Genomic DNA, 135070 nt, shown 5'->3' with positions numbered 1-135070 from the left:
CAGGGTGGATGAAGTTGTCAGAACTGCCGCCATCCATGAGAATCCGAAGTTTTTTCCCTGCAATAGAGCCAGTGAACCAAATCGACTTCCTGGAGGGTACTCCTGATAGAGCATTAAAGGATAAGTGGTGAGGTTCCTCCGTGGTGGAATCCTGATCAGGGGTGGAAGCGAGTGGGCTAAGGGGCTCCTCTGGTGAGTCTTAGTCCGGTGGGAGTTCCTCCACTGACTGGATGATGAAGTAGTGTTTGGAAGAGCATTTGTGGGAGGGAGAGAATTTTTCGTCGCAAGTAAAGCACAAACCCTTGTCACGGCGAAATTGAATCTTAGCGGGGGAGAGTTTACGGAGGGGATTTGATTTGGGCGGGGTTAGGAGGAGCGGGGGTGCTGAAGGCGTGCGTGGGGTTGGGGTTGGGGTGTTCGTGTGGGCTTTGCTCGCCGAAGTGAAAGGGGGTTTCTGGGAGTGGGTGAGGAAAGGCGTGGCTGGGGTTCGAGATCTGGATGAGGCTGGGAAGAACTTCTCGTCGAATAACTTGGCCAGGGCGACCGCCTGTAGCAATGAATTCGGTGAACGCGATTTGACTTCGCGTTTCAGATCTGGGTGTAACCCACTGACAAAGCAGTCAAGAAGAAGAGCATCATCCATACCTTATGCCCTTGCGGCAAGATCGGTGAAGGTGTCGAAGTATGTGGTGAATGTGGAGGATTGTTTCAACTTCAGCAAATTCTCGCGGGGGTTGTCGAACTGGGACGAGCCGAACTGGATCTGCATCGCGGTGGATAAGGTGAACCAATCTTGGATCGGGCTTGTTCTTTCGAGCAATTGAAACCAGGACAGAGCCTTGCCTTCCAGGCTCACGGCAGCGAGGTCAACCTTCTGGTCCTCCGGGATGTCGTGGATCTTGAAGAATCGGTCTGCTCGATAGATCCACTGGAGAACATCATCGCCGCCGGAGAAACGGAAAAACTCAAGCTTCACTTGTCGTGGGGCGCGAAGATCGAGTGCGGCTGATTTACCGACACCGATCCCTCTGCATGTTGAGCGGCATGGGCCTAGAGTGAAGCCAGGGATTGATTGATGGCAGCAAGTTGTTCCTGGTGGGCCTCGGAGCATTCGGATAGTTTGTTGATAGCGGCTTGCATTATTTGCAACCGAGTATTGTCGGCCATGAAACTCTCAACGAGGGCACCAGTTGATATAACTATGCAGGCAATTCAGCAATTAATTTGAATGAAGAAAATATAAGAGTAGTATAAAGGTTCAACAACTAGAGAAGTGAACCAATTCACATGACAGATAACAGAATTGAGAAGTAGAGTTGAGGAAGGGAGAGCTTCCTGCAGCAGAGAAGAAGGGAGAATTAGTCAGAATGGCTAGGAGTAAGAATTAGCAAGAGAAGGACAATTTTAGAAGGAGAGAGGGTCAGAGCTTACAACTTCCATGCCATTCTCTTGGTGCCTTTCTTCCTATATATTTGTTGTCATTCCAGGGGCGTTCATTGCTTCCATTTTGCTAGTTGAGTTGTTATGCCAGCTGCCCCATTTCTCTTTCCTTCTATCAACATTCTCTCATTTTTAGAATATTTTATTAATTCTAATATTTTTTACACGATAATGATTTAATTATAAAATTTAAAATAGTGTAAAATCCTAATTAAAAATTTTTAAACTATAAAAATTTAATTATAAATTTAATAAAATTATAAAAATTAACAAACTAATTTAACCGTGTATTTACTATTTAGAACAATTAAATAATATAAAATTAATTAAAACGTGAGATATGTGACAATGGAATAAATATGTGGAAATAGCTCATACCGAATTGATCAATGAACAAATTAAAATATCGCTTTCAATTAAACCCTGGAGTTTGGGTTATTACTTTACCTTAAATGGACCCATAAAAATGGATGAAGTGACAATAATGAACATGGCGAGTATGGACATATTAGGTGGTTGAGTGTGCAATCGTGAAACTTAAGCACGTTGTAATAAATAGAATAGTATTTTGAAGAGTAACCATGAGCCAACCCACCGCCATGCCTAGTTGTTTTAGTCAATACAATTACAATTAGTGCACAGGTAGCTGCTCACTGCTCACCATCTCCCAACTAATTTCATTCCCCTACAAAATCGTATCACTATTTTTCATCACCTAATTAAAATTTTAAACCCCTTCTTTCTCATCCAACTTACGGAATTATGCGTCATATTTATATTAATCACATATATACATGTGCTAGAATCTATGAAGTAAGACACTTCGTTCGGTTGTCGTATTTATGTATCAGACATATTTTGGATACAACAATTGTCTGACTATTTGTTATGTTCAATCGTGTCTTAATAAAAAATAAAAAAAAAATTGAACACATCTAAATACTATCATGTATCAGTATGTCCTGTCTTATTCTTAATATATATTTTAAAATAAATTTATAAACAATATATTATTATATATTAAAATAAAAAATATTTTAAATACTTTTAATAATTAAAAAAAATATTAAAAATAATTAAAAATTATTTTATATTTTAATATCAATAAAATATTAAAATATGATTGTAATTTATCTAAAAAATACTTTATATTTTATAGAAATGCCGTGTCCGTATTTTATAAGATTTTAAAATTTATATATCTGTATATCCTGTATCGTATTGTATCTGGTGTCCGTGTCAGTGTCCGTACATCATAAACTAGGATCATAAAAATCTTATATAGTGTTATTTCTTTGCATGTACATATTAAAAAGGAATCTTCTTGATTTTTTTTCTTTTAAATAATATTATTAATTAAAGTTTTTATAACTAAAAAGTCGTACTTCAATCTTTATGACCTACATTTTTTTTAGCATAATACAAATAAAAATTTATTGCAAACTCAAAAAAGAAGCTGAGCGAGACGTGTAAAATATATTACTATTTATTTATGCAGTTTTATTATTTTATTGATTAAATTCATGGCACCCCGATCCTTATTAAAACTTGCATGCATGTGTTTCGATGTTTGTATAATTGATATGATTCTCCATGAGCAGTACGACTCTGGCGTTTGCTTGCGTTACAATTTTGATACTACTACTAAAATATAGCATAGAATCCATGTATTCGACGATTTCTTGTTTCGTTAAACGGTACCGTACCAAACAATTCAATATATTGGTCTAACCCTTTTTAAAACACGTTATTGCATACATATGTCTATAATATTAATTTTATAGATATTTAAAACTGTCACACACTATGGGAAAAAAAAAAAAGAAACTTTATAACTAGTTTTCACCGTATAGATTATATCTTTGACCCTTCTTGATGATAATATGGACGCTGAGGTAATGACTTGGAGAGTGTTATAAATATATAATTAGTAGCTGGCTAGCAGGTGGTCCACCATGCTTTTTTCTTCCTTTACTCCTCTCTATGAGGAAAGAATATACGGGTTTATTCTTCAATAATTAATAATCGTTCAGGGAAAATTAACCAACAGTGCCAAATCTGAAAGAAACTAGTAATATTTGGAAGTCAAAATTTAGGATATATATAACTTCAATAAGAAACATTGTTTAACTAGAAAAGAAAAAATGAAAATATATAGATATATATTATAGAAGAGCAACTTAGATAAAGATGTTTAAAACGTCTTTTTTTTTTAAGATGTTTTTAAGTAATTAAAATTTAATACATATTATTTTTTATCAAAATTAGATCAAATAAATTGATTTGGCCAAAAAATTAATAAATTATACTTTAAATCGGTCTAAATTAATATTTTTTATAAAAAATAACTATAATATATTTATTATAAAAAATAACTAAAATGCTTTTATTATTTTATATATATATTTTGAAAATTTTAAATTCTAATATTTTTTTTTCTGTACATAGAATTAGAATTTGGAGTTTTTAAAATTAAAAATTATATATATATAATAAAAATATTTTATTTATTTTCTATAATAGAATTATTGTAGTCATTTTCTATAAAAAGAATATTAATTTAGATTAATTTCAACGTTTGGTTTATCAATTTTTCGGCCACATTAATTTGTTTGATCTAATTTTAATAAAAATAACACATTTTTAATCGATTATATATATTAAATTTTAATTAATAAAAAACATTTAAAAAAAAATTTAAATATTTTCATCTGAGTATCTCCCATATTATAGATGTCCCTACACTTGACGAAGAGATCGGTAGATGCATGTAGATATAATATAACACAAGTGACCTAAGTTTCAAATATTAGATATTTGGACAATTTGAGCACATGGAAACAAATAGAGGGAGGCAAATTAAATTAAAGGTAGCTTAGCTAAGTATGATATATATAAAGAGTTTAATTTTGATACAATGAAAATTGTACTTTATTTGCGTAAGTAATGTAAAAGATAATTATTTTTACTGATGATATCACATAATTGAATGCACATATAAAATTATTTTGCAGCATCAAGATTAAATACATATATAAATTATTCCAGCTATGATATATATATATGAATGGAAATAAAAGAGTGCGGCTAATGATTTAAGTTAACAAACCCCACAGAATAGAGGCAAAGCTTCCGGAGAGAGAGTGAGACTGAGACTGGTTTATTTAATGCTGCAGTTGGGTGCAGTTGTGAAGAAGCCAGGCCTCCATTACTCCATCGCCAATTAGCCACACACGCATCAACACATTGCAACAACATTAATATTACTTATTACGATCAGAATTCACAAAGTGGAAAGTGGAACCACAAACACAAGAAAAAGGAGAAGAACTAACATGAACTATAGTGATGCTGAGATCAGAAAAGAAGGCCAGCTAGTGAAGAAGCGGAATCATAATAATAATAATAATAATAAAGGCAAAGATCAAACATTACTGAGTTACTCCAACAAGAAGAAGAAGAAGATGTTGCGACATGAAAGGAAACGGTACCCTCTCTTGTGTTTCTGGGAGCTTCCAGAATATATGAAGGATAACGAATACATTCTGCGTTATTACAGAGCCAATTGGCCTCTCAAACAAGCTCTCTTCAGCGTTTTCCGTTGGCATAACGAGACTTTGAATGTTTGGACGTAAGCACAATTCTCTTTCATTTCTTTATTTTTATTTTACAAATTAAACTCACTCATCGATTTAATTAGGCATTTGCTTGGGTTTCTTCTCTTTCTGGGATTGACTCTCGCCAATTTGATGAAGCCTGGTGTCGTCGATCTCTTAGGCCTATTTTCCAGGTAATTCCTTACAACATGCTTATCCAAATCTAATTTTTTTTTCAAATATACTTTGGAAAAGTCTAAGGGGCAGCAACTTTCGTGTTTTCTGGCCAACACTTAATCATCAAAACAACAAAAGTGAGTGATTTTTTACCATTAGATGTAATCTCACACCATTAAAAATATTATTGATAGCCAATTGATGGTTACAAAATACTAAAATTGCTGGCCTCCTAGCATTTCTCATATACTTTTATGAAGTTTGATTGAAAACTTAAAACACTGATTAAGTGTTTACCGTGTCTTAACGTTTTTTTACCTTTTCCGGCACATCCATGTCCATTTTTAAAATTAGTATGTTTTTTATTTCCTTTTGTTACCAAACTTGTTTGTAATCATGTCAAGGAAATAGGGGGTTTAGGAATTAGGCCTTAGGGGTTAATTTGAATGGAAGTTCTTTCTTATATCTTTGAAGGATGACTTACTTTCTTTCTTTGTATAACGTTATACCACCTTTATATTCAATTCTTAAGGTCTTATCAGTTTTGCAACTCGATCCGGGAATTATATCATTAATAATATGGTATCGTGTAAGATCCCATTCATCATAAAGACGCTGGAAATTTTGAGTTTCTAAATTGAAGGACCACAACCCGTCCAATTAACACACTTGCCAAATTAAAGTTTATATATGCAACCTGCAGTTGAAGCAATTGAACAGCAAATTGCTTTTGTCCATCTTTCATTACGTGACATAGATTAATGTAATGTAGACCATGATTTTTATATATTAGGTGAACTACCTAGCTATCTATACATATATATACATATATATATAGTAGTTTTTTTTTTATATTAATTTCCAGCTAAATTTCCTTATCATGATATCATCTCTGTAGGTCATTCTCTTCAAGTGCGGAAAAGAATGTTTCCCAAAGCTTCAAAGATTTGTTCCTGGTAAGTGACCTTACAATTGTATTTATGATATAAGATATTAAGGGAATAGTTCCTAATGTCCGAATTATATATGTATATATTTTCAGGGAACAACAACAATACTGTTTGATTTGAAACAGCAAGCACCTATGAAAATGGAGCCAAAGTCCTTAGATTTAGTTATTGCAGCAAGGTGGCCATTCTATGTTTTCTTGTGTGGTTCCATGTTCTGTCTTCTCTCCAGCAGCATATGCCACCTCTTCTCATGCCACTCCCATTCCTTAAATCTGTTCCTTTTGAGAATTGACTATGTTGGCATCACAGTGATGATCATAACCTCATTCTTCCCTCAGATTTACTATGTTTTCCTATGTCAGCCTCACTGGCAACTCCTCTACCTTGCTGGGATCACTGCAATGGGGTTATTCACCATCGCAACGTTGCTTTCGCCAACCCTTTCGACCGGAAAATACCGTGGATTCAGGGCAATGTTGTTCTGCTCCATGGGACTATTTGGAATTGTGCCTGCAATTCATGCTTCAATTGTCAACTGGGGGAATCCTAGGCGCAATGTTACCTTAGCATATGAATGTACCATGGCCTTGTCTTACCTTATAGGGACATTGTTCTATGTGACTCGGGTCCCGGAAAGGTGGAAACCGGGGTGGTTTGACATTGCAGGACACAGCCACCAAATTTTCCATGTTCTGGTGATAGTTGGAGCATTAGCACATTATGCAGCCACCCTTAAGATGCTTGATTGGCGTGACAATTTTGGGTGTGACAATGGCACTGGCATGGCTCAATAATGATACATATTATGTTATATGTGCCATATAAATATAAATATGCAGCATAAAATTGGTTATTATTTTTAAGGTAGTTTCTTGTTTAGCTATGAGAAATGTTGTTAACTTATAGTTGAACAGGTTACTCTGGATATATAAGGAGCAATGTCTTCAGTTTTCAAGCAACTGTGAGATAATTAGAAGCTGTTCATTGAAACATTAATACTTGTACTCAATGTCTGTCTCAGTTTGGTGCCATATGTTATTCCATTTTTTATTCAATTTGTTAGTCACTGTATGATTGTATTTGAATGACAGCATACATAGATTGTTCTTTTTTTTTTCTATACAATGTTCAGAATGTTTGTTTTCTGTTTTGCAAATTTTGACAAAGGTGTTCTTTTCATATGGCTAAAAAAAATCAATATATAAAATTTAAAGTAGTTTATATTTTTTAGTATCTTAGTTAATATTAATTTGTATTTTTTAATAATTTTTTTAATTAGTAACTTTTGAAGTACATTTTAACTAAATTTATAAAAAAAATTAAATAGATAAATTTATTATCATGTAAAGGTGAAATTAACTATTGAAATTATTTCTCTTTATAAATTAATAGATTATTATGTAAAAGGTGTTAACTATCAATCATTTAAAGATTTAACAAGAAAAAAATACTCTAATTAATACAATTTTAAAATTATATCTAGCTTGTTATACTTAAACAATAAAATAATTTAGTTATATTTCTTTTAAAATATCAATCGGACATACTTTTTTATTGGGGTGAATAATAATATTTATTAATAATTCATATATGAACACAATTTTGTACATAATAGGGTACATCTCTGGTAAAAATTTTAAGTTTTGAACAATGACATTTAGATGTATATAATTATAGGCAAACTTAAACTTCCTTACAAAGAAATAACTCAATTTAAAGTATTTACAAAATTATACAAAATTTGAAGACATTTTTGTCAGCATCAAGATAATTTAAGTGTATTTTTGATAGTTTACTCTTTAAATTTTGATGAGACAAATAAGAGATAGTCTTTATTAATTGTATTCTTTATATGTAACTATTTAATGATATTTTGCAATAAAAAAGCTTAAAAGAGAATTAAATATACATTTCTTTCTGGTCGATCAATATTTATTTAAATATAAGTCATAGAAAGATTCACTTGTTAAGATAAATAGACCAGAATTGCAAAATCATTAGTAAACAACACATCCAAAAAAAAAAAAAAACTATTTGTGACCAATTTATCAATTCGTTATTATAAAACCAAAGAGCTCAACAAGATCTACTTTCTCTTAATTCTCCTATTCACATTATCACCGTCCAAGGATCTTCTATTTTTCCTTTTAACCATTGTTATTCCACTAAAATTAATTTGCTGCATTCACCAAATGAATCAAGATCCCTTTTTTTTTTCTTATTTTCTATATTTCACTTTCTTGCAAGTTGCAGTCAAAGTGGGTATATATTGTAAACTTTACAAGTAAACAATAGGCAAATGCAGCCACAACTCTTTTGGTGCATTATAATCTGCATTTGCTATTTTCATTCAGAACACGACGGTCTTCTTTTCTTCATAAGGTAATACGCGAAGCTCACAATACGATCTTATAGCGCTGCGAAGGCATTGTTTCTCGAGGTTCTCTGATTTCTGCACAAAGATCTGCAAGTTATCTCTGTGAGAAACTCTCTCGACCTGTAACCAAACCAAAATTCAAGCATCAAGCTACATTTGAGTCGAGGCTCTTGACTAAGTACAGATATCTCACACCTTCGCAATTTCTGCATGCTTAATTTAGCGAATTAGGATAGCAACTATGAATCTAGATCTACATATATCTTTTCGGTTTTCCATTTGTAAACACTCAAACAAACTGTGCACTGAGACATATACGAGAAACATGGATGGTTATAGCTGAAATGAAAGCTTAAGAATTTTAAAGAGCGGAGGCAAAGAGCTAAATAAGGAATTAAACAAATTCTTTTGCATCGGTATCTACTTCTGTTTTGTCAATGGACTGAGAACTTCTCCAATTAATCTTAACATGGTAAATGCAATGGTCCTTATTCAAAACTAGAAACACCAGAAAATGATTAAGAACACTTGAAAGAATACTTGTGGTAAGAAAACAAAAATCTTACAAATATGTTACTTTTTCAACAAATAATATCCAAAATGAACATGTTGAAGTATAGGCACAACAAAAAAGTCTAAAACTAAAGTGGAAAAGATGGACTTGAATGGAACATATATAATGCCAACTGTACATATGTTGTGTTCACCCTATTAGTCAAGGGTTTCATAATCTGTTGATAATCATAAGGCAGATGCGGAAATTACTTTTGCCAAGTAAATTGCAAAATAAAAGCCAGAAACAACAGAATTTACAGTATAAAAATTTATGATCATTTATATAATCAATTCAAATCAACATTATCATTCACCTAAAGAAGCAAACAAATGATAAAATAAAATTAAAAGAAGAGCATGAAAAAGCATGCATTTACCATTTGTTCAATTATAGGTCCTTCATCAAGTTCTTCTGTCACAAAGTGACTTGTTGCACCTATTAATTTAACACCTGCTTCAAAGGCCTGCCAAAATAATCTGGCATATTAAATTTGTATACATATTTAGGAAGCCACCACAAAAAATTTACATAACATTTTGAAGTAGAAGCGGCAAATATGTAATCCTGTAACATAGAAATCTAAGAAGATCAACCTGTTTTGATGGATGACCACCCTTGAATGATGGCAAAAGACCATGGTGAATGTTAATTACATCATTACCATAGCTCCTTAAGAAGTTTCTGGATAATACCTGTGCAAATAAATCAATGTTATTGAATTCTTGAAGGGAGAAGGAAAACTAAAGTTTCTCTTTACTTTATGCTAAGTTTTGATATTTCAATACTCTCGGATATTAGCACCTAGAATTTATATACAATAGATTATAAATAATAAATTCTGTGAATACCTATAAGTTGAAGAAGCATAGAAGAGCAAGTTCTTCCAAAACCATAAACACATTGTTTTCGGCATTACAAACATGGTGAGGAAAAAAGAAAAGAAAAAAGAATTTCAATAAGTTATTACCTGCATATATCTTGCAAGTATTAAAAAATTAGTATTTTGAACCAACTCCAATATCTCCCTTTCTCTTTTATCTTCCTTTGTTGTACTTAAACAATGATAAGGAATGCCATGCCTTTCAAGAAAACGAATCACATGGGTGTTTGAAGCTCTATGATGGTTACTGTTTAACACATCACAAAGAATACTTAAAAATTAATAAATAATTAAATGAAGCATAAATCAATTTGGTGATGTCAATGCTAGAATTTCACCTAATTACACAGGTTATATCTACAGGAAGTCGTCCATCTTGCCATCCGTGTAACAAATCAACTAGACAATGATCCTGCAGCAAAAAAAAATCAATATTTATGTCTAACAGAATATGAAATCCTTTTCATTTTCTGAAATGCAAGATAATGAATGAAAAGCCATAGTAGAAACGTATACCTGCTTTGAAGCCAGAACAGCTATCTTATATTTAGGATCCAGAGCCGGCACCCTCACAACTGATCGCATTGCGTTGAATGTTTGTGATAGCTTTAGGAAATCCTCCTCCATTTGCGCCCGTGGCCATTTAGCAGGATCAAAAACAAAATCACTATAATGTTCAACATAAGTTTATGCAAGGTGAAGTCAGAATAAAAGTACTCCAGCAATAAAAAAAAACTTAAAAGTCAGCACATTTAAGAGCAAAAAAAGAAGAAGGAGAAAATAATGAGATCCCTATTCACAAGACCTTATTAAACTTAATATTATTGCTTATTAGCAATCCAACGAATTTCATTAGTAAATCAAAATCTTGAGTACTTCCAAGTTTCAAGACAAGTTTCATATACAATTCAAAGAAGTACTCATGTTAATACTAGTAACCAAGAAACAAGATGAATGTGAATGAATGAGACAAGACAAGTACCTTCTAGAGTAGAAGACTTGTTTATTTTCAGGTACAAAAACATCGGCGGTCAAGATGTTTCCACCTCTAGATGCAATGCAATCAGAAAGCTTAGCTACAATTCCGACAGCATCCTATTGAAAATGAATGTACAAAAACCCAATTCAAAAGCAGGAGGCACACAAGAACACACCCAAAAACTAAATCATCCCAGGTTCAAAGCCCACCTAAGCAAATCTACTGGAGCATTTCTACAAACGGGTGGTGGGTGTTGTATATGAAATTACAAATGACTTGGTTCCCTGAACGACTTACAGGACAATAGAAGACGTGGATTCCATGGGCGAGTGGTGTTGGAGGATCCAAGGTTTTAAAGGAGATGTTCCTCTTACTGAATCCAACAACTTGGGGGAACATCGAACACACTCGTCGCACCACGCTCATTCTCTCTGTACCGTAAGAATCAGTTTGAACCACCAACTAACTTTGATGCTCTCACCAGTCACCCACCACTCGCGCTCCTTATTTTTCGTTCCTGTATTCTCCCTATCTATCTTCCACAATTACTAGTTTAAGTGCCGTATTAGTATACTTAATTTACTTTGTAAAATTTATGTATAATTTATTTAAAAAAATAATATATATTTTTCAGAAGAGTTAATTTATTTTATTTTATTGATGTTTAATTTAGTTAAAAAATTAATATATAAAATTTAAAGTAATTTATATTTTTTAATATCTTAGTTAATATTAATTTGTAATTTTTTAATATTTTTTTTTCAATTGGTAATTTTTGGAGTATATTTAACTAAATTTATAAAAAAATAAATAGATAAATTTATTATCATGTAAAGGTAAAATTAACTATTGAAATTATTTTTGTTTACAAATTAATAAATTATTAGATAAAAGTATTAACTATCAATCATTTAAAGATTTAAAAAGAAAAAGTATTCTAAGTAATACAATTTTAAAATTGTATCTAACTTGTTATATTTAAATAATAAAATAATTTAGTTATTTTTTTTTTTCAAAATATCAATAGAACATTTTTTTGGTAAAATAGAAGATATTTTTTATTGGGGTGAATAATGTTGTGATAAGATCAAATGAGGTTGATGACCATCATTTAATATGGACGGCTCACATTCTCAAGAGAGATGAGTTTAATGAGAGTTTAATGAGAGTTGCATATACTACCTCTTGTGTGCCTATAAATACATGTACTGAGACAAAAGGAATATACACACAAAAGCAATAAACAATTATCTCTCTCTTTATGTTGCAATACTTCTTTCCATTTCTTTATATTTTATTTTATGTTTGTTACCTCTTATTTATTTATTTATTTAGTTATTTTATAATAAATAATACTTATTAATAATTCATATTTGAACACAATTTTTGTACATAATAACCATTATATATGGTAAAAACTTTAAGTTTTGAACAATGCGTTTAGATGCCAATGATTATAGGCAAATTTAAGCTTCTTCTAAGCCAAAATATTATGTAAACTAAAATATTAGTCCGATCATTTAATTACCAACCAATTAGAGTACATTTATTCTAGAGATATTAGTTACTTAATTAGAGATAGATGTGAGTATTTTCTGTTGTTAGTTATCATAATATTATATTAGTTTTTTTATAATTATTATCCTATATATAGTGTATATCTCTAATATAAATTTAAATTTCACTATTAGTAAAATTCAATTCTTTTTTCATTTATCTGTTGCCATGAATTATAATAGTAAATAATAGTATAATATTTTTTAATTTGAAATTAAAATCAACTTACACTAATATTTAAATTTGTGAGGAAAAAAAACACTTTGAAGAGAGCATACAATTAAAAAAAAACAAAGCTGATAAAAAAGGGGCCAAATAAAAAAAAAATTATTTGAAAAGATTCACAAGCTGATGCATTGTATATAACTAGGATATATTGATTCATAAGAAGTCTCATAAGTCATAACAATTAACAAATATGAGTAACTACTCTTAATTCATGAATCAAAGAAAAAAGGCACAATCAATAAGTAATTGCAACAGAATGAAATACTTAACTCTTCTAATGCAGAGTCAAAAGTTTCAACATTTATCCACATTATTCAAATAAATGTCACTACACTACTTATCTAAGGGAGCAAGGAATACGTAGGATGTCATAATTTGAACTATACTATGTGTACACTAAAATTAACCATCAAAAATAAATTAAACTATACATATATCTATACATAAATATATTGATAATTAATTTTGGTGACTGATTTTAATATACAAATAGTATTTTTGATAAATATATATAAGAGGCACATGGAGATGGTGAAGAGGTTGAAGGTGTGGGCTTATTGAAGTCAATTATTCATAGCCTTGATAAGCATGTCCAAGTTCGTGAAAAGTTTCAATAAATAATAGGGTCTTTCCTACTTGCTACCTGGCACAATAAGCATGAATTGGTTGGCGTTTCTTAATCGAAGCTTGTCTTTTCCCAAACTTAGTAAATTCTTGTAAGAAATAAATACAAGAGGAGGACAAGTTCACATGACCACATAGCTTTGGTGGCCCATGGCTGATGCCACCGTATTTATTCGTTACTTTGTTTGCTTCTATTTCAATTGTCACAAACTGATTTATTTCATTAGAAATATGAAAAGTGGAATCACTAGTAAAAATAAAATGAAAAGTTTGCCAATATTAATTTAAGACAAATATAAAAAATGTTGATTAGATCTTTATCTTTATTGAGATAAGATAAGGTTATATATATTACGGTTTCTTTTGTCTGATGTGATGTTGTAACCAACCAATCAATCACTAATTAATAAACAAAATGAAAGAGGCTAAGGCATGTGATATGAGTGGCAGAGTGAAGGAAAGCAATGAAATTGAAAGGATTGAAATCCCAAATATGTTTGTTGTTGTTGTTAGTGTTACTCCTCAATTTCTCCCTTGTTTTCTTCACTCCCTCAAATGAAGAACGACACCGTATGATTCATAGAATTCACTCAGATTCTCCCTTCCCACCTTCTATTACCAGAGGCAACCAACATCTAAAAGAACTTCTCTGCACCGCTGCAAATAATGATTCACTAGTTCATACAAGGATCACTAGTTTGGAGAGAATTGAAGGTGGTTTGGCACGGGCACGAGCCTCCATTCTTGAAGCTATTAGGTCCAGCAACCACACAAAACCAAAAGGATCCATTTACTTGAATCCTCACGCTTTTCACCGGTAAGTTGCATACTATTTTTTATCTGTTTTAACTTCTCTTTGCATACCCATAAATGGTTAAACAAAAGTGTACACCCACGTGTAATTTGTATCTTAATATATATTCTATACAAATGTCAGATTTAGTGGTTGATTTTTGGTTTAATTAATCTTTATAGTTTGGTGAAATTTTTAATTAGGTCCCTATACTTTTTTTCTTTTTAATTGGGTCCCTGCACCAAATTTTTTTTTTCAATTAAGGCCCGTTTGGATATGTTTATAAGTGACTTTTTTTAACTTTTAACTTATAAAAAGGTGTAGTATTAATGTTTGGTACAATTTTCAAAACAAAATTGTAACTTTCTAAAAAGCTACTTTGATGCTTAAGGAGAAGTTAAAAAAATGGCTTCTCTCATAATAAAAATCTTTTTATTATTTTTCTTTTAAAATAAGTACTTTTAGAACTAAAAAACCAAACAGAAAATAACTTTTTAATAAGCTACTTTTAATATAAGCATTTATTTTTTAAGCTATTTCTTCAAAAGTAATTTAATTAAATTGTTTACCCAAATTAGGCCTAAGTTCCTCTTAGTAGTAATTGGCTTAATTTTATAGGGATCCAACTAAAAAAAAGAATTGGTACAGAAACCTAAATAAAAAGGAAAAAAATATAAAGACTCAATTAAAAAAAAAATGGTGCAAGAACTCAATTAAAAAAAAATATAGGATTTAATTGAAAATTTTGTAAAATTATAGACATCAGCAAAGTAATTAAACCTTGATTTTTTTATGTACACAACATAACTATTTGACTATCAACTGTGTTGGTATAATCACATAACTAATGTAATGTAAGAATGGAACAGGAGTCAGAATGAGATGAAGAAGAGGTTCAAAGTGTGGGTGTACAAGGAAGGAGAACAACCATTGGTGCATGATGGACCTGTTAACAACAAATACGCGATTGAGGGACAATTCATTGATGAAATAGAGAACAAGAAGGGCAACTTCATTGCTAACAATCCAGAACATGCCCATGTGTTCTTAATTCCGTTGAGCATATCAAAGGTGATTCGGTATGTTTACAAGCCAAGAAGGTCGAGATATGACTATGACCCTGAGCGGCTACAGCGTCTGGTGGAGGATTACATTGCTGTTATTGCAACCAAGTACCCTTTTTGGAACAGAAGCACAGGTGCTGACCACTTTCTCATCTCATGCCATGATTGGGTGCGTATCTTCCTTTTATGGAAAAGCTTCGTACGGTTCTTAAATATTATCTTCACGTCAAAATAAGGTGGAAATTCAAATGCAATCGATTTCACGTAAAGTTGATACGTGAGAGTTGTTAAATAATTTGACTAAATTTTTATCTAACGGCTCTTAAATATCAACTTCACATGAAATCGACTTCACCTGAATTTTCCCCTTAAAATAATTGCATATAAATTTTCAATTTTTGTAATTACACTTTATTCAATTAACACTAAGACTATATTTATAAGTGAAAATTTAGATACAATTAACTAATTGAGAGTGCGTTAGACAAAAATTTAGTCAAATTAATTAACTCATTTAATTATTTTTAACTATCAACTTAACGAAAAGTTTGCTATATTTATATAATTGAATTCATGGAACAGGGTCCCAGAATTTCATATGCGAATCCCCAACTCTTCAAGAACTTCATGAGGGTACTATGCAATGCCAACACCTCAGAAGGCTTTCTGCCCAACAGAGACGTGTCCATCCCGGAAGTGTACCTGCCAGTTGGAAAGCTAGGCCCACCAAACACGGCCCAACACCCCGCTAAAAGGACAATACTAGCCTTTTTCGCAGGTGGGGCGCACGGTTACATTAGAAAAAGGCTGCTCAAGCGTTGGAAGAACAAGGACAAAGAAGTCCAAGTCCATGAGTACCTTGAAAAGGGCCAAGACTACACAAAGTTGATGGGCCTAAGCAAGTTTTGCTTGTGCCCTAGTGGATATGAAGTTGCAAGTCCTAGGGTTGTGGAAGCAATTTATGCAGGGTGTGTCCCAGTTATCATTTGTGATAATTACTCTCTGCCCTTCAGTGATGTCCTTAATTGGAATAAATTCTCCATGCAAATTGAAGTTGGAAGAATACCGGAAATTAAGACTATTTTGCAAAATGTAACACAGGATAAGTATATGGAGTTGTATTTTAGTGTGAGGAGGGTTAGAAAGCATTTTGTGATAAATAGGCCTGCAAGGCCATTTGATTTGATTCATATGATACTTCACTCAATATGGTTAAGAAGGCTAAATTTTCGGCTAGTAACTTCATAATAAGGTGATTTCTACATAGTCTCTTTCTTTCTTTAAAATATATATTTTTTTGGTGTTGTCTTTGAAAAATTAATCAAAAAATAATAATAATTGAATATTTATGTGTATTGAATATGTTAATTTTAAATACTTTTGATATTTAGTTACTGTATATATAAATTTTAAGAGAAAACGTTATACATTTTCAAAGAAAAAAATAATAAAAAATAATTGGTAAGAGATACAGGTGGTAACTGCCACATGTTTTACTTATTAGTTTTGAAAATTTATCAAGAAAAATGCTTGGATAAGCAATTTTTAATATTTTTTTTGTCATTGTTTAATCAGCATAAATAATAAATTATTTTTAATAAATAAATTGTATTAATTTATGTATCTAAATTTTAAATGTAAATTGTATTAATTTATGTATATAAAATTCTGGTTAATATAATATACTTTTTATGTATAAAACTTCTATAAATATGGGTATAAATTATTATTGACCAAATGTTGGACAAAAATAATAATTTTTACAGTTATGCTACACATACAAGTCTTTTTGGCTTACAAGTCTTACAAGTTGCGCAAAACCCAACAAAAACTACTCTCACCCAACTCAAGCGTGTTAAACACGCGCGTTACTCAACCGTTTTCAAAGCGCGCTACTCACCATTATGAACGACTCTTCTTCTTCTTCCTCGATCAAATCCACAACCGTCGAGATTTAAGGCACATTCGAAAACTCTGAAGAAACTTTCAAACTCCTCGCCAACACTCGACGAAATCAACAAGCAAACATCAAAATCGCCATAAAAAAACACCGAAAAGAAAGAAGAAATATTATTCAAGGTACTGTTTCACTAATCTTCTAGGTTTTTCAGATTTCTCTTTCTGATTTCGAAGGCGAAGCATTATATCGTCGTATTTCTCTTTTATTAAGTAGATTCATTATATATTCTTGGTTTACAGTAGATATTACTCTTCTAGTGAAACTGTTCAAGTCGGTTATACTATTTTACGTACTTTTAGTGAATGGTTTAACGTATTTTTTTATCTGTTTTTGTGCATGTTTGCATGTTTTGAAGTGAGTTTGTATACATATAAATTTTGTACTATATTTAAAGTGAACTAATATTTAGGTGTATATGGCCGATTTTTTGGTGTATATCAATCAAATTCGAATGTGACTGCTGCTTCTAGTGACATTTTGGACCTAAATATCATTTTGAACTCATATAATATCATGTAATCCAAAAAAAAAAAAAAACAAGTGTATGTGTCTGGTATATATATCAAGAGTATTCAAGTGTAACTGGTGCTGTTGTACTTGTGCTTGAGCTTGTAGTGTCATTGTATGCATGTTTGGTTGACTGGTGCTGTTGTACTTGTGCTTGAGCTTGTAGTGTAACTGGTGCTGTTGTACTTGGGCTTGAGCTATTATTTGGGTGTATCTGGCATTTATTTGGGTGTATATTGCTGGTATTTGTGTGTATGTGGATGATATTTGGGTGTATATGACTGTTATTTGGCTGGTATTTTATCTATTAACAATATTTTTTATTCCTTACAGTAAAAATGACAAGCAAGAGCGAAGGTGGAAAAAAATACAATATAAGCAAGAGCGAAGGTGGAAAAAAATACAATATAATAAGCACGCACGCACGCACACGCACGCGCACGTGCACGCGCGCGCGCACACACACACACATATATCTCGTAGACCAAGTTAATTTTTCCTAGTATAAATATAGCTTATTTAAATGACTCTCATTTTGCTTTGTTTACAACAAACCATTTTGCTTTGTTTACAGCAAACCAAAGATTTGAGATGCTCCACGCGGCTATTGAATGAAAAGTTTAAAAAAATAAGTGAGGCAAAGAAGGCCATCGTTTGGAAATTAGGATTTGGTGGTCTGATGCACATCCCGCCGATGAATGTGCCACACAAACTGTTGAAGGAGTTGGCTAATTCCTTTAATTTGGACAAAAACAAATTGGACACAAAGGCAAAGTTCGTTGAAAATTAAACCCAAAAAAATAGGAGTTGCCCTTGGTATCAATGTATCAGGTAACTGATTACAGAAAATCTTTATACTTGTATTTTTTGTAATCTATTCTTTGTAGTATATTATTCTGATCTCATGCAATCAAGAAACAAATTTAGGTGTATATGGCTGGTATTTGAGTGTATTTCAAGTAATTTGGAGTGTAATTGGTTTTCTTTTTTATAGGAGACCTATTTCCCGAAAAAGTGACTTTTAAAGACCTTTATGAGGAGAACAAATAAATTTTTAGAAGGTTCCAGGGGAAAACATTAAAGAATCTGACCGATCAGATGATGAATATTGGTGTTGACAACGATCAAGATCGCATAATGTTCAAGAGGATTTTCATCCTCTATATTCAAATGGAATTCTTGTTGCCAACTACCATAAACAAAGTATCTCCTGGCCACATAGCTCCAATTTTTCGACTGAACAACATAACAGAGTGCAACCGGGGCAGCCATGTCCTTAATTTCATCATCAAAGGCATAAGGAATTACCATTTGAAAAAGAAAAAATTGATTGATGGCTGCCTCTATGCCTTGATGATAGTATATTTTCATCTAACAAAACACACACACAAGAAAGGAGAAGCAATCCCTGGACTGCCCTGGGTTAGCCATTGGAATAAGGAGCTACTGGTTGCGAGGATCAGAGTAGAAATTGATGGCCATATGGTAACTGAACATAATATTTTCTCTACTTTGGGTATATTTTATTTATGTAGATGGTGTAAACTAACGTTTCAACTGTTTCAGGGCATTGTCAAGAAGGCGAAAGTGAAAAAGAAATTGAAGAAAATGAAAGAGAAAGAATAGAAAGAAAAAAAGAAAACGACAAAAAAGAATAAGGTAAGTTCATCCGAGAGTGATTTATCGGAGAGTAAATTTACTTTTTTCTCTGAGCCTGACTTTGAACAAGACTCAGAGGAACCAACAAAAACAAGGAAATAACCCACCAGGATCGCTAAAAAGTAAGTAATATTTTTTAGTGTATTTTGTCATTTTTAGAGTGTTTTTTGCTAATGATTGTTTGCTCTCTAGAATGGTATCCAGAAAAAGGAAACAGATTGTGGAGGATTCCTCTTCAGAAAGTGAAAGTCAATCCGATGATGAGTAAGATTCTCAAATTGTCATTCCATTGCTTTCTTTTCTATTTATTATCGAAATTTGATGTATTACCATAGTGTTTCTCATTTAATTTCAGAAGCGAAGAATCGTCATCAATAATAAAACAAAAATCAAAGAAAAAATTCAGACTCCACCCAAAAAGTATGCACTGCTTTCGGGAGTATTTTATCATCAATTTTGTTGTGTTTGTCTAATTCATACTTTTTTTTATTTTCAGGACGTAATCCAAAAAAAGAAAGCATATTGTTGAGGATTCGTCTTCTGAAGAACAAATTGAATCCTATGATGTGTAAGATACGTTGTAAAGCTATCTTGCCCTTTATCTTCAAAATTTTATTATTAACATATTCTTTTGCATGTACTGTCAGAACTGAAGAAATAGAAGAATTCTTCAGAGAATCAAAAAAGAAAAAAAAAACCAACGAAAAGGATATACAAGAGTATGTTGAATTTGGGTGTATATTGCCAACTTTAAGGGATTTTTTGTTGCTGATAATTATTTTTGCTTTCCCACGATGAAGGAAGCTGGGCTCCCATCGACGGAAGCTCACTATGATTCATTCAAAACGTAAGATCATTTATTTGATAGAATTTTGAGATCTTGATTTAATTAAATAGTATTTTTATTGAATGATGTTTATTCCATACTTAGAATGCCAGAGGTGAACTTAGGAAGCGAAAATGATCCTGTGTTTCAAATACAAACGGATCAAAGCAGCGTAAACAAACTGCGGATAGCATGTAATTTCTGTTTCTAATGTCATTTGCTTAATTCTTTTGTTACCATCTACTTCTAATTCTGTATATATTTTTTTTAGAAAAAAAACCCTTTAATGTTTTATTTAAGAAAAAAGGCAGGAAAAAAAGAAAAATCTGCAACTACGTAAGTTCTCAAAAAACAGAGCCTGTGTTTTTTTTAATACTTTAGGTTTATTTTTACATTATTTTGGTGGATTTCAGGTTGGGCTTGGAAGAAGAATCAGTTAGTGACCAAGCTCAATAGAAGATGATCATTGTTCAGATGGAGACATATTCACAATCTGAACCGCTTGATATGTGAGTTTTACAACTAAATTTCAACCTTCTAATCATCTATTTTAAGGGAATTTTTTAACTTTTTATTTTTGTCTTGTTTAGAGTTCTGATTCAAGTATGCATGCCTCTGTCGCAGACAACAGCAGCAAGCCCTGTGCAAATTGAACCATCCCGCTAAAGTCTCCGAGCAAGAACATTAGCGAAGAAACAATTAAGGGGTAAGGAATAATATTCGGGTGTATTTGGTTATTATTTGAGTGTATTTTTTTCTTATTTGGGTGTATCTCATATGAATTGAGCTGTAATTAATTTTTTTATAATTTAAATCCTTTTCTCTAACCCTGCAGCACCCCACAACCCCAGTAACCTACTGAAATCACACCTACAATGCTAGCAGCTCCTTCTAAAATGTAAGTTCTACACAATATAACTCTCTTTCGATATCATTTGTCTATTCTTATTCTTATAGTATCGTATTTGTCAACACGCAGTAATCAACCCCCTGAAGCCACTGCTGCATTGATGATGATCGCCAACACGGCATCCTATGTACCAAAATAATTTTTGGCGCTATCATTCAGCCTTGGCTTCACTTATTCGAGTCAGGAAGAAACGCTAACTCAGGAGGGGCGACCGGGATCTGAGAAGGGAAAAAGTCTTGAGACACCAATACTAATTAAAGAATTAGAGGAGTTGGTGGAGAAACTGCAAACACTGGAGTTGCGGCAGCATTGAATTTCGCAGAGGATAAAAGTCCCTGTTCAAAAAGCAGCCTGCCGACCAATTTTTTGAAAAGTTTGAAACTCTTGCAAAGAGGACGGAATTGTCGGCTGACCTGAAAGAAAAGTGCTACCTTTGGACCACACATGTAAAGACCTACGAGGATGGAGGTACTAATGAGTGAGAGCTAATGTGCATCCTCAATGCCTAACAACCAATGCGATTGTCAAGAATTCACTTCGCGTCTCTAAAAGCTAGTACATATATCGAAATTGAGGTAATATTAGAATAAGATTAATGATTTTATTATGAGATGTGACTACAATGTATGTTAATTGATGTAATTAATTTGGATTTTTTGTTTTTCTAGATTGTCACAGGTATGTGTCTGACATTGAACAAACAAAATATTAGAAGATTTGAAGAACAAAATTACTGTCTCTCCCTACTATTGTGGTAAGGTGTATTGAACTCAATTTTGGGTATATTTATGTAACGTATTGGATGTAGTAACTATTTCTTTCGGTGTTACACAAATGCTGCAGAACATGGCTATTGGAAATCATAACGGCGGCGATTTCTTACATGCAAAAAATAAGAAGTCGTTTGACATTCAAGACTATAAAATGTTTATACATTTTTTGGATCTGAAAGAATTGGTATCCCATCCATATGTAAGTTTTCGTTTCTAAAACTTCTTATCACAATTCGTTCGTTATGTGCCAATTAAGCTAAAACACTGTTCAATGTGGTCATACTTCAGATATTTGCACCTGTTTGCAATGGGAAGCATTGTTGGATAAGGTTGGCTGATGTTAGAAAGAAAAAAATTTGTATCATTGACCTGTATCACAAGAAGTGTCCCTCCCCAAACAGATTGAAGCTTAATAAATTTGTTGTAAGTTGATTCTGTTATTTGTATTTTAATATTTGGGTGTATTTTTGTTCAAAATAAGGTGTACTATAGGATACTTTGAGTGTAATCAGGTATTAAATTTAGTTTTTCTTATATTTTGTTTTTTGTTTTTAGGGGTATGTGATTTCCAGAATGAGGGTATATGCCGGGGGCACCTTCAGGAAAGACGATCATGAAATTGAACTGTCATACATCAACATTGCAGGCCAAAAATGGAGTATAAATCTTTCTCTTTGAAAATTATGTATTTTCTCTTGTTGTCCTATTTTAATTTGCTATTTTTTTTGTTTTCAGCTATGATTGTGCAGTTTATGTAATGAAATAACTTGAAATAATCGAGCCTTAAAACATTAGAAAGGAAAAATATAACTGAGAAAATTGGACACAGGTAATTGTGTTTAAAAGTATATAACTCTCTATTACTTTAATAAATTAACAGAGTTCAGTAAAAGAATATTCTTTAAACTGTAGGCGGAGGTGGACCACTTTAGAATTGAATACGTTTCGTGGATTCTGTTTCATGAGATGAATCAAGACAGAGATACAGTCATTAAGGAAAGTGAAACAATAAGATTGTCCAAGCCATCTGAAGTGTTGTTGAGTCCATGTTGTCAAATAGATTCAGATGGTATTGATAGTGATTAGTTTGAGTGTTGTGTAGTCTCGGAATAATTTGAACACTTTTTTGCAAAATTTGTGAATATTTAATCCAATATTATTATAATTTTTTTTGCCTAAATAAACTGTCTGTACTGTATTCAAAAGCTGTTAATTACAGGTTCAAAAAAATCAAGGAAAACAATACCAAACATACTAATACGCCGAATTACTTTTATAATACACCCAAAAATAACCAGAATACACCCAAATTGAGTGCTTACATATTTCCATGGAAAAACCAACCAAGAGTTATGGGAATTCAGAAACTTGAATTATTAACCTCTTTAAGAATTGAATTATATATGTATTGCAAATTTAAAACAAACAGATATAAACAAGATACTAATTTCCAACACAAACAACAGCATCTCAAAAAATATAAAAAAAGGAAATGTCAAAAACAAGAGAATGCAGAAATACACCTAAAAATTTATCGGTACACCCAAATACTGTCACTATACACCCAAAAACATATCCCCTACTGCTGGATCTCTGAACTGATAATGCATAACATGTCTATGATATTGGCTGGAATTTGGTTGTACAACTGATGTGCCATAAAAAATGTTCTACTGGAAAAAATAAACTTACATATTAACAAAAATATTTAAAAAAATAAACTCAATTACCTCCTGTTTAAAGAACATCACTTTTACCTTGCTTAGAGTTTTCGTTTTCTTTTTCTTTGAGACATTTGCAATTTGTTTGTCCAACTTTGAACCTAGACTATTTTTGGGATGTCCTCTTGTTCTCACCCTTGGAGGGCTTTGAAGCTGTTAACGAATTCCAATTTAGCATCTTCGTGAGATAACGAACACGTCCCCTTCCTTTTGGCTTTCAGTTCTTGCATCTCAACCACGACGTTATCATAGGCGCGGTATAGAATGTCAGTGAGCTCTTCAGATTATGATAAAAATTCGCATATATTTTGCGAACGAAATACCAATTCGTCAAACATCTTGCTTCTTGGCTCCAACAATGGCTCGTCGTGGCTGCTCTTGATGTGTGTGTGTCTCCTCTTTACGTTCTGGCTCCATAATTCCAATATATATCTTGGTGACACTTTGTTTACTCATTCAAAGCTTAACACGCTTAGGGCGTGACGACACAATATCCCTCTTGACTCAAATAATAAGCATTGGCATTTCACTTAGGCTGCTACCGAGTCGAATGTAACCACAAACCTGTTGAATGTTGAGTTGGAAACTTGTTCTACAACTTTGTATACCGAATAGCCTAGAGCGGTGTTCGTTGACCTTGTGATGCAATTCACCTTCCCTTTAAATTGTGCTTGTACTTTCCTAAACTTCTGGTGAGTGTACACCTGTTGAAACTAAGCTTCTATTGAGGATTTCGTTGCACACGGTATGGTAGTGTGAAAATTTGCAGCATCCGATTTTCTCTCTCTTTGCTCCCTGCTTCCAAGGCAATTATCGTATTGTTTGACGAATTGGATAAGTGAGCTGTTCCGCATAATGAACTTGTTAAAAAAGGCATGCATGCTCTCGCTCCTTTGTGTGCTTCTCATCCCGGCCCAGAAGTAGTGATCGAGATAAATTGTAATCCATATATGACGGTCTTCATAAAACTCTGCAAAAAATACCTAAATTAGAACTATAATACACCCAAAAACATGCAATTTATACCTCTGTTGTAGATTTTAAAAGACATTACCTGAAAGCCACTTGTTGTCCACAAGACCATACTTCATCAGAAAATCATTCCAATTCCTATCCAATGATTCTTCGGTATGAGAGTTCCAAACAACATGGCTCATGTCTTGTTCGATTTCTAGGTGTCTCTTGTAGGTGTTTAATTTGCTTGGAATCTTCTTCATGATGTGCCAAATACACCAACCGTGAATTGTTGTGGGCATACAAGTCTCGATAGCGCTTTGCATCGATGCACATTGATCGGTGAGAATCCCTTTCGGAGTATTTCCTCCCATGCAACGAAGCCAATATTCAAATAACCATTTGAATGATTGAATATCTTCGTTTTTCATCAAAGCGCATCCCATAAGTGTTGACTGACCGTGGTGATTTACCCCAACAAAAGAACCAAAAAACAGATTATACCTGAAACAGATTACGACAAAATAGAATTGAAATCGTTAAATACACCCAAATATTCACTGTCTACACCCAAAAACATCCAATATACACCTCTGCTGCAAATTTATAAAACAACATTAATTCAACATCATAAACCAGAATAGCATATTACCTGTTTGTATTGTAGGTGGTGTCGAATGAAATAACATCTCCGAAATACTCACAGGCAGCCCTGCTCCTTGCGTCTACCCAAAAAACAAGATTAATTGACTGATCGTCCTTGAGTTCGAACTCGAAAAAGAAATTCTGATTCTTCTCTTTTATTCTTAATAAGTATTTCTCGAATTCTTTTGCATCCTCTAGTTCCAAAATATTTCGCACTTCTCTCGTGATGTAATTTCTCACATCTTTTTTTATAAAATTTAACTCGCGGTGACCCCCGGCTGCTGCCACAAATGATTGGTAAGTTTTGCTTAGTCTGATTCTGGCTTCCTCGTTATTCTCTATTGTACGATGCACGGGCATGCTTAGTTCCCTGTCATGTTTAAGCATCTCTGCTTGATTTGCACAGCAAGGATGTGAATGATGCAACACGACCTTGGAAATGATTCAAATACCGATGTCCTTTAATATGTGTATATAAATTCTTGTGGGACAATTTAATCCTGTTGAGGGGTTTTTCTTCTCCGTCAGAGATATTTTCGATTTCCATTTTTCCTCTTTGCTACATGTAATCAATTGATTCTTAATTTCGTTTTCCTTCTTATTTATGCTCCGAACTCTTGTAGAAAAACCTGCAGCTTTCGAATAATCCTTGTAGAATTTTGCAGCATCTTCAAGGATGTTAAAAGTCATCCCAACCTTGGAAACAAACTGCTCATCAACATTATAGAAGAACTGCAAAATACACCCAAAATAGTTCACAATACACCATATTAAAACAAGCATAAACTATAGAATGCAAATACAAATATAAAACCATCATAAAAAATAACAAAAATCATATTCATGGATCATCATCAAACAAAAACTAAACTAATTCAACTAAAACAATAAGACAACTCACCCTCGGTCAAATGGAAAGTCAGAACCTGTCAATACACCCAAACTTTTCCACTGTACACCCAAATAGTTCTCATTTACACCCGAAAAGCTGATATAAAATGCAGAAAATTCATTAGAACTAGTATATTACATTCAATTCAAACAATAAATAGCAAATTTCACAAGCAAGGTTCGCAACATTATTCAGCTCCACAATCATAAACTACTAACAAAAATATTAACTGGAATTAAACCACACCTCAGAAACTTCATTGGATTCAAATTCAAAATCCACTTCGCTCTCTGGTTCAGCACAATCTGAAGTTGAATCATCCATTATCTTCAAAACGATTTCATAGTTTGATTTCAGAAACAATAGAAATCGAGAAAAACAAACAAAGAGAACGCAGAGAGAAACGTACGTAAACGCCGAAGGAGAACGCAGAGAAAAAGGCACGAAAGAGATCGTAGAGAGAAGACAAGAAAACGCAGAAGAAATTCGAAAAAGAAAAAAGTCTCCTTTCAAAAAAGAAAATTATATATTCGCACGTTAATTAAAAAAATTGTTAAGAAACACGTGGACCAGACGTGCCAGAAGAGGCGCGTTTTAACTATAAGTGAGTATAGTGAAGAATAATTCTAATTTTTATTATTCATATAGCATTGCTAATTTATTAATTCCAAATAACAAAATTGGTAAATAATATTGAAAGTGATATTTTCCCCATATTTCAAAGATAAACGTCGGCTACAAGATAATGCAAAATGTATATTTTGGAATAAATGACTAAAACAAATCTTATTTTGGAAATTTTTCTGTCTTAAAATAGAAAATTTCTCGTCTATAAAAGTGGATATTTGATATTTTCATGTTATCAAAAGAATAAAAATTAGGATATGTAATTATTATTCTATCTCAATCATTATGATTTTTTGTCAAAGAGTTTTACGTATTATTGAGAATATTGAAAATAATTTCAATCATTTATAACACTAAATATATAATCTTTTTATAATACTTATGTATAATATTTTTAAAAAAATATATAATATTTTAAAAATATAACTTTTTATAATATATTTTTTAACCTTTAACTAAACGTCAACCAACTATTGTATATTACATACAAAATCTATATATATTTTGTTTGCAATATACAATAGTTAGTAAATCATAAAATCATTTATACGAATCAAATAAATAAGGCTCAAAATTATAAAGATGTTCTAAATATAATTTAATTACACGTCTATTTTATTTATATCTCTATATAAATTGAATTAATTTAACTCAATTTATACTAAATACATGTAAATATCGAATCAATTATTAATACAGCATATATATCTGATTCAATTCATTATTAATATAACATATTACTACTATATAATGTATATATATATATAGTAAATTAAATAAATTGAATTAATCGTACAAATTATTAAAATTTTTTATTCTTTAAGTTAATTATATATTTATTTTTTGTTAATTTTAAAATATAAATATCAATAAAAAAATATTCTACATTTATATTTAAATAAAATATTAAAAAATTAAAATAAATAAAAATAAAACTTAAATTTATATTTTAGTTTAACTTTAAAAAATTTATATCTTTACAAATTTATAAATTTAAAAAGAAATAAATAATTTTTAAAATTTTTTAACTTATTAGTATTTAAAAATTATTATTGGGAGCTTTGATGTGAGAAAAAGTTAATGCAAACTTTTGTTGTATCATCATGTGATATGTTTACTCCAACTTCAATTTGAGTGCTTTAATTTTTTGCGCCGTTAAATTAAAGAATCATTCCACTGATGGAATCAAAATTTCAAAATAGCTCTCCTATGCTATTTTGGATGGATATATTTTATATTAATTTTTTTAATATAAAAAATTTTGGTAATAATTTTTTATATATTAATATGTTAAAAAATAATTTATAATAAATTTTTAGAAATGATTTATTTTTTGGTCTAACTTTTGAATTTATAAATTTATAAAAATGTAGATTTTAAAATTTAAACTAAAGAATAAAATTTAAATTTCTATTATTATTCTTTTTTTTATATTTTATTTAAATTTAAATAGGAGATATTTTTTATTAATATTTATATCTTAAAATTAATAAAAAATAAATATATAATTAATTATGTACAAATAATAAATTGAATTAGATTTATATGTATATATTGCATTAGTAATATAAATAGAATAAGGTTAATTTAATTTACATGTATTTCGTATAAATCAAGTTAAATTAATTCGAATTACATAAAAATATAAATAGGACAAGCGTGCAATTAAATTCGAATTACATAAGAATATATTATCATTTTGAGCCTCATTCATTCTATTCCGATAAATTACCCTAAATCATAAATAAAATTCATCAGAATTAAAATGCTACATGCATTATTATTGCTGTAAACACGCGCGTATGGCTGCTTAGTGACTTATAAACCCGATTAATTAGGATTTGCTATTTCCTCCGATCCAACTCTAACAATATATTGAAGGTGAGTTTGGTTATGCAAAATTCACAAACATTCATAGCCCTTCAAATAATAAGTTTAGTTTAATCCAAAATAATTAAATCTAAAGTAGTAATAATAATAATAATAATAATAATAATAATAATAATAATACTTGTTTCCCCGGCGTTTCCCAAATTGGTAAGTTATGAATCCTAATTGACAACTGTTGTTACCCCAAAGAATGAAATCACTGACCATTAATATGTTTGCAAAACTGCCATATATGTATATGGAGCGCATTTATACCACCAAAAAACATTGTATTCCACTATAACAACATTTTATCTATGTAGCATTCTAATTAAGCTAGCTATTGCAGGTTCATGTCTAAATCATAATTACACCATTACACCTAATAAGTGTGTATATGAGAGTGGTAATTGGCTCCATCCTCCATATATAGTTAGTGCGCTTGCTCTATGGTTCAAGAAAAGTTTCATGAATTCCATGACCAACTATTATGAACCAACCACAACAAATGAATCTATCTTCTCTCTAGTTACCTTACTGTTTGGTCAACTTCTCTATAACATTTTAATTATTTTTTCCTCCACAATCACCCCTCATGCTATGTCTATGTCCATCTTCTTCCCATCCCTTATAGCTTCTTCCTTTTGTACTAATTAACATAGCTTATAGCTTATAGATATATAGCTACAACTACTACACATACATACATACATATATACATACATATTGATTATTAATTAGCTCACATATAAAACTAAATCACAATTTGTGTGAGAACAATAATAATAGATAGATAGAGAATAGATAGCCATGGCATCATCATCACCATCAACCTTGCTAACAACAAATTCAAGGTTGGTATTCAGTGTAACGATGATGTTCATCATTCTCTTCTTCTTGGCCATATGTGCGTATAATAGTCGAGTTGAATTAGGTCTCCTTTTGCCTCTCAAAACTACTCTTCATTCCAAACATGCTCCTAATAATGTGCTACAACAACAACAACAACATAGTATTCCACCATTGATGCCACCTTCATCCCCTAGTCATGATGTTTCTCATGATTCCACTAGTGGAATAATAGTACGTGTGTATTTTTTTTCTTATCTCTCTTTTCATTTTTTAACAATAATTATGTTTGAATATAAAAAATATCAGCATAATTTTATTATTTTCTTCATTGTGATTATTTGGGAGAATTTAATTATTTTGACTGAAAATATTAATTAATCGTGGTGTATAATAATATATAGCGGAAGAAAAGGAATAATAATAGTTTGGTGAGAATTGAAAAAGATTTGGCTGAAGCAAGAGGAGCAATTCTGAGAGCGATACGGATGCGGAAGTTCACATCGGAGAAGGAAGAGAATTTTGTCCCCATTGGACCCGTTTACAGAAACCCTTATGCTTTTCATCAGTTAAGTAACCATATCACTCATCACTATTATACCATTTTAATTTACTATCTCTTTATGGATAATACTCACATGATAATATTTTTATATGAAAATGACATTATAAATTTTTAAATCATCTAATAGTTTACAATGCTATATTAATGTAAAAATATCATCATAAAAATATTCACCTCTTTTTATAATATGATGATATGATATAAGTTATTATCATAAAAATATTCACCTCTGTATGTTGATGTATGTAACATTATATATATTGAGAAAACAATATTTTGAACTAAAAGCTTTCCACAAAAAACAATCTGAAACTTTTCTAGCTAACCACACTTTCATCTGCCCACGCAATTTGTTTATTTATTTACTTTTTGGTATGAACATTAGCACAATTTAAAGAACATCAATAATATTCACTCGCATTATTCCATTTGCTCCCTTTCTATCCCTTGGAGCTATATATATATATATGGGAATATGATTAGGTCACACGTTTACCTCTGAAGTATGATCATCTAGATCTTGAACCGAAAGGAAATATATAAATATAAATTCATAATAAAAGGTAATCAATCATAAACGTTAATTTTTTTTTTTTTGGGGGGGCATGTTATGAAATTTAGATTTCACATATACTCTATCAATTATGATTAAGTATACGGCATGGCGAGATACGTGTTTCTTTCTTTAAAAAAAATAAATGAATAAAATCTAAAATTTTAATGATTGAGACATTTTAAAAAATATTGTTATATATTGGTATTAATTGATATTTTTATTTTGTTTTGAAATTTTGCGTTGATTTTTACCTTCAGGAGTCACTTAGAGATGGTGAAGAGATTCAAAGTGTGGACTTACAGAGAAGGAGAACCACCATTCTTCCATGAATGGCCCATGAAAGACATCTACGGGATTGAGGGACAGTTGATGTCCGAATTAGAAAATGATTCAAGCCCATTCTGGGCCCATAGCCCAGAGGAGGCCCACGCGTTCATGATGCCCGTAAGCGTGGCGGAGATCGTACATTATCTTTACCGTCCTCTGGTGAGCTACTCTCGCGGCCCACTGATGAGAGTCGTCATTGATTACACCCAGACCATAGTCCGCAAACACCCTTACTGGAATAGGACCAACGGCGCTGACCATTTCATAGCCTCTTGCCATGACTGGGTACTTATTTTTACTCCGAGTTAAGTTTCAAAATAGTTTTTAAATACGCCGTATATTAAATTAGTTTTTAAAATTATAATTGTATTAATTATATTTTTAAAATTAGTAAAAATGCACCAAATTAATTCATATTTGCACTTGACAAAAAAATTGATAGATTAATATGGAGCACTTTTACTAATTTTAAAAATATAATTGATGTAATTAAGATTTCAAAAAATATTTTAGTGCACATGACTAATCTCAATAATCATTTGAGTTAAACTCCTTTTTTAAGCTCACAAGTAATTAGTAATTTAATTGGAAAAGTATAAGTAGACAATAAAAATACTATGCTGGAGATGATATGGAGAGTCTTTATGTTGTATTTTTTTAGGTGTTGATCGTCTAGTTGTCTTTAAGTTTGCTCCACTCTATTGTGTTGAGCTCCTTTATTTCAAAAAAAAAATATTAAACAATGTGAACAATGAATATGTTGGATGTTCAATTCAATAGGTATGCAGATGATTATGTTCATTATTTTTAATTAGATGGTTACTTCTTTTGATTCGATTTACTCATGCACATTTAACAATAGTTGAATGTTCAATTCATTAGGTGTGCAGATGATTATCCTAATGTTAAGGTTTATGAGGTAATTTAGGAGTGGAGTGTTTTTTATTTTATTGGATCAATTTTAAAGTCTATTGTTTACATTGTTTACAAAAGTCATTGTTTACCTAACAAAATCGTTAATAATTTTGATGGCTACTCACATAAAAAATATATTTTCTGATAAAGATGATAGTTAATATATTAAATTATTTAATATTTTTAACTATTTTTCATAAAAATATGTTCATGTGCATAATTACCAACAGCTCTGTGTATTTCATAGTCAAATTCAGCAACAAGATATAAATTCCCTATTGATTCATGCATAGTTTCCTACTACTTTTCTATTGATTCATTGACATGCCGAATCAACTTATTTATTATTATTTGTCATTTAACATTTTATAAATTTTACTTAAATCAGATATATAATCATTCAATAATTAATGTGAATCTAGAAGTGAGTTAAGCCCATACGTAAATTAGTTTAAGATCAATTGACTCTGTTGAAGCCTTTATGAATTAAACTTATGTAACATTCTGCATCATGATACAAAATTCCTTGGTGTGACGAGATGATAGTAGATGTCCACAAGAATTAAGTCCATGATAGCATCTTAACTGATTCAAATTATGCAAGCAACAATTTTATGTTTTCAACATAAAAACTGTACTATGATACAGAAATTGGAATGAATGCATGCATGTGTGTTGATTGTTGCAGGCACCAGAAATCTCAAGAAAGAAATTAGGGAAAAAGTTATTCAAGAACATAATAAGAGTTCTATGCAATGCTAACAACTCAGAAGAATTCAATCCCAGCAAAGATGTCTCAATTCCCGAAATCAAAGTGCCTTACCACCTTTCCCAACTGCACCCAATAAACAACCACCACCACGGCCATAACCACAAAACAATACTCGCTTTCTTCGCCGGAGGGTCTCACGGTAGCATAAGGAAGAAGCTTCTAGATCACTGGAAGGACAAAGACAAAGAGGTCCAAGTCCACGAGTACCTTCCACGTGGCGCTGACTACAAGGCTCTCATGGGACAGAGCATGTTCTGTCTCTGTCCGAGTGGCTACGAAGTTGCAAGTCCTAGAATCGTGGAGTCCATTAACGCAGGGTGTGTTCCTGTGATTGTTTCGGATTACTATGAGCTTCCGTTCAGTGATGTTCTTGACTGGAGCAAGTTCTCGCTGCATGTTCCATCGGAGAAGATAGCTGAGATCAAGAACATATTGAAAGGTGTGTCGTACAAGAAGTACTCCAAGATGCAAAGGAGGGTGTTACAAGTGCAGACACATTTTCAGTTGAATCGACCGGCTAAGCCGTTCGATGTGTTGCATATGATTCTTCACTCTATATGGCTCAGAAGGCTCAACATCAGGCTAGCCAATTGAGATGAACATTGTGTACACTGTATACTTCACCTTAGTAGCCCAATAAGATTACTTGAGTTTCAGGTTGAATGTAAGACTTTTACATGTGAGCCACTCACATAAAAGACGTTTAAACTGTATTATTTCTGTTATAATTAGATTATACAAATTGATTTGACCAAAAAAATCAATGAACTATAAACTTTGAAAAACCTAAATCTTAATCCCTTGACGGCCTAGAGAGAAGAGAAGAGTTAGAATTTAGAGTTCATAAAATAAAATTAATAATATATAACAAGAGTATTTTGTCATTTTCTATAATAAGAATATTGTAGTCATTTTTTATAAAAAAAAAATTAATTTAGATTGGTTCAAAATTTAGTTCATCAATTTTTTTATCAAATTAATTTGTCTAATTTAATTTTGACAAAAATAATACAATTTAATCAATTATATATATTGAATTTTAATTACTAAAAAATATTTTAAAAAAAAGACGCGAAGTTTGAATCTCTTTTTTTTATCAGTTTAAATTTTTTAAAAATATTACTTTATACAGTAATATCACAGTTTCTATTACCGAAAGAAAATTTCATCATAAAAGAAATAAAAGGAGAAAGAACACCTATATAATATTTATGTAAACTCAAAAAGAAATTATTTAAGAGAGTATATTAAAGATATAATTATTTATGTATGGGTCTATAATTGTTAATGATTGAGTTATTTGTTCAAATTTGAACTAATTTCAGTTTATTTGTATACTAATTGAGGATCATTTTTTTTACTAAAGATAGGGAGACTCGAACCCGCGACCTCTTAAATGAGTATGGGGAGACTATGCAATTTGAGATATAACTCATTGGTAATTGAAGATCATTTGATGCTTCTGATAAGTATTGACTAATTTTTTTATTTCTTAAGTAATTTCGGTTCATTTATTAATTTAATTGAGATTCATTTGGATCTAGAAATGAATTTGATGTGTTTTAGTTGATGATTGAATTTTTGTACTGCTTGTTTAAATATAAACTAATTGAATGGAATGGAGTGGAATCTAATACAATTGAATAAAATGATAATGAATAATTTCATTCTTCATCGCTAAAAAATTTGGTCAGTGAACCTCAATTAAGACAAACACATCGAAGTTATTTCTAAATTCAAATGGATCTCAAATAAACTAAGAAATGAACCAAAATTATTTAAGGAATAAAAAATTTAGTCAATACTTATCAGCAGTATCAAGTGAACCTCAATTAACATACAAATGAATGGAAATTAGTTTAGTTTTGAACAAGTAATAAAAAAGACTAAATAATCAACAAAAACACGTACAATTTATTTCTGGATTCAAATGAACCTCAATTAAACTAAGAAATAAACCGAAATTACTTACAGCCTGTTTGGACACCTTTAAATGATGGAATTAGAATTCAATTCCATAGTTTGGAACAACTAACTCATTTAATGAGATAGAATTGAATTCTATTGTTTGGAATGACTTGTTGATGAATTACATTATTTTTCTAAGACATTTTTACCCCTCAATAAATATTAAGTATAATTTAGATAGGGGTATTTTTGATATTGCATAGTTTAAGTGAGATTTAGGTGAGAATTGATTTTGAAATCAGACCAAAGTAGGTCTGATTTGTAAACGGGGTAAAATGAGAATTGAAATTATCACCGGAATTCAACTTCATGCTTTTTTCTATTCCAAAGCAAGGAATAGAATTCAATTCATCTATGATTTCAAATCAGATGCATTCCAAACAGGCTAAGGAATAAAAAATTTAGTAAGCTTATCAACATCATCAAGTGAATCTAAATTAATTTAAAAATGAACCGAAATTAGTTCAATTTTGATCAAGCAATAAAAGAAACTCAATCATCAACAAAAACCCATGGAATTCATTTGTGCATCCAAATGAACCTCAGTTAAAAGCAAGAAAAGAAAAACGCAACAACAATAAAAGAAACACGCGAAGAAGAAGAAAGAAGAAAGCGAAAAAGAAGAAGAAATGCGAAGACGGAGAAAGAGAAAAGCTAAAAAGAAGAAGGAAGAACAAAGAACGCAAAGACAAAGACGAAGAAGAATATGTTTTGCGTTATTGAAACGCGCGTGTGTATATGCTAGTATGATGAGAGTAATTTTTGTTGAATTTGAGACAATTTGGTTGGATTTAGTTGCCAAAAACACTTAGATGTGTAGCTGAACTGATATCGCACATCAATTTAATTTTCCTAGTGTTTTTTCCCGATGTTTCTAGAGCATGACAAGGCGTATCTATCGTACAGGAAGGGGGTAGAATTAGGGCAGTTACGTGTGTGGTACCAAACAATGGAATGTGAGCAGTTCCATTGATTTCAAAGTTTCAGAACAAATAAAATATCATCCACGTTCCACTTTCACAGGGCAATGACCCACTGTGCTAGTCAAAAGTCAAGACTCAAGTCTAGCCATGAATATTTAGTCTTCCCCACTTTTAATTTGGACAAAGATAAGTAACAACTAACAGCACATCCATCAATAGCAACTATATACAAATTTAAAGTAAGGTTTAAACTTTAAACTAGTAGATTAATTATATCCGAAGCATGGATCTTTGTATAACATTATTGTTGAGGTGGGCTTTGGGACTAGTGGTTTGCATGATGGTTGTTATGGTGAATGATAGGAATATAGGACATGCATGCAGTGAGGGAGAAAGGATTGCACTTTTGAAGTTAAAAGATGCTATCAATGATCCTAATGGAACTGCCTTACCTACTTGGGATAGCCACAACAACAATGATTGCTGTGATTGGGAGAGGGTCATATGTGACAACACCACCACAAACCCAAGGCCAGTAGTAACACAACTTGTTCTTGATAAGATAAGAGATGTTGAACTCGCTAATAATGCATATTGGTCCTTAAATGCTTCTTATCTGCTTCCCTTCTCTGAACTTCAAGTGTTAGACTTGTCCTGGAACTATTTGACAGGTATTATTTGTATATACCTATGATATGATTGTATTGAATTTGGTTATGGTCTTATGGCTGGTTTTTTTCTTCATATTTGTAACTTTCAATAGCTCTGGGGCAGGTGTAAATGGTGTTATCAGATTAAACAACTTGCAAGTTCTTAGTTTAAAGGGGAACCCTTTAACTCAAGTTCCATCTTTGGATGAATTGCCAGTGGTTCAGATGTTAGATCTATCTTTCACAGGTCTCACCAATTTTCATTTTCTGCAAGGTAACACTTGGAGAAAGATTGCATTTATTGTATGGTTTGATAATTTCTTGTGAATCTTTTGGATACTCAAAAGTGTGTTTTTTTTTTTGGCCTGATTAAAGAAATTTCTACTTTAAGCAAGTTGGAGGTCCTAGATCTTGGGAATAATTTACTCTCTGGAAGCCTACCAGGATCAATTGGAAACATTACATCTTTGCAAGCTCTCTCTCTTTCTATGAATAATTTAGTTGGCTCTTTACCAACTCAAGGTGAGTTTTATTCACATATATAATTTAACTTTTAAGAACTCTTGCTATTAGTCTTAACCATGCACAAAATTACTGCAAGATCACAAATTTCCCTTTATGCAGGAGGCTTATGTAAGCTCAAGAATCTTCAGCACCTGGACCTTAGCCACAACCAGTTTGTAGGACAGATTCCACTATGTTTTAGCAACCTAACATCTCTCCATGTATTTGATGTTGCACATAATCAGTTTCAAGGAGTTTTCCCTTCTTTGTTCATGTCTAGTCTCAAATCACTATCATATGTTTCTCTATCTAATAACTATTTCCGAGGCTCCTTTAGCTTCAGTTCACTTGCCAATCACTCTAACCTTGAAGTCTTTGATCTGTTTAGCTACAATTCTCAATTGAAGGTTGAAACTGAGAATCCTCCTTTCATCCCTTTGTTTCAATTAAAGGTCTTGCGCTTATCGAATTGCACGCTCAATGAACACACCAAGGGCATTCCTAGCTTTCTTTTATACCAAAATGACTTAAGAGTGATTGATCTTAGCTATGACAGCATCATAGGAAGGTTCCCCCACTTGATACTGATAAATAACACAAGACTAGAAGTTCTTGATCTTGGTAACAATTTCTTGACTGGACCCCTTGAGCTCAATTGTACTTCAAGATATCAAGATATGAATACTTTGGATATTTCACACAATCCTATCAAAAGCGAAATTCCCAGTTGTGTTGGCACCATCTTTCAGAATTTAAGAGTCTTGAACATGTCCAAATCTGAATTGCATGGTGTCATTCCAGCTTCAATGGGACATATGGCCCTGCTTATGATATTAGATTTGTCATCAAACAGTTTGTCTGGCCTATTGCCGGCTGAGTTCTTGGAAGGTGTGAAGTCATTGGAGTTTCTGAAGTTATCTAAGAATAACCTGTTTGGTCCAATATTGTCTTCTAAAGCCGAGTTAGGCCAATTGCGTGTTTTGCGCCTGGACAATAATCGCTTCACCGGAGAGATCTCAGATGTGTTCATGAATAGTTCTCTGCTAAGAGTACTAGACATGAGCTACAATCATCTCAATGGAGAGCTACCAGGTTGGATTGGAAGCTTTCAACAATTGAGTTCTCTACTGTTGTCCCAGAATAATTTGCAGGGTGTCATACCTCAAGAACTTTGCAAACTAAACAGGCTTACATATTTAGACCTGTCTAAGAACAATTTCAATGGAACTTTGCCAAGTTGTTTTGACATGTCAAAGTTGAGGTACTTACATCTGCAGGGAAATCAGTTCTCAGGACCCATTCCCAATGCTTTGGCCAACTCTTCCTTGCTATTGACATTGGACTTGATGAACAACAAATTCTCAGGTGAAATTCCAAGTTGGATTGGCACTTTTTCAAACTTGAGAATTCTCCTTCTAAAGGGTAACAACCTTGAAGGTTCCATTCCCACTGTGATGTGTCAACTAAGGCACATAAGCATATTAGACCTTTCACACAATACATTCTCTGGGGAGATACCTTCATGCTTGAATGATGCATCTTCAGGACTCTTGGATCCATTAGACAATATCATATTTGGTGAGTATTTCATAATGTTCCCCATCAAATTCACCAAGTACATATCTGAAAATCTACTTCATGTAGATAATGGCATCGATATCCAAGGTCTCGTCTCGGACGAGGAACAAGAAGTGGAATTCATGTCAAAGAGTAGGTTAGAATCATACAAGGGAAACATATTGTACTATATGTCAGGAATAGACCTCTCTTGTAACATGTTAACAGGTGCAATTCCTCATCAAATTGGAAACCTTAGTAGCATTCATACCTTAAACTTGTCAAATAACCATTTAAGTGGTCCTATCCCAGAAACATTTTCTAACCTCAAGCAAGTAGAAAGCTTGGATCTTTCACATAACAAATTGGTTGGTCACATTCCTTCAAAATTAGTAGAGCTATATAGCTTGTCAATATTCTCTGTGGCTTACAATAATCTGTCTGGAACAACACCGGAGACCAAATACCAGTTTGCAACTTTTGGAGAGAGTAGTTATGAAGGGAACCCTCTTCTTTGTGGACCTCCATTGCAGCATAGTTGTACTTCAATCTCTGGTGGAGAATCGGTAATGCATTCAGATCTTCATGCAGAGGAAAATGAGTTCAGAGACAACTTCATGTGGAGTTTTGCAGCAACTTTTGTTGTTTCATTTTTAGGTGTCATAGTCATTGTATACTTCAACCCTTACTTTGTATCAAGAATCTTTTCATGCATGTATCGTATCATATGAATTTCGCATGCATGCATGCACTGAACTTAACTGCATGAAGATGCACAATCAACTACAATGAGCTATAGCATTCTTATCAAATAATAAATTATTTTCATGTTAGACATCGGTTATCGTTTTGCAATCAGTTGTAGGAGTTTATTAGTCTAATTTCTTTAATAGATGAGACCATCATAATATTTGGGGATAATTAGAGAGAGTCTTTCCCAGAAAAAATAATAATCAAGAGTTTTAAAAAGGATATTCACTCTAAACTAACTAACCAAGTGCATGTGAAAATTAGTAAACTACATATTTTATTTTGGACAAAATATCCATTCTCCTTTTATAGGTAATTTGTAGTTTGATTTTTGGTGACTGAAATAAATTAAACAAAGAAAAACAAAAGAAACAAAACAAGGAACTGCTTAAATAGAGGGACAGTCCCGTTTAAGACTACTCTTAAACTCCTCCCAAGGTGAAAGAAGCTCCACATGCGAAAGTTGTAACTTCATCGCCATCTTTGCCATAGTATCTGCCACCGTGTTTGCATCTCTCATAATCAAACGAAAGTCAACACGCCAATTCCAATGCATGATATCTCTTATTTTGAGCACCAGTGGATCAATAAACCCAAAACCATCTTGAGTAACAAGATTAAATGCTTCCACACAATCCGTCTCACAAATAACATCTCGTTGACCCACATCCCAAGCTAAGAGATATCCTCTCCAAATAGCAAACAATTCTCCTTGAAGAATACTATTACTCTCAATCATTCCCAAACACCCCCTTTGCCAGCTCCCATTACAATCTCTAATAACACAAGCAAAACCAACACTATCACCCGAACCAAAATAACTAGCATCACAATTAATCTTAAAAGTACCAATGGATGGGGGATTCCAAAAACCATTTAGAGTAGAGGGAAGGGACATACGTTGTAATTCAAAAATATTTCTAAGCTCCTTTTCTGAAGTTAATGCTAGACAAATGACTTTTTCCAGAGGCCAAGTTTCATGGGGATTAAAGATGTCGTTATTCCTTGCTCGCCATATCCACCAAAGGCCCGAAAAGAACTTGAACGGGTGCTCTCTGCTATGATACAAGAACCAATTCTTCAAATCCAAAGGATGACAAGGAATATCCAACCTTTGCTTACTTGACTTTTTCTCTCACCTAAATACTCTCTTTTTACTATTTTTCTCCTTCCTAAATAATATTACAATACTCAAGTTTGTATTTGTTTCTTGGTCTATCACTCTACATAAGTGTATATTCAATTAGAAGGTCAATTTTGATTTATAAAAAAAATCTTTAGAACATAGCACATTATTTTCTTATTTTTTGGGTGTATTTTTGTTTCTTATATACTCTTTTGCTATGATGCACGGACACTGACACGGACACGGGACACGACACGACACGACACGGGATACGCCGACACTTGAATTTTAAAATCTTACATGACACGGGAACACGCATACATATAAAATATAAAGTATTTTTTAGATAAACCGTAATGATATTTTAATATTTTATTGATATTAAAATATAAATTAATTTTTTAAATTATTTTTAATGTCTTATTTTAATTATATTAAGTATTTAAAATATTTTTTATTTTAATAAATAATAATATATACTATATCTAAATTTATATTAAGAATATATATTAAGAATAACACTGGACACACTGACACCTGATGGTATTTAGGTGTGTCCAAGTGTGTCCGGAGAAGAATTTTTTATTTTTTATTGAGACACGGTTTGGACACAACAGACACGCGTGTCGAATGAGTGTTGGTGAGTGTCGTGTCCGAAATGTGTCCGACACGCAGACACAGCAATTCAGCAAAATGTTCATGCTTCATAGCTTTTTGTATATAATTTTATCTATTTTTTAAAAAGAATATTTTGTTATATATATATATATATATATATATGATAGAAACATAATTATTTGGGTCAACAATAACAACAATAAAATTAAATTCTAACTATTTTAATATAACTAATTTTATACGTTTTGTTCATTTTTTTTTTCAAAGTTAAGAGTAAAACTCGAATTCGAGACTTCTAATTTGTATTTAGCATTTTGTTCAATTTTATTAAAAAAGATTTTGAATTTTTTAAAAATAGTCTTAAAATACTATTAGTCAACAAAACCCTTTAATATAAAATTGTATTAACAAATTGTGAATGTGAGAGAAATAGTAAGAATCCTCAAAGTAAATAGAGTAGAGTGGCATTGATGGGATTGATGAGATAGCATAGCATGGTAATGGTATGAATGTATGATACCCTAAACCCTTCGTCAAGCGCACGCTTTTTTCGCTTAGCTGCTTTCTAAAATTCCCAACCAATAAGCTCACACTCTTCTTAATCTGTTTCTTAAATTGATCTTGTGATGAGTGATACCAAGTTTCAAGCTTCGGAAGCTTTTGCTATGGCCTCTAACGATCGCACGGATGGAAACGCCACCGTGCCTCCTCCACGCTCCGCTATTCACTCCGGTGATAACTCTGTTTGGGCTGATGCCTCCCCACTCCTCCATGCCGCATGCCAAGGTACCCTCTTTCTCCTAGCTCGATTTTACACACTCAGTTCTCTGCTGAAGGGTTTTGAATTTTGATTACAGTTCCGCAGCTTCATAAATTTACTCTCTTGCTCCTCTAATGCTGCTACTGCTTACGCTGATCATAGCATAAACGCCCTTCTTTTTATTGTTATTCCAAAGGTTCTATCTAATGAACTAAGCAGAGGGGATGTTGATGTACTGATGTTTTGCAATGATACTTTTCTAGGGGGTAGTCATCAACATTTAGTGATCTGATAGTAGATGATTCTATTCTCTCTCACTTTATAGAAAAACTCTTATAAGAGGAGCATTTTTCGTTCTCTTTAACCAATTTGCCCTGGTGGATACAGATCTTAAAGAGGGAGAGCTCATTCATGGCGATAATTTCAATCTTTATGCTGCCATGTCTGCTTTGGAGGTATTGTTTCGTGTTGCTTAGTACCCTTTCGGTGTGGGGGGGTTTATGTGTCTTTATTTTTATATATCTTAAGCTGCATTTGGCATGATTATCCATTTTCTTGTCAATAATTAAGCTTTTGGAAATTTGATAATCAGTTTCGCTTGTTGCGTAAGAAATATCTAGAGATGCATGGAGAGAAGCCATTTTCCAGAGTTAATGTTCTTGAGTATTTTGTGATTGTATTGTATGCCTGACTTGATTACTTTCTTATTTGCCGTTTGTGTCAGATAATGGATCCAAAGATGGATTCAGGCATTGCTTGTAAATATTACTCTCTCGAGGAGGCCATCGAGGATGGTGCTGCCCCAATTCCTATTAGTGTTGATAAAACTACAGATGTTCGCTGCACAATTGACATCATGGACCATTTACTAGCCTGCGAGGTCTTTTCGATATGTTGCCTTGCTTGTACTTTTCGTATAGTTTACCTTATAATTGTATGGTCTAAGCATGTCTTTGGTTTAGTAGAATGGTCAATTGTCTTCAAGGAGTGAGACGTCTCTCTCTAAAACAAGTATGTAGGTGGGCATAATGCATGCACATTCCACGAAAGGCTGACCAATGTACATCTTCCATTACAAGGGCCAATGCTTTTGAGGTTCTGAATGGTTATAGATATCCTAGTGAGGGTTTTCTCCATTCTCAAAGCTAGGACATTGGCCACTTGGTTAAAGATAATGATATCTATTTTCTCTACTTTATTAGTTTATCAAACTCTGTCTTTGTTCAATAAATGGACTCGCTTTCTTTCCCCTCTAAGGAAATCGTGAAACATTATCAAATAAATAAGAATTTTTAAAGATATTCAAATAGTAGAATTTTTTAGTTCAATATCTTTACTAGTGCTAAATTTATCTAAAAATTATATATTTTCCCATCTTTACCTTAGTTGTCATTTGACATGGCAGGCTACATGGCACAAGGGTCATTCATTGGCACAAACTGTCTATTCGTGCCTCTATCTCCTGCAGACTGAAAGAACATCATCACATGCCCTGTTGCACTCTTACTGTAAAGTCATCCAGGAAACTTGCAAAGAAGTTCTTTCAGTTGTATCGGACGCACGCACACATGAAGTAAAGTATTCCAACAGCTCTATATCTGTCTTTATTATATGTCAACATTTTTTGGGGTTTTGCCGTTTGTCCAAAAAATTTTAGTCTTCCCTGGATTGATCTTATAGTTTTATTGTTTTGGAAGAATGTGATTATTATTGTCTTGCTGTCACTAAATGGAATTGAATGTTAGGGTTCTTTGTTTTTCTATTATGGAATCAGATTCATACATTTTCCCTTTTTGCTATTTATAATTGGGATATTTTTGTGTTAGGAAGAGGATCTTTTTACCATGTCATATGGCCTACCTCTTGGTGGAAACGGAGATGAGAAGTGTTTATCAATGCTAAATGCTGTTGAAGAAACAGTGTCGCGCCAATTACGTGCTTGTAAAGCCTCATCATCCAAAAAAAGAGTTTCAGAAGGTAAATTGAAACCTGAACACTAATTTTGATTTCTTAGTTAATTAGGTATTATAACAGTGACATAAGTTCAAATAGTTTTGCAGAAGGGAATGGTAGTGCCTCTAGGTGGTTATGTCTAGCTGAAATTATTAAACTTTGAAGTTATCACCCTTGATGATTGGTGATATTCTTTTGTTTAAAATTGTACTGAATACCTGTTGTGGCAAGCTCAATGCTCTAGTATAATAATTTTACATATTTGAAATGTGTACAACTTTGTAGTTAAATGGGTGATCATTAAGTTCTGAGTTCAAACATAGGCAATTCCGCTGTTAATTGTTTTCCATTTGCTGCTCATAACATCTGGTGTTGTACTACTGTTATGATCTTTGAACCTTTAACCGTCAAACCCAACATGATTGTGTGGTTGCCTAAACTAAATAAAGGGTATGGCTTATCTTTATGCTTATAATTGAGTTGCGGGCTATTTGGTTGCAGATATAGAGCCCCTTCAAAATAATCCTGATCTGGAAGAAGGCTACTGCAAAGCATTGTTATGTCGATTACGCTTTCGTAAGGTTTTATCCTATGTTTGTTCTCTTTTAAGTTATGTAAATCATGCAGAATCATATAATCATGCTCAGTTTATGTGTTAAGCATAAGTTGTGTCTATTCATTAATAAACATACCTAAATCAATCTACTCATGTCAACAATAGGATGATAAAAATTGTAAAATTAGCATGTAGCTTTTCCACTTTCCTTGATTAGTATAGTTTTTAAGCTCAAACTAGGAACTTGAGGGTGTCCTATTCCAGAGGCCCATATCCACTGTTTGCCATCTGGTTTTTACACTTGGATACTAGTTACTGGAACCTTCTGTACCCTATATACATTAGTGTCTTTTCCCCTTATTTTTGTTTAGTCATGATGGCAGCATGACTTGGAGGTATGAAAGAAATCAAAGAATGACCTCATGTAAACTACCCAAGCCAAAAAATGATTCACCTAATCCTAGAGATTTCCCTTGCAATAATTTTATTATTGTTTAGTATATTTTGCTTCCATCATGTAATAGTTTACCTCTTATTTCAGTTTTGGGTCTCTTTGTTGACAAATCATGTTTTCTTCGTTTAGAGTCTCACCACAATATGAATTATCTTTCAGCACTTTTACCATCTCTTAATATCTATGAGACGGCCCCAAGGAAGAGGTTTAGAGTTGGGAAGAAAGCACATAGCTTCATGCATTGCAGAGATTGATTCCATTCGGAAATCGTCAATGTTTCTTAGAGCTAGGGCTCAGGAAATTTCTGGACAAAATAGAAGCAATACAACTGCATCTGGCAATCAGCCAATTGGCTTTGATGCTAGTATAAACTGTAGATTAGCAGCCCCAACACCACCACGGGCAATTGAAATTCTTTCTTGGGAGAAGGTAAGTGTTTACAGAGTTATTTTTTGTTCCAACAAACAAACATACTTCCTACATTATAATATTTCCATTTATCTTTGCCAGGCTCTTGACTATTTTGTAAAACTTCTTCAAGATTTAGACCATATATGTTCCTATACGTTGGACCCATCATTGGAGGCTGCTTTGCTCTTTGTAGTTAACTTCCAGAAATCTCAACCTGATTTGGTTTCTAGAGCTCATCTTCAGGTGGATCGTCAAGTGCTTTTAGCTATTTTTAGTGAATATTTTTTTGTAAACCAACAATTTAATCGTTTAAATATTTGTCAAATTATCAACTCATACACACAAGAAACTGAAAAAAAAAACTCATACACACAAGGTGGTTGCTATCATTGACCGGCTTACATCTATGAATAAAGTATTAAAGGTTTATTATGCATAGCTAAGTACCAGATTTGTTGTAATACTTCACTCTTGAAAACCTGTTATTGGATGCTAGACACATAAGCTAACACATCAAATCTCCATGCTTCTAAGTAGCATGTTGATACATGTCTTCTTGGTTCGTTAATCCACTTGCCAGTAAAGACATGTTATAAATGCAAATTAATAGAATTTTACTTACCATTATTGTTTTCAACCTTTGCTTCCTAGTTAACCCCTTACAACTCGTTATCAGATTTTGCTCGTCCAAGGAGGGAAACTCTATGGTCGAGAACCTATATTCTCTGTGGTCATTAGAGCCGCTGGATTACCTGAATTCACAAAGAGTCATGTCATTCAGGAAAATGAATTTATGGTGCAACTAGGACAGGTAATGAGTCGTTTGGTATGCTATATGATTGGCAGTCTACAACTCTACATAACTCCTACTCTTTACTTCCTTTTTTTCTTTTTTAAGAATAATTTAAACCTGTGCAATATTATGCATGCAGTTAGTGATAAATTTACTCAAAATTCTTTGTACAAATGCTGCATGGCAAAGGCGTAAGCTAGGTAAAATGTTACAAGACTGGCGTGTCACCTATGTGCAGGTATGCGTTTGCTTCTTTTGCAAAGTATGCTTTGAACTTCCTTTCTTCCTATTTAAACTACTATATGATCTGCTTGTACAATTGAGAGTACTATGAATTTCCTCGTCCTTTCTTCTTTTATTAAAGGGATATGATCTTGCCAATTTATGTAGGTTGAACTATATATGTATATACTATGATTATCACAAATTCATTAAAAGCAAAAATATTGTAATCTAATCTTGCACTCTACTGTCTGCTGTATAGTTGGAGTTAGCTTTCGAAAAGGAGTTTGGAGAAACTTCAAACATCTCTGACAACAAGGTTTGTTTCTTTACCAAATGAAAGAAGTAACTTATAACTTTCCACTTATCTGCATGAAAATGCTGCTCTCTGGAACACCATCACAAACTTTTTAAATGCAATATTAATTATTAAATTCATGTGAAGTGTGAATTTTTCTCATGAGTTACTTAGCATACATGCTTTTTTGTGGAAAAACATGGGTTGATGAATCATTTTATTATGGAATTGTAAACTTTAGCTAATACATGTGTTTTGGCAGCATATAAGCATCACAATATTTCAACAAATTCTTCCCTGGGTTGAAGAGCAAACTTATTGGATAGCTTATCGATTTCTGATTTTAGGATTTGAATTGGAACTTTACTCTGTACATGATTATTGCATGGTATATTGGTATATTTATGCTGTGTTGACTAAGCTTGCGGAGAAGAAACATATTAGGATGGCAATGAGCAGTGGTACAGGTACGTGTGATTGTAATTCATTTCAAAGTTCTTATTTGAGAAAAAAAAAAATTATGTCGTTTAGAGGGATTATTTTATTTTTTGTTTATGCGACAATTGATGACTATCATAACATCATTAAGTTTTAATGTAACTCTGCATTTGTAAAATATTATTACACTAGCTTATGGTGTCTATTACTCAATGTTTACATATGCTTTTTATGTATCAGCTAAAAAGAAGACAAAGAAGAAAAGAGATTATTTGAAAGATGCAAGAACAGATTATCAAATTCCTGCAGCAGTTTTGTTTCTTCAAAGCCAAATATATCTAGCTGAAGGTCTAAGCATGATGCTTGCTGCATTGAGAAATGAGCACAAATTAGTTCCACCACAAAGCCCTTTCAATACTGAACGTGAGGTAAGTTATATGAATTTCTGTTACATTCTTGTCTTCAGCACTAAAATTCTTTGTATCAGCTCTAGGGATTTGCTTTGTTATCTAATATCTAGTATAGCTTAAAGTATTTCACACTACGAGATTTTACTTAAAACCTTATTGACATTGTGAGACTTTTCTCTAGGTATTCATGCAGCAGTTTGAGCTTTTACAAAAAGCTTGCCTTCCTGATCACGTCTCGTATGTGACATTCAAAGAGTCCACTATCCACGCTGACTTCTCTGTATGTATTCTCTTGAAACAATGAGTCTATTTGGTTTGCATTTGCATCATTTTCATATGTCTAACTTCTCCTTATGTATTCTCTTGAAAACAGTCTGAATCTGAGTCTGTTTGGTTTACATTTGCACTATTTTCATATGTTTGATTGTTCCTTCTTCAGACTCAAGTTTTGTCAGATCACTTCAAAGAAGCTCATAGGATTGCAAAAGATGTGAAGAGTAGTTTTGCACATGATGCCGACATGATGGCTGAAATTCGTAGAATTGAGCAAGTTGCAGAACACAACAACATTGCCTTAAATGTCATTAGCAGAGTTGGAGCCCTTGAACCATCTTTGAAAATTTCTTTCACCTTCACTCATCATCCTTTCTTTGCCACGGCCATTGTGAAGAGATCTTAATGGTTGATTCAACCAATTTTGAAGCATGTTGTAGGGTGTTAGGAGCAAATGTTCTCTCTGGCATGAACAGTTGTAATACTATTTTGTTCAAACTGATTTGTGGTTTATATATTAGATTGAAATTGACAAATTGTAATTTTTTTAGAGGAACAAATAATAAAAAAAAAAAGAAGAAAATTACAGAAACTTTTTTGTCTTTATAAAAATAGGATTATTTTTATTCTCTCTTTTGTTTCATCTCTAATCCTTGTTATTATAAGTTTTGGTTTTGATTATTATATGAATATTAATTTATATATATGTATTTAGTTCATACAAAAAATAAAAAGCTTCAATCTTTGGTCCTCATAAATATTCTGAATTTCTTTTTGGCCTTTATAATATCACAACTTAAAATTGAATTTAGAGATAGAATTTAATACTTTTTTTTTTGTTAAAATTTTTAAATATTACTAATTAATTACAAATCAAAAATAATAAATGATACTAATCCTATATCTATAGATAAACCTTGTTTGGATAAACGATAATTGTTTTCTTCTTCTAGTCAGAGGAGACTTGTTAGTCATAGCCACCAATTTTTATGAACCAAATTAACCACGTTCTCACTCTCATTCCATTTTCTTTTCCTTTGACCGTTGAAATTCCAGAAGCATTTATCGTATTATGACTTACGAGAGATAGTTTTATTATTTCGTTTTCTTAAGAATTTTATATTGTCATTTTTCTTTTAAAAAAGTATATATTATGGATGATCATTTATATGTTGTCATAAAAATAAAAATGAAAGGCTATATACAATGCGTGATTACGGTTTTAATTGGCATGGTTAAGATGTGGTGCAAGTTAGTTAAATTGACCATGGTTGTTGACGTGGCTAATTGTTGAGTTGACAAATGAACAACCAAATGCCCCCTTGCATCCAACACATAATAGCTTGCACACCCCACCGACTACATATATTGCATTAAACACAATATTTGTTGCTAATTCGGATTCTTAAACATGCTTGTCTAAATTATTTTGTTTCGGATCTGTTATTCGAGTGATTAAATTAGAAAAGTTATATCATTTTTTCCATCTGCTTCATTTGGTTTGAGTGTCCGGTTAAAATTATTAAATACAACAAAAATATTATTTGGATACCAAAATCAGCCACCAATATATTTGTATATAAATATATGTATAATTTAATTTATTTTCAATATATATTTATATTTTAACATGCACTTTATATTGATGACTAATTTTAGTAGTTGATTTTGATATACACGTAGCATAATCCTAAATACAAAGGATTAGAAACTTAATATTTAAGAATAATGGTAAATTGTACGATAAGCGTACCAATAAAAAAAATGCTATATGTAGCATGTTTTAAACATATAGTGAATGCAATAAGATGTAATATATATTTCATTGAAAAACTTTTAGGACAGTAATTTTTAATATTTTTGTCAAATATTAAATTATTTTAATAAATAAATTTTATTAATTTATATATATAAATTTTAAAAAAATATATAAATACAAATTATATTAATTTATATATATAAAATTTTAATAAACATAAATACAAATTATATATTTATTATGTATAAATTTTTTATAAATATAAATATAAATTATTATTAACTAAAAATAATAATATTTATTCGCAGTGTATTATTATTTTATTTCAGATAATCTTAAGCACATATAACGATGTCTTTAATTGTCTTTTTTATTGTTAATAGAAAAAATTTAGATCCTCTATATTTTAAATTTGTACTTTAAAAAATAAAATGTGATTTTCTATTTTTAAATAGTTTTTCTCTCGTATTTATTTTGATTTCACTTATAAAATAAATGATAAAAGATTACACTTTATTTTTTATTTTAAAGTGAAATTCAAATAGAGAATTCAAATCCTAATGGAAAAAGGAATCTTAAATGTCCTTTGCAAGGTGGCATGGATGTGGGTTAGCCTCGACCCACAGAACATTGTGGTTGGATGTTCAGATCAAATCACACAAGTTATTTAAAATTCCGGACCCAAAAAGAAAACTGATAGGAATATCCTAACAAATAAAATATACAAACAAACAAAGACCAGTGCGGTAAATTTGATGCTTCCAAATGACATAGCGTACAAAATAATAATATGATAACGAATATTTCCCTATTTTATACTTCCATCTTATAAATAATAATCTTTTAGGTTCACTTTACATATTGTTTAAGCAATTTGAATTGTTTCTCAACTATATATAATGTCATGATCTTGTTGGAGTTGAAACCTTAGAAAGGATTATTTCTCTCTTTTAATTTTGGAAGTTTATTGTCAAATCCACTTTAAAGCTGATGCCACAGTCTATCATAAAAGAAAAAAGCAAAAAATATATTTTTCCAATAAATAATATTCTCGTTTTCTTTTTACTACTATGATAAAAAAAATTATATGCTAACTTTGCATATTGTAGATAAAAGTAGAGGTGTTCATGGATCGGATCGTATCTGCAGATCCGCGGTAAATATTCGCATCCAATTCGCACCCTTTGCAGATCGGATCGCGGATATCTGCTCTATATCTGCATATCCGATCCGCAGATTCGCACTATAATAATTAAAAAATAAATAAATATATATATATTTTGTATTGTATTTACTTGTTTGTATGTTTTAGTTAGTAATTATTATTAATATATTGTATTATTTTATTTTTGTTATTTAAAGAGAGTTTGATTAAAAATATTTTAGGAATAAATAAGTTTAAAAGTATGAAAGAAATATTTTTATCGAATTCTTTTACATAGAAATATGATTAAAAAGAGAAGGTTTAATTATGCGGATATATCCGATATCTGATCCGATCCGATCCACAAATGTGCGGATCGGATCCGGCACTAAAAAGTGCAGATATCATATCCGATCCGATCTGATGGAAATTGTGCTGATCGGATCGAATTTTCGGTCATATCCGATTCGATCCGATCCGCGGACACCCCTAAATAAAAGCACCTTTACATAGAAATTACAAAATCACTTCACAAGTTTTTTTTTTCTTTAAAAAAAATAAGATTGAAAAGAGGATAAACTTATCCACTGAAATCATGACAAACCTTAAAAAGGTGAAAACTCAGGCACAGTTGACTCCACGTAAAATTAATATTTGAGAATCGTTAAATTATTTGACTGATTTGACTAAATTTTTATCTAACAGTTTTCAAATATCAACTTCATATAAAGTCGATTTCACCTGAGTTTTCACCCCATAAAAAATATATCATAAAATTTCGGCACTTCGTGTAATTACCAAATATAGTATTACATGTTTAGCAATACATTAAGGTCGTGTATACTATAACTATATCAATTTAATAATCCGAAATCGAAAAGCTTGAAGAGTGATTACTTTTTTTACCTGACTTTTTAAAGCAGCCAATCATGCTCACATCTGGAATTTAATTAAGAAAAGACCACAACCATCTTTTGGTCCAAATTTTATCTTCTATTTTATGTTTAAAAAAAACATTAAACTTAGTGCATGCATGGTGGCAATCATTGACTAAGTGCGTGCCAAGGCCCTACCAATTATATCCCCAATTAAGTTATGAAAAGTTTTCTCTTCTCTTTTTTTTTCCCTTAACAAAAGAATAATTAACGTCATTTCTGATCTATAATATCTAATCAATAATTAATAGTACAATACATTATTAGCACATTAATGTGTAACTCACTTTTTGGAGTTAATCAGGATGGAAGCTGGCACAATTAATCCAAGAGGTTTTTTTGTTTCTAAGCAACTTTCTGTTTCATCTCTCTCGCGTTATATTCTAATTATTTCATAGACAAGGAATTTAATTTAATTTGTCGCCATATAGAGTAGTCCCAAAGCTACATATTGCTGAGACATTTATATTTATAACAGCTCCAATCTGACCAACAATTTCACAAACTATATCACTATCAGCACCGCGATATACTAATATTTTAATCCGTTGCGGATTGAAATTTCATTATCGAAGTATTTAGAGTTGGCTAATAAATTGATGCATGAATAAAACAGAATTTGAACCCCACCAGACACTTGCTTTAACGAACTAATAAGTTAATCACTAGATCAACGCAACTTAGATCCAGTTTGAGTATGAGTAAACAGATTAATTAAGTTCTTTTTGAAAAAATAGCTTAAACAGTAAATAGTTATATTAAAAGTAGCTTATAAATAAATTATTTTGTATTTAAATTTTTAATTCTAAAAGTATTATTTTATAGAAATGTGATAAAAAATAATAATATTACGAGAAAAGTCTTTTTTTTTAACTTTTTTATAAGCTTTTAAATAGTTTCTTAGAAATTTGCAATTTGATTTTAAAAATTATACCAAACATTAATACTACTATTTTTTATAAGTCAAAAATTCAAAAAAATTACTCTTAAAACTTCTCAAACGACTCTTAGTTAATGCCATATACTAATATGATTAATTGAAATGACAAGAAGGTTTAGTAATCACAGTTCATCTGATAAGCAAATATGTTTTACTTTTATCCAGTTTCTAAATTTAATTATTTTATTATATATATTTTTTATTTTTTTAATTAATTATATTTTCTATATTTTAAGAATTATTAAAGTTTTATTTAATTTAAATTTAATATATACAAATATTTAACGTGTTTAATTTTAATGTATTGATAATGTAAAGTATTTACATAATTGTATAATTACATTCGTTTTTTTTTATAAACATTTATATCGTTAATGTAAAAAAATAATTATGTTCACTGATATGGTGTTACGTAATTATTTTACGCATTAAAACTAAATTCATATTTAATACAGCTGAGATGTATAACCACATTTTCACATTTCATATTTTTGAGGAAGCATTAGTTAGTTATTTACGTAACTCATCAGCGGCACTTTATTGTTGGACCATTAACTACGAGCGTTCTTCATTGATTTTAGTTTTTTTTTTTCATTATTTATGTGGTTTATGATTTTGATTCTTTACTCTTTTAATAAGTAAATAATCATTGTTTGTTCCTTGTCTCTTTCTTCCTTGTAACTTTTTATTTATTTTAAAATTTACAACTTCAATTTTTTTATTCCCTAGTTACATGAAAAACATATACCACCTAGACATGTATAGAGATTAATATTTCTCTTAACATTATATTAACATTTCATTACTTAGTTAGCCTCCATTAATAATTTTAGAAACCATTTTGTCATTAAAAATTGAATTGTGTTTTTTTTTTTTTCCTACCATTTTGTCATAGATTAATGTTCAATGCATTATGAATTAACTAACTACGTGTTACTAACCATTTAGTACAATAAATTGTGTTGCTCAACATGCACATTATTTAATTGATTAGAAGTTATTTTTTTTTTTTTCTAAATAAATCAAAAAATTATATTTACTTTTTCTTTTTAAATTGTTACCGTTTTAAGTATTATATCATTATCGCGCTGATGGGTACTATTAATTTACTAATAGAAATGAAGTACTCTCTCTCTTTCTCAATTGTTCAAACAACATTTTAACTCATTGATGCAAGCAACATTTTATTTTTTATTTTTTGTAATAATCTAAATTAGTAACTAAGAAAAATGTTGGCTTAATATTTTAGTATTTGAGAATTTTAATTACCAAACTAATTTTAATATTTTATTTCATTAAATAAATCAATTTCGATATCATGTTATGCTAATAAAAACTAAAACGTAGGACTAAGATTTTTAAAGAGTCTTTTTTTTTTTCCAACAAATCGCATAAAAAAAAAGGTTTTATAATGAAATGAACAAATACACAAAATGAATATTTTTTTAGGGAACTTATTTCCGGCCCCTTTTAATAGATTATTTTATAGGATTAAGATATTAAATGAAGCATAGTTTTGCCCTTCTTAATAGATGATTTTATAGGAATAAGATATTACTAAATAAATGAAGGATAGATTTGTTTCTTATGATAGATTGTCCAGAATCAATTTATTATTCCAGCTTGGGTTCATATGTGCGGCAAAAGAATATTAGTGGCAAATTTGATCGTCTTTCTTTGTGTCGGTGAATTTTAATCGAGACAGTGTATGTTGAGAATGAAAAAAATATATGGAAACGGCCTTTCCGTAATATTTATATTGAGAAAGTGTATTTCGAATTTATTAAATTTGATTTATATTAAAAAATATAAATTAAATTTATTTAGTTTGATTTACATAAAAAAATAAATAAAATATTTAATTTAAAATATTTGTGTAATTTTTTATTTAATTTATCTATATAAATTACTCTAAATTTTATCTAAATAAATTTTATGTATGGTTTTTACTGAAGTTCGAAGTTTCAAATGTAAATACGTATATTATGTATTATTGGAAAAAATATAATTGATTTTCTTATAAATAAATACATATAGAAAAATAAAAAAATTAAAAACCTAATAGTAGGTAGATATAGCTTTAAATAAATAAGTGTTGAAATAATATTGATATACAGAACTAAAGATTATGATCAGTTTGTGGATAAAGTATTAAATTGGTCCTCTATGTTTGGGCGTAATTCTGTTTTGATTCTTAAGGTTTAAAGTGTTCTATTTGAATCCAAAAAAGTTTCATTTAGCATCAATTTACTTCCACAGTGAGGTCAAAGTTAAATAATTAATGGAATGTCCTACATAACAACAGTACAAAAACAAAATCGATAATATAGAATATTTTGGGTATATAAATGATGACAAACATTTAATTGGGTTGAAAGCCCAATATTGTTTAATGTGTGTTTTATTGTGGCAGGCCCATAACTCTTCTCACTGCCAAACAATGAAGCTGGTCTATCCACTTGGTTATTCAAGAAACTACACAGCCCAAGACTAGCACATACTTCAGCCATGTAAAAGAGCCAATGTTCCTCATAGCACCGTTCAGCAAAATAAATGGTTATGTATGTGCTAAAAGCAAATGAGGACTAGGGGTGTTCAAATCTAAACCGATTCAAATTAAACCGCTCATTCAATTCAATCCAAACCGAAAACCGATTAAAACCGCACTAATTCGGATTTGATTGGATTCTATTTTTTGTAAACCGCTGGATTGGATCTAGGGATGTCAATGGGGCAGGGCGGGGACGGGGGATGCCTCCCTGCTCCCCATCCCCGCCCTCAGATTTACTCCCCATCCCCGCCCCATTCCCCGCCGTGGGGAAAAATTGCTCCCCATCCCCATTCCCCACGGAGCCCCATTCCCCGCAGGGACCCCATTCCCCATCTACATAATAGTTCTAACTAATTATTAATTTCCATATGAATAGAGCTACAAGTATCTATCTTATACAAAAACTGCAAGATTTTATACAAAAAGTCTAAATAACACGATGATGACTTCTTTCGAAATAACGCAATGGGGAGACGCAACGACGAGCCAAAGAAAAAAGCAATGGACGAGGTGGAAGACGCGACAACAAAGAGGAGAATGGACACGACGGCAGAGTTACGAAAAGGAACGCCGCAAATAGAAATTACGACGCGGTAAAGGTAATGGCACGGTGAGGTGTGACGATGCGGTGAGAAGGGTGACGAAGGGGTGGCTGCAGAGAGGTTGGATGGAGTATGGACAGCCTTAGAGATCTCTGAATTGAAGAGAGGTTATGCAAATAAAGATTAGGAGTTTTGGGTTTCTATATATATGTGTGTGTGAGAAATGACTAAAAAACACATATGAGAAATAAACTATTAAGGATAATTCAAGAAATTCATAAATTTCGGGGAATAGCGGGGACGGGGCGGGGATCCCTGCTCGGGTCCCCGCGCCTGCTTCGGGGGAATTTTGTCCCCCATCCCCATCCCGCGGGAAAAATTCCCCACAATCGGATCCCCATTCAGGGCAGTCCCCACAGGGATCCCCGCGTCTCGGAGAATTTTGCCATCCCTAATTGGATCGGATTTCGGATCTACTTTTCATAACCGATCCAATCCAATCCAAACCGCACAATGTGCTATAATATTATTATTTTATTATTATATTTACAATTATATTTATAACATGTTCAATTTGTTATACATTTTTCTATTATTCATGTATTATTATTATTTAATAAATATTTTATGTTTAAAATATTATTTATTTATTTATTTTAACTAACCTATAATTTTATTTCTATTGTTATATTATCGTTGGCTTTTTAAGATATGTTAAGAGTTGTTATGTCATTGTTGATTATTTAAAAATTTGATGTTAAGATTTGTTATATGTATTTAATTTTTTTATTTAAAAAACCGCAAGTCCAAACCGATCCAAACCGCTTGTAATCGGATCGGATCGGATCGGATTTTCAAAAAAAGTTCATCCAATCCAAACCGCACTGCACATAAATTAAGTGTTCGGATCGGATTACTTTTTCCCTTGAAACCGAACCAAACCGCACCGCGAACACCCCTAATGAGGACAGCTGGACAAAAACAGGACAAGTGTGGCTCCGTAAAAGCAAAGAAGGACAGCTGCTATACCCCACTAACCCAAGGACATCAGCAGAGCACCACTTTGGATCGTGGTTGAGCAAAACACAAACGAGCAAAGAGCAGTAGCAGCAGGGGCTATGGAGAAGGATGAAAAAGGAACGCATGCCAAGGACCACAGATGTAGTGGACGAGCTCCTCGGATTGTAGAGGTAGTGGAGCATGTGGAAGAAAAGGACTGTATGCCAGCAGTGACAACTCCAATGAGCAGCTGGTACAAGGAAATGGAAGAGGCAAAAATTCAAGGCAAAGTGAAGATATATAAGAGGCCTCATTTCATCATTTCAAAAGAAGAAAAAGAGAATACACATTTAAAGCACCATCTCAAACATTGAGCTGAAATCTTTTTCTTCTACTCGAGCTTAATTTCTGATCTTTGTATTATGGTTGTCTTGTGTCATTTTTTGTTTTGAAAAGGCTAATATTGAGAGGTTGAAAAACCAAGAGAGAAAAGGCATGACTGATACAGAATAGCCACTGATTTCTGATGTATTGAGTTGTTGAACTAGGATTAGTTCTCCTTTGCCAAGTTGGATGAGCACTTGGTGAGTCTGAATCTATTTTGATTCTCCTTCCTAGTTGGGTCAGCACTATGGGAAGCTAAGCTTTGGTGTAGAAAGCTTAGGGGTAGATACTAGTTGAATTATGGAGTAATTCAATAGTATTAGTGTATGTAATCTGAGAATTCTAGTGAAAATTCCACCATGGTTTGTGGTGGAGATTGGACGTAGGATTCATTGTACGTTGAATCCGAACCAGGATACATGCTGGCCTTCATCTTCTAATCCATACTCTTTACTTATTCTGCACATGAGATAAAATGAAATAATCTCCTGCAATTCGAGCAACATCTGAAACAGAGTTTGAAACTTTAAGTTTTAAGCCAACTTGATTCAACCTCTCAAGTTCAATTAGAACCATCATGGAGAATAAGTACAAACTCTAGAGGCACAAAATCAACCGTTGATGCATCAATACATTTATTTATCATTCTCTTTAGTTCTACAGAAAATATTTTATTTATATTATAAGAAAAATAATAAATAAATATATTGATGCATCCACAGTTGATTTTGTGCCTCTGGAGCTTGTACTTATTCTTCAAATTATCGATTTTTGTTCTTGTACTGTTGTTATGTAGGATATTCTGTTAATTATTTAACTTTGACCTCACCGTGAGACTAAATTGATGCTAAATGAAACTTTTTTAAATTCAAATAGGACACTTTAAACCTTAAAGACTAAAACAGAATTACGCCTAAATATAGAAGACTAATTTAATACTTTACCCTTAGTTTGTTATTTCCTTAATAAGTACCTTTGCATTGTTAAAAAGATCGAACAAAAACAAAATTAACCAAAATACTTGTTAAAGTATAAAATATAATTTATGTTAAAAAATATGAAAAATCTTAACTTCTCAAAACATTCGTTCTGCAAAGAATATATATAATGTCACTTTTTTATATGTTTTAATGTTTATACAATCATGCAATGTAAAAAGGTAATGTCTGGTGAAAATGACAATGTTACCATCCTATAATAATATTATTTAGAAAAAGAAATTATTAATATGTCTTAAAAAATATTTTTAAAATATCATAAAAAACATTTTATTAATAATTATTAAAAAATTTAATATTTTGATATTTTCAATATATTAAAACCTGAAATTTTACTATTATATTTTTTAAATATGTTCCTAAAAATATAATTTAGTTAAATTCTTAAAAAAATGTTGAATGTTATGATCCTCCTACAAAATGGCAAGCCATTTACATTTGCTTAGGTGTACATTTATGATTGGTCCATATTTACATTTTTGAAATTTTAAATTAGCCCATTGAAAATTTTTTTACCAACCATGTTAGATGAATTATAATATGTAAATAAATTTGTTATTATTGATCAAGTTGTTAAAAATTTATAGAAGCTCTAAATATGATCACTCATATCCAAATATCAAAGAGAAGAACAAATTAAATTTATGAATGTTGATAAGACTAAGAAAATTATAGAAGTTATATAGTTTGACAAGTCAAAATTGATCAAATTATAAAAAGAAGAGTCAAAATTTGTAGTTAAAAATTATTATAATTACATCATATATTGGCATGTTTATCAAACAATAAAACATATTTGTTAATTTACTATGTTAGCTTGTAGAAATTATTAGTTAGATTTGATTAGAAATGGCTTAATGATTAAAAAAATTAACATATTTAAGTTTATAAATAAACATTACATGTAATGGTATCATTTAAGTTAGGGATGGCAACATGTATCCTATTCGCGGGTATCCAACCCTACCCAATTCAATCGGGTAGGATTGTCAACCTGATCCGTTGCGGGTATGATTGAGTGCGAAGCGGGTTTGAGCGCAAATCGAGTAGGGTGCGAGTTAAGTCTCAATCTTACTCAACTAACCTGCACCATTATCAGTCGGGTAGGGTTGTCAACCTGATCCGCTGCGTGTATGGTTGAGTGCGGAGCGTAGGTCGAGGGTGCGGGTTGAGTCTCAATCCTACCCGACCAACCTGCACTATATATGTGTGTGTGTGTGTGTCTCAACTCTATCTGACCAACCCGCACCATATATATGCGTGTGTGTGTCTCAATCCTACCCGACCAACCCGCACGTGTGTGCGCGCCAAGGACCTCTTATTTAAGGTCTTTGCCATTGAGCCGAGATCATCAATGGATAATTTAACACTTTTGTTTATATAAAAACTAATTCTATTTTAGTGATATATAAATACAATATTATATCACAATATTTTATTTGTGTTTGTGTTATTAATTTAAGCAACATTTTTTATGTAAAATTGAACATTTAATGGTTATATTATTTATGGGACGATTGTATTGTTTGTGGGATGATTGTATTATTTGTATTGAATTTTTAATTTACATGCTCATTAAGTTATATAATAATATTACATATTTGTTAAAATTTGCGGGTAAAATTAGAGTAAGATTGGGTTCAAACCTTACCTTAATCTACCCTATCTATTGTCACCCCTAATTCAAGTGAAGTTCAAAAGTAACATGGAATTATATTGAAAATCTTTATTTCTTCACTATTAGGAGAGTTAATAGAAAATAGAGATATATATTATTGTTGTAGTGTTATTCTTTTTTATAATATAATGTTATGTTATTGTTGAGAGAAATTATATTGAGATAATGTTGTATTACTATTGGGGTGCCTATGTGAGTGAGCGTTATTTTGCGAATTAATTGTGAAGTATATATTTACATGTATAGCAAAAATACGTGATTAAATAAGCCACCTATATAAAATATATATTAAAATATAAATTATACATTAAAAATAAAATAAACAATAAACATATTTATATACAGATACATAATGATTGATTTAGTAACTAATTTTTTGTGTATATAATTTTTTAATTTTTTTAATTTTCAAATAAATCAATCACTTTCAAGTTAACTCACACTTTTTCATTGTTCTAATTTTTTCTCATCAAATCTAAATTTGAGCGAGAGATGTTTTAGCCACAAGAAAATAAAAAGAGTAATTAGAATGATCAAAAAAAATCACAAATTTATTCTTGGACAATGGATTGTCTTAGCCTCCACCATTCTAATTCTTCTTTCAGACCTTGTCTCAATAGCTACAGGAAGCATCACTAACATGAAGTTAGGGCTGCACATGGATCGGATAATATCCGTATATCTACAATAATTATTCATATTCAATCCGCATTTTGCGGATATTATCCGATTCGCACTCTAATAGAATCGAATAGTGGATATTGTGCTGATACCCACAGTTCTGATCCGCAGATCCGCTGATTCGCACCTTTAATAAATCAACATATAACTGAAAATATAAATATGATAGTTAAAAAATCCCAATCTAGTAACTTTATTCCTCTAAATGACGTTGTTCCCCTTTTCGTCTTCCTCTCCCAGGCTCGCTTCTCTTCTCTCAGACTCACTGACTCATAATCACTTCCTTCAGCTCCGTCATTGGAGTCTTGATCATTGTCGCGTCTCCAATATCGTATCCTCAAAGAGACACGTATACTTTCTCGTCGCATCATCGTCTCTTCCGTAGGTGGGTGCTTCGTCTCCTCTATCGTCGCGTCATGCTGTTGTCGTCTCCTTCGCGGTGGATTCTTCTCTTCCTCTGTCGGCGAGTTCAGCGTCTCCTCCACTGTGTTCGTTTCCTCCATTGTGTTCATTGTCCTCTCCATCGGCTCCGTTAGACCACATCTCCTCCATCGACTCTGCCAAATGCACAGACCACGTATCCTTGACTCTTTTATCATCTCCATCATCTTCATCAGGTAATTTAAATTTAACAATTTGATATTAATTAGTTATTTTACTTTAATTTTTCATTAGGTAATATTTTGAGATCAATGATGAATAATGATGAACAGAATTACAAAAGAGGAAAAATAATAACTTTGAAGTAAATCTTGAATTAATATGAATTAGAGATAGAGTGATATATTGAGAATAAAAAATATGACTGATGTGTAAACTGATATGGTTTATGTAATTGTAGAATTGTTTGAAAATTGGAATGGATGATAAGTAAGTACTTAGTAACAACACAAGTGATGCTGGAACTACATCAGAAGAATCAGCAATGGGAGGAGAAAATTATTTTTGGTTATTTTTAATTGTTTGTATTGTAATTCAACCTACAATTATTCTTAGATATTGTGTTATTATTTTTCTTTTGTTATTTAAGAGAACTTTGATTATAGTATTTTAGGAGTAAATAGGTTTAAAAAAGTAAAAAAATGATTTTATTGACAATTTTTATAAAAAAGGCTTTTAAACATTTTTTGCTGATCGGATATATTCGATATTCGAGGCTAAAAAACGCAAATATCGAATCTGATCCAATGGACAGAGTGCAGATCAAATAGATTTTTTTGCCATATTCGATCCTGATCTGTGTGCAGCCCTACATGAAGTGAATTGATCTATTTAAAAAGTAATAAAAAAATGAAAGAGTAATTATTTAAATAAATCCATGAAATTTTTAATATCAGACATTTTGATTTTTCAGATTTTAAAATACACAAAATAATTCTTAACGTTTATTTTTGTTGACAATCCAGTTCCTTTTTAATTTGATCTGTTAAATCAAAATAATTATTTTAAAATAAAAAAATTCAGGGATTATTTTGAGATTTTTTAAATTATTTAAAAATTATTTTGTATTTTACTCTTTAAATCAAATTAGAAGGAAACTGTATTGTCTAACAACAAAAATATTATTTGTACACTAAAATTAGTCACTAAAATCAACCACTAATATATTTGTGTATAAATATATGTATGGTTTATTTTATTTTTAATGTATATTTATATTTCAATATGTATTTTACACTGATGGTTAATTTTAGTAACTGATTTTAGTATACATGTAACATATTCATCAAACAAAAATAAATATTAGAGACTGCTTTGTGTATTTAAAATTAAAAAAACTAAAATATTCAATTTTAAAATTTTAAAGGTTGATTTGGATAATTATTCAAAATAAAATGAGTCAATTTAATATTTTTACAATATACACATGGATTAATCATCAATATATATTTAAGCAAATGTAAGTTACTCATGATTTTACTTTCCACTCGAAAAAAACAAGTGACTCATTATTTGTGATTCTATTTTACGAGAAGACCGAACCATGTACCTACAAAAAATTGAATAGAATGTGAGGTGGGCATAGAAGAGACGAAAACAAAAATAAGAAAAAGAAAAAGAAGGAGAATGTAAAGACAAAGGTAGAATGAGGGAATTGTGGGGGATCAAATCCCAAGTTAACCCAACCCAACCCAAACACCCAAACCAAACAAACTAGTACACCATCTTACATTGCCGTATTTCCCTGACACACAGATTTACATACATTGCCCATAGCTGTACTATATTTAATATTAATAACACGCAAATTTTTGTCCTTCTACTGCTATTATTACTAAACTAACCTACCCTTTCTGTTGACAAATGTGTTAAAAGCATTAATTAACAAGATAAAAGTAAAAATATTAAATTTCCGTAATATTAAATATACAAAGAGTTGTATTTTTAATATCTTTAACTATAAATATATTATGTACTAAAAAAATTAATCACTAAATTTATATATTTTATATTTTAACATTTTTTTAGAAATTACATTTTCTTACAAAATTATTATTCTTTTGATTTTTATAAGGGTAAAGTATACTTTTTGTCCTTGAAGTTTGACAGAAGTTTTAAAAATACCCTTAAGTTTTATTTTATTTCAATTTTGTCCCAAAAATTTTTTATTTGCATCAAATATACCCTTGACGGCTAAATTTTCAAAAAATTTAAAATCGATTCAACAACAATTTTATAATAACAACCCCTCAACACAAGTAAATCAAACATAATTTTCATGCATTATTATTGGATTGGTCTTAAATTTTTTGAAAATTTAGCCATCGAAGATATATTTGATGCAAATCGAACTGGGATAAAATTGAAACAAAATAAAATTTATGGGTATTTTTAAAACTTTTGCCAAACTTCAAAGACAAAAAGTATACTTTACTCTTTTTATAAATATGTATGTAAGTCATTTTATTCACACAAAAATCTCATATATGAAAACGGTATTAATCGAATTTATTTGATTTTTTATTTTATATTTTAAAATAAAATGATAAATAAATTAATTTAAATTAAAATCTTTTATTCTAATTATAAAAATTAATTTAAAAATAATGTGTTTATATCTATTATTTTAAAAAATTTTATCAATAATTTTTTAAAAACTAATTTATCAAAAATATAAATTCTCAGATAATTATTTATCACTTTACTCTATATTTTGCGTTCCTTATTTGGAATATTTTATTTGATTTTTTCTGTTTTATAATATTATACTTCCAAAATAAAAAAAACCACTAAAATTAGCGTCAGAGACGCCGACGACCAACCAAACCAAGCTCATATTGCCTGTCGACTTCTCTCTCTCTCTCTCTTCTGGTCTCACAACAGTCCTCTCTTTCTCTCTCTTCACACTTTCTCTCCTCCATTTTTTTTCTCTTCTTCTTCTTCTTCTTCTTCTTCTTCTTCTTCTTCTTGTGGATTCAGCTTCACTGTTCAGGTAAATCGACACCTCTTCTCCGTTAGATCCATCCTCCTCCTTTCTCTGCTTCTCAACTCATCTCATCTTCTGCACTTCTTCTTCGTTTTCCTACGCCGTATCATCACGTAAATTCACTCATCTCAACAATGCCTTCTTTCCTTATCTTTTAAGAAAAATATAGATAGCTATAGATAACTTGCTGTGATGGTTTAGTTTTTTTGTTCATGTTCGTCATCTTATTCACAATCTTTGTTCGGTTATCGTTTTCTCAATTTTCGTAGTTACGTTTATCATTTCTTACTTTGGGAGTTATATTCTCATCATTGTTTCCTTCCTTACTTGGATCTGAAACCACTACTTTGAGTTTTAACACCTAGCTTCTCTACTTCAATTTTAACACATGTTCATCATTATATTTATATTTATATTCTTCCACCTCGGTTCTTCCTTTTCTTTTGCTCTTTCTTTCAATTTTGGAAAAAAATAAGTTTTATTATGTTTGTATATTTCGTTTTTTTTTTTTTCTCGACTAAAGGAGTTAGATTTGGGATTGACTCAAAAACCTTGTTCAATTTCAGAGCTGTAGCTGGGATTTTTTTGGTAACTGAAGAAGGGAGAGAATCTGAGAATGTCTGGTGGCACGCAGAACAGTATTAGAAAAGCACTTGGAGCCCTTAAGGATACCACCACAGTTTCCTTGGCTAAAGTCAACAGTGATTACAAGGTAGAAATCAATGGAATAGTTTGTTGGATGAGATGTTCTCCAATCCGATCACATGTTTTTGTCTGTGTTCTAAATTGGTTTGTTGTATTTTGCAGGAATTGGACATTGCTATAGTTAGGGCCACCAATCATGTTGAACGCCCATCTAAAGAGAAACATATTAGAGGTTTGTTCTCTCTTGCTATGACTGCTTTGAAAAGTCTCAATTTTTTTAATAGAAACAATTACCTTGGTCTGTTTGCCACATATATATGTGTATATCATCTTGCATAATCTGAGTTTGTAAAAGGAATATTAGTTTGCTTAGTTAAGTTTTTTATTCTTGTATTTCTGTGCTTTCCTTTGCAGCTATATTCTCCGCGATCTCAGCTACTAGACCTCGTGCCGATGTTGCCTATTGCATCCATGCTCTTGCCAGGCGATTATCAAGGACACATAACTGGGCGGTATGTGAATCGGTCATAAAGTTGTGGAACCTTTACAAGATATGGTTGATTAAATCTTTTTGTTGTCTAATAAACTTGTCATGTTTAAATATCTCTGGGAATGTGTGATGAAGCCATTATGAACTTGTTATCTGTTTGCCTATTCATCATTTTTTGTTCACAAACTCGTTTTATTCACTGTTGAACATGGGGGTGTGCATTTTATCACTTTCTGTTTGGCTGATTGACAAGTTCTTCATCTTTAGGTTGCATTGAAAACTTTAATTGTTATTCACCGTGCTCTAAGAGAAGTGGATCCAACATTTCATGAAGAACTCATTAACTATGGAAGAAGTAGGAGCCATATGCTCAACATGTCACATTTTAAAGATGATTCGAGTCCAAACGGTGCCTTTGCTTGCCTTTCTCTCCGTCATTGTTTTTACCTAATTCTTGTAATTACGATTATTGACATTTTAGCTGTCAATTTGTGTTTCACTGCTCAGCCTGGGATTATTCTGGATGGGTCCGCACTTATGCATTATTTTTGGAGGAAAGGTTGGAATGTTTCCGTGTATTGAAGTATGATATTGAGGCAGAGCGTCCTGTAAGTGAAAAGGCTTTATTACTTTGTTATTTTGTTTTCTAGCTTATTGTTTACAAGATTAGATTGGTAACATGTGTAGTTGCATAATCTGAATGCTGTTTTTTAAAGAATATTATTCAATAACAACATGCTACAAGATGATATAATTTGTGGTTGCTATCTCATCTCATACTTTAGTACATGCTTCTGACTTTGATATAAACACAGACTTAAAGAAAATTACCATTTGTAAATTTTGTCAGAGGACCAAAGATTTGGATACTGCTGAATTGCTAGTGCAGTTGCCAGCTTTACAACAACTCCTCTTTCGGGTTCTTGGTTGCCAGGTAGACTTTTGATCCATGAAGATCACATCAGATGGGGTTTCAACCCAAACATGTCACAACTAGTGGATTTGATTTGAATTAACAAAAGTTTACAATGTTGGTAGCATTATAATGGCATGACTTGTTTTGACTTCTGTGTTGTGCAGCCACAAGGAGCTGCGGTGAATAACTTTGTCATTCAGTTAGCACTCTCAATGGTAGATCAACTTTCTAATCGTACTGCATTCATCAGTAGTTTTTCCTTTCACATTTTTCTGAACATATTTTATATTGCTAATAGGTGGCTTCGGAAAGCATGAAAATTTATCAAGCTATTAGTGATGGCACAGTCAATATGCTTGATAAGGTATGTTGTTTTCTTCATTGGATTTGGAGCTTCATGTTTAACTACCTATGTATTTAATAGACTATTCTGGCAGTTCTTTGAGATGCCACGCAGTGATGCTGTGAAAGCACTTGATATATATCGGAGGGTTGGGCAGCAGGTATCTCTTAGACTTACGGATAACTTTTGTTCTTTCTTTTTTCCCCTTAAAATTGTATATCATGACAGTCATATTCATATTTTGACATTCTTTATATGAATTCAGGCTGAGAGACTGTCAGAGTTTTATGAAATATGCCGTAATCTTGATATCGGACGTGGAGAGAAGTTTATTAAAGTTGAGCTGGTTAGTTTGATCTTGCATCGTGCATGGTTTTGCCATTTGCCCTTTAGCTTGGGTGTTTTCAATAATTCTTGCAAAATATGATACTAAGTAAACTAGTTTTTGATATGAAGCCCCCTACATCATTTCTGCAAGCCATGGAAGAGTATGTCAAAGATGCTCCACAGGGAATCGTGGTTCGCAAGGATCAGGTATGGATAAAACACCAAGAGGTCTGCTTTAAATTAGTTCTTTCTGTAAATATATTTGATCAACCAGGTTTCCATGTTTATTAAACGCAGGCTAATGATAAAACTGCGTCTCCAAAAGAAGTTTTGGCTATCGAATACAAAAAGACACCGGAAACGCAGGAGGAAAGTCCACCTACACCCCCTGCAGCTCCACCTTCTGAGCCTGTGAAAGAGGAAGAACCTCCGGCACATCCAGCGCCAGTACAACCACCACCTGATTTGTTGGTAATTACTTTGGGATTTCCTTTTTTGTGTCTTCTCCCCTTCTTTCGTTTAACTTAGATTGTGGACATATCTTATGGTAAATGCTTATTTATAATGATTCCTTGGCTACACTACCGAATTTCTCTCCTTTTTGCCTACTGTCTAGAGTTTGGATGATCCAGTTCCAGCAGCTGCAGAGCTGGAAGACAAAAATGCTTTGGCCTTAGCCATTGTTCCTGTTGGTAATTTTTCCTACTCCCCACCACAAAAAAAAAAACACATTTTTGGACAAAATCTTGTTGATATGCATTTGTGAACCTTGAAAATAAATAATGATAGATTCATAGAGGAAGTGGACTGAACTGGTTTTCTTTTCAATCATAGTGATGTTTTGCATTATTTGAAAAGAAAACCTTAAATGTCTTGGTGTTAATTGGATGATGCCTTTACAAATGGTGATTTCAGCTGATCAAACAACATCTGCTGTTCCAAATCAAGCAAATGGAACCACAGGATGGGAATTGGCACTTGTTACAACTCCTAGTTCAAACGAAAATGCTACAGCAACTAGCAAACTGGTGTGTTTTTTTGTCTACTTTTCTTGACATTTGTATGAACCTCTGAAAACACAGACAAAACCTTTTGCTTGCACTCTGCTTTTGTTATTCTGCTAACTAATTATGACCCTATGGCGTAATCAGGCTGGAGGATTAGACAAGCTTACACTAGACAGCCTATATGACGATGCACTTCGGAGAAACAATCAGAATGTCAGTTATAACCCATGGGAGCAGGCACCGGCAGGAACCATGATGCAACCAACGATGCACGATCCGTTCTACGCATCGAATACAGTTGCTGCTCCACCTTCAGTTCAGATGGCAGCTATGTCAAACCAACACCAGGCTTACATGTATCAACAGCAGCAGCAGCAGCAGCAGCAAATGATGATGATGCCCCAACAACAGCCTTCTGGAAATCCTTTTGGAAATCCCTATGGAGCAGCCGCCGTTCATCCCTACGGCACAGGTATGCCTGTTCAATCATACAATCCATATAATACAGGCCTCATCTAGACATTTTCTTCTGGAACACAATCCTTAAAGCTCAAGAAGAAGAAATATGGATACTCGATTTTTCAATTCTGAAATTGGGGTGACATGAAAAATAGACAGATTTGTATTATATGTCCCGTGTGCCATAGATATAGCTAGAGTGAAAATTCTTTTTAAATAATTAGCAAAGGGAGGGAGGGTTTTGGTTATATAATTTTTTATGTACAAGGGTAATTAATCAACTTTCAGTTCAGAGTTCAGAGTTCAGACCACTTGAAATTTGTTTTGTCCCTGATTGATCACGGTAAGTTGAGTTCGGTTGCCATTCTCTGTATAAGGTGGGAAGTATATTCATTATGTGATTTGTTGATGCAACGTTTATCCAATAAAAATAAGTCATGTTTATTTATTGTCTTTCTCGTTTTTATGTGTCAATTTTTTTGTTTATTTATTGTATTAATGGAATGAAAAACATGAGATTAATTTTGTGTTCATTGCATATCATATGGGATCAAATTTTATTACATCAAGTAATGGTATGCGAACACGCATAAGTGCATAACTATAACTGTTTGTTTGTTTGGGAGTTTAGTTTATTTGTTTATTTATTTATGTAACGAAATTTAAACTTAGCAGCTTATATATACTAATTAAATTCTTCATCACTAATTCAATTATTCAATTCCAGTGGCTTATCCTTATTAATGACTAATGAGTAATAAGCGTTAACTATACCAACTAATAATAAATACTCCTTTTTATTTTTCATTTTATTTTATTATGTTCACCAAATGAAATTATAGCCTTATGACTGGCAAGATTATTCATTTTTGAATTGAAATTGAAGTAATTGGAGCTTGAACTATCATCAGAGATTAGTAGTGGATATTAATATGCTGGTGTTTTAGGTGTAACGGGAAGAGACAATTGTGTAGTTTTCAAGTTTACCCTTATGGAAACGCTTTTGATCCAAGTGAAAGTGACTGTGACTGTGAACTGCGATTAAATTCAATAATGATGTGTATCAACTATCAAACCCCACAAATAAAATTAAATAATAATAATAATAAAGAAAAGCAACACTTCATTGTATATTTTCACGAAGGTGAAGAACTAAAGATTACGCATTATAGTCTAATCAATCAAAGAAAACATTACGCATTAGTTCAATAGTGAAGATTACGCATTATAGTTTAATCTTTGAATTAACGTATTTGAACATAGAATTGTATTAAGATACACACTTCATTATTATTATTGGTGTGACTAGATATACTAATTTAAAAAGATATTAAAATTTCAAATTTATGGATAAAATGGATATAATTATATTTAAACACTATTTTTTTAAAACGTATTCTTCTAATTTTTAAATAAGATAAAATATTATCATTTTTCTTAATTTTGTTTAGGAAGTAAGAACTAGGTAATAAGAAAAACAAAAATATCATGCGAACACAAAAATTAGTAGTCTAATCAATTATATATATTTACACATATTTATATTTGTTTAATATTTCTTTACGTGTACTATATTTCAATATGTAATATGCACAAATAATTAATTTTTTTTATGTACGCTTAACAAAATAATTAAAAATAAAAAGAAAATTATATAATTATTAGTAAAAAGTGACACAAGTGGAACCAAAAAAGGAGTCAGAGTTTAATTAGTTTAGTTTTAACTTCAATTTGGGGTGAATATTCCTTCCACATTAATATGATGACATTAGAAGGCACAGCTGAAGATAAATAAAACAGAGAAAGCCAAGCTTCCAATCTTTTCTCTTCTTTTCTCTTCTCTTCTAATGAACTTCAAACCATTCCACTCCCTTTGAATCCCAAAGCTGTTCCGCACAATTAGGTAGCAATTGAAGGGAATTATATTAGCGATTAAATAAAACAAAAATATTAGTAATAATTAATAATAATGTCTTGGTTGTTCAAGTCCAATCCACCTGATCCTGAAATTCACAGTCACGGCGGAAGCGCCTCCGCCGTCAAGGACGATATCTCCCTTATTTTTCGCGGCGTTGCTAACTTCCTTGCTCCACCGCCGTCTTCCTCTGCCTCCTCTTCCGCCGGTGATTCCTCGTCTTCGCCACCGTCGCAGGCTCTCACCGGAATCCGGAACGACCTGGAGGAGATCAGCGGTAGCTTCAAGAACTCTCTATCGCTTCTCTCGTCCAACAGAGCCGTCACGGGGATCTCCAAACTCGCCTCTCAGCTGTTGCAGCTGGAGCCCGACCACAAACGGCAAGGTGACGATGACGGCGACGGCGATGCGGTGCCTGGTACGACGGAGGAGGTTGTTCGTTTCGTCAAGGAAATTTCCACGCGACCTGATTGTTGGACTGAATTCCCCTTGCCATTCCATCACGGTAATACTTCAAACTTCCCTTCCTTTTTTTTTTTCGTTTGATTATTTGCTAAGATCATGATTCTCTATCTCTCTTTCTGATTGTGAATTGTAATTGCTTGATGGATTAATTGTTCGCTTGTCCTATTATTTTTTGACGTTTTAATCTGTTCCAGAAGATACATATTAGTTTCACGTAGTTCCAAGTTTCACAATTAAATGAGTCCTGAATCCTGATCAAGTTGAATTGAGCAGAGAGAAATCGCTTCATATCACTCATTTTGTCATATATCTTGGAAAACCTATATATTTTGCACCTTTATGTTTCTTATGTGGTAAGCGTATATAACCTAGTTTACCTTCATGCTGTTGCTGCTCCTTCATGACAGAATTTGCTGTTCTTTGTACTGAAACCTAATATTAAAGCTCCACTGTTGTGTATTGTTGTAATATTTGTAATCAACTAACCTTAGAATTATGACTGGGGGGAACTCTAGGAGTAATTGCTGCGATACTTTTTGCAAAGACGTTATTCCATGTTGTGAAACTAGTTGACACCCTTGTCAATATAGAGTCTAAAGTGGTCCCCTAATCATGTCCTTCTAGCATATCTTCAATCTCTTGTTTGAATCTCTGCAGTGTCATTTGATTCTTGATGGCATTAGTAAAAGAACCCAAAAAAATCTCTTTTTATTTTGATTTCACTATATAATGTGATTGGCTGACACTAATATATGGAAATTTGACTTGTCTCAGCAGATTTCAGCATGTCCAATTCTCAGAGAGAACATGCTTTGGTTATAGAACAGTTGGTGCCTGAATTTGTTGCACTTAGAGTGAACCTCTGCAGTTACATGAATGTGGAAAAGTTTTGGATGATCTATTTTTTGTTAATACTTCCGAGATTAAACCAGCATGATTTTGAGCTCCTATCAACCCCCAAGGCAAGTCATGTTTATTGAACATGTTCTTACATTCAACTGGTTCTCATGAATCTACTTCTATTTTGGCCAAAATGTCATAGTTACATGAATCTAGTATTGATTTTGAATTTTATTGGTGCATGCTAATTAGTTGGATTTATTCTTTATTATATCTTAACCTGCTTAATTGGAGTAATCCTATTCTTCTTCTCCTTCTTTTGGTACATCTTTTTCTTTTTCAATTCTTTACAGCAGCTTTTTTTTTATAATATATGGGTGAATTCCAAACCTGTATATGTTGCCACTCTCTGCATCATCTGGTTATCTTTTTTTATAAATTACCAGTTTACCGTAGAAGATAACAACAATTTTCTTCTTTTGTTTCAGTGTTTGCCATTTTGTTTCCTTTATGGCAAAGATTTCTAGATTATTTGGTCTGTTGCACCCAACTTTAATGTGATTGATGTTAAATTTGAAGAAATTCTCTCTTCTACTCTAGGTTTACTTGTTTGGGTGGCAACATTCTCTCTGTGTCTGCTATATCATCTCTGTTTATCCCAATTCTTTTGTTCAGATTGTTGAAGCAAGAGATGTCCTATTGCTGAAACTTGAAGAGAAGAAAGATTCGGAGGCTGGAGTGTGTGAAAAACAAAGGACTGCATCAGATACAAATGAAGATGGTAGGGATGGCATTCTAAGAGAGACTATTTCATCTGAGCCAAGTGAGATAGTGACCGAGTTTACAAATGCAGAAAAGGTTTTAGAAGTTGATGAGATCAGTAGTACTACTGAAAACTGGTTGGAAGACAAAGACATCGATGTTACTTCGTTGGCTTCTTCTCATACAAAACTTCATCATGAAGAAGATGTCTCGTTCAGTGACCTAGACGATGATAAAAGTTATAGCTCTGATAGAATATCAGGGCATAGGGAGGCACAAGATAGAAGGGGTTCATCCCCTGATGGTTCAAGTGACTGGGTTCAGCTGCATGAAGGTTCTTCGAGAGGTGGTGGCTGGCACAAGGCCATTCATTCAAAAGGTAAGGATTCGGAAGATGAATCAAACGATTGGCTCACTGTTGATGAGTTCAATTAGATAGCACTTTCTCTCGATTCACCTTATTGTAAAGGTTCTACATTATTTCGTTTCGACGGTTCTGTATTTAGGGATTACAATATACTATCATATAAATTAAAATAATTCTTTCCATAATCTCTGTGTACATATTCCTTGTTTGTCCAAGGTTGCTTTGGTCACTGGGTAGACATCATTCATCGTGTTGAAAAGTGTACAATTTAAACAAAATCAAGGATTTCTATTATTATAATAACAAGGTTTCTAGTATTTGATTTGTTCTCCCTCTGGTTTCAAATAACTCGATCATGTTAATAGTAATCTTTGGAACCAAAAAAAAAAAGTAGAGAGTACTCACTCCAAGCTTCTTGAGACAGAGTAGTTACAATAATGATAGAGTTTTCCTGTTAGAATTAGTTTCCCTTTTGCATTCTTGTATATCATCTTTGATTATTTCAACAATGGAACTAAAATGCAAAAGCAAAGAAATTGAATTGGCATATTGAAATGCTTGGGTATGAATTACATACAAAAATGTTCCTCCAGAGCCTTATGTCAGTGACGTTAACATACAAAGCGACCCGCAATACTGGAAAGGTGGTTCAAAAAGATGCCCAAACCTATATGTATATAATAATAGTAACATGTTGGCTGGAAATGACTGCATCCCCAGACCCCAATACACATTAGACAGCAGTACAATGAGGTAGGCAACTATAAGAATGAAGAGTAATAAGCTAGGCTTGAGAGTTGAGATCTTATCTCCAGCATGACATCAACAATGGACCGTGGCAGAAAAACGCCAGTACAATGTAAATGACGATGAAGAAAATCATAATAAATGTAACCCTGAATAAAACGATATAAAATAATTAGATGAATAATTGGAAGAAAAAGTCTAGAGCCAGCAACTTTGTTAAATTCTGGTTAGCATATAACCAGCAAAGAAAAATGAGCTATTGGATGAAATTTCACACCAATCTCACACCATTAAAACCATCATTAATGGTTATTTGATAGCTACAAATCACAAAAGTTGCTGCCTCCTATCATTCCTCTCTAATTGAAATGCATGGAAGCAAATTTATGGTATTGAATTACCTGAGCCTAAGATTACTCCACCAGAGATTATTCTGGTAACGGCGGGATTGTCTTCTGAAACGAACAGTATTGTTGTTCATTGCTGATGTCTTCTCAACCAACACTTCCAATCTACCACCTCTCTCCAACACTTTCTCAATGTTGTTAATCATTACCGTTCGAACCTATATCATCAATCTTTAACAGTTATCAATGGCTCCAATGCATGCATGCATGCATGAATTATTGGAAGGTACTTGCCTGAGACATTTCACCTTTGAGACGGTTCAACCTGTCAGCGTTAGGGTCAGTGGAGTAATAATCCATCTGTTGGCTCAACACCCTCGAAAATTCATCGTTCATCGCATACGCCGGAGCTGACAGAATCGCTCTCGCGTATGTCTTCACGAATCTCTGATGAATGTCTTCAAGAAATTCAAACGGGATCCTCCCTGCATGCAACGTAACAAACTTTTAGTACGTTGAATAATAATAATTGAATTCCATGAGAATGATTGAATTTACTTCCGAAAGCATCGTCGGCCATGCAAAGAACAGTGAGGCCGTCGGTCCTCTTGACGTGAAAGACATAGCGATCGTGGGAGAAAGAAACGTTGCTGTCGCAGTTGATGGTGGCGCCTTGTTGGTTGTTGATCTTGTTGAGTATCTGCTTGGCTACGGCATTTGCATTGGTGGGAGTGGCGCTGAACTCCGACAGAACCACCTCCCCCCTCGCCACCATCGCATATAGTATCCCCATTTATTGTATCGCAGATCTTGCGAGGAGGGAGGTTGGGTTCGTGGAGGCAGCACCGTCCACAACACAAAGAAGGAATGGGGAATGAGGAGAAATAAAGACGACGCTAATAACAAAGGTTCCCATTATTTTGATTGGTTTAATTTGTTAATTATTAATTTCATGTCCAAAAATGGAGGGGCAAAAGAAGCTCTCTGTTCTTCTTTTTTCATGTCGAGTTTTGAGGCCCACCAATTTGGCGCTAAACTAGCTCTACTACTCTTCGTATATATGTGGCTACCATGTCACACTTCAGACCAATACTTATATTCATAGTTATAACAATTTCTTGTTATTTAAAGGTTTTTTATGATGATTGTTATAGATTAACCTTATTTAAATGTCAACATATATACATAGAAATTGGATAAATGTGTTAAAATTAAATTGTTTTAATAAATGACAAGATATATTTTGATTGCTATATCGCTAGCTAATTTTAAGATCTAGTTGTCGGTAGGGTCGCAATCCGATTCTTAATATATATAAAGCTGAGCAATGAGGGAACATAGATGACGTTTTTGAAATCAAGAGAGAAACACAAACGTGCATGCAATCATGGACTTGTACAGGTTGGTTTAAACTTTTAATAAGCATAGGATACAATGTCGGTCCTTGAAACAAAATTTTACGGGTCACATAGAAGATAACTATCAAGATGCTTTTGATATGAATCCATTTAAAATAAGTTCGTCTAACTTCATTTCTTTAATTTGGGGTCTCGTTCTAAAGAATTAAAATTAAATTTATCATATGCAACTCTTTAAATTTTTGGAGGTTGTATCCCACTTTTTTTGTGATTCATTAAAATAGAAGAACTATCTACAGATGTTGATATTGTAAAAGTTATATATGTTCTCCTTTTTGAATATTAGTCTTCCTCTTAAAAAATGCATGAATTCTTTGATTTTTCATGATTATTTTATATAAAAATTTGAATATATATCCTGTTAAATATGTAAAAAAAATTAGAATGACAAATATTAAAATTTATAATATTTATTAAATTTTTTTTATCAATTTATACAAATACAATAATATCAATACTTATTGAATATTCTAATATTTTTTATCATATAAAAAATTAAATTAAATAAATAGTAAAATGTAAAATGTAAAATAATACTAAATTACATAAATAAAAAATACCTAATTTTTTATATTTGAACTCAAAAATAGAAAAAATGTTGCTTATTGAATAGAGCACTACGAAATACGAATACACTCAGTTAAGTCTAAATCCAATATGTTTTGAATATTTAAAACTAAAAATTATTGTGCAATAAAAACAAAAGATAAAAATTGAACTTTGGTATTTTAAGTCATAATAAAGTATTTGAATCAATTGAACTAATTTTTTTATCAAAAATTTGAGGGTTATAGCATGACTCCTCTTTATCTTAACTAAGCTCCACCCCTGATAGGATAGCATACGAGTGTGTTTTCTTATTATATTTATTTATAATGGAAATCTTTAATGTTATGTAATTGAAGATATTTTTATATAAGAATAACAATTAAGACATAATTATTAAATAATTTGACATCCCATATTTTGTTTAGAATAAATATTTATATTGATCTTTAAAAAATTTTAAATTAGGCACTTTGGTTCTCAATAAATTATATTCTATAAATTTTCAAAAATTATTTTTGTCAAATAGATTAACTTTTTTTATTATTTTAAATGAGATTAATTTATTTTATATTGATATTTTTTTAATTTAATTATCTTATAATAAAATTGTTAAAGATTTATTTATTCAATATATATTAAAATTTAATTAAAAACGATGGAAAGACTAATATGTTCGACACAAATAATTCTAAAAGACTTCTAATTAATAAAAGTTTATTAAAAACTAAAAAATTCTATTTAAATTTTTTTAAAAATTAATTTGAGTAATTATTATTTTATTTATTACCTTCACAAGAATATCTGTGTGTAAATTAGTTACCTTATATATATATCGATTTTGTTAGAGAATTAATTAATTAAAAAATAAAAAGTTTATTATAAAAAAATAATTTTTTATTATTTTAATTTTTTAAATTTTAAAATTAAAAATACAAAAAATTAACTTAAATTGAGTTATATTGTAATTGACCCGGATTTTCTTATATGTATTTTAGAATTTGAGTTCATGCATCATCACCGCTGGCTCCAGCTGACTTAACTTTAGAGAAAGCTCCTAAATGGACCCACTCCAAATTCCAATTTGCATTCAGTTAGCGATAATAATGAGGTCTTAATAAAGACACCACCCAACTGAAATGGGGATAAATATATATACGGTCTCGTTAAATAATTAATAAAAATCTAATTAACAATAAATTAATAAATATTTTTAAATTATATTATATATTAATTATTCAATTAACTGATTTTTAACTTTAATGTAAATGACTTTTTTTTATTGTGTTTTCGTTTTCTTTTTTATTTTTTTTGTAAAACTTTTTCTACAAATTTTGTTTTTTACAATTATTATTGTTTGATCTAATTCATTTTCGATCAAATTTTAAATTTTGTGATATTTTTAATTTTTTTAAAATCAAGCAATAAAATCAAAATTATATAGCAACTTCGTTTTTGAAAATAATGTATAATCAAGTTCATATAAGTTTAATCAAGACAAATTAAATCATTATTTTGAATCAAATCAACTCGATGAGATTTGGTTAATTCCTTCGATTATTATAGTTCGTGAGTAGTTGATGTTTGTATAGTAATTTTGTATATGAGTTGAATAATTTTATTTTATTTTTTTGTAAAAATCAGTGGTAATGATTAAGAATTTGGATTTAAATAAAATTTAGGAGTTTTGAATTTTTTTTCGATCAATCTATTTTTGTTAAGTTTAATGATAGTTTTGGTGTTGTTTAAAACATAATTTAGCGTAAGGTAGAATTAATTTCAGTGTTATGTATTTTATTGTAGTTACTTTGATATATGATTTTATGATTGATATTTTTGGTTCTTATGTTATATATTCGATACTAACTAAAATTAGTTAGTTTTTTTTTTTTCTTTTTTACTTTTATGCGATGGATTTCCATTTAGCAATGAACCGATAAAATTCTTTGATTACGAATATAAACAATTTCGGTATTGTTGTCAGTTTACAATGGCATCGTGCTTATAATTTTTCCGTATTTTTGTAGTTTTTGTGTGATATAGACGAACAATCACTTGAAGAAGTTGAAAAATTTTACAAAGATTATTCTAAGATGAAAATTTAGGTGCAGTTAAATTCACGTGAAGTTGAGAGTTGAGAGTCATAAATAATTTGATTGATTTGACTAAATTTTCATCTAACGGCTCTCAGTTATTAACTTTGCGTAAAGTTGACTGCACCTGAATTTCCACCTTATTCTAAACTTGCAAATTTTCTACTAAAAAATAAGGAACACAAATAGGAAAGAAAATAAAATTAAAAAAAAGTCGTGAACATGACTTAAATGATGTCAAAACCACTACAACTCTCTTGTATGACTTAATTACATCAAATTCAAGTCAATGAAATTAAGTGCACCTCATTTAACTCGGAATGACAGTGAAATTACTTAATGATAACGATATACAAACTTAATTCAAAATAAGCACATAAACAAAACTCAATTAACTACAAAAACATATGTATATAAATTTTAAATGCATAAAAATCATCAATATAAGTTATGAAATAACACCAAACTAGTACAGTTATCAAAAATCGACACTATAAAGAGATAATTCTACGTTATTACGAGAATACAAAATTATTTTTTTTTGTGTTATTGTTAAAAAATTTCGGTACTATTTTTTATATAATTCTATACAATTTAAATTTTAAAATTTTTTCTCCTCTTGTTTTTTTATTTTATTTGTTCATAATTTTTCTCATTTCACTTTTTTAACTGAAAAAAAAATAAATAAAAAAATAAATACAATAACATATGAGAAAGAAGAGAAATAAAAGAAATAAAAATAAAACACAGTAACAACAACACCAATAAAAAAAGATGAGAAAGTGAAATAACGTGCGAAAAAAAAAAAACATGAGACAGAAAAAATGTGTGAATTCAGGCACATATTATGTAAGTGAATTTTGTTAGTTTGGATCAATTTGATTAAACTTAATTGCTAAAAAAATTTAAATGTGTAACAAAACTAATAATGTAATAATTAATAGAAAAAATACAAGAGAGTGTCCTATTTTGTATCAGAAGTGTAGCATTATTACACCGAATTTATGGGGTATGATCTGGTGTGATATGTATAGTTTTGTATTTTTCCTTCTGCATGAATATTACTACTAATAATAATATTATGGGCAATTGTAAGTTTCAGCAACATAATGCATGCAATGCAACTTTCTTCTCTTAGCTGCTAGCTTGGAAAATCAAAAGGTATAGTAGAACAGCTAAGAGCACATCGTTTTCTAATAGTAGGAAACAAAATGGGCTCAATTATATGATGAATGACCTGCAGGTCCATTTTTAGTTTATTGGTCATTATGAATCTCAATGTCCGAGTCAGTAGTCTACATCATTGCCATTGGGAACCCATGGTCTCATGGATAATAAATAATACCATCACTAAACCTTAATTAACTCTAAATTTTAACAGAATTCTATTAGAAAATCTCAAAACAGCTCCTCACAATTATCTCAAAAGATAATGAAATTATTGACAAAAAAAAATATCCAATCTAACTTCTTAGCTTTACTTTTATGTCTGTGCCAAAAAAGGTTAATATTATTTTTTTTTGCATAGGGACTAATCAATCCAAAAAAAAAATCAAGAATCGAGTTAGGTATTTTTTTTTTGAGGACCTTGTTATCCTTTCAAGATAATTATCAGAGATCAAATGGAGTATTTACTCTATTATATAAGATCTCTGATTAAATTTAGGAGATAACTATAATATAAATTAATTAAATTAATTTTTTATTTTTGATATTAAAATTTAAAAAATTAAAATAATAGAAATTTTTTTAATAAATCTATTTTTTAATTAATTGACTTAAGTTAGCTTCGTTTCTAATTAGTTTTTCAGTGGAATCTTATTTCTAAAGAAAGTAGAAAATAGATTCTGATCAAAATAATGAAAATATCATAATTCGTCTTAATTTCGAACTATAATTTGGTTAAAATGGTCAATTTTAATTCAGTTATAGTGCAGGTTCCGTTTCTCTTTTATAACAGGTGTATTTAGTACTTGTTTATTTGTCATTAAATCAATAAAAAAAATATTTTTTAATAACTTTTTTTTATTTTTTAATGTGTTTGATAAATTTCTAATAGTAAAAATAAAAGTATTAAAAAATAAATAATTTTTTTTAGAAATTATAATTTATATTTTTTTAAAAATCTTTTTTTTTGAAAAAAATATATTTTTCACATGATAAATGAATAAAAAAATATTTTTATCTTATTTTATTCAAATATAATTGATAAATAAAAATATCTTTTTATATGAGATATTCAAACATAAAATCATTCTTTTAAAAAAATATCATTTAAATTTTTTTTGTCAAAAATGATGCCTAAACAAGTTCTTAAGATCTTTTTTCTATAACTCAATAATTGAAAATTCTTTGCAATGACCAAGAAAAAAAGGTATAAAATAGAGAACAGGTACAAAAAAATAGTAAGATTTTCTTTTCGAAATATATTATACACCATACAAAAATTTTTTTGTCTGACGTGAGTATTGAAATACTTTTATCACTCAAAGTGTACCTTGCTCTCGTCTTCAACAAGTTATACCTCGGACAACAATATCCGTTACAGATTCCATAGAATTCTTAATGCTATACGAGTAGATAGGGCACACTTTGACACTTAGTCAAATGTTGCCCGCTACATATGGGAATGTTATGTCCCTAATTAAGGTAGTTAACTTTTATTAAATTATTCGGATAAAAGTCAATTAACTACTAGCTACCAAATGTGAAGTATCCTTATTGTAATAAGACGGACTTGACAGTCAAAAAATGGGAACCAAATATCAATCATAATGCTTTGAGAAGGTATAAGTAAACAATATATATAATAAATAATATGAATAATGAAATAAAAAAAATTAATTTTAAAATTTAAATTCTTAATTAATTAATTAATTATTATCAAATTTTAAATTTAAATTTTGAATTTATTAAATTAAATTATGATTTAGAAAATAATTTGGATAATAACAAAAGCAATACAGCTCTGTGACATAGATTAAAAGACCATCCCTTATAGTAACAAAACTTTGGAACGCTGTTATTCTCCCTCCCTGCAAACCGATGCAGTGCAGCCACACTCGTCCGTTTCCGTCACCTTCTCGTGCTGCCTCCGTCTCTCTCATTCACGTGTATAGGAGCGTCAGCACCGCAGTTGTTGTCTTATTATTTTCGCACCTCTCTTTTCTGACGGCGTTGTTACGTGTCGCGCCACCCTCTCATGGAGTTGTTGCAGTGCCGCTACCGCGCGAGTGATGCCATCACACCGCGCGCATTCCCCATGCGCCACTGTAGCTGTCTCATGCTGTCGCCGTCCTCCATTTGCCGTTGTAGTTCTCCTCCTCTTCCACCTTCTCTTCTTCTTCTCCTTTTCTGAATGTGGATGTTCATTTTAATAGGTATGTGGGTGGTTATTTTTATTCTAAAGAAATGTTCATTTAATTTGGATTGGATTTAAGTAGATACAATGAAATTTGCTGGATGTTCATTTTACTAGGTACATGGATGGTTATGAATTAAACCCTTAGCCATCAACTAATCTTTCGGAGCAGCGACCAACGACGAGGTGCGTTTGTTTCTGAGAACAGGACAGAACAAGACACTGAGAACAGGATAGGACAAGACACTAATTGACAGAGACACAAAATTTTGTGTTCTTGTATTCTATTTGGTGATAAACTAGAACAAATTATGAAAATCTAATTTATTCTCATTTTTTCATTCAAAAAGTTTAAGATGAAAAATATAATAATAAAAAAATATAATTATGAAAAATTAACAAAAATAATGAAAAATAAGTTGTATCCCTTGTTAGTGTCCCCGTGTCCTTCCTGTCAGGATTGACACAAAATACACTAATTCAGTATCTCTGGACACACTGTCTATGTCCATGTCTCCTCTGTCAAACATGATTTTGTGTCTCTGTGTCCATGTCTCAGTGTCCTGTCTCTGTAAACAAACGCAGCCAAAGAAACTTGGCGGCGAGCTTGGTGTCCGATGAAGAAAAGAGCAACGCTGGTGGGGGATTGTTGGCGAAGGAGCGACGGTGTCCACGAGCTCAGCGGCGACAATGATGTCCGGCTAAAGAGAGAGCGACGCCTGTGCGGAGGCTAGTTACGAAAGCAACAACGACGCTGAGAAACCGGGGGAGACGATGATATCCGGTGAGGAGAGAGCAATACCGGGTGAGGACTGATTGGAGAATAATAGGACTGATAGAGTTTTCAGAAGAGACAACCACTGGAGCGAATGATTAAAATTTAAAAAGGTAAAGTAAAAAGTTTTTTGTTATTTGATTTGGATGGTTTTCTTTTTTAATTTTTGGTGAATCAAGAAATTAATCAATTATTTACATTGTTTAAATTTTTTGTTGTCCACCTAACAGAACCTATCTATAGTGTAAAAGAAACAAAAAATCAACGCTTCCTCTTATTCTGCTATGAGGTATGATTCTTGCCATGGCCATCATTCTTTTAACTTTTGTTCTTAAAAGTTAAAAAAATAACTCAATTTAACAAGTGTTTTATTCTACACATATATTTTAGCTAAATATTTTACCAGACATTTCTGATAATAATTATGTAATAGATATAAGGGCTCTTCTATATTTTGTCTAAATCAAAGTTTGAGGACATATAATAGGGAAAAAAAAGTTAGTATATAACACACTACTACAAAAACGCAAGATAGCGGCACACAATTAGCAGCTGTTGTGACAATTGTCGCTGTCTGATAGTTTTCCAGCAGTTTTAGTGGTGATAGTGGGAAGAGTAGCTATTTGATTTGATTTTGCCACAAAATTTAAAAAAAACGCTGCTAACCTAATTTTTTTGGCGATATTTTAATTCCCCTTTCCCAAAAACACAACACTCAGCAGCTTCAACAAAAAAAAGAAAGAAAAAATGTTAAGAGAAGAAAGGGAGAAACGGAGAAGGAGAGGAAAGGGAGAAAGGAGCCGGGCCGCCGCTGCTGAGTTTGCCACCGCCGTCGCATTGCCGTGCCGCCGGAAAGCCAGAACGGCAAGAGAAAGAACTCCGAAGAGAGAGGGAGACCGCATCAGCTCACCGTGAAGTCAGCGCCGTCGTCGTCTTCATCGCGGGTCTATACCATCGCGTCTTGCCACCGTCGCCGCCACTAAGCTTGTCGTCGTCGCTACTGAAGCTGGAGAGAGAGAGAGAGAGAGAGAGAGAGAGAGAGAGAGAGAGAGAGAGAGAGAGAGCGCTCACGAAGGGGAAGAACGACGAAGAGTGAAGGAGAAGCAAAAGATGATGAACCAGGGGAGAAGGAGGAGGTCCGTTCTCGCATCGTCCTGCTCTGCCGCCGCGGCTGCCGTCGATTGGGGTCAAGGTCGTCGCCGTCGCACCCTGTTCCAGTCGCCGTTAGGGTTTTTTGCTGCTACAATTGATAGCGCCACCGCTAGGTGGAGCCGAAAGGGGAGAGGAGGTCATCATCAAACACGCCGCCACCAGTTACAACCGTCGCGGAAACCGGGACAAACTCACCAGTACTCTGCTTCTTCCTTTCTTGAATCTGTTCTGCTTTTTTTTTGTTCCAATATTCTCCTAACTTTCTTTCTATGCACTTTGAAATTGGTTTTGCTAATTTTTTTGTACCCAGTAATTGCTTTGCTTCATCGATGGTATTAAGGAATCTACAACATTGGCAGCAGATGAGTCTTCTAAGCATAAAGCAATGCTAGAAATTTTTGAGTCCACTATTATTCAGGTATCTTCATTCTATATTTACCAAGGATATAGTTGAAATCATTGACTTATATATATATATATATATATATATATATATATTTCGATTGCTCAACTTTCAATTCCATACTTCTTATTACAAACTGTTTTAGTATTTAAGCATCATGTTTCTTTATAAAAAATGCTTAGTCATCCAAATTAATGGCATAAAATATTTTAAAGAGAATATATGAGAAATAGAACAAATCCCTTGATTAGAATTTCAAGTACATCATCCTGAACTATTTGAGAAATAGAGAAACACAAGTTATTGAACAATTTGAGCCTGGTGTTTACGTGACACTAATAATAAAGCCTACTGGTGTCAAAATTTTTAAGAGAGTTGGATTCAGGTATACTACAGTTATTTGTTTATCTGATAAATTCTACATTTTCAATTTCTGTATCAGTGTGATTTGCATTGAATATATGAGTCACTATAAGTCAGCTTCACAAAATTAGTTTAGTATTCTTCTCCTATCTCAGGTGAAGGTGTGTATACCCATTTTTTTTTTTTTTTTGAAAGAGGAGCTCAACACATAGAGGAGCAAAAGAGAACAGACAACCGTAATACAAATCAGATAAGACTACCCCCAACAAAGTATAATATCATATGTCCCTTTGTTATCTCCGGCATTGCCATCAACAACAAAGGAATCCACACCTAACCATTCTTTATAGCTTAGAAAAGCCATGTTGATTATCTCCTCAACTCCTTTTTCTTTATTTTGGAAGATCCTCCTGTTCCTCTCCAGCCATAAGTTCCAAGTAATCGCACAAAAGCACACCATCCATTTCTTGCACTCCTCCTTCCTTTGTGATATATGTGTCCAGCTTAAGAAATGCTCCTTCAATGTACCTGGGCAAGACCATTGTCGACCAACATATGATAGCCACGCACACCAAACCTGCCAAGCAAAACTACAACCAAGGAACAAATGGTGAGTAGACTCTACATCTTTGTTACATAAAACGCACAAGGTATCCTGTTGGTTAATAGCCCCAAGCCGACTCAGTCTCTCCTTTGTACTAACCCATTTTTGAAATATGTACATGAATGTGTGATCAAAATAGCTGCTACATTATTTAAACAATTTCGCTGATTTTGATCTGCATGCACAACACATTTTCTTTAAAAAAAAGTTGCAGAAATTTACATGGATGCATTCCTTAATTTTGCTATTACTAAATAATATATGTTGTTTGAATTATTATGTGACATTAGCATGTGTGCAACATGATTTTTTGATAAATCAATTGGAAAGCTTTTCATGGTACTCAAGTTACACAAGCTTTTTATTGGATAACAATGTTAAACTCTTTTGTATACCTCCAGTGCAGAACAATTAAACTCTTCCTATACCTCAAACCTTTTATACGATTTTGTAACTTTGGACAATGTTACCAGATGTGAATAGTGTAAGAAGTAAAGCATATAGAATGCTAATTGTTACTAAATTTGGATGAAAGTGAAATTATGTGCTTTGTAATGTAGATGGGTTATCCTCTAACTCCATATTTACTTGGTTTGTGTTTTTGAAGTGGGGTTATAGAGGGGTAAGGTAGTATGCACTGATTTTTTTTACATTGATGTAGATAGTATATCTCTTGCTTGAGTCTGGAGTTGATATCAATCTTAGGAACTATCACGGTCAGGTACATGAAAAATCACAATTCAATCTAGTGCATACTTTATGTCATGAGTAGTATTATATTTCTTCTATTGAAAGATCAATTTCTTTTGCTCACATTATATGGTTAATAGACTGCATTGATGCAAGCTTGTCAACATGGTCATTGGGAAGTAGTTCAGACCTTGATTCTTGTTAAAGCCAATGTATGATCCTTGCTACCATACATTTTTCAGAATCTACGGAAACAAAATGCAGAATTTGCCCTGACAAATAGCTCATAGTCAATGTCCTAGTTGATGAATTGGCAAGTGAGCAAGTACAAAAGGCTTAATTATATTTTTTACTGTCAAATATTTCTATGCTAAGCAAAAGAGAAAACAGAAAAGTTGCATGAAAGTATTGGAAATGAGGTAAAGTAAAAAATCTCTCGTTGGCTTCTTCTGCTGATTTATCTGTTCTCCCAACTCACTGTGACTTTTTTCTTTTTCATAACAACTTTTAGATTGTAGCAGCTTAGAGTAAGCAGCCAAATCAATCATTTCAAGAAGAGAGCAAGGAGGATAATCTTTGCCATGCAAAAAGAATGAGAGTTTTCAAATCTCAATGTAACTACTATGACCATACTTTATGCATGTATATGTACGAAAATTAGCCTAGATACCCATTTAAATAGGCCTTTCTCTCATGCAGCTGCTGCACCTGCTGTTGCTAAACAAGTAACATCCAAAGAAAAAATTGAGGACCGGAGGTATGAGTTTAACTTTGCCTTTTACAGAAGTATTGTCTGAGTTAGACTATTAATTGCTGCATAACAAGTTATCTTATATGGTCCCTTGAATATGCAAATACAGGTATTCTTTGAGAAAGGAGTCTGAGAAGTTTAATGCTGAGAAACTTGAACCAGCTGAAGACAATTTCTCTAAAGAAATCAAACATGATGACTTGCATCATCAAGAAACTATGGCAAATGAAAATGAACGAACATCCCTTGGATCCAATGTTAACCAAGAACAAGCTAGAGAAGATACTTCATGTAATGCTGCTCAACTTAACTCGGCTATGTTCTCATTTGATTTAATCAATTCCTTATTTATATTGTTTCATGCAGCTTCAGAACCAACTAACTCTGAACAAGTTAATGCCAAAAAGAATATCGAAAAGAAAAGGTATATACTACTTTATGAAGTTAGATCACCTTGCTTTTGTCTAAAAATTTATCTTTAACTTATTATGATATTACTGAATCCAGAGGATCAGGGTTTTTGAGTGTTCAGATGGTCTTTTTTGTAAACTTATACTTCAAGTAATTAGTATTAGTCTTGTCTAGCTCTGCTGTGTTGTATGGTAGTACTTGAAATATGTTCATTGCTTATATATAGTTTAAATGCAGCCATCATCAATTCATCATCATGGTATTATCTATATAATTTGGATTTGCTAGTGCCTACTCTTTTTTAAATTAGTGTTACACTCCGTGTATTGTATTATCAAGAATTCTTTGATCTCTTCTAATAATTGTAATAAAAATCAGTTGAACCTGTCTCTAATTTCTTCTCCCAATTGTTTGATAGATGGACCCCCTTTAATATTAGTCAGTTTTTTTTTAAAACCCTACATAGATTTGCAGCGGTTTTAAAATCGCCGCAATTTTTTTAAAAAAATCCACTGACTAGATAGCGGCGGTTGTGCCAGCGGTTCGTTGGAATCGCTGCAAAATCAAATCTCCACCCCCTAATAGGCAACGTTTGTGGAACCGCTGAAATTTTGTTTCGCGGCGGTTTCAAACCGCCGCAAATCCCTAAATAAACCGTCGCTATTCAACGTATCTCTTGTAGTGAATTAATTTTTCATCAACTAACTTTATTAATTTTAGTCAATATTTTTTAAATTATTTCTTTTATCAGAGTCATTATCTAAATTAGTTTCTAAAATTTTTAACATTATACATTTTAATTTTTTAAATTTTAAAATATACGGTAAAATAATCTCAACAGTTTATCTCTAATGTTAAATAATATAATTTTTAATTTAATCCATTTAATTAAAATGACTCTTTTAAAATTTTGCACGAATATTTTCATTATTTTGAGACTTTTTAAATGCTTTAATGATTATTGTGTACTTCACTTTCGAATCAAATTGGAGAGAACTGTATTGTTTAATCGAGATAAATATTCGAACTGTTTTATGTGTTTTAAAATTTGAGAGACTAAAATATTCAATTTTAAAAGAAGAATACTAAAGGACGATTATAATTTATTATTTTTGGCAATTAGTTAATCATCAATATGTAAAAGTATAGGATAAAATACATTATTGAATTATTAGACTAAAAGAATTATATTAAAAAAATTAAATTAATAACTAAATGAAGATCAGAAATAATAAATTTTGATGACCTTTTAATATTGTTCATTTTAAAAATCTCAACGATTAAATGCAATAATTACTCTAATATATTTACAATTTTTTTTTTACCTTTAAATTCTGAATTTTATATCTTAAATTTTAAATCTTCTAAAATAGGATAACGTAACGGAAAAATAAAAAAAATTAATCGATATTAACTAATAAAATAATGATTCCATGTAGATTTCCATAAATGTATGATGTATGTATGACCTATCATATATCTACATAAAAAGGGTGGAGGGGTCCGTTGGCTTAAGATTAAAGAAAGAAAGATGAGATGGGATGAGAGCACCAGATAGGCACTTAATGTAGTCTTGTACTACACTAGCACCAATGCAATCAACAAGCTTAATTAACATTTCTTTTCTTAATCCTCTACATGCAAACACACAAAATCCCACCGGTTAAAAACAAAAATATTTGATAATAAAAAAATTAATCAAAATTTATCTTATTTATTATTTATTAATTTTTATAATAATTAATAAATATTAAATAAAGTAAATTTTATATTTTTTTTTACCTAACATGCATTATCAGTAGGAATGTATATAAGTTGGGTAAAATTGAATTTGTCCTAATTTAGATCCGATCTTCAATATACACCGCGTTTATTTTTTAAACCATAATCCGATCAAAGACTTAATAAAACCTAAATATTTTTGGGTTACAATTATACCGATTCTAAACCGAGTGAAAATTTGGCCTTTAAATCTATAACAATAATTTATAAAAAAATTTATTTATAATGCACTTATTTATAAAAAAAAAAAAATTTGTTATTGAGAAGTTAATATCATATTTAAACTTGAATTTGTTTATAAATTATAATTTAATGCTTCTTTGATCTATTTTCTAATTCTAAAAATGTGATTAAAAATAAAACAATAAACTTATAATTAATATAACATAATATTAGAATTAATTTAAAACATATATATTTTTTTAGTTTTTTTATAGTGCACATAAGTCGGGTGAAGCCGGATTCGTTTTAACCCAGATCCAATTCTAAATAATAACCGAATCTATTTTTTAGGGTGAAAACTCAGGTACAATCGACTTCACGTGAAATTTATAATTGGGAGTCGTTAGATGATTTGACTGATTTGACTAAATTTTCATCTAAGGATTCTCAGTTATCAACTTCACGTGAAGTCGACTGCACCTGAGATTTTACCATTTTTGAGATTTAGATCTGACTCTAGACCCGATAAAATCACACCAAATTAATTTTTAAAATGTTTAGGTCTAAATCAAACCGGATCATATATACTCCTAATTATCGGTTAAAAACATGTTTCTATCTGTTTTTTTTTTTTTTTTGCTATCTAATATTACGGGTTAAAAACATCTGGTAAGGGATTAATATTACGTCTCCTTTAATTCATTTGACACCCCAATCACAAGATCCCATCTAATAATCTTGTCTGCCCCATATAAAAACCTTCAATTTCTCGATAGAGTGGGTCTTATTCAACCACACATCATCCATACATATATGCCAAATACATCCATGTCTCACTTCAGTGCATGGGGTCGGTCAAAAAAGAAATAATACATATATATAAAAAATACGTACATACAGTCGCCACGTGCATGCCATGTGTGATTATATCTTGTTAGAATATCCAATAAATGGTGAAAAAACAAAGAAGATCTAATTATCCAGCCAGATGGACGTTGATGAATCACAGCCACTGCATCACTTTAGGAAAAGAAACCTCAACCATTACTGGAAAACCATGCATGCGTTCCAATGTAATTAAAACTATACTGTTTAATTTGGAAGACACCGCACACGACAAATGCGGATTAATTTACCTAGGTCTATGTGTTTTGTCCCTCACCACCATTCTTTATTTGCATGCGGTGAAAATTAAAACTTTAATTTTACCATGTAGCTAGCTGCTATATTAGGTTTAGGGTCTGAGAGAATTTCACTCTGCATCTCTGGTCTCTGACAAGTACAACGAAATAGAGATAGCTAGCAACCTTCCAATTTTAACGTGTACCTAGCTATAATCAGAATCGGAGAACTACTATTTTATTTATATATATATATATATATATATATATATATATATATATATATATATATATATATATATATATATATATATATAATTTCAACATATCTAAGTTAAACAAAAATTAAATAATAAAAACTACTTTGTTTTCTTTGATCTTCTTGTGTATATTTTATATAGGAGTGATTACGGATCGATTTGGTTCGAATTTATTGTAAAATTAGAACCGAACTAATTAAAATGTAATTGGTTTGGTTTGGTTTATATTTGTGTTTTTTTTGTACATGTATTCGAACCAAACCAAATCGATTAAAAATGGATTGGTTCGGTTTGGGTAATTGGGTATCTGATGACTTTGAAATTCATAAAAAAAATCAAATTTTTATCTTAAAAATTCAACAAGTACAATAAACATGTAACATCAATAGAAATAATTCAAACATGTTAAATTCCAAATACATTAAAAACTAAACTTGTTAAAATACAAACATATTAATAGTGAATAATTTTTTTCTAATGGAAAAGTCATATATATATTTTTTTATTTTTTTCTTTAATTAATATATGATCAGGTTTGCGGGTTGGTTCGGGTTTTGCACCTCCAGAACTGATACCCGAATCAATCACTAACAAAGATCATCGGTTTGGTTCGGATTGGACCCAATTACCCATTAATTTCAGAACCAATTTTATTAGTTCGGTTTGGGTTCGGACGGGTAATTGAGTACCCACTACTTATGCTCACCCCTAATTTTATATGAGGTAGAAATTTATGTGCAATTAGTTTCATATAAAATTAATAGTTAGACTATATAATGATTCTAAACTATTAACTTCACATGAAATTAACTGCGGCTGAATTTTTAATTTTTTATGATTATATATAAACCATTGAGATGCTAAAAGAAAAGCAGGCATAGAGCACATGCATGTAAACTCTGTAGATGTATATATGATGAAACACATGGAAGGTAAATGGAAGAATGGAGAGAATGGAAAAGGCGAAGAATCACGGATGCAGAAGGTTACAAAAAAGAGTTTGAAAGCTAAGCAAGTGTATGTGAGTGAGGGACAGGGATATAATAGATCACATCTTTATCATATACATCCTCACTCACTGCACTCGCTCTCTTTCTTTCTTTCTTTGCTTCCATCTGAGTGAATCAATGAATGAATCATCATTTTCATTCTTCTCTATCTCTCTCTCTCTCCGGTGGATAGATCAACCATCCTGTTCCCTTCCATGTTCCATCCTTCTCACATGCTTGCCAACTGTACTGTTTCCTATATCCATCTACGGATCTACCGACCCCATACCATCACATACATACATACATGCATGCATGCATGCACTCATCATCCTTCTACTTCAAATTTATGTTTGATGAATGCTAAGGGGTCAATAATTTTTTTGATTTATAACCATCAAATAATCATCAATGATGGTTTTAATGGTGTGAGATTGGTATGAGATTTCATTCAATGACTTACTTTTTTTACTGATTATATGCTGACCAGAATTTAACAAGTTCTAGACTTTTTCTTTATGTTATTCTATTCAACATACGAACCATTATTCCGTATAAATAACTAGAGAGAATCTTGGCCCTTAGTAATTATATTCTTAATAGGATATATAGGACCAATAATTAGTTTGCGTTGAAATTGAAACAGAATTTCAACAAACTATAATTAAAATGACATAATCTCTTCATATTCAGAGCACATCGGGCCAAACATGTGCGTGCTTCGATCGAGAATAATTAGATGGGGTGTAGGTCCCTAGCTCGTTTCCTTACCCAATAATAATTAATATAACTGTCAGTTAATTTAGTTAGCTACATCAGTTTTGTTACTCTAACTGTTAGGGGGTGCAATTTGGTCTTTATCTTTAACAAGATAAATTTGTAATCTAGTTCATTAGCCTAAATTTAGTCTGTTAGCTTTTTCTTTCAAATATTAAATATGATTTGTCGTTGAGCTTGATCTTGTGTGAAGCATATTAAAAAACTTAATATTTTTTAAAAATAATTAAAAATTTATTTTTTTATATAAAAATTGCCTATATATAATATACTAAATTTTAAAGTTTACTATGATATTTAAACTTTTAAAATATTTAAAAAATACTGAAAATAATTTATAATAAAATATAAGAAATTTAAAAAATTTAATATTTTTTAATTATAAAAAACTATTTATATATTTATAATATTTTAATAAATTCAAACAAGTTTATATATTAATTAAATTAAACTAATTTGTGAAACTATTAAACTTTAGCTATTAACAAATTTAAATTTTAAAATATCAATTTTGTGATAGAGAATGAGCAATGTTACGTGACCATCAAAATTTATTATTTTTTGTCATTATTTGATCAGCAATAATTTACACTCATATATTTATATTTGTTAGTACATAAAAAACATATAATTTGCAGTTATATTTATTAAAATTTGTACACATAAATTAATATAATTTACACTCACATTCTTCAGAGTTTACACACATAATTTTTTGTCAATACTTGATAGTAATAATTTGCACTTATATATATATATATTTATACACAAAAAACATATAATTTATATTTATATTTATCAAAATTTACACACATAAATTAATATAATTTATACTTATATTTTTTAAAATTTACATATATAAATAATAATTTATTAGACCAAAATTATTAAAAATTAATGGCCCCGAAAATTTCTCATAAATCATATATATCAGACTAAACTGAATATAAATCAGGTTGTAGACTCTTAATAGTCCTTTGGCCTATTTCTACCTTTAGTTTATCGTCTTTGACAGCTGTTTGGGCTACTTAGGTCTCAAAATAATAATAGATGTATTTAGAAAGAGTCCATAGAACCAGATACTTTATTTAATTTGTACGATTAGTTGTTTAATTTGTTTACAATTTTACATTAAGAAATTAGATTGTGTCAACAAATCCTGCCATACCCTATTATAGGATACCAAATCTCCTCCGATCCAAAATTAACATATGATTACATTATGATAAAGAATTCCACAGAAACATCTAAAGTGTTTTTTTCCCCTAAAAAATTATCATCCTACGTACGTTTTCCTGATTAAAATAATATCATGTATCTGAATAAAAATTTCTGACTACTCTATACTTCCAATTGGTGATGTATCATTGGTGACCATATACAGCATTCTGATCATTCATCATTTGGAAGATAGTTTTACAAGATTAAAAAATAATTATTATTAAAAAAGCCTCATCAACCGGTCTATATATCAACGGAAAAGTTAGAAAGAAAAAAAAATTATCTTATTTAATATTTATTAATTTTAAAAACAAATAAATATTAAATAAAATAAATTTTAATAATTTTTAATTAATTTTTTTTGTTATCAAATCTTTTTGATATATCAAATGTTAATTTCATGCTTTAATTGTGAATAATCGTGTCAATTTGGTGACATTTATTCGTGCATGGTAGTTGAGTATATATTTCCTACTGCATTAACAATAATCATGAGCTTCATCGTGTTCATCAACGGTACAGTTACGAACTTAGGTTAATTTTGACTAATATAGGCATTTTCGGAAAGATGAAAACTTAAGTGGACTCGACTTCACGTAAAGTTGATAACTGAATTTTTAATTTTTCAAAAATTGTATTTTTCCAAAAACTATATTCTACTTGGTAAAAACGAAATAACGTAGGAAGCCCTAATATAGAGAGAGAATTATACATACCACAAATCCCCCTCTTGTGTGAATAGTGTACATGATATATACAATAATTACTATTCTTTTGCCAAAGGAGAACTAATGGGAAAGTGACACAGAGAAAGTGGATGGGGACCCTTTCTAGTTTCTATGATATATGCCATCCATCACATACAATTACAAGTATATATTCTTTATAATCATTGTACATTAAATTAGATAGGGATGCAGACTATTTATTACGGTTGGTTTACATACATTACGCACGCTATACATAAATGTTTATTTTGTATTAATTTGATATTATTTTTATTTTATTAATATTTGCAAATTTAAATTAAAAATAATGATAGATAGGCTCTATAATATTGACATAAAAAAAACAATTAGATGTATAATGCCAGCTAGCATATAGAAATAATGAAGTTGGTAATTAGTTTTGAGTGTGAGAGTGTATGTGGTAGCCCCATGTTCACGTGAAACACTCTATACTCATTTGTTTTCTTCTTCTCATTCCATTCCTACTTATACTTACACACTCTCACTCTCTTCTACCACCAACTCAACGTAACCAATTCATTAAGCTCCAATGGAGTCTTCTAGATCTTCACCCTCTAAGATCTATGCTTCCTTCTTCATTTGCATTCTCTTCATCTCTTCCCTCACTCCCACCCTCGCATGTGGCTACTGTGGTAATAATCCCCCCAAGAAGCACAACCCTAACAAGAAGCCCAAGACACCCGTCATTGTCAAACCACCCGGCGGCATTCTTCCTCCCGGTATTCTTCCTCCCGGTATTGTTCCACCAATAGTCAACCCACCGGTCATCGTTCCTCCGGTCACCGTTCCGCCCGTCACAGTTCCTCCGGTGACCGTTCCTGGAGTGACAAACCCACCGAGCACAGGAGGAGGAGGGAAGAAGCAGCCGTGCCCGTCGCCGAAGACGCCGGCGCAGGCAACGTGTCCGATAGACACGCTGAAGCTGGGGGCGTGCGTGGATCTGCTGGGAGGGTTGGTGCACGTTGGAGTGGGAGACCCGGCGGTGAACCAGTGCTGCCCGGTGCTTCAAGGGCTGGTGGAGCTTGAAGCGGCGGCGTGCCTCTGCACGACGCTGAAGGTGAAGCTTCTGAATCTGAACATATACGTGCCTCTCGCTCTTCAGCTTCTTGTTGCATGCGGCAAGACTCCTCCTCCTGGTTACACCTGCTCCTTGTAATTCCAGTAAGTAACCATTCTTCTATAAACCCTACTTCTCTTTTAACCCATTTTGGTGAAAATTCATGTGAAGTTCATCAATCCTATCAATTCGTTTAGGGATTTTTATAATTCTCTGTGAAATTAATTGCACCTGAGTTTTCACTATTTTTTACAAACAATTCCATACCTAATTAGTTAGAATCTAGGTTAGCTAATATAAACTTCTGCTAATCGTTGGCCAAGATTATCTAAATCACATGCACGTGACTTTAATTTATATAATTTTATTTTGACTAATAATAACCACCATCTTTTTGTTTTCTTTGAACCTTCTTACTATATCTTCTCTTAGTCTCATGATAGTTTAGTATTGTTTGTGTAGATATCACCTGAAGGAATGGTTTCATAGTCATTCCTTTCAGGTGGATACTCCAATGAAAATTTTATAAAATTAAATTTTAATATATTATAAAAATATTATTTTTATTTAAAATATAACCAAATCTTAATTTGAGTAGCTCCTTTACTTTAATTAATTCCATCACTGTTTCTTTTTTAGTTTTAATCATTCTCAACGAGAAGTTTTTATACAGAAAATTTGACCGTGTATTATGACCTTATCATTGTCTGTTTGTTGTTCTGCTTTTTCTCTTCTTTTATTTCCTCCCAATTTCCCAAAGAAGATAGTGACTTGTGCATTTCACTATGTATGCTTGTAAACTATTATTTTTATTGATATCATGATCGTAATCATAGAATAGGACAGGCTTAATTATTATATTATGCCCTGAGATTAGGGAGTAAATAAAAAAGATTAGATTATTAGAAACTAGGTCATTAGGAAGTTTAGTTCAGAGACAATTACATTGTTACTTTCCTACCTACCAACCAAATAGCTAGCAATTATTGGATGGAATTTACAATATTCCATAACTTACTGTTTTCCATTTTCCTTTTTCAATTACACTGTTTCTATGATATGAAAATTGCCTGTCACACTGAGCAGATATACCTTGGAATTATTGATGTGTCATTTTATTTCTATTAAATTATTTCCTATCATACAATAAACTATATTATTTATATCCTTCTGATTCTGCCCGTGAACTTTAACCTTTGTCTCATTCTATGTCACGGCATATATGCCATTAATTTTCAGGTCAATGGAGATCATATTTGGGGCATGGCATGTATGTATGGTTGAAATTGACATGAGATGATTATGATGATGATGATGTCGCCCACGCACTCTAGAGATTATTGGAATGGTTGTTGTTGTTGCTATTGTTGTTTCATGTTTGGTTATTATTTGTTAAAATAACCATTTGTTTTTATATTGAGATTACTGTTGCATCTATGTTTAATCCTTAGCTAGCTACTAGGCGAGTAAATTAAAGTGGCACTATTAGCATAAAAGGTGATGCTATGTGACATTTTAATTAAGATATTTATTTACATGATGGTTTGTGCTTTGTCCAATTTCATTATTGTAACACTACTTGGTTTAATTTCAATTGGGGATAATTAATCAATATATATATATGTGTGTAGCTTCCTCCGTACTTGTACTTGATCAAACACAATTTGAAGTGTTGAACTGTTTACCAGAAAAGGATATGTAAATCTTATGAGTCGTGACTTACTTGTCATAATTCAGCGGGTAAATTTAGGACGTGAAATTTGATAGGATGTACCCTTCCACCTAGAAAAGCGAGAGTACAACATCCCTGGTTTTGGTTTTCAATGTGCTGGGTTGTTTCCACCTTTATCTATAGCCTATAGCCTATAGGTGCATGCTATAGTGAAAGAGGAAAAAAAAATGATAGAAGAGATAAAAATTTATTTTTATAAATTTTAAATATTTATTTAGAAATATAATTTCATTTTTATTAATTTTTTAAAATAAATGTATAGATTTTTTTTATTTTCTTTCTACAATTTTTTTATCATAGAATTATATTTGTCTATGAGAGTGAAGTGTTGCACTGTTACGTTTAATTTTGTACTAGTTTCACGAAACAGTAGGCCTGGGAATTAAAACAGAAGACTAATGCATATAGTAAAATTTTTAAGTATATTGATGTTTCAATAATTTTTTATTGTTAATTTTAATTATAAAAAATATATATAATATAAATAATTAATATCAACCGTTAAAGATTACTAAAACACCCATATACTGTATACTTAAAAACTTTCCATACCTTTAATTCCCCATCATTTGATTGTTTTTCACTTCTTTATGGTTCTGAAACTTCCCCTTTTTTTTTCATTTTACATGTACTCCTTAGCTTAAGCCTAAACCACAAGTAAATTTTATTTAATAAACAAAAATTTAATCATTAAATCAATTATTTATATAAAATATATAAAAAAATAAAATAACACATCTTTATACGTAAATATATAATGTCTAATTCAATAACTGATTTTTCTTTTTTATTTATACATGTCATTTCTGTTATTCGGAATTATATATGTTAGGGGTGTGCATGGCCCGGTCCGGTCCGAAGACCAGCCCAGTCCCAAATACTTTAGGGGTTATTTTGGTGTGATTTTATCAGGTCTAGAGTCGGGTAAGGGTCTCAAAAATAGACTCGGTCATTATTTTGGGTCGGGTCCGGGCCATGACTCGTGTCACCCGAAATCGGCCCGGTGACCCGGTCATCATACATAATTAATATTTTGTGTTATTAGTGATAGATGATGGATATTCTTATGTGGAATTTAAGTATTGTAGACCTTAATATTTTGTGTTATTAGTTATTATAAGACTATAAGTTAATGTTTTATGTTTAAAATGCATAAGATTTTAGACTAATGCATAATATTGTGTTATTTATATTGATTTAAATATTTGTTGTTATTAGACAATATTAGTATTGATTATGGTTATGCTTTAATTTTAGAGAATAGTTGGTTCTTGTTATATTTTTCTAAGTGAATTTTACCATGTCAAATAATAGTTGGAGTCTTAGAAATTTGGATATTTTCACATGCTAGCTTATAAGAAGGTATCAAGGTAATGTAATATTAACGGCTCAGTTTTCACCCGATTTTTACTCGGTATAATCGTGACCCAAAAATGTATAGGTTTCATCAGGTTAAGGGCCAGGTTCGGATCTAATAAATAGGCCCGATATATATTTTGGATCGAGTCTAAGTCACATCAAACCCGATTTCACCCGACCATGCACACCCCTAATATATGTTGTCTACATGCGTATGAATAAATAGTACTATAGTACTGTGTAAGGATTCGTATCACAATCAATTAACTGTATGCATGTAAGATCCCTATCCCCTCCTTCTCTTTCACGGAGATCCCTGTAACTCCATTATTAGGAGATGTTCTTGTTTTGATTTAGTTACACACTATATATTGTAAGTAGTAGTTAATTAATTAAAACAGTTAAAATTCGTTAATTACGCTATAAAATGAACAAGCTAGATTAGTTATCGGTTATTAATATAATAATATTGTGTTGATATATGCACCAACTTGTTGTCTAAAGTAGTAATAGAAAAGATTATCACTTAATGGGTACAAAAGTTATCCTTTATCACAGGTAATAGTAGGCCACGTTGGAAAGCAAAATCTTAGCCCCACCATAATTGGAATTTTCTATCGTAGCGTAACTCTAAAGTCTCGTAATAATGAAGAGGGATTCTAACACTTAATTTCGGACAAATCCAAACCATTTTTTATCTAATAATAGTTAATTCCTAATGATAGATTATTAATTACTAGAGCACAAAAGTTAGCACTACATTTTGTTGATCATGTTATTATGAATATCAAAATTAAAATAGCGATGGCGATAGCGATAGTGAGGGGGGTATCAAGTGCTCAACGTAACAGCATGAATTTTGTCCACTCATAGGCATACGAATTGTCTGATTGTCTCAAATAAACACTAACTTGCATTGGAGATAGATTAAAAAGTCAACAGACATAAGCAGATCTTGTGCAGATCTCTACATTATGTTGTTTTGGGTTTGTTGTTTCCTCTGGCTCATAGTTAGAGGGAAGGGTTTGGAACTTCACCTTAGATATGGAGCAGCTTTGATTCCTGTGACCCCATTGTATAGTGAGAAACCCGTGAACTCGATGTATGAGGGAAAAAAAGGAAAAAAGGATGGAGGCCTATAAAGCATTGATATTGATTGATCGTGATTCCTGAAGCTCATCACTGCAACCCTTGCCGGCCCCGTCCCAAGACACATACCAATCCCTACGTCAAACTAATTTCGTCTCCACTCATTCTTTTGTAATATCAAACAAATTAATTCCTTTTAATTATAAAAGCCAAGTTTATCTCGAGGTTAGTTTAGTTGGTTAGATTCAGTTTCAGACTTTTACTTTTCTGTTATGTTTAACCGTTGCAGCGGTGATTATTCTCTCCCTCTCCAAGTTTATATACTCAGAATGAGTGATGAAAGCTTATACGAAAGTTATAAACTTTATAGGTTGATAATATAATGGGATATGTAAAGTAAGAATCAGGTTTATCGTTTGCTTCGTGATGTGCTCAATCACAAGAGCGACGAATCTATCACATTAGATTTATTTTCTGACAGAAGAAGCAAGCGGGGCCTCTCTGATGGTTTTCTTTAGGGAAAAAAATGAAAATTTGCGTCACGTACCGTACACAAGGTTCAATAAATAGTGAGAAACTGAAGTAACGAAGTTGATAGAATCCATAGTGAGAGTTAGAATTAGAAAGATCTGCCCCTCGAATTAAAAATGGAATTTCGAAATAATTATCACCTTTTCAGTTTTTCTCAACATAAGTACATGACCCCTATTCTTGAATATCAACTAAATTAGCCTCTAAAACACAACCCGAATCAGATCTACACCTCAAGTTTTAAAGGTGGGAAACTGGCACTAATCAAAACACAGCCACCACCCTACAACTGAACCCTAAATTTGAAAATTTTAAGGAAAAGGAACTCAAAAAGAGGGAAGAAAAAATTATTCTGAGTTGAACTTTATATATTTTACAAATGCTATGGAAGGATTAACCTACCTGCTACCTAACGCTGACAAATGGGCAAGGCACAATGATAAACCCAAGCATACAACACTCAAGAAGATTTATTCAATTTTATTCCACTAGGAAGGAACCTAATGCGGCTACATCGTTTTAATCTGGCTAGGGCTTCCTGTGGCTTACCAAGCAAGAGATCCACATAAACTGCAGTGAGTGTGGCTTCTGGGGAGTTTGGGAGTATGGATAATGCCTGTGTAACCAACAAACTGGCTTTCTCAAATTCACCCTGCATTGCAGCCATTGCTGCAAAGTTTGCATAAATGGATGCCCGCGCTTCCTCTGGCTTGAGGAAAACAATACTTTGTGTCTGCTCAGAAGACAAATTCTTCGCTGCTGTGGACCCTCCATTTAAATCTTCAATTTCAACCGTCCTCTCCACTCGCCATTTCTCAGAGTCCTCTTGACTGAAAGGTAATTCAACATTGTTTCCCCCAGACAAATAAAATGACAAGTGTTCGGCAGCTTCCTTTGGTCTATTCAGCAAACAGAGAGCCTCAGCTGCATAAACATGCCCAAGAAAGACATAAATTCTGGAACATTCTGGTAGTTCTAGGAGAGATTTTGCAACTGCCAGTGCCTTCACTGGGTTGTCCAATTCCAGCTCCACATACGCCAGATTAGCAAGAACAGCTTGCTTAACCAGTTGATGTTCTCTTCTACAAACTTCTTCATAATAGGAAAGGGAGTTCTGCACGAGTTCCTGACCAGCTCCTCCCTTTTGTTCTTTTGTGTCCCCATTTGAATTAACCTGACCTAAACCTACTGCTACTGAAAACGCCTTTGCATCGATGCCATGTAAATTCTTAAGATTTGAATTCTTTGAAGACAACACTTCACTTGTATCAGTTTCCTCCACAGAAGAATTCGATGGCAAATCAGACTTCACGAAATTTGTAATACTGGAGTCCAGCAAGTACAGAGCATTCAAGAGGCACTGCCGAGCAAGAGTCATTGATAACTTCAGCCGTCCATCATCACTAGGACAATCGTCCCTTTCAGATGAACCCATATCTCCGCCAACTGGAAAGTGGTCTCCCAAAACAAGTTGCCTCCATTTTCCCGTCCCTACAACACAAACTCCAACTTCCAACTTCTCTGAAGAAACCCGACTTGATCCAATTAGGCCTTTTTCTAAAGCCATCAGACAGCATTCTGAGATCCGGAGCCACAAGAGAGGCTGTTTGTAAAACACCAAACTTGCCTTTTGGAAACAGCGAGCAGCAAGTAGTGGCTTCCCGCTGACCAAGTACTGCACACCGCAATTGTAAATGATAAGAAGAGAATTATCCTGGGAAAAAGTGGCTAGCTTTGAGGGTTGGTCCTTCCGCAGGGATGAACAATTATTTAATGCCTTTGAAAAGAATAATGAGGACGTCTGATATTTGCCAAGCTGATGATATATGCACCCAATATTGTTGTTGAAAATGCTAGAAAATGCTGGGTCTGTCCGATTACTTGATGCCATCAATAGCTTTATTGCTTTGCGGTGGTTACCACGAGCATATTCAAGTTGAGATTTCAAAAGAAGAGCCATGGATGAATCTCTTCCACGTGCAATGTTCATTGCTAGCTTGACTTCACGTTTTGCTAGCTTCAAGTTCCTAGTCAGCAGCAGAAACCGAACCTTGTAAAGTTGCAACTTAAGCTTTAAATCAATAGTAGAAAACCTATCAGCCAAAGCCTTTGAAAGATCATTTGAAGTTGGACCCATCGGCCTTGATAAATTTGGTCCACCCATATCCAACATCATGGCTTCATAATCAAGTGTATCTTCAGATAGAGCTCTGGATAGATGATTTTCAGAGACATTAGCACCTGACCCCAAATCTGAACTGGATGCATCAGCAGCAGGTGCATTAATGGCAACAGGTGTAGACTTTGTCATTGTATTTGCAGATTGCTGCTGTGCAGAGTTCCCATTGTCACCTTGACTCATGGTGCTAACACCAAATGCCTTTTCCAGATAAGTCAACACGTCCTAAGCAAATGAAGCCCAGTTCAGAACAGCGCACATGTACAAATATAGAAGCTTAAACGGGAGGGATGGGGAGAAAACACACATTTGACTAACAAACTAGGATAACGAGTGGCTGATACTAGGAGAGTCCATGGATATGCACAACAAGAGTTTTACAGCATAATTTATCAGATAATATAACATAAATCAGGCGAGTTCTATCTATATATCTTAACCATTCACTTCAACCACATTAACAAGTATATCAGACTACAGTTTAAATTTCCTGCACCTGCCCAAACTCTCACAAATTGGAAGGGTTTATGGGTGGAAGCTAGGATAAGATAATCCAAATCCTAACAAATAAGTATATCATATAATCATTATAGTATTGGAAACCTGCAGTCAGTAAGTGCATTTCTCTATCTGACAGTTAAAAAGTACACTCAAAGAAGATAAGATTCAGCCATTCCCAACAAAGAACACCTCTACAAATAAAAGTAATTAAATAGACTAAGTTGGCAAATCATCATCCAAGAAACTCAGCTACCATGACCAACATTAGCTTGGAAAGAACAATGACTTATCACAGTGGAAAAGAGCTCATTGTTCCACTAATCAAAGAAAAAGTCAGATTAAAAACTAATTGCAAATTATGTAAAAAGAAACCATATTTATGTATTCATCAAAGAAATAACTGGCCACACACTACTTAAAAGGGGGAGGGGGGGGATACATAATGCATAAATGAAAATTCAAAACCCATCATCGGGTCAACATCAATGCATTAAGTAACAAAACTTCCAAAAATCAAAAGGTAAACCAGCTAGTGAAATTATCACAGAACTTACAGCTGATTTTGATGCATCATGGCAAGCAAGGCTAGCATCAAGCAGCAGAAGGCAAATATGTAGAGCTGTTGTCTGCTTAAGGCAAGAGAACAAGAAACAGAGTAAAACAAAGGAACACATCAATCTACCTTCTGAAAACCAAGTAACATTAAATAATACGTGATATATGATGTACCTCATCTATGGGTTCAATATTTTGAAATAGGGGTTCCAAAACTGATAATGTCTTTGCATAGTCATGGAGATGGAACCAGATCATGGCCTAGAGAGATTTAAGGAACAAAACCACATCAAACATCAACAAAGATATTAAATCATAAGTATATGTCCGTCAACAAAACAAGTGTCAAGTGAGAGAAATAAATCAAAATGACACAAGGAGCAAAAGAGCATACAATATTTAGCATTGCCACAGAAGAGTCGAATTCATCTGCATACATCGTATTGGTGCTATTTGCACCTGAAAACTGATGTGATTTGGATCCCAAAACAACTTTATTTCCAACATTGTTAACTGATTCCCCTTGTTCTCCAGAAGCCAGGGCAAGCTCGTCACTTTTTCTCTGAATCAAGCCCAACAGAGAAAAGGGAAAAAAAAAAAAGGTATAAGAACAGAAATCATAAATAAGTACATACCAAAGCTTCAAGCTGCAACTCAAATTATCATAAACAGCATGTCTAAATGAGAAAAACCTATTCAACCATTCTCCACCATCTTTTCATAACTTTCAACCTTATCACACAGGTCACACTTCATATATAATTTTCTCCTTTGTAAATATCATGAATAAGTAAGTAAAAGCACCAAGAGAAGGAAACCAAGTTGCGGGGCGGAAGTGGGAATCAACATATGAATTATATTATACTATGTCCTACTGGTATCGAAATCATATTGACATTCTGATTCCAATCAAAGAATTCAAATTCACAGATCAAAAATCATGAGAACCTTTCTATAAAATTTGGTCTCCTGACATTTTAAGCATTCATTCAGTAACTGAAACCAAGAGCCTATTTAGCAATTAGTGTTTACAAAAGTCAATTAACGACCTAAGTCTATCTGCATTTTAATCCTGCCATTGGTTCTCTATCAGTGTCAATGGCATTCAATTTCCAATTTTCTAATAATGAAGGCAAGAAATGGTTTCCCTCGAATATAAAGCACAAAAAAAAATTAATAATAAAAGATGCAAAACTTCCATTTTGCAGAAATTTAAGAGAGAGATAGAGAGATGAATTTTAGATTAGCATACCTTGATGCCATTAAGTACTTCAAGCAACTTTTTGGGGTCTGAACATCCATCACGGAAGAATTCCGTGATTGCAATATTATGAAGTACCTGAAATATTAGGATTCAAAATCTTGAAGATTAGGATTTGTACTAAAATTGTCTTACACAACAAATACCCAACAACCAACATAAAGACGCAAAGATTGGTGGGCGAACACAAAGCTTGCAAGGATTTGCCCACTTGACATATCAAGGATTTGCGAACACAAAGCTTGCAAGGTTTGAACATGGATGATGACAAATTTTATCATAATACAAACATTACCATAAAATCAAGCACTTTAATTTGTAAACTTGTATGGGAGGCTTGATATGCACTATGCGGACAGCACCATTAAATTCATGCTTTCTAGAAAACTACAAAAGAAAGAAGAAAAATAAAGATGATTTTATTTCTACCACAAAGGCACTTCTGCAGAATAACTTACTCCAGTGTTATTATTCATGTAAATTAATCATAGTTCATACATTATACCCAATCCATTAGGTGAATGCATAAAGGAATAAGTGATATATATATATTCAGAGAGAAAACATATCTAGTTTCATGAAACTGCAAAGAACAAAACTGGGATATTGGCGGAAACATGGGATACTGAAGAACACATACTTGTACAGATGATAAGGTTTGCAACTATTTTACAATCTCAACAGTTCAGAAAAATAAAACTGTCAGAGTGATCAAGGCCTTAACCAATGGCTTACACAAGATTCTGTGATTAATGTGTAAGTTTATTTAAGTATCATTGATCAATCTACTCTACAAAATTGACCTAGAGTTGTACATGCGACAAGTAATCTCTTTTCCACTGTTAAACAGGTCGCACTCTATGCTAGAGCAAAACCGAAACTAAAAAAAGCAAAAGAATCGGAATGAAAAAGATCATACATGTACAGAAAATGATCCCATAATTCCTCTTCCAGCAAAATCATTCATTAAAATTCAATGTTCCATATAGGATTCAGAGCACATGTTTCCCACTTTCCTCTGAAAATATAAGAACCTTCACCAGTTGATTCACCCTGTGTTCAATGTTCTTACTTATTAGTGGTTCCTTACATCACATAAGGCAGCATTTTGCCATGCATCCATCCAAAGCAGCTCAATGCAACTTATCCAGTCTACTCAGACACTGGCTACCTCATCTAACCCACAAATACCAGTTCAAACCATCTGCATTCAAATTTACAGCCAAATAAGCTTCATCCCGAGAGCTTACTGTCTATACTTCACTTAAGGCACCCATAGAATTTCATATAAACCAGTTCAACCAAATCACACTCACATTTCCATCCACATAAGGCAAGACTCACTATTATCTACCACTCACTGAGGGTACCAAAACCGCGATTCACCTCTCCACGGAAACAAAAATCTAAGCAACAAATCAATCAGCTGAAGCATCGCAATTACAATCAAATCCAGAACACAGATAGCAACAAGAACAAGAATCGAGCATCGATAAAATAAATAAACGCCTAGAAGCACCAAGAATTTGTCACATAGAATGGTAACACGGAAGTGATAAAATCGAGAACACTTCAGCGGCATCAGCATCGATAATACATAGGAAATGGACAAAAAAAGGAAAGAGGAGTGATTCACTCTACCTTGGGATCGTCTTGCTTCTTCTGCAAGAGCTGGTTCAAGACGTCGACGCACTCAGCGAACTTGCCAGACTGAAAATGCAAGGCAGCATCCTTGGCGAGGGCGACGGCGACAGTGAAGACGGCATCGTCGGCATCTGTGACGGAGGAGGCGTCACGGTTGGCGGCGGTGGAGGACGGCGAAGTGGACGAATCTCGAGCCTCCATGGTGAGATCGAGGAATTGAAGAGCGAATCGAATGGTGACAGTGAGGGTTTTGGGGGAGGAGAGAGAAGAAAAGCCCTAAAATTGAGTGAGGAGAAGTGAATGAATCTGAGTCACATTCAGAAAAAACCGATGTGAGATGCGAAGGCTGAGAGAGAGAAGAGAGAGAACAGAGAAGGAAAAAACCCTCGGTGGTGCTGCCTTCTTAGTTGCTTGGATTGGATGTGGAGACACAGAAGAGGAGGAGAGAGTAAGATGAAATGAAAACCTATTCGCCGAATCGGGGCAGATTCAGATAGAAAGAAAAAGACTCAAGAAAGAGAACGGGGCAAAAAATAAAAACATTTTTCCTCCTTTTGCTTCTTTTTTCATCATTATTAATTCTTCTCATCATTTAAACTTTTTCTTTTTACGTGATTTTTATGTAATTTTAAACACATTGAAAGCGTAAATAATTAATTATCATAAGGGAAAGTAATATCACTACCTTCAATTTTATATTGTAATTTTTTCTTATGTAATTTAAAATTGCTCTCTTTTCTCGTTATTTTGTTTTTTTATAGTAAGAATATTTATATTACATGTAATTTGAAAATAATATATAATAGATGGGCTATATTTTGAATTAGAAGTGATGATATTACTCTCAAATCTCAATCATAAGTTACTTAATTATGTTTTTAAAAAATATTGGGTAATTTGAATATAATATATAATACATAAACAATATTTTTGTAATTAAAAAGTGATAACATTGCTCTCAAATTGTTGAATTATATATTTTGAAAAATATTAGGAAAATAAAAATGCTTATAATTAAGTCTCTAACAAAGTTACAAAAAAACTACTGATTTTTTTTCCAACTTCTTTTATGTTTCGTTTTAGGGAAATTATTCTAAAAAACCGTTAGAAAGATTTAATTATTAAAAAGAACCGTTAATTCTAAAACACACTCATTAATGTTTTCAACTAGGGATGGTAAAAATCCCCGGCCCGAATATTCGCGGAAATTTACCCACCGGAGAGCAGGTTTGGGAGACATTTTTTCCCTGTGGGGGGCGGGTACGGGTACCCGTATAATAAATGGGGCGGGGGCAGGGGAGAGGCCCCCGTCCCGTGGGTATCCGTTTATTACCCGTGATTGTAAAATTACAAAAATAACCCTCATATATATATATAACTTTGATGAAACCCTAACCCCTCAAACCATTATCCCTGCGCCGCTCTCTCACTCTCTCACATGAGCCTCTCTCACTCTCTCACACTCTCACTCTCACTCAATCTCTGCGTTCTCACTCTCAGTCTCTCACCTTCTTCTGTCACTACCGCCGCTCACTTTCCTCCGTCGCTGCCATCGCTCACCTTCTTCCATCGCTGTCACCGCTCACTCTTCTTCTCACTGCTTTGCTCACTGCTTGCTGCAAGCTTCACCGCCGCCTCCACCTCTGCTTTGCAACAAAGCCTCAGATCTGCGACGTTGATGACAAGCTTCCTCCAACAACGCTTTTGCTCCACGACGCCGATGACACCTCTCCCACCACGACTCTGCATCGCCTCTGCTCAGCGAAGATGATGATGACTATGCTTTGTCTCCGTGGTCGGCCACCTTGCAATAAGTTGGATGTTTTTGTTAATTGATTAAACTGGTTTTAACATTTGTTTTGATTTTTAATTGTTGAAATTGATATGAAATTGGGACATCTATTTATGTGAATTGGGTTTAGATTTAGGATTTTGATTATATTAATGTGAAATTGGGTTTATGTTTAGGTTCTGGATTTTGTTAATTGATAAATTTAAATAAGAGTTAGATTCTATTACTATAAAATTGGAATTAAAGTTTGGATTTTTAGTTTTTTATTGCAAAATTGAATCATAATTATGAGATTTTTGTGAAATTGTTGTTGTTTACTGGATTTTTTTTTCTTTTTAAATTTTTTTCTTATTTGTTTCTTCAATTCCTCCAAATCCCGCGGATATCCTAATATCCGGCGGGGACGGGGTCCCCGTTACCCGTCACGGAGATGGGGCGGGGACGGGAAGGGTTTCTGGAGGTGGGGGGCAGGGGGCGGGCCCCGCCCCATGGAGACCCGTTGTCATCCCTATTTTCAACCTTTTCTCTCCCCTCTTCTTTTATTCCTCTTCTTTTACTCCTCTATTGCATTGTTTGTTTCTTTCTTCTACATTAATTTGTATTAGCACTACGTGTATATATATTTTTTTAAGTCTTAACATAATTTATGTGAAATTAAATTCTATAAAATCAATTTATAAATTATGTGAAAAAAATTCAAAAATTTCTTAGAACTAAAATAGAAAATTTTATAAATATAATATATAAGTTATGAAAAAATATAAATTTATATGCAGTTATTTTTATATGAATTTAATAGTTGATAATTATTATATATCTTGACAATTGATATGTTTTATTAAATTATTATTTAATAATTTTTAATTATTAATATTATATAAAAAAATTATATGCAAATTTTTATTTATATAAAAATAATAAAAAATTTAAAATATAAAAAAGATAGAAAAGGATAAAATGCACATAAAAAAGAGAAAATAATAAGAAGGGAAAAGTTATAGATAAAAAAATAGAAAAAGAGAAAACAAAAATATAGTGAAAAAAATAGAAATTTAAGAATAAGAAAAAATAAAGTGCACTAAAAAAAAAGAAAAAATGCAAAATAGAATGTCTTATTTTTTGGTTTTTTTTTATTTCTTTTTGAGATTTGTTAAAAACAATAACAAGAAGTTTTCAATACAATATGGTAAAGTATAGAATAAATATAAAAATCAAAAGAAATTTTTGTTATTTTTAATATTAATGTTTTGTCGATTTTTAACAAATTGATGGTAGTTCAATTTTAATGGTTTGGGAGCGAAACCTACTCATCTTTTGTAGGTACCAGTTTTTCTATAAGTGCATCAAAGGTCTTCGAATTAGACGACCATTAAAAAAGGTTTAAAGGGTATGAAATAAAATAATATAAGATAAACTGACTAAAATCGAAAAGGTTTGCAATGAATTTAAATAAAGCAATAAAAATGCCTTCGATTGAATTAAAGGGGTTTTGACATGAAAATTAAAAGTGCTGGAATGTAAATTTGACAATGAAATTTAAAATTTCTTGAAAAGATAAATTGAACAGGAAAAGTAAAGTTTGCTGAAAATCATAAATTAGAAAGATAAAGACATGGAAGGAACCCTACAGAAATCGAATTCGAATGCAGACTCAGAAATTCGCTGGGATATGAGTGTGCTTGAGTGTATTTCTGAAGAAAAGTTCCAACCCTGACGTCCTAAGACTTTCTAATATTTATAACCCATTTCCATAACTGACCATTAATGACATGATGCCCCTTGTGTGCGAAACTTTGGGTAACCGTTCCCGCTCTTTTGCCCAAAAGCGTTACTGAAAAATCCTTAACTCGAAAAAGTCTTCGATCTTCCTCATTCGAGTAGCTGCTCGATTTATCATGTCCGTCAAATCCGTGCCAATAGTTCCCCACTTGATGCCTGCACGTGCATCTCTTTTGATCTCTGCTTTCATTCCGAAACTTTATTAACGTTTCGAATCAACTTAACCTTCGAAAGTAATTATCTTGACTAACAAATTGCCCCCTAGGATTAACGTGTTCGTTTCTTGAAGTCACTCTTTAGAAGACAAAACACTTAATCATAATTCAGTCTTTGATTACCTTAACTGGTCATAATTGTCATTTACTTTCTCCATCAATTTTGACCCGTTTGACACGTCTCCCACGATTCTCAGTTTCTCTTTCCACCACTTTGCCTTCCTCGTAAAGTTACTTATTTTCTCTTTGAATCTTCTCTGTAACAACGGTTAGGAAGCAAAACCTTATTTAACTTAAACTTCCCATCATTATCTTTTTCCCTTTTTGAATCTTCGCTCCTTGAAACCTTGCATTTGGTTCCATTCTGCAACTGCTATTTTTATCTCTCACTCTCCTCCTTATTCATCAATGGCTTCCTCATCTTCTCACGCTACTCAAGATAAGGGTAAGGGTCCAGCAACCCAACAACCAACTCCTCCGTCTTTGCACATCCTGAATCAAATCAATGATGAAATCATTGGAGACCCTCAACTTCAAATTGACGACCCCAAAATCCTTATCCCCTTCACCGTAAGTGATGAAATTCACTGTTTTGTTGGCCCTATTGACAATTTAGAAAGGGCAAACCGAAGGCTTCCTCTCTTCCCAAGTGCCCATGGGAAAGATTTACTGATTAGTCAAGACCTCGATATTTCTTTTCTCACCAATTCCCAAAAACCCTTCAGAAACAACCCCAAAGTTACTCCTCGAGAAATTTATTTTATGGTCTGGCATAGGCGTCTGGCACCAGAGAAGAGTGTTGCCTAGGGGGCTCTTGGGATCCAAGACCTTCTTCGACTTTCTCATTTTTCTCATTCAACGCATCCCTGGATGATTGGGGCTGTGGTTCACTTTTGGAACAGAACCACCAACAACTTTCATCTTCCTTGTGGGATGATTGGCATGTCGCTCCTTGATGTGGCTGCTATCACAGGACTTCCAATAAGCCTCCCTGATTTTACTTTTAATATGCGCTCCGAGCGACAATACAAAATAGGTTCTATGACTTCTTACAATGAATTTATTGATCATCATATGGGTGCAGAAAATGATCCTATAATGGATGACGAACATGTGGCATTTTTATTTTATTGGTTAAATGTCATAGTTTTCTGCTCTCAAAGTGTTCAGATGCAGAAACTTTTCTATCCCCTTGCTGCCCTGCTACATGAAGGGAATAACATTAACTTGGCGAAGTTACTCCTAGGGCACATCTTCGAAGAACTTGGTCAGTTTGTCAATTGTCTTCGAAAGAACTTCTTGATTAGCACGGGAGGTCCTCTCTGACTTCTCCAACTCTGGCTAAATGCTGTTTTCGAGAAATACATGATAAAGCCTGGAGGTGGTGCATCTGACAAGCAACACATTGAGGGCTTTCGATTGGCTAGCTTCAAGCCACACTTTCCAGAGGCTCAATCAGAGGAAAATCGATTTTGGGCCATTTTCTCTCTTTTCCACTCTTGTAAAACTTCAATATTGATGACCTCAATTTCGCTCCCTTTTTGCGTCGAAATTGTGGTCCTGCCTGGCTTGAGCGTCTCCTCTTCCCCAATGACTACCGAGAGGATGAAATTGCCAACAGGAGCTGGGCAAACTTACTGGTTGTACAAGTGATCCTAATAGGGCTACCACAATACAAGAAGGAACATTTTAAAGCCAGTCTTTACGCTCCTCACTATGCAGCTAGACAACTGGGCTTCTCCCAGGCTATTCCAACTCCATTTCCTAAGCACATCAAACCTTTTTGCCATGTTAGCTTGACTTCGAAGGAAGAACTCGACATTTGTCTTACTTTGAACCAAAAACACAGAATGGGCTACAATCACTTTTTTTACGAGCGTAGCTCATTCATTAAAAAATCTTGCTTCGATTGGTGGACTACCTACTTTTTTAAGTGCAGTCGTACCTTCGAAGAAATAAAAAATTCTATCATTCGAATTGCTCCTGCTGCTGAAGGCTCTCCAAAAAAGCTTTTGAAAAGAAAAGCCGAAGCTACTACCTCCCCAAACAACTTCCAAAGAAAAGTCAACAAGCTTCCTCAATGACTTCTAGAAGGGTATATATATTTTCTTTACCAAAAACTCTCTGAAACCATATTTGCTTAACCTTATCTTGATTTTGATTCTTCCTTTAGTTACAGCTACAAACATCAAGTGAGAGCTCTTCCAAAGACAATGAACCAACTATCCAAAATCTTCTTACTGCATCTTCGAACACATATGATGAAATTGAATCTGACCCATCCTCTGAATTGATTCGAAGAAGAATACCTGTTCTGGTAACTTTATAATACTTCGAATATATTAATTCAATCGAAATAAACTCCAACTGATGTATATTTTATTTCAACCTGTCACCGCCGCTCAATCAATCACTTCCTCTTTGGCCCTTGATCAACCCACATAACAAAATCAACCAAGGCTAGAACAACACAAATCTCACTCATCAATCCAAACCATTGCACTTGTTGAACCCATTCGGGTGGTTCCTCCAATTTTAACTGAAACACAAGTGGTTGATTTATCAGAGGAGCAACATTCACCATCTCAAACTGTAGCCATTGATCGTACTCCTTCACCAGTTCAGGCTAGAGCTCTTAGTGGATCGCAAGCGGCTCTTGACTCTGACTCCCCTTCCCGAGTTCCAGAATCCAATTCTAATTCACCTTCTTGAATTCCAGAGACCATTCCTTTGCCACAAAAATCTTTTAGTCCACTTAAAAATGTTGAACTTCAAACTCCTTTTAATTTAGAACCTAAAAACTTGAGTATGATTTCCAAGTCTGCAGATATTGATCTAATTGAATTGGTTACCATCTTGAACCAGGTCATTCAAGAAGACAAGGTGCTTATTTCCACTTCTGCACCTGCATGTCCTTCTATATCTAATCTCCCTTCCCAATTAGATAAGAATGCTCGAGACCAACTATTGACCCTTCTCAGGCTCTTGGAGCATCCACCCATTGAATGGACAAATAATGTAGCCCTGAATCCACTTCTGTCTGATGTCTTAAACTCGTCTCTTGAACTTCAGGTTCCATCCTAATACTCTGCTATAATCAACCAATTCATAAAAGTTACCAATAGATGTGTAACTGTCCAAACAAGTTACAAGAGGTCAAAGAAAAGGTGGCTAAGATCCGGACTGAATCAGAAGGCTATACCACAGCTCCTCAACCAATTAAAACTTCTCGTGAAGAATTTGACCTAAGAATCTCTCAAGCTTTTTACACTCAAGCTTACTATAATAAAGAAGAAGAAGCACTTGAAGCAAAACTGGCTCAAATTAATGAGACTTGCTAAAATTCAAAAGAGGAAGGCTGATATAGCAATACCTTTAGCTACTGTCCAACACAAACAACAAAAACTTGTACAAGAAATCTGTTATATTGAGGCCAAGTAAGAAGAATGCGAGAAGCAACTTGACAAGGCCCAGTATGAGGAGTACGAGCAAACCGAAACCCTTTCGGCTCTGGACAGTGAAAGGATTAAACTATGCTCAGACTTAGCAAAGCTTATGGCGCCTTACATTTCTCCACCTTAAGGTATCAGTACTTGTAATAATGTCTTTTGTTGTTTTTTTTAGACTCATGCATTTATATCTTTAACTCTGGTTTGACAAATAATGATATTGCTTCGGGTATTTCCCATTTACTGAATTAACTATATTCCCAGACTCGATATTTTTGATTCAATATGCATTTTTGGAATATAATTCGATAATTTGAAAAGGTCCTTCCCAAGTATGGGACCATTTGCCAAGAAATCTCGACTTCTTTTCCATTGGCAAAATAACCTTCAAAACCAACTCCCCAATACTAAAGCATTTCTCCCTTACTCGACGATTATAACTTCGAGCAACGCTTTCTTTTTGTCGCATCATATTTTCAAGCGCCAATATACAGTTTGAGTCTAAATCATTTAACTCATCGAACATTGCGTTCCAATCATCGTCAACAGGCCAATCATCTTGCTTCAATACTCTCAGAGTATTAAGATTAATTTCTAATGGCAAAACGCTATCATACCCATATACCAATTTATAAGGAGAAGTACCTGTCGATCCTCTTGGAAAGTTTCGATAGGCCCAAAGTACTTGGCTCAAAGTCTCATGCCAAGTTCGAGGTCTGCTTCCGATATGCTTTTTGATCAAATTGATCAAAATTTTATTTGCCGCCTCAACTTGTCCATTAGCCTGTGCATAATAAGGGGTTGAAGTAACCATATTAATGTTTCTTGAAGCTGCAAAATTCTTTATTCGCTAACCAGTAAACATAGTTCCTTGGTCAGTACTCAATGTTTGAGGAATCCCAAATCGATGAATTATATGTTCCTCGATAAAATCTATTATTTCCTTTTGTCAAACCTCTATCAGAGGAACCGCTTCAACCCACTTCGTGAAATAATCTATTGCCACCAAAATAAATTTGTGGTTTGTCGACGAGGGGGGATGTATCAATCCAATTAGGTCTAAAGCCTAACCTCAAAATGGCCAAGGCTTAATGATCGAATGCAACTCAGATGCCGGAATCTGTTGCACCACTCCATGGCGTTGACACTCTTGACAAGCCTTTGCATAATCAATACAGTCTTTAATCATAGAGGGCCAATACATATGATTTCGATATAGAACCCATTTCATTTTCATCACAACCTGATGAGCACCACATACCTTTATGGACTTCTCCTAAAGCAATATATTTGTCATATTGACTTAAACATCTCGAAAGGCTCCCATCGATCCCTTTCTTATATAACTCATCAGCCATTAAGACAAAATTAATTGCTTTTAATTTTATCCTCCTATCAACTCGAATGCTGGGATTCCTTAAATAGGTTTTCTCCAATCATTATGTCCCCATTCATCCAATCATAAAACTTCTCTTTCATCTATAGGCACTAAAATTTGGTGAATTTCTGCCAATTTTTTCAATGTTTCGGGACCTATTTTATATCTCGAAGCAATCTGAGCAAACTCATTGGCAATTTCGTTTTGGATCCTTGGGATGTGGACCAATGAAATTTTTTGAAAGGAAGTTAACAACTCCCAAGTTGTTGCCAAATATTTCTGCAACTTCTCATTGTTACACTTAAACTCTTTCGATAACTGCTTCAACACCAATTGGGAATCCCCTAAAATCTGAACTTCCGAAGCACCTTTCCCAATCAAAATCTCAAGTCCTAAAATCAAAGCTTCATATTCTGCCATATTATTCGAGCAAGGATATTTTAGCTCAAACAGAAATTCTGATGGTATTCCTTCTGGTGAAATAATGAGAATTTCTACCCCTGCACTATCTTTGTGCTTCGATCCATCGAAATATAACTTTCAATAATCGACCTTAATATCAAGCAGATTTGCCCCCTGGTCATTCAGGTTTTTCGAATTATCAACTAAAAAATCTGCAATGACCTGGCCTTTTACAGCCTTTGCTGGAACGTATTGTAAATCGAACTCTGCCAAAGCTAGCATCCATTTCCCCAAACGGCCTCGTAACACTGAATAAATCAACATATATTTGACAAGATCAGTTTGTGTAATGACTTTCACAGGCTTGGCCACCATATAACACTTTAATTTCATATATGCATAATATAAAGACAAACACATTCTTTCTATTGGCGAATACCTTGTCTAGATATCAGTCAATACTCGACTAAGGTAATAAATGGCCCGTTCATGACCATTCTCATCGTCTTGGGCTAACATACACGCAATCGTATTTGTAGATACAGCAATGTACAGTTTCAAAGGCTCATGTGGGCGAACATTCGCCATTATCGAGGATTTGGACAAATAAGCCTTTATTGACTCAACAGCCTGTTGATGCTCGTTTGTCCATTCGAACTGTAAATTATTCTTTAGTTTTACTAAAGGTGCAAACACTCGAGTTCGGCCAGAAAGATTCGATATGCACTTTCGAAGGTAATTCACCTTCCCCAGGAACGACTGCACTTCTTTTTTCGACTTAGGAGAATATAATGCTAAAATCTCATCAGCCTTATTCTTATCGATTGCAATCTCCTTTTTATGAACAATAAAACCCAGGAAGTTCCCTGCCGACACTCCAAAGGCACATTTCAAATGATTCATTTTTAATCCTTTTCTTCACATACTAACAAACGCCTTTCTCAGATGATCAATGTGTTGATTCACTGAATTCAACTTGACCATGACATCATCAATATATACCTCCATAAATTCCCAATATGCTCATGGAATATGGCATTCAATGCCCGTTGATAAGTTGCACCAGCACTTTTCAAACCGAATGGCATAACTACCCATTCATAAGTGCCTAAAGCCCAGGGCAACGAAAAGCAGTTTTGGACACGTCATATTTCGCGATGAAGATTTGGTTATATCTTGAATAACCGTCCATAAAACTTAAAATTCCATTCCCTGCTGCAGAATCAATTAACATGTCTGCTATAGGCATAAAATATTCATCTTTCGGGGTAGCATTGTTCATATCTCTAAAATCAATACATACCCTCAATTTCCCATTCTTCTTCATTACAGTAACAATATTCGAAATCCATTCAGCATAGCGTGCAGTTTGGATAAATTTTGCTTTAATTAACCGTTCTATTTCTTCCTTAATCTTTTGATTGATTTCTAGAGCAAAGCGCCGAGGGGTTTGCTTCACACTTCGAGCATTTGGATTTAATGCTAATCGATGTTCCACAAGAGAACGATCGAGACTAGGCATCTCATGACAATCCAAAGCAAAACAATCGTTAAACTCATGTAAAAGATGGAACAATTCAGTTCGAAAAGGATCCGCAAGACCCTTACAAATGTAAGTAATTCAAACATCACTAGCAGATCCCAAATTAATTTCTTCTAGGGGATCTGGGGACTCAAAGCCTTTTGCATGGTCATCATCTTTCACTGAATACTTTTCAAAACCCAAAGGTTCTAACTCATAGATACAATCAAAAGAGAAATCAACAGATTCATTAAGAATAGAATGAACTTGATCACTTGCTGGATTAACAATAGCTTCATTTTCAATATAATGAACTTCTGCTATTTCATCAGCAGTTTGACTAATAACATCATTTGTATTACAAGAAGAAAAAGAACTTAAACCATGACTAAATTCGATTAAAGACATTGAATTTTTACTGTGAAAAGAAGAAGAAACTACGTTCCTAAGTGATTCGACTTCATCAGAAGAATCATTTTTATTTTCTACTGAAGGGAAATTACTTATATGTTTATTTAAAATTACCATATAATCCGAAATATCTTGTGCATGTTCCATCGAGCAATGTCTCGAATCCCTCTTAAGACGAACAGTCCCAACCAGTTGAGGGTATAGTAAGGTGTGGATGACGCAATTTCACCATCAAACCTTCTGAAGACAAATAGTAGCCCTCACAGTTGAAAGAATTTAACACCTTGTCAACATTTAAAGGCTTCAGTTTTGGACTATATACTCTGAAATCAACATGTAGTTGTTCGACATACAAATTCGAATTAGCCTTAACAATTTCAGGTTTTCCATTTTCTGTCCAAAAGAGGACACTCTGATGCACAGTAGATGGTACAGCTCCAACTCCGTGAATCCAGTCCCGACCTAATAAGGCATTATAACTTGCTTTCGAAGGCACCACCACGAAAATAGTGTTTCGATTAGAAGATCCCACTCGCACCCCTAAGGTAACCAAACCTTTAGCAGGAGTAGAAGTACCACTAAAGTCTGTTGCGGCAATATTGGTGGGAACCAAATCATCAGGATGCTTGCCAACCTTCATCAGCATCCTCTCCGGCAAAAGGCTTATTGCTGCTCTGCCATCGATTAAAACCTTGTTTACCTTAATCCCACTCATGGTTGTAGTGATATGAAGTGGACGGAGATGAGATTTTTGTTTTTCAAAAGGCCTCAGAAAATACCCTGGTTCATCTTTATATCGGATGAATGAAAAGACCTCTTCATCATCCATATCATAATCATCTTCAGGGTCACCTTCATATTCACCTAAATATTCAATTGGGATAATTGAAATAATCCCAACCATTTCATCATCTCCCTTTTCAAAATACTCTTCATCTAAATTAACATCTTTGTCTTTGTCAACACCTGAAGTGCTAACTACTGCTTTGTCTTTATCCAAATTCGCAGGAGAAGGAATACCCTTTGGACAAGTTTCTCCATCAGACGGAAAAACTATTTGAGAGTGCACTGAAGGTGTTGCCCCCTTGCCTTTATCAGTTTGAGGCTTCTTTATTTGTTGTTGATTCCTTCTTCCTCTACCCCTTGGGTATCCCCTAGCTCGGCCACAGTAGTAGGGATACTGGCCTTGAGGAGGTCTTCGATGTCCCTACTGTGGGTTTCGCCTGTATTGAGTATCTCGATTATGGAATTCTTGACAATTTCGAATCCATTGAACTCATATAGCTTGAGAACAGCTTATTGGTGCGATCGCATTGTGTTGAGGAGCCTTAGAGCTTTGTCCTTCCGCTTGTCGAATCGATTGCTTCTGACGAGCCTGCTCCTCTCTATGAGACAATTATTTTTTCATCCTTTCTTTTTCAAAGATCGTTGTAGCCTCAGCATCAAACACAGCATTACATCGAGGACACAGAGATACGTCCCGATCTTTGAGTTTTTACTGCACCAAGCAATCCAACAAACCATCCCCCGCACGAGGGTATACAGATCGGACATGTGATTCGAAATCACCCAAAGCCACATTGAAATCGCAAGACATTCTAACCATATTCACACCGAAACATGGCTCAGCAAAACTGGCTTCAACATCAAAAGGATCAGAATCAACCTTCATCTCCTTTTTTCCATCATCAAACTTCAAACATTCTTCCATAATGGCCTCCTGTATAAGATCCCTGAAACGAACACAGTTATTAGTCGAATAACTAGTTGCTTGGTGAAACTTACAATAAGGTTTTCCTTTCAAATCTTTTACCGAAAGTAAAGTTCTGCCCTCAAGCAAAATTAACTGTTTATCTTTATGCAACACATCGAAAATCTGATAAGATTTTGAAATATCAAAACTGTATCTTTTTTCACTTTTCAGTTTTTAATCATTCGACTTTTCATTACCAGGGAGCTTTTTAAGCAAAGAACAAACATAAGAAGGACCCTTCTTAAGTTCGGCCGAATCAACCTTTGCTTTTAAATCGGACTCCTCTTCTGAGGATTCCATGGCCACATAAGCAACTTTTTCCTTTCGAGTAAAGGGTCTACTCTTTGACCTCTTTTCATTCTCATATTTCTCTTTTTCCTTCCTCAGAAGTTCGACCTGACGAACCCTTTCAGCCAAATGGGCTAAGTCAGGAATGCACATTAAACAGTTTTCGACACATATAAAATCCTAACCCCATAACTGCTATTTTCACCACTTCACTCTCAGGCAATGACACGTAACATCTACTTCTAGCATTTTTGAAACGTATCATATAGTCATCGATGGTTTCACCATCTTCTCGTTTCAAAGCTACTAGATCAGTAACTGCTACGTTCATTTCCCCTCGATAAAATTGAGCATGAAAAGCAGTTTCCAACTGAGTCCAAGTCGTTATCGAATTTGGTCTAAGATTCGAAAACCAAGTAAATGCATTCTTCGTTAACGAAGAAGGAAAAATTTTCATTTTCAAATTCTCATCATTGGCTAGATTCCTAATCTCGACTAGATATCGAGTAACAAGTTCAGTGGTCGATTCTCCAACTTCCCCCGCAAATTTCGTAATTATTTTCGGGTTTTTCACACCTCTTGGCACTTCGGCCATTTGAACAACTTGAGGGAAAGCAGATACAAAATAGGGTCTATTCATGAACCCAACATTCAAACCGACTCTATTGAGCACATCTTCCACAATTCTCGTAACTTGATAATGTTTACCACCCTGATTAGTGCGTAATCGGGCCAGGACGTCATCCGCATTTTGACCATGGAAAATTAACTGAGGATTATCTCTGTTTCTTAAAATATTGTTTTCATTTTGAAATATATTTTCGAAACTCTCATTATTCCCCCTGGCATCATGCCTTTCTCCTTCATCATAATCAACGATTCGAGCAATTCGTTCGATTTGCCTTGCAAAACGTTCGAATTTCGATTCGTGATCAGCCATTATAGGATTCAAAATTGTGGCCATTTGCCAAGTCAATAAGTTGACCAAATCATGATGAATTTCCTCAACCTGTTGTCGAAATACTGCCATCGAATTAGAGGCATTCGACATAGAGCCCACATTATAATCACGAGAATACTCGGAGTGTTGTTGTGGGTTTTGAGAATTATTTACTCCAATCATACTTCCAACACGAATAGGAGGAACAAAACCACTCACTGGTGGAGTATAACCAGGAGGAAGGCTATAAGGAGGCCAACTAGTAGTTACTGGAGGCTGTATTAGTGGTAAATTACCACGTGGACGAATATTGCGTCCATTATTTCCAGTCTGAACACTAGTAACTACTATGCTTTCACTTACAATCATGCCTTCTGAACGTGAAGTAACATCCAAAGGATGTACAGTTACTGGTATACTATCATTGGTGGACAAACCACTATTCACATTTAACATTTCATCTGCCATGCGAATAATTCTTCCACTTCTTAATCGCATACACCAAATGACACCAAATCATTTGACACACTTCAGTTTAAAACTGTCCCACCGAGCGTGCCAATTTGTTTTGTCGACTTTTAACAAATCGATGGTGGTTCGATTCTAATGGTCTGGGAGTGAAACCTACTCCTCTTTTGCAGGTACCAGTTTTTCTATAAGTGCATCAACGGTCTTCGAATTAGACGAGCATTAAAAAAGGTTTAAAGGGTATGAAATAAAATAATGGAAGATAAACTGACTGAAATCGAAAAAAGTATGCAATGAATTTAAATAAAGCAATAAAAATGCCTTCGATTGAATCAAAAGAGTTTTTGACATGAAAATTAAAAGTGCTAGAATGTAAATTTGACAATGAAATTTAAAATTGCTTGAAAAGATAAATTGAACAAGAAAAGTAAAGTTTGCTGAAAATCATAAATTAGAAAGATAAAGACATGGAAGGAACCCTATAGAAATCGAACTCGAATGCAGACTCAGGAATTCGTTGGGATATGAGTGTGTTTGAGTGTATTTCTGAAGAAAAGTTCCAACCCTGATTTTCGAAGGCTTTCTAATATTTATAACCCATTTTCATAACTGACCATTAATGACATGATGCCCCCTTGTGTGTAAAACTTTTGGTAACCGTTCCCGCTCTTTTGCCCAAAAGTTTTATTGAAAATTTCTTAACTCGAAAAAGCCTTCAATCTTCCTCGTTCGAGTAGCTGCTCGATTTATCATGTCTGTCGAATCCGTGCCAACAGTTCCCCACTTGATGTCTACACGGGCATCTCTTTTGATATCTGCTTTCAAAACTTCATTAACGTTTTGAATCAGCCTTCAAAAATAATTATCTTGACTAATGATTACTATCAATAATTCAAATGATCAATTCTACTCTTTATAACACATGAATGATTTGTCAGTCATTTTAACTATTTTTAATGTTTTGTTTTAAACACCTATTTCATTCTTTTTTCAGTTAAATAATTCAAAAAATAAAAAAAGAACTTATGCAGGAGCATATTTACAACGCATGTGTTGTTAATTTAAATATTTAAATTTAGCATATATTATTATATTGTGTTATATATTAATTTTATATTGTTAGATTTTATTAAGGTCATTTATTCTCTATTAGTATAAATAATCATGTAACCTCTTTTTGATTAACAAATTAAATTGGCTGAAGAATATTTATAATAATTTTTGTGTTTGTTTTTTTCTAGATTCTGAATATATTTTTGGCTTGATTAATCAAGATGAATTTTTGGCTAATTTTATCATAATAGAATTATTAACATGGTCAAATTTAGTGAATCAAAATAAAATCGTTTTTTCTGCCCCTCCTTTTTAATAGATGTTGTTGTTCAATTATCAAAATATTATTTTATTGTGTTTGACATAGTTAAACGCCTACTAAAATTTAACAATCAAATGCCCTTCAATCTATTTAGTTTGTCATTCATGTTAATTATACCAACTAAAATAAATCAAACAAATATTTCAACTTTTGGTGACACTAAGTTCTGCCATACATCTTTAGCAAGACTGTAACTAGATATAACTTTTGAAAAAAATATCTGCAATTGTACAAATAAGTTAGTAAAAAAAAAATCAATTTTATCAAATTTTTATTTTTTTCGATAATTTGTGTTACAAACTCAGCCCAATATGACAAAAGAATTCGTAAAGTAGCATATAGCTAATTAATCTCTCTTAACATTGCCACTAAAATCTTTACCAAAAAAAAAAAAAAAAACATTGCCACTAAAGACAATCGGTGGCCCATATGCCAATCTCTTCCACATACACTTACAGTTACAACATTATATTGACATACACATCAAAGGCCTAAGAAGTTCACTTGATATAATTCAAATCAAATAATGCATCAATGTTGCATTATTCTATATTTCTCACGCTTCAATCTTGTCTCTCACTATTTGTTCTCACTTACTCCTTTTCTTAAAGCACAACCTTATATTCAAGATGAATAATTTAGAACAAAAGTTCTATGCACTTTGTTTTACTCTTCAATAACCTTTGTTCCTAATTTGTTTTTTCTTTATTCCAGGTAACAATAGTTTTGCTATCAATGATCATTTTCAACTCTTTTTCTACCGCATCAAACTTCTCAAGTAAAAAATGTGTTTCTTCTTACATGCCTTTAAGTATCATTTTACTTCTTGAATATTCAGATACAAGATTTTTCATAAAGCATTTCACTTGACTTGCATAATTTGTTACTTATCCTCAAATTGCATGTATATTAATATTTGATATATATTTTACATATTGTCACCATATCCATTTTCTCTCTTTCCCTTTTCAAATTAATCTATCAATTTTAATCTTCTTTTTCTTCCTATTCCATTGCACCACCAATCCTTAATATGTTCTCACGCACTATATAATGCTGAAAAAGTAAATTATCCATCATCTTTTTTTTCTTCTATCTATATCCTGAGGCATCCAAACCAAGTCTTTATCTCCCTACTACATATTCAACATACATTTTTTTAACACAAAGTTCGCCACCGCACATATTCAAAACATATTTACAGTGCAAGAACAAATGATTCATCGTCTATGGTTCATCACCACACAACACACATTTTGTCACCTTGTTTTATGACACATCTCCTTAAGAAGACATCCTTTATATTTAAAGGTTCGTGAAATCGTAAACCACGACAACATTTCCATTATGGGTAGTATCACTCCTTGCCAAATATTATCAAACACATATTTCATTGTTTCCTTATCATATATTTTTTCCACTGCAATATCAGTGAATGGTTTTGTGGTATATTTTCTGTCTGATCCAGACGTTCACACCTAATTTTTACAAAGAAATACGCCATCCAACATACTTTATAATTATATAATTTGTGTTATTTTTTCAACAATTTTTGTTGCCATTGAAAGCTCTACATCCAGGTTGACCCTATCCATATACCACAGTCATAAATCTTGCTTCCCTTCGTGTTTGATCCTAGGGGTGTTCAAATCCAAACCGATCCAAATTAAACAATTCATCCAATTCAATCCAACCCCCATTTAGAAGGAAGGCACTCCGGTCTAAGGCAGTCTATAGGCCGATGCTGACGTACGATTCCCGCGAAGCTCCACACTTTAAACAAAGGGAGCTATGTAGACAGATTTTGTGGTCTTTACTTTCGTGTTTGGAGTAGGTAAACTGTGAGGAACAGCAAGAAAATGGGTTTTTAGCCAAAACAGTGTGAGTAGCCCGCCCCAATCAATCAAGCGTAGCGATCACTGAACGATTGATTCTTACTCCGAAAATCGATTAAAACGGCACTAATTTGGATTTGATTGGATTCTGGATCAGATTGGATTTCGGATCTGCTTTTCATAACTGATCAAATCTAATCAAAACCGCACAATGTGCTATAATATTATTATTTTATTATTATATTTACAATTATAGTTATAACATGTTCAATTTATTATATATTTTTATATTATTCATGTATTATTATTTTTAATAAATATTTTATGTTCAAACTGTTATTTATTTTAACTAACCTGTAATTTTATTTTTATTGTTATGTTAGTGTTGGCTTTTTAAGATATTGTTGAAACTTGTTATGTCATTGTTGATTATTTAAAATTTGATATATATTGACTTGTTATATACTTATATGTGTTTAATTTTTTTAATTTACAAAACCGTAAATCCAATCCAATATAAACTGCTTGAAATTGGATCGGATCGGATCATATTTTTTTTTAAATCATCAAATCCAAACCGCTTCGCAAGTAAAATTAGTGTTTGGATCGAATAAATTTTTTACTCAAAATCGATCAAAATCGTACTGCGAACACCCCTATTTAACACACTGAAGTGCTTAGAGTTTATTTTGTGTGAAAAAAATTAATTGTATTCTCTCTAGCTATTCAACGTATATGTACACATATATAGAAAAAAATATTTACTATTCTAGGCCTTATCGTTTAACTACTGACCCTATAATTTAGTATCCTAATTTATAGCTTCCATATTTACAAAAAGAGATCCCTAAAAATAAGTTACAGAATTCCTATAATTAAGCATTAGAAATCTCAACACTCCCCTTCAAGTTGGTGCATAGATATCACACATGCCCAACTTACTTAAGAATTTTGAAAAAACTTGACTTGAAACTGCTTTTGTGAGGATATCTTCCAGTTGATCTTCTGATCGAATCTTAGGTAACTCCAGAATCTTCTCATCTAGTTTCTCCTTAATAAAAAATCTATCTACTTCCATATGCTTCGTATGATCATGTTGGACTGGATTATGAGCAATATCACATGCAGCCTTGTTGTCACAATACAATTGATTTGGTTGCTTGGGGGAAAAACCCAAATCCATCAAGAGGAGTCTTAGCCATAGTGTTTCACATAGTCCAAGTGCCATTCCTCTAAATTCAGCCTCTGCACTTGAACGTGCTACAATATTCTGCTTCTTGTTTCTCCAAGAAACAAGATTACCTCATACAAAGGTAAAATAACCAGAAGTTGAATGTCGATCATCTATTGCCCCAGTCCAATCAACATCTGTATATGTATCCACATTTTGACAATCTGCATTTTTAGTGAACAAGATTCCTTTTCCTGAAGAAGATTTCAGATATCTCAGAATACGTACCACTGCATTCATATGTTGTTCTCTAGGATTATGCATAAACTGGCTCACAACACTCAATGCATATGCAATAAGATCTGGCCTTGTGTGTGCCAAGTACATTAACCTTCCAACCAATCTCTGGTATCGCCCTTTATCGACTGGCACTTGATTTGATTCAACTGATAACTTCAATCCTTCTTATATTGGTGTATCATCTGGCTGACAGGCTGACATGCCAGTTTCTTGTAACAAGTCTAAAGTATATTTTCTTTGAGAGAGAAAAATACCTTTGATGGATCTAGACACTTCGATGCCAAGGAAGAATTTTAAAGGACCGAGGTCTTTCATTTCAAATTCTTTAAACAAGTAACTTTGTAATGCCTTTCTTTCTTCAGGATCATTTCCCGTTACCACCATGTCATCTACGTAAACAATAAGTGCAGTTATCTTACCATGTTGTTTCTTCAAGAACAAAGTATGATCTGTATTGCTTTGATTGTAGCCGAAAGCCTTCATGGATTTGGTGAATCTTCCAAACCATGCCCTTGGAGATTGCTTAAGCCCATACAATGACTTTTTTAATATGCACACCTTTTGAGTGTAATTTTCTGGTATCATGCATCTTGGTGGAAGGTCCATGTAGACTTCTTCAGACAACTCTCCATGTAGAAAGGCATTCTTCACATCAAACTGTTGTAATGGCCAGTTCAAATTCTAAGCAAAAGACAACAAGACTCGAATTGTGTTGATTTTGGCTACAGGTGCAAATGTTTCTGTATAATCAATTCCATAGACCTGAGTGTACCCTTTAGCCACTAGTCTCGCTTTAAAGCGTTCGACTGTACCATCTGCTTTGTACTTTACTGTATAAACCCATCTGCATCCGACTGTTTTCTTCCCAGGAGGACAATCAACAAGCTCCCAAGTCTCATTTTTTTTCAAGGATTCCATCTCCTCATTTATAGCTGCCTTCCATCTCGGGTCGGCTAAGGCTTCATGCACACTTTTAGGAATAGATACAGTATATAATTGATTTATAAATGATCGATTTGATTCAGACAAGCGGTAGTTAGACACATAATGACTCATAAGATATTTGACCTTACTAGAAATCTAAGGTCATATGTGGGTTTAGGGATACCTCTGGTGTGACGTGGTGGTAGTTTTTTTCTAGATGGTTCAGCCATATCAGGAGCATCCTCAGCTGACAAATAGTTGTTTGGTGTATTGGTTTCTTGTGGTTCGAGGGATTCAGATGCCGATGATGGACTTGATACTTCCCTTTCTAGGTGCTCACCATTACCCAAGTTCAACTCATCCATATCTCGGGCATTAAGTTTAGCAACCTCCTCTCTAGTAGAAAGTTCTACTTCTTTTGGTATTTGAAGATCTAAAGTCAGAACTTCCTCTTGGTACTCCCCCTGAAGTTTAGGCTGAAGGGAAAAATACATTGTGTCTTCCTGAAAGACGACATCCAATGTAATAAACATTCTTTGTGTTGGAGGGTGATAACATCGATACCCTTTCTGATAAGTAGCATATCCCACAAAAATACATCACAATGCACGAGGACTCAATTTGTTGCGCTGGTGTTTATGGAGATGTACAAATGCTACACAACCAAAGACATGAGGAGGTAAGTTTGTTGTGGTAGGAGCTTCAGTAAGAACTTGGTATGGTGTCTTGAAATCAATGGTACTGGAGGGAATTTGATTAATTAAATATGCTGCAGATGTAAGTGCTTCACCCCAATAACACAATGGCATATGAGCCTCTATCAATAATGCACGAACAACTTCCAATAAGTGACGGTTTTTTCTCTCAGCCACCCCATTTTATTGGGGTGTTTTAGGACAAGTAGTTTGATGAATGATTCCTTGTGCTTCCAAATACTGTTGAAAACTATAACTCAAATATTCACCTCCATTGTCACTTCGTAGAACCTTAACCTTTGCATTGTATTAAGTACAAATTTTTGTGAGGAAGGTTTAAAAGTGACAATCATCAATAAAAGTGACATACCAGCGTGCTCCACCCAAGGTAGCTACTTTGGATGGACCCCAAACATCAGAATGTATAACCATAAAAGGAATTAAACTTTTATTCAAACTCAAAGGAAATGAAGCACGATGGCTTTTTGCATATTCACAAGTATCACAACGGAAATTAGAAATATCAAATTTTGCAAATAAGCTAGAAAATAATTTTTTAAGATAACCAAATGAGGCATGTCCCAAACGTCGATGCCATAACCAGATATCAGATTTCCTTTTTGTTGCTTCATCGTTGTCCATTGTCAATGCTTGACACAGTTGATTCAAACTCTTTGATTCTATATCTAAATAATATAGATTCCCTCTCTTAACACCACAACCAATCGTCTGCCTTGTTTGGATGTCCTTAAACACACAAAATTCAAGCCAAAAAATTACAACACAAAATAAAAGCAGAGGTGATTTGAGATACGGACAAAAAGTTATAATCCAAGGATGGAACAACTAAAACATAATCCAAATTCAAAGTATCAGTAAGAGATAAGGATCCTTCTCCTATAACAAGAGCTGAGGTACCATTAGCAGTAGAGACAAATTTTTGTGAGGAAGGTTTAAGGGATGCCTGTCTAGAATCAAAGGTCATGTGATCCGAAGCACCAGAGTCAATTATCCATGTACTATTAGAAACAGGTGCGCAAATATTTAAAACTTTACCTCCATTACCTGCTGTTGCTACCAAAGCCGAGCCTTTTTCCTCAATATATTGTTCTGCCTTTGATTCTACAACTGCAGAAGTGGAGTTCTTGTGTGAGTTCTTCTTTCGTAGATCACGATTATGATCCCACAAGTTCAAAACAGCGACTTTTGGTATGGCCAGATTGATCACAGTAGGCGCATCTATAAGTGGATTTGTTAGCACTAGCAGTGGATTTAAAATTATTGGAACTTGTTCGATCTTGATGATTGGGATTGGATTTGTGTTGAGTGGATCAGTTTTGGCTAACAAGGGCTGAAGCTTCAGGCTTCTCAGGTTCTCCTTTCATTGTTGTAAGCCGCACAGACTCATGACGAACCAGTGAGTAGCATTCTTCTAACTCAGGGATTGGATATTTTCTCAAAATATCACCACGAATCTGATCGAACTCACAATTCAAACCAGCAAGAAAGATATGCACCCTTTGTCCCTCAATGGATTTGCGATACAGTTCTACATCTTTCTCACATTCCATACTCACCTTATTGCGATGATCCAACTCACCAAAAATTTCAATTAATTCACCATAATAGATAGAAAGTGTTCAGCCATCTTGTTTGGCAGAGAAAGCCTTCTGGTTCAAGGTGAAAACTTGCAGTTCATCGGCCCCATCATAGAAAGCTTTTGATAAAGCCTTCCAAATTTCACGAGCAGTAGGAAGACGGATATATTGCTTCATGATTTCCGGAGACATGGACATCAATATCCATCTCTTGATTCTTTGGTTGTCTGTGTACCACTTGTCATAACTTGCATCTTTTTTAGTCGGTGGTGCTGTTTTACCACGAATAAAGGAGAGTTTCTCCTTCTCAGCAATATGCATCTCCATCATCTGGCACCAAACATCATAGTTCGTTTCATTGAGGACAATTCCAGCATTGAAAGATGAATTTTCAGATTGAATAATGATGGGAGCAGTCTTAGTGCCAGAGGGTTTAGAGGGGTCAGACTTTGACTTGCCCATTGTACTAGACGTAACCTGGGCTCTGATACCAAATTTTTTTTTGTGCGAAGAAAATCAATTGTATTCTCTCTAGCTATTTCAACGTATATGTACACATATATAGAAAAAAATGTTTACTATTATAGGCCCTATGAGATCCTTAAAAATAAGTTACAGAATTTCTATAATTAAGCATAAGAAATATCAACACTTAGAAAACTTTTCATTTAGAATTTTATCTCTAATCCACAGATTCTTGATATTTAAAGTTACAATTTCATCTATTTAATTATTTTTAATCAAATAGTCATGGTGTAGTTAGCAAATTTAGCTTGTAACAATGAATGTATTATCAAACCAATAATCAAATTTGATTTTATATTTATTATACAAACTAATAAAAAATTATTTACTATATTTGATAATTGTAATTTTCAGTCATTTAAAAAAAAAAAAACAAGTGTAATTCAAAAAAAGAAAAATGTGTTAACAAATTATAGCTCAAATGATAATTTTCTCTCTTTAATTAAGTTTTTTTAAAAAAAAATAATTTAAACAATAAATATTTATATTAAAAGTAATTTATAAATAAAGTATTTTGTGTTTGTTTTTTTAATTTTAAAAATTTTTATTTAAAAAAAATAAAAAATCTTTTATTACAAAAAAAAATTTATTTTTAATATTTTTATAAACACTTAAATAATTTTTAAAAAAATTATAATTTAATTTTAAAAATTATATTAAATATTAATACTACTATTTTTTATAATTCAAAAACTTAAAAAAACATGTTTTAAACCGTCCTAACTCCTAGGTGTGTGAGGGAAAAAAAAAAAAAAAAAGCGCGCGAAACGTAATGGCGCGAAAAATTGGGGGCAAGTAGCAGCAGTCTAAGGGTTTCATGATTCAATCTCATTCTGCAATCCTTGGAAGAACAAGAATGTCCAATGAGAATGAGATCGGCGAAATCCAGCTCCTGGTTTCTTCTGGCGACAAATCCAGCAAGTGCTCCGGCTACTCAAGCCTCCTCCATTTCCAGGAACATTCCTCTCTCAATCCCTCTTCCCTCCACTCCCTCTCACTCTCCTCTCACTCCATCGTCTCTTCCCTAATCTCCGACATCTCCAACCACGACGAAGAAATGTGAGTCACCTTCATCTTCCACCTTCCAATTCATCCAATTCTCTTTCTCTATCATGTTGTCTTGATTTGTTTGCTTGTTTATTTCGATGTAGAGCTGCGCAAGCCTTGAAATGCTTGGGCTTCATGATTTATCATCCTTCCATTGTGTCCTCACTTCCACGTATGTATTATCTGCTTCTACGACAACGGTTCAACCTATCTTATTCATAGTGTAACTGATTTTGGTACTATGCCATGATGCATGCAACATTGCTTTTCATATTTTTCTTTGTCTTGCAGCGGATGATGTCAATTTGGTATTAGAGTCACTGTCCAAACTTATTACAACCACTAAATTAAAGGCTAGTTTGATATCCGTTTCACTCTTTATGGACACTTTTTCAGTATTTTAACCCTATATTAAATTATTCTTGTTGCTGCTGGTACAGTCTGCTTGTAATTTAGGGGTATGGTGTATATCTGTTCAACAGTTAGGAGAATCGTTTCTTGCTACTCACTTCCATTCTTTGTTACTAGCAATTGTTCATGCCTTGGACAACCCAATGGGTTCTTTGTCAACAACATTTGAAGCTACCCAGGTAGTGTTGTTTCCTTTCTTTTAACTAGAAATGTTTTTATAGATTCTTGAATGTTATATCTCAGATTTATCTGGAAGTGTATGTGAACACTCATATTTGAGTCTTCTCGTGACAGGCTGTAATGAAGCTATGTGGTCAACTAAGTAAACAAATGAGAGACTCATCCCATATATGGGCTCCTCCAATATACAGAAGACTTCTCAGCACAGATAAGAGGGAAAGGGATGCCACGGAACGATGTCTATTGAAGGTCAAAACTTCAGTCATTCCTCCTTCCTTGGATCTCTCCAAGGTACCAAAAACCGCATCTGATATTCAATATAAAGTGGTGAATCCGCAATATTGTTACATGACAAGCTCTTGCTTGTTATGACCTAAGCCGTATTGCTGTCATTGTGCAAGTGATTTATAACAATATATTGTGAGAAGGAAAAGTTGTGATGGATCTTTTTCCCTTTTATAAATTAATTATATAATTATTTATTATATGTGTTTATGCCACTAACATTTCATAATTAGCCAATATCTTCAAGGATGTTGTACTGGCTTTGATCTCATTAATTGCTTTCTTCATTTTCAACAGGTTCTTGTCAAAGATATGAAGTTAAATTTGCTTAGTGGGATGAAGAAATTGTTAGATAAGGGTATGAAGATTCAAGTTATTCAAGCATGGGGATGGTTTATCCGAATGCTTGGATCACATGCTTTGAAGACTAGACAATTAGTTAATGACTCACTGAAAATTCCTGAATGTACATTTACAGACCTTGACCCTCAAGTTCAGATCGCTACACTGGTAATATATTTGAGCTGCTGCATTATGTCATCCATGATTCATAGGGATGGTTTATGTGGGATGACGATTGTCCAATAGTTTAAGTGACATGACAAAGTGGCTTAAAGATATCAATTTGACATTTGAAGACTAGTTATTGACATCATTCCTTGATTATAGCTTATATGACCTTTCAACTGTTTTGTGCAGGTTGCTTGGGAAGGTCTTATCGATGCTCTTGTTCACTGCACAATGTTAGATCCCAATAAAAATACCCCAGCCAAGGAAAATCATCTTCAAAAACAACATTCATTAGAAAGGAACAATTGTGATGTCCAAGCAAATGGTTTTTCCAAGAGCATAAGACTAATAATGACCCCATTGAATGGCATTATGTCTAGTAAGTGTGATATATCAGTCCACTCATCATGCTTGAATACATGGTGTTATTTGCTTCATAAGCTTGAAACTTCTATCAACGAACCCTCATTGATAAAGATGGTATTGGAGCCTATTTTAAAAGCAATATTTCAGAATGGACCTGATAGCAAGAGCATCTGGTTGTGGGGGCTAGGCCTAGATCTGCTCAGTGATAGTATCTCACAGAAGTGTAGGGATGTCCTCTGCCAATCAACTAACCAGTTCAGAGATAGAATCTCTGAAACTGGGCCTTCTCTATCTGCCAAATGCTCTTGGAAGCTTCACCCAATTAGATGGCTGCCATGGGATATCAGTCAATTGGATTTTTATCTTAGTATGATTTCTGTTCTCATTTGTCAAGCATCAAGACCAACAGTGACTTCTGATCATAGAAGTCTTGTTTATGATGCTGCCGCAAAGTTATTTACATCTGTTTTAAAAGGAGTCAAACATGATTTGGAAAGTACATCTACCAATTATGATGGTATTATGTTGTGCTTGAAATCAATATTAACATTCATAAAAAATGTATGCGAGGATTTATGCACAGATGGCACTGAAAAGCATGATCTGTACTGCATTTCCATTCGGTTTATAGAAGTTGTCACAAAGGAATTAGATTCTTTGATCTTGGGATCTCCTCTCTACAAGTTTTCTTTAGACCTAAAGTACATTGGTGGCACACAATCAGGTGATCACAATGAACACCTAAATTTTAGTGTCAGTCGTGTTTCTTATATGGATAAGGTTTCTCCAATGGTTTATTTGATAGCGGTTTACTTCCATATGCTGGACTGGTTAGCAATGAATTCTTCTCAATTAGACTGCAAGCCACAAAGAAGCTCTGAATATTTTAAATTCATATTTTCTTCAAGTGATTCCCCAGACAATCTACTTACTTTTGTTGGCTTCTTGTACAAAGATGTTCGACCAATTCACTTAAAAATATGGATAACATTGGCTGAAGGATTGAATGGCTGTGCACGTGATCCAAACTGTAGGTCTCTACGGGTAGCCATGTCTGATAGTGCTGCTTATTCGTCCATATGCCATCTTTTAATTTATCCCATTGTGGTACACACTGAAACTGCAAGATTGACCTTGTCAAATGCTGGTGCCTCTTCAGAGAATTATAAAGTATTACTAGAAAAAAACCCAATGCTTGACCTTGTTATTCAAACATGGATATCGCTTTACGAATCTCTTAGTGCTTCAGGCTCCGGATGTTCAACAACCACCAATTTTTCTGGAGATCTGTGCACATTGTTAAGCAGGTGCCTTGATGATAGCATTGATATGGCTGAGAGCGGCATTGAACTTCATTTGAAATGCAATGATACTGATCTTGGTATCCTTCATTTATCTGGCAATTTCATGATATGCATTCTTGACCACATTCAGACTTCAGAATTAGTTTCAGAAACAGAAATAAGTAACACTGAACGTGAGAGCAAAATTCTCTGTGGCATAAAGAACTGCTTAAAACTTGCTGCTAGGTAAGTCTTAAGAGCCATATTATTATGAGTATACGATGTGCAAGAACAGTATTATTATCAGTATACGATGTGCTTCTGTAGAAGTTGTATATTTGTTTGTTTGTTTGTTACTGGTTCCAGTCTTTCTTCCGCAAAGTAATTGTAAAGTTATGTTTTTCATCCTTAAATGAAATTAAATTATACAAGTTCTATTTCAACTTCGATTTAGTTATTCTATAGCTTCATATATTTTTGTCCATTCTCTTTTGTTAATTATACAGGGGCCTGTTTTGAGAATGCTGAGATTATGATGATAACATCATCAATAATTTAGTAGTTGATCGTTTTCATGTGGCATTTTTCAGGTATATGAATTTGTTGATGAAAACGGTGGTGATAGACCCACTGCCTGGTTTTGTTGGGACCTCAAGGTGAGTCCATTTAAGTTGTCTCCTCAATGTATGCTTGGTTGGTCAATGGTAACTTATTTGACTCTCACATGAATTTGCAGAGTGTCTTCTGCATTAGCAAATTTCGTTAGCCGCCTTCACAGGAAGCAAGATATTCTTCTTTTTCTGGAGGTTTGTTGTTTTACTTCTTTCTATTATGTATAATCATTAGTGTAGTCTTAGACTCTCAACTTGGAAAGGTGAGGGACTACCTACCCGATCTTTATATCCCCAAATTTGACAATCAATATAGTAAGTGGATTTCTTTTGCGTAGAACACCACCATTACCTGAATTTTCCATCCTGCTTGACTTGTATATAATATAGCATATACTTGGTTGCAGATTATTTCCTGCCCACTACTTCAATGGCTATCAAATATGGTAAATCAGGATGAAACAACAAATGAGCAACTCCAACATCTGTGGACTGAAATTTTAAGTTGTTTAAAAAGAAGTCAACCTCCAATGAACTTTGGTTCCGCTTTACTCAGACTTCATGAAACCTTGTTTGAAAAAACTCTTGATCATCCATATCCCTCCATTTCAAAACCAACCATCACATTTTGGAATTCCACGTTTGGTCAACAAGTTATTCTGGATTTCCCACCGAATCTCCTCTCTGTCCTCGACAGACTATCTAGGAATGGGAAATTAAAACTCCAGAAGAGAAGCCTACCACCTCTTCAAAAATGTCGTTCCTCTAAGGAAGTCAGTGGCACTCTGCCAGGATACTGGGTCACCGCAACACATAATAGGACATCCAAGAGAATTGAGTTAGTGCTGGACGCACAAAAAGATGCATCTCCTTTGAGTGTTAAAAAAAGGAGATTAGAACTGACTGAGCATCAAAAGGAAGTGAGGCGAGCGCAGCAAGGAAGGGAAAGGGATAGTGGAGGACATGGCCCTGGAATTAGAACTTACACTAATGCTGATTTCTCTCAAGGGCTTGATGAATCACAAGAAAGCCAAGAAATAAGAGACTCAGAAGCCATACTGCAGATGTTGAGGAAAACTATTTAGTTACCTCAGAGTGCTGAACTGCATTGGCACTAAAACAGGTACGAATGTCTAACTTTCTAATTGGAAAGAGTAAAACTAATCTCAGCTAATGCACATGCACCTGGTGCTTGGTTAACCATTACTGTCTAAATATTAATCAATGGCAGAAGGGAGCTTTATCAAACATAAATTGTGTCATAATTGTGCTTATAACTCCCCAAATAAATGTACGTACGGTAATAATTATATCAGTTTGTTTAGGTTTAACAATGACGGGTTGAATTATTAATTTTTAGTGACTGGTAAAACAAATCTAAATTCGTAGTGTGTTCAGGATTCATTACCGTGAGTGGAATGAAAGCTCTTTAATGTGCAGACCTATTGTGAAAAGTGACCTTTCAAGACTGTTAAAGTAGACATTTAATTAAAAATTATGCAAAAAAATCCAATATAGACTTGTTGTATATTAGTAGATATTGAACTTTTGATTGATTAAAGCTCCAAATCTGATTGACATGTCTCCTTAGTGGCTGTCCAAGAATAAATTGTCAACATTTATATAATTACACTCGCCGATGATTCATAATAATCCAAGTACTCTAGATTGGTCCACAGTTGCACACACCAGCGTCATTTTCAAAGGTACACAAGTCTTTGCATTTGGAGCATAATGAAAAAAAGAAGAAGAAAAAATCCACCAAGTTCTAGGGCTGTGCAAAAAAAATCCAGAGTTTGAATTTTAAATCCAATTCAAACCAAACCATTTGAAAAACACCCATTTTAAATTAAAAAAAAGTCTAAATTAAATTGTATTTATTTTATAGTTTGGTTTTTTAATCAAAATCATTTAAACAATTTCATATTTAGATCCAGATTCAAATTAAGATCCGAAATTTAAAAAAAAAAAAAAAAAACTAATCTGAGCCAGTTCACGCTTCACACACAGCCTCTCTTCAACTGTGTCGTTTTTGCCGCAGCCCCGCAGAGCAGACAGCTGCCGCCACCACTACAAGCACGTTGCTTTTCTGGTCGTTCCTCTGTTGCTTTTGTTCTGTTCCGCTGTCTATTGTTATGCCGTTCACTGCTCTTTCCTAACCATGACCCTCGCTCTCTGGAAGCCCATTTCGCCTTGCAAACTCTAGCGCTTATAGACCAAGGTTAGTGTTTCTTTCAGAATCTCAATAGAAACTTAATCATATCTCACCACCATATATTTCTTCACTCTCTGTAAATTATACAAAACAATAAATTCCTTTTCCACTAGATATTTTTTCTGTCACTCTAATTTCATATGGAATTTCTCTAATTCCAAATTAAGGACAATGTTGCTTGTTTATTGTTTTGTTGTTTCCTCTCTTAGTTATAGAAAAATTGAATTGAGATGTTACACGACCAAACCAAAAAAGAACAATATTCTAAACAGAAACATCAGTTATTAATAAATCAATTCCAAGAGAATACTGTGTATAAAGCATCTCTTTTAAACTTTGCAACTGCTATCTCTATCTAGTAAATACTATAAGACAATGAAGACATACAAGAGACCGAGAACTGGTCCAAAAAACCAAGTATTAGACACAAACTAAAAAATTTTACACTATGAATAACTGAATTTTGAAATTAGTTGTATGTTGATTCAATTTCATGATCAATTATCTATGTTGATTTCATTACATTTTTTTATACTCTTGTTTGTTATGATTTTGATACTGTTTTCCTCAAGCATTTCTTATAATTTCTTATTTAGCAAGGCTCTCAGGTTTGATAAATATAAAAAAAGGTTGGAACCATTAATATCAAGCACTAGTGGTGTGAATAAGTATAAACCATTTCACATTTCTATTTGTATAATACCGAGTGATGTTATTTATTATACTTGTTGTCTTCTTATACTTTTATATTTGTCTAATTAAATTTAAAAAAAAAGAGTTGACACTGAAAAAAGAAATAAGCTGGCATTATTAATATTCTCCTTATATACATAACAAGATGATTGATAATAATAGTAGTCAAAATCAATTAGTTGTTTAAAATTATTTTGAAGTAGAAAATGTTACCGAAAAAAAGTTAAATGCAA

At 32.8% G+C, this 135070-nt stretch overlaps 13 protein-coding genes across 20 annotated transcripts; 9 read left to right on the top strand and 4 right to left on the bottom strand.

The window, feature by feature from the left end:
• The first annotated feature begins 4523 nt into the window (after positions 1–4523).
• LOC112723320 (heptahelical transmembrane protein 1) lies at positions 4524–7279 on the top strand. Its single transcript, XM_025774647.3, has 4 exons — positions 4524–5071; positions 5141–5230; positions 6112–6169; positions 6256–7279. The coding sequence occupies exons 1-4, from the start codon at positions 4776–4778 to the stop codon at positions 6955–6957; spliced, it is 1146 nt and encodes a 381-aa protein (XP_025630432.1). The 5' UTR covers positions 4524–4775; the 3' UTR covers positions 6958–7279.
• Positions 7280–8356: 1077 nt separating this feature from the next.
• Positions 8357–11499, bottom strand: LOC112723319 (formyltetrahydrofolate deformylase 1, mitochondrial). 2 transcript variants are annotated; one of them, XM_025774645.3, is made up of 8 exons: positions 11253–11499; positions 10959–11071; positions 10493–10643; positions 10315–10388; positions 10064–10223; positions 9690–9788; positions 9473–9559; positions 8357–8660 (listed from the first exon to the last, which is right to left on the bottom strand). In XM_025774645.3, exons 1-8 carry the CDS (start codon positions 11379–11381, stop codon positions 8514–8516), a joined length of 960 nt encoding a protein of 319 aa, XP_025630430.1. In that variant the 5' UTR covers positions 11382–11499; the 3' UTR covers positions 8357–8513. The 2 variants fall into 2 exon arrangements, with proteins under 2 accessions (XP_025630430.1, XP_025630431.1); XM_025774646.3 differs by lacking the exon at positions 10959–11071 and having other exon boundaries at positions 11253–11498.
• A 2099-nt stretch (positions 11500–13598) lies between these two features.
• LOC112723318 (probable glycosyltransferase At3g42180) lies at positions 13599–16487 on the top strand. 2 transcript variants are annotated; one of them, XM_025774643.3, is made up of 3 exons: positions 13599–14181; positions 15027–15390; positions 15804–16487. In XM_025774643.3, exons 1-3 carry the CDS (start codon positions 13829–13831, stop codon positions 16467–16469), a joined length of 1383 nt encoding a protein of 460 aa, XP_025630428.1. In that variant the 5' UTR covers positions 13599–13828; the 3' UTR covers positions 16470–16487. The 2 variants fall into 2 exon arrangements, with proteins under 2 accessions (XP_025630428.1, XP_025630429.1); XM_025774644.3 differs by having other exon boundaries at positions 13739–14181; positions 15027–15355.
• A 12680-nt stretch (positions 16488–29167) lies between these two features.
• LOC112723317 (probable glycosyltransferase At5g20260) lies at positions 29168–33323 on the top strand. The gene is made up of 4 exons (XM_029290030.2): positions 29168–29647; positions 29818–29981; positions 30792–31146; positions 32465–33323. The coding sequence occupies exons 1-4, from the start codon at positions 29375–29377 to the stop codon at positions 33140–33142; spliced, it is 1470 nt and encodes a 489-aa protein (XP_029145863.2). The 5' UTR covers positions 29168–29374; the 3' UTR covers positions 33143–33323.
• Positions 33324–35542: 2219 nt separating this feature from the next.
• LOC112722124 (uncharacterized) lies at positions 35543–38985 on the top strand. Its single transcript, XM_025773095.3, has 4 exons — positions 35543–36110; positions 36214–36363; positions 36465–36611; positions 36714–38985. The coding sequence occupies exons 1-4, from the start codon at positions 35723–35725 to the stop codon at positions 38879–38881; spliced, it is 2853 nt and encodes a 950-aa protein (XP_025628880.1). The 5' UTR covers positions 35543–35722; the 3' UTR covers positions 38882–38985.
• Positions 38986–41060: 2075 nt separating this feature from the next.
• LOC112723316 (uncharacterized) lies at positions 41061–47804 on the top strand. 2 transcript variants are annotated; one of them, XM_025774641.3, is made up of 15 exons: positions 41061–41430; positions 41792–41859; positions 42129–42284; positions 42810–42977; positions 43231–43381; positions 43859–43938; positions 44527–44796; positions 44878–45021; positions 45455–45589; positions 45711–45809; positions 46056–46112; positions 46354–46558; positions 46770–46957; positions 47121–47219; positions 47379–47804. In XM_025774641.3, exons 1-15 carry the CDS (start codon positions 41271–41273, stop codon positions 47616–47618), a joined length of 2220 nt encoding a protein of 739 aa, XP_025630426.1. In that variant the 5' UTR covers positions 41061–41270; the 3' UTR covers positions 47619–47804. The 2 variants fall into 2 exon arrangements, with proteins under 2 accessions (XP_025630426.1, XP_072063832.1); XM_072207731.1 differs by having other exon boundaries at positions 41129–41430; positions 42129–42524.
• A 15217-nt stretch (positions 47805–63021) lies between these two features.
• LOC112723315 (putative clathrin assembly protein At5g35200) lies at positions 63022–67885 on the top strand. 2 transcript variants are annotated; one of them, XM_025774638.3, is made up of 16 exons: positions 63022–63256; positions 63817–63962; positions 64058–64127; positions 64310–64407; positions 64653–64794; positions 64893–64993; positions 65236–65319; positions 65466–65516; positions 65600–65665; positions 65739–65804; positions 65910–65990; positions 66101–66178; positions 66269–66442; positions 66588–66663; positions 66887–66999; positions 67123–67885. In XM_025774638.3, the coding sequence occupies exons 2-16, from the start codon at positions 63867–63869 to the stop codon at positions 67495–67497; spliced, it is 1671 nt and encodes a 556-aa protein (XP_025630423.1). In that variant the 5' UTR covers positions 63022–63256; positions 63817–63866; the 3' UTR covers positions 67498–67885. The 2 variants fall into 2 exon arrangements, with proteins under 2 accessions (XP_025630423.1, XP_025630424.1); XM_025774639.3 differs by having other exon boundaries at positions 63030–63363.
• A 1246-nt stretch (positions 67886–69131) lies between these two features.
• On the top strand, positions 69132–71971 carry LOC112723312 (uncharacterized). 2 transcript variants are annotated; one of them, XM_025774636.3, is made up of 3 exons: positions 69132–69857; positions 70595–70779; positions 71333–71971. In XM_025774636.3, the coding sequence occupies exons 1-3, from the start codon at positions 69407–69409 to the stop codon at positions 71852–71854; spliced, it is 1158 nt and encodes a 385-aa protein (XP_025630421.1). In that variant the 5' UTR covers positions 69132–69406; the 3' UTR covers positions 71855–71971. The 2 variants fall into 2 exon arrangements, with proteins under 2 accessions (XP_025630421.1, XP_025630420.1); XM_025774635.3 differs by having other exon boundaries at positions 69167–69857; positions 70592–70779.
• Positions 71972–72301: 330 nt separating this feature from the next.
• On the bottom strand, positions 72302–73798 carry LOC112723314 (vesicle-associated membrane protein 711). Its single transcript, XM_025774637.3, has 4 exons — positions 73439–73798; positions 73175–73365; positions 72935–73098; positions 72302–72682 (listed from the first exon to the last, which is right to left on the bottom strand). The coding sequence occupies exons 1-4, from the start codon at positions 73671–73673 to the stop codon at positions 72592–72594; spliced, it is 681 nt and encodes a 226-aa protein (XP_025630422.1). The 5' UTR covers positions 73674–73798; the 3' UTR covers positions 72302–72591.
• A 19042-nt stretch (positions 73799–92840) lies between these two features.
• LOC112723311 (uncharacterized) lies at positions 92841–95207 on the top strand. Its single transcript, XM_072207953.1, has 2 exons — positions 92841–93669; positions 94805–95207. The coding sequence occupies exon 1, from the start codon at positions 93038–93040 to the stop codon at positions 93662–93664; it is 627 nt and encodes a 208-aa protein (XP_072064054.1). The 5' UTR covers positions 92841–93037; the 3' UTR covers positions 93665–93669; positions 94805–95207.
• Positions 95208–98364: 3157 nt separating this feature from the next.
• Positions 98365–105006, bottom strand: LOC112723310 (uncharacterized). Of its 2 annotated transcripts, none has more exons than XM_025774633.3 (6): positions 104414–105006; positions 102764–102850; positions 101906–102073; positions 101686–101772; positions 101511–101582; positions 98365–100680 (listed from the first exon to the last, which is right to left on the bottom strand). In XM_025774633.3, the coding sequence occupies exons 1-6, from the start codon at positions 104615–104617 to the stop codon at positions 98737–98739; spliced, it is 2562 nt and encodes an 853-aa protein (XP_025630418.1). In that variant the 5' UTR covers positions 104618–105006; the 3' UTR covers positions 98365–98736. The 2 variants fall into 2 exon arrangements, with proteins under 2 accessions (XP_025630418.1, XP_025630419.1); XM_025774634.2 differs by lacking the exon at positions 104414–105006 and adding an exon at positions 103068–103154.
• An 18320-nt stretch (positions 105007–123326) lies between these two features.
• On the bottom strand, positions 123327–126684 carry LOC140176278 (uncharacterized). The gene is made up of 9 exons (XM_072206222.1): positions 126460–126684; positions 125928–126272; positions 125715–125860; positions 125484–125594; positions 125069–125159; positions 124603–124987; positions 124257–124453; positions 123749–124151; positions 123327–123655 (listed from the first exon to the last, which is right to left on the bottom strand). The coding sequence occupies exons 1-9, from the start codon at positions 126682–126684 to the stop codon at positions 123327–123329; spliced, it is 2232 nt and encodes a 743-aa protein (XP_072062323.1).
• Positions 126685–128066: 1382 nt separating this feature from the next.
• Positions 128067–134150, top strand: LOC112723308 (uncharacterized). 2 transcript variants are annotated; one of them, XM_029290341.2, is made up of 11 exons: positions 128067–128295; positions 128388–128455; positions 128575–128636; positions 128724–128873; positions 128989–129165; positions 129457–129669; positions 129859–131564; positions 131909–131974; positions 132055–132124; positions 132337–133052; positions 133971–134150. In XM_029290341.2, the coding sequence occupies exons 1-10, from the start codon at positions 128093–128095 to the stop codon at positions 133012–133014; spliced, it is 3393 nt and encodes a 1130-aa protein (XP_029146174.2). In that variant the 5' UTR covers positions 128067–128092; the 3' UTR covers positions 133015–133052; positions 133971–134150. The 2 variants fall into 2 exon arrangements, with proteins under 2 accessions (XP_029146174.2, XP_025630415.2); XM_025774630.3 differs by lacking the exon at positions 133971–134150 and having other exon boundaries at positions 132337–133256.
• The last annotated feature ends 920 nt before the right edge of the window (positions 134151–135070 follow it).

The sequence above is a fragment of the Arachis hypogaea genome, chromosome 11 (assembly GCF_003086295.3).
Source record: "Arachis hypogaea cultivar Tifrunner chromosome 11, arahy.Tifrunner.gnm2.J5K5, whole genome shotgun sequence".
Lineage (NCBI taxonomy): Eukaryota > Viridiplantae > Streptophyta > Magnoliopsida > Fabales > Fabaceae > Arachis > Arachis hypogaea.
This window is presented reverse-complemented; position numbering and strand designations above follow the sequence as displayed.

What these genes read in the sequence shown, in the direction of transcription:
- LOC112723315 (XM_025774638.3), top strand. Translation starts at nt 63,867, where the DNA reads ATGTCTGGTGGCACGCAGAACAGTATTAGAAAAGCACTTGGAGCCCTT. An exon ending in ATATTGAGGCAGAGCGTCCT is followed by an intron (nt 64,994 to 65,235) that starts GTAAGTGAAAAG and finishes AAATTTTGTCAG; the next exon opens with AGGACCAAAGATTTGGATAC. An exon ending in TCGTGGTTCGCAAGGATCAG is followed by an intron (nt 66,179 to 66,268) that starts GTATGGATAAAA and finishes TATTAAACGCAG; the next exon opens with GCTAATGATAAAACTGCGTC.
- LOC140176278 (XM_072206222.1), bottom strand. Translation starts at nt 126,684, where the DNA reads ATGGAATGTGAGAAAGATGTAGAACTGTATCGCAAATCCATTGAGGGA. An exon ending in TGGATTATAACTTTTTGTCC is followed by an intron (nt 125,861 to 125,927) that starts GTATCTCAAATC and finishes TGTGTGTTTAAG; the next exon opens with GACATCCAAACAAGGCAGAC. An exon ending in TCTTTGGTTGTGTAGCATTT is followed by an intron (nt 124,988 to 125,068) that starts GTACATCTCCAT and finishes GCTACTTATCAG; the next exon opens with AAAGGGTATCGATGTTATCA.
- LOC112723308 (XM_029290341.2), top strand. Translation starts at nt 128,093, where the DNA reads ATGTCCAATGAGAATGAGATCGGCGAAATCCAGCTCCTGGTTTCTTCT. An exon ending in AAGTTCAGATCGCTACACTG is followed by an intron (nt 129,670 to 129,858) that starts GTAATATATTTG and finishes TGTTTTGTGCAG; the next exon opens with GTTGCTTGGGAAGGTCTTAT. An exon ending in TGCTTAAAACTTGCTGCTAG is followed by an intron (nt 131,565 to 131,908) that starts GTAAGTCTTAAG and finishes GGCATTTTTCAG; the next exon opens with GTATATGAATTTGTTGATGA.
- LOC112723320 (XM_025774647.3), top strand. Translation starts at nt 4,776, where the DNA reads ATGAACTATAGTGATGCTGAGATCAGAAAAGAAGGCCAGCTAGTGAAG. An exon ending in GAGACTTTGAATGTTTGGAC is followed by an intron (nt 5,072 to 5,140) that starts GTAAGCACAATT and finishes CGATTTAATTAG; the next exon opens with GCATTTGCTTGGGTTTCTTC. An exon ending in GCTTCAAAGATTTGTTCCTG is followed by an intron (nt 6,170 to 6,255) that starts GTAAGTGACCTT and finishes ATATATTTTCAG; the next exon opens with GGAACAACAACAATACTGTT.
- LOC112722124 (XM_025773095.3), top strand. Translation starts at nt 35,723, where the DNA reads ATGGATCTTTGTATAACATTATTGTTGAGGTGGGCTTTGGGACTAGTG. An exon ending in GTCCTGGAACTATTTGACAG is followed by an intron (nt 36,111 to 36,213) that starts GTATTATTTGTA and finishes GCTCTGGGGCAG; the next exon opens with GTGTAAATGGTGTTATCAGA. An exon ending in TGGCTCTTTACCAACTCAAG is followed by an intron (nt 36,612 to 36,713) that starts GTGAGTTTTATT and finishes CCCTTTATGCAG; the next exon opens with GAGGCTTATGTAAGCTCAAG.
- LOC112723312 (XM_025774635.3), top strand. Translation starts at nt 69,407, where the DNA reads ATGTCTTGGTTGTTCAAGTCCAATCCACCTGATCCTGAAATTCACAGT. An exon ending in CCCCTTGCCATTCCATCACG is followed by an intron (nt 69,858 to 70,591) that starts GTAATACTTCAA and finishes GACTTGTCTCAG; the next exon opens with CAGATTTCAGCATGTCCAAT. An exon ending in AGCTCCTATCAACCCCCAAG is followed by an intron (nt 70,780 to 71,332) that starts GCAAGTCATGTT and finishes TCTTTTGTTCAG; the next exon opens with ATTGTTGAAGCAAGAGATGT.
- LOC112723310 (XM_025774633.3), bottom strand. Translation starts at nt 104,617, where the DNA reads ATGGAGGCTCGAGATTCGTCCACTTCGCCGTCCTCCACCGCCGCCAAC. An exon ending in AGAAGCAAGACGATCCCAAG is followed by an intron (nt 102,851 to 104,413) that starts GTAGAGTGAATC and finishes CTAATATTTCAG; the next exon opens with GTACTTCATAATATTGCAAT. An exon ending in AAGTACTTAATGGCATCAAG is followed by an intron (nt 102,074 to 102,763) that starts GTATGCTAATCT and finishes GGCTTGATTCAG; the next exon opens with AGAAAAAGTGACGAGCTTGC.
- LOC112723319 (XM_025774645.3), bottom strand. Translation starts at nt 11,381, where the DNA reads ATGAGCGTGGTGCGACGAGTGTGTTCGATGTTCCCCCAAGTTGTTGGA. An exon ending in CTGTTCTGGCTTCAAAGCAG is followed by an intron (nt 10,389 to 10,492) that starts GTATACGTTTCT and finishes TTTTTGCTGCAG; the next exon opens with GATCATTGTCTAGTTGATTT. An exon ending in GACCTATAATTGAACAAATG is followed by an intron (nt 8,661 to 9,472) that starts GTAAATGCATGC and finishes GTTTGGTTACAG; the next exon opens with GTCGAGAGAGTTTCTCACAG.
- LOC112723314 (XM_025774637.3), bottom strand. Translation starts at nt 73,673, where the DNA reads ATGGGGATACTATATGCGATGGTGGCGAGGGGGGAGGTGGTTCTGTCG. An exon ending in GGCCGACGATGCTTTCGGAA is followed by an intron (nt 73,366 to 73,438) that starts GTAAATTCAATC and finishes CGTTGCATGCAG; the next exon opens with GGAGGATCCCGTTTGAATTT. An exon ending in TCAAAGGTGAAATGTCTCAG is followed by an intron (nt 73,099 to 73,174) that starts GCAAGTACCTTC and finishes TTGATGATATAG; the next exon opens with GTTCGAACGGTAATGATTAA.
- LOC112723317 (XM_029290030.2), top strand. Translation starts at nt 29,375, where the DNA reads ATGGCATCATCATCACCATCAACCTTGCTAACAACAAATTCAAGGTTG. An exon ending in AACCCTTATGCTTTTCATCA is followed by an intron (nt 29,982 to 30,791) that starts GTTAAGTAACCA and finishes TTTTACCTTCAG; the next exon opens with GAGTCACTTAGAGATGGTGA. An exon ending in TAGCCTCTTGCCATGACTGG is followed by an intron (nt 31,147 to 32,464) that starts GTACTTATTTTT and finishes TGATTGTTGCAG; the next exon opens with GCACCAGAAATCTCAAGAAA.
- LOC112723316 (XM_025774641.3), top strand. Translation starts at nt 41,271, where the DNA reads ATGAGTGATACCAAGTTTCAAGCTTCGGAAGCTTTTGCTATGGCCTCT. An exon ending in ACCATTTACTAGCCTGCGAG is followed by an intron (nt 42,285 to 42,809) that starts GTCTTTTCGATA and finishes TTGACATGGCAG; the next exon opens with GCTACATGGCACAAGGGTCA. An exon ending in TTATGGTGCAACTAGGACAG is followed by an intron (nt 45,590 to 45,710) that starts GTAATGAGTCGT and finishes TTATGCATGCAG; the next exon opens with TTAGTGATAAATTTACTCAA.
- LOC112723318 (XM_025774643.3), top strand. Translation starts at nt 13,829, where the DNA reads ATGAAATTGAAAGGATTGAAATCCCAAATATGTTTGTTGTTGTTGTTA. An exon ending in AATCCTCACGCTTTTCACCG is followed by an intron (nt 14,182 to 15,026) that starts GTAAGTTGCATA and finishes AGAATGGAACAG; the next exon opens with GAGTCAGAATGAGATGAAGA. An exon ending in TCATCTCATGCCATGATTGG is followed by an intron (nt 15,391 to 15,803) that starts GTGCGTATCTTC and finishes TTCATGGAACAG; the next exon opens with GGTCCCAGAATTTCATATGC.
- LOC112723311 (XM_072207953.1), top strand. Translation starts at nt 93,038, where the DNA reads ATGGAGTCTTCTAGATCTTCACCCTCTAAGATCTATGCTTCCTTCTTC.